The 144,179-nt window shown below is 42.7% G+C and overlaps 3 protein-coding genes across 8 annotated transcripts; 1 reads left to right on the forward strand and 2 right to left on the reverse strand.

Annotated features, from left to right (window-relative positions):
* Positions 1–3,054: 3,054 nt before the first annotated feature.
* On the reverse strand, positions 3,055–107,966 carry LOC115136190 (long-chain-fatty-acid--CoA ligase 6-like). 5 transcript variants are annotated; one of them, XM_065023891.1, is made up of 21 exons: positions 57,609–57,981; positions 41,876–42,096; positions 39,609–39,726; positions 33,255–33,319; positions 32,617–32,718; positions 32,248–32,347; positions 29,853–30,031; positions 29,097–29,129; positions 28,293–28,344; positions 24,082–24,155; positions 23,579–23,656; positions 22,139–22,273; positions 21,814–21,948; positions 21,150–21,245; positions 20,874–20,946; positions 17,725–17,813; positions 17,435–17,551; positions 17,110–17,253; positions 12,025–12,126; positions 11,622–11,693; positions 3,055–4,497 (listed from the first exon to the last, which is right to left on the reverse strand). In XM_065023891.1, exons 1-21 carry the CDS (start codon positions 57,652–57,654, stop codon positions 4,357–4,359), a joined length of 2,172 nt encoding a protein of 723 aa, XP_064879963.1. In that variant the 5' UTR covers positions 57,655–57,981; the 3' UTR covers positions 3,055–4,356. The 5 variants fall into 5 exon arrangements, with proteins under 5 accessions (XP_064879963.1, XP_064879959.1, XP_029527599.2 ...); XM_065023887.1 differs by lacking the exons at positions 3,055–4,497; positions 57,609–57,981 and adding exons at positions 10,024–11,467; positions 107,859–107,966; XM_029671739.2 differs by lacking the exon at positions 3,055–4,497 and adding an exon at positions 10,024–11,467.
* On the forward strand, positions 66,088–70,536 carry LOC115136192 (interferon regulatory factor 1-like). Of its 2 annotated transcripts, XM_029671740.2 has the most exons (8): positions 66,088–66,246; positions 67,557–67,648; positions 67,951–68,050; positions 68,210–68,421; positions 68,600–68,870; positions 68,986–69,020; positions 69,178–69,328; positions 69,769–70,536. In XM_029671740.2, the coding sequence occupies exons 2-8, from the start codon at positions 67,562–67,564 to the stop codon at positions 69,918–69,920; spliced, it is 1,008 nt and encodes a 335-aa protein (XP_029527600.1). In that variant the 5' UTR covers positions 66,088–66,246; positions 67,557–67,561; the 3' UTR covers positions 69,921–70,536. The 2 variants fall into 2 exon arrangements, with proteins under 2 accessions (XP_029527600.1, XP_064879958.1); XM_065023886.1 differs by lacking the exon at positions 69,178–69,328 and having other exon boundaries at positions 69,769–69,871.
* Positions 107,967–134,541: 26,575 nt separating the features above from the next.
* LOC115136193 (solute carrier family 22 member 4-like) lies at positions 134,542–140,618 on the reverse strand. Its single transcript, XM_029671741.2, has 10 exons — positions 140,034–140,618; positions 139,506–139,609; positions 139,268–139,422; positions 139,018–139,189; positions 138,713–138,839; positions 138,075–138,175; positions 135,589–135,803; positions 135,313–135,495; positions 134,950–135,085; positions 134,542–134,857 (listed from the first exon to the last, which is right to left on the reverse strand). Exons 1-10 carry the CDS (start codon positions 140,424–140,426, stop codon positions 134,782–134,784), a joined length of 1,662 nt encoding a protein of 553 aa, XP_029527601.1. The 5' UTR covers positions 140,427–140,618; the 3' UTR covers positions 134,542–134,781.
* Between the last annotated feature and the right edge of the window lie 3,561 nt (positions 140,619–144,179).

Below are 144,179 nucleotides of genomic sequence, written 5' to 3' on the forward strand. Positions count from 1 at the left end.
TCAAACATGTACAGTTTGATTCCTGTCCTATCTACCCATCATTTAGATTTACTGTAAAACATATTATTCATATATTTTATAAACATACTACAGGATTCTTTGTGATCTGATCATCAGTTGGAATGTAATCTTCATTGATTCCTAACCAGTCCCGTGGTTTCACTTGCAATTCTTTTTTATTCCTTTCATTCTATAAATGAATTTACAATAGTGCTGTACAAGCATGCCTGTTCTTCCAGATCCAATGTACACTCCCCAAATAGGCCTACGCCAATCACATCTTATCTGTGAAGTGGATTCATGTGATCGTCTGAACAGCTTGTATTTATGCAGAGACTTGAGGGATATGATTGTGACACATTTTTCCAGTTTGATCTTCAGTGACAGGTGTAGGCTTATTTGTCCAGGCAGAAATGACTGAAAGTAGCCTCAACATAGTGAGACCTGGAAAAACTTGCCCCGAAACGAGTGAGATGGAGGAGGACATTTGTCTATGGCCTATGCTCCTTTTATTGGAGCCAAGGGCTTAGATCAGATAAGTCAAGTATTCTTTTTTGTTTGTTTTTTTTAGTATTTTTTTTTTAATTCGTATTTTTTTTTTGTTAGTATTTTTTTTTTGTTAGTATTTTTTCTCCCCAATTTCGAACTTGTCTCATCGCTGCAACTCCCCAATGGGCTCTGGAGAGGCGAAGGTGGAGTCATGTGTTCTCCGAAACATGACCCGCCTAACCGCTCTCCTTAACACCCGCCAGCTTAACCCGGAAGCCAGCCACACCAATGTGTCGGAGGAAACCGTTCAACTGGCGACCGGGGAGTCACTATAGCACAATGAGCCAAGTAGAGCCCAACCGCTACTCGGGAGGCCCGGAAATATTGTTTTGACCAAATAAAATGAGCTGAATTTTGCAAATGTATTATATTAATCTGCCCCTGTCTTGTTTGAAAAAGTGTTATGAATGCTATGGTTTGAGCCCTGGTCGTCTATGGGCGTATTCCTCTGCCCAGGCGTTGCTGAAGCATGCCAGATCTTACAACGCCTGGATAGGTATTTTAGTATGAGCTAACCACATCATATGTTATATCAATCTGTCAGTCGATGGTTGACGCATGCAACGTCTGAGCAGGGGAACGCAACATGTGTCACAAGACTGGGTTAGCCTGCTGTAGACGTTTACTTTGTGGGCTAGTCTTCAGGCCTCAGTTAAAAGACAATCACATGAGAGAAGTTAATTGAACAACCTCCACTAAAGTTACAATTGATAGGCTTTGAGTTAGAATAGGATCATTTTTAAAAACATGACACTGATACTGAGGTTAATTGGTAAGCTGTAACAGACTATTTGAGGTCCTGCTCTCACAAACATATTTCAGAGCCTCAGCCGCTGAGGTGCAGCCTTTCCCCTACTAAAATCAAACATCAACTATGATGATGAAACTTCATCTGAGGTACTTGGAAGAAAATATGCCCTATAGACCTTCAGCTCTCAACATTGTAGTTGTTGGCTGCTGATAAGAAGAAGCATGCACTTGGACGCTAGCTCCAAGTAGACTTTTGTTGTGCCAAAGTAAACCTACAGAAGAGGTAAACCAATCACTCAGCCACTTTACCTGTGTCAAGCTCATTATACTCCAAAAACTCAGGAGACACATATCAATGGAGACTGTGTCCAACTGTTGCATACTTACCCTGCACCTTACGGACTGCTGCCCTATGTACATAGTAAATGACCACTGGTCACTTTAACAATGTTTGCATACTATTTATATATCTACTAATGTACTACATTTGTGATTATTTGTTTTACTTTGTATTATTGTGTGCTTGTTTGACATTTACTGCATTGATTGATAGGAACTAGAACATAAGCATTTCACTGCACCCGCCATAACACCTGCTAAACTGCGTACGCGACCAAAAGACTTTGATTTGTTCACCCTATATCACTACCGTGATCATTGCTATTATATTGCCCTTGTTCTACTTACCCAGAGTCCGATAAACCCGTGGATACAATTGTTATGTCTCTGTGCAGTATAAAGTAAGTTAGCTCTAGTTTTAGCGTTAGCGCAATGACTGGAATTCTATGGGTACAGAGGGGTACAGAGACATACGGGTACAGAGACATACGAGTACAGAGACATACAGGTACAGAGACATACGGGTACAGAGACATACGGGTACAGAGACATACGGGTACAGAGACATATGGGTACAGAGACATACGGGTACAGAGACATACGGGTACAGAGACATATGGGTACAGAGACATACGGGTACAGAGACATACGGGTACAAAGACATACGGGTACAGAGACATACGGGTACAGAGACATATGGGTACGGGTACAGAGACATACGGGTACAGAGACATACGGGTATGGGTACAGAGACATAAAAATGGTATCCATGAGTTCATCAGACTCTGGGTAAGTAGAACAAAAGGCCCGAATCTCGCAGTATCCCTTTAAAGGTCCAATGCAGATCTCAATATCAGATCATTTCAGGGTAATAATTAAGTACCATAAGGTGATTTTTTTTGTTTTTGAAAATTGTATATTTTTTAAATAATAATACATTCTTAGAAAAGAGCCATTTGTCAAGCAATCATTTTTCTAGGACTGTCTAGGGCAGCCTTGAGTGGCGAGGGTAAAACTGAATGTGCAGTTATTGGCAGAGAGGTTTGGAACTCTTTCTTATTGGTTTATTAACTCATTTACTGCATGGTGATGTCACCATGGTAGGCCAAAATTCCCTGACACCAAAACAGGAACAAATTTCAAATGTTTCTTTCGTACAGCAGTTACAATAAAAATGATTGCATTATCATAATTTTCACAATTTCACAGTATTATTCCAACCTCAGGGTGGAAATATATATATATATATATATATATATATATAAAAAAAAAACACAGGAAATCACATTTGTGTTTCCACTGGGCCTTTAACACTTTCTGTCTATATCGCCCAGCCAAATGTTGCAATGCAAAGGTAATTCTGTTTTAATTTGTTTAAGCATCGCTTGACATGGAAAAGAATAAAGAAATAATAAATTAAAATGATTCCAGAATGTATTTTATTTTTCTATGTCCCATCCCAACCCCTAATCCCTGTTGCTGCACTCATTCAATACAAGGATATGGTGCTGATTCCATTTGACAACAGATTAAATAAAGTTACAATTCATCTCACTACACGCAAAACAATCCATTCAAACCACTGCTTAAATATGCTTATGTCTAGTTGTCCTTAATATGTACATCCACATAGTAATAATTTGGGACTGAAATGAACTCAAAAGCCTATACATTTGTACTACATAAACCCACATTTTCACAGTCCATTTTGTTTTAACCTCCGTCAATGAGTGGAGCTTGTCGATCTCGACTACATGAAAAAGCCTTGCAGTATGACGGTTGACGGTGTTGGTATACCAGGGTGTATTCATTAGTCGGATTCCGTTGCAAAACGTTTTGCCTTGCATGGAAAGCGTTTACCATTTACTCTAGGAACCAAATGGAAGCAAACAGAACAAATGGAACGGGAGGGGCCTACCTGAATTTGTCCAATAAAACTCTAGTTTTTGTTGAAAAAATGTTTTACGTTTTGATTAAGCTGTTTTTGTTGGAAAAGGTTTTGCAACAGACAAAACGTTTTTACACCCCTGTTGACTGCCTTTAAAGCCCAGGACTCATTTTGAAGTCTCCTGTAACAACGGTCCCAGCAATGCAGGGCACACTGCATGCAATGCCCTTATTTGAGGTCGGTATGTTCTTACCAGGCAAATTCTCTGAGCACAACATGGAGAAAAACTTAAAGATTGCATCATTTTTTTTGTAATGTTTTGATAGGCCTACAAAAGAAAGAGGAGCATGCAGGCTATGTTGACTGTCTGTTGCTGGCGTTTCAAGATAAGAGATGAGGCTGATTTGGTTTTAGCTCTACATTGGAAAAAATAATACAGATGTATTGTCACATATACCGAGTACTGTAGGTGAAATGTGTTGTTTCACCGGGTCAGCCATAGTAGTACGGCGCCCCTGGAGTAAATTAAGGTTAAGTGCCTTGCTCAAGGGCACATCAACAGATGTTTCACCTTGTCGGCTCAGGTATTCAAACCAGCAACCTTTCGGTTACTGGCCCAACACACTGCTAGGCTGCCCTGGAGCAGCAGACAGAACTTGGTCAGTGGGGGTCCAAAGAGCTAAGTTGATACTTCCTTCCTGACCCACGGTCAGTAACTTGTTTGGTTGGTTTGAGTCTGTTTTGTGGTTGGATGGGGGTGAAGGGGAGTGAATGACAAATGTTAAATGAGGACTGATGTTACTGAGAAATGTTTATTCTGTGGTAGTGTTTCACATGGAGATGTTTTCGTACAGGTCTTCAATCTTCTCCTTGAAAAACTCCCTCAGCTCGGGTCTCTTCGCTTTTAGTGTGGGAGTCAACAGGCCATTCTGTATGGAGAACTGCTCGTTGTGGATGTGGATGTTTTTCACCTTGGGACAGACAGAATACATTAGAATGTAGACAGGATCCTTTGCCAGGTCATGTGTGCATATCAGCTATTTGTCATCATCATCTAGGTATTCACTTTCAGAGAGTTGTCATTTGCCCTCACCAATGAACACCTTACAATTGACACACACACACCTGCTCAAACGAGTGGAGGCCACTGGCCTTGCCCAGTCTCTGCAAGTCTTCCATGATGGCTTTCTTCAGAACCTTTACATACACACACACAAGACACCATACCATGACTCTAAGACAATACCATGTGTTGTGCTATGTCGATCTATTCAACAACTCAAAGGGTTCAACAAGGTGCCCTTTTCTTTTCTTGAATCAGTTTACTCAGGGTCTGAGGATCTGATGATCTTTCTCTAAAAGCGCAGTACCTAGACATGAATGTTGTGCAACAGGAATCCTTTCTTTTGATTACGTCAATCTATTCACATCTATGCACATAGTTGATTATTTCAAGCCTCTCCTTCATCATGGCAACAAACAGAATGAAAACACCATTGAATGTAAAGATGGGATTGAAATCACATACAGTATTTTTACAGAGGTCCCGATAGCTCCCCTCCATGCCTTTCTTCAGGGCCCATGCAGGCATTGTCTCTGGGTCAGGAACAACTATGGCAACCAGACAGGACTAGAACAGAAACACACAAGTAACCTTTAGAAATGAGAAATAATCAAATGTTCTGTATTTTTCTCTCTCTCTTTCTCTCTCTCTCAATAGGCCTAAGTAGGTAAGTAAGTATGTGTCTATCCGTCACGACTTCCACCAAAGGTGGCTCCCCTCCCTGTTCGGGCAGTGCTCGGCAGTCGTCGTCCCCCGGCCTACTACCTGCCACCTGCCACCGATCCATTTTTCCTTTTCGTTTGTGTCTGTCTGTTATTGTTATCACCTGTTTCTGATTAGTTAATTTTGGTGGGTTTATTAACCATCGCAGCCTGCTAGTCTTTGTGCGGGATTAATTTAGCTTGTTAGCTCTGTAAGGGGTGCGTGTTTGCGCCACAGGGTTTTTTTCCTCTCAGTCGTTGTACTGTGGGTACTATATTTAGGAGTAGAGGTTTCTCCTCCGTGTGTTTCATGATTTTCCCCGCCTGTTGTTGGTGGGTTGGGATTTATAATAAAGGACTGTGCAAACTGGAATTCCTTGCTCTCCTGCTCCTGACTCCTGCATCTACCTCTTCTTAGGAGGCACCTAACACTATCTATGAAAATATCTGTACATAAACAGTATCCAGCATAAACTGTGGTTTTAACCCATTACAGTCTAAGCCGGGAGAGAGAGGGGGGTTCGACTAAGCTATATGGAATTGTTTAATAAGGTCATACCAAGGATCATTTATCTATTTGATTTTACATTTTAAGAGCCGTTGAAGTATGAAAAAATATCTACAAAAATTATTTGATGAAAAAAAATGTTACCCTCTTAGGATCCCTCACCCTGGACCCATCTTCCTCTAATACTCTCTTTACTGCCTCAGCATAGCACATCTTCTGCCATACTCTGATCCTGGCAACCTCAACCTGCCGTTCACCAGACCCCTCTGATTTCCAGCACCATGTGTACCACTACAGTTAATACACAACCTTTTCCACCGATACTACACATTCCTTTGTCTCATGTCCTCCTGCACACTCCTTACATCCAGGAATCTCCCTCCTGCACACTACTGCTACATAAGCCATAAGCTTGACACCTAAAACACGTTAGTGGACTTTAACTGGTGAAGACTGCATCAAAGCTCAGTAGTACACACGGTGTCTTCTCTGTTTCACCACCTCTCCACAGGTCTGAGTCGCACCAAATGGCGTTCGTCACAAACACTGGGAATCTTCAACTTCAGTTGACCCTCTTCAACACTTCATGCCACTCCAGTTATCACTCCTTTCAACGGCGCCCTGCTCTGGAGAGGAAAGCGTGTCACACTTATTTCCTCCAGTCGCGTGGTGCGGAGGGCATAAACGTTTTTAAAAATCTACACGATTCCACTTTGAGTCACTTTCAAAAACCTAACAATCCCCAACCTCTTTTCCACCCATCGTGACACCACATACGGATCAGCCAGAAGGCAAGAATCCATTCTCTACAAAAATCTTTCTCCCACTGGGCCAAAATCATCTTCATCACCAACGGGGGAAGGCTGAAACTCTACGGTTTTCACAGCACCTGCCACTTCAGTTAATTCATCCTCATTCTCCACCTCCAAGTCCAACAACAATTTGGGCATAAACCTACCCGTCATCTTGGTACCCCAAAAACTTTTCCAGAGTTTCAGCTGGGAAAAAATGTGTGGCAATGTTCCCTAATTATGTTGGCGCTCCCTGCTGGCCATAAATGTGAAATACAAAAATAGAGTAAGGTAACCCTGTAGCTGGTTTGAGACATGACCACTCATCTAAAATAGTGTCATTAGTCAAAGAAGGAAAAACACTGAATATTAAAATATCAAACATGTACAGTTTGATTCCTGTCCTATCTACCCATCATTTAGATTTACTGTAAAACATATTATTCATATATTTTATAAACATACTACAGGATTCTTTGTGATCTGATCATCAGTTGGAATGTAATCTTCATTGATTCCTAACCAGTCCCGTGGTTTCACTTGCAATTCTTTTTTATTCCTTTCATTCTATAAATGAATTTACAATAGTGCTGTACAAGCATGCCTGTTCTTCCAGATCCAATGTACACTCCCCAAATAGGCCTACGCCAATCACATCTTATCTGTGAAGTGGATTCATGTGATCGTCTGAACAGCTTGTATTTATGCAGAGACTTGAGGGATATGATTGTGACACATTTTTCCAGTTTGATCTTCAGTGACAGGTGTAGGCTTATTTGTCCAGGCAGAAATGACTGAAAGTAGCCTCAACATAGTGAGACCTGGAAAAACTTGCCCCGAAACGAGTGAGATGGAGGAGGACATTTGTCTATGGCCTATGCTCCTTTTATTGGAGCCAAGGGCTTAGATCAGATAAGTCAAGTATTCTTTTTGTTTGTTTTTTTTTTTAGTATTTTTTTTTTTTTTAATTCGTATTTTTTTTTTTGTTAGTATTTTTTTTTTTGTTAGTATTTTTCTCCCCAATTTCGAACTTGTCTCATCGCTGCAACTCCCCAATGGGCTCTGGAGAGGCGAAGGTGGAGTCATGTGTTCTCCGAAACATGACCCGCCTAACCGCTCTCCTTAACACCCGCCAGCTTAACCCGGAAGCCAGCCACACCAATGTGTCGGAGGAAACCGTTCAACTGGCGACCGGGGAGTCACTATAGCACAATGAGCCAAGTAGAGCCCAACCGCTACTCGGGAGGCCCGGAAATATTGTTTTGACCAAATAAAATGAGCTGAATTTTGCAAATGTATTATATTAATCTGCCCCTGTCTTGTTTGAAAAAGTGTTATGAATGCTATGGTTTGAGCCCTGGTCGTCTATGGGCGTATTCCTCTGCCCAGGCGTTGCAGAAGCATGCCAGATCTTACAACGCCTGGATAGGTATTTTAGTATGAGCTAACCACATCATATGTTATATCAATCTGTCAGTCGATGGTGGACGCATGCAACGTCTGAGCAGGGGAACGCAACATGTGTCACAAGACTGGGTTAGCCTGCTGTAGACGTTTACTTTGTGGGCTAGTCTTCAGGCCTCAGTTAAAAGACAATCACATGAGAGAAGTTAATTGAACAACCTCCACTAAAGTTACAATTGATAGGCTTTGAGTTAGAATAGGATCATTTTTAAAAACATGACACTGATACTGAGGTTAATTGGTAAGCTGTAACAGACTATTTGAGGTCCTGCTCTCACAAACATATTTCAGAGCCTCAGCCGCTGAGGTGCAGCCTTTCCCCTACTAAAATCAAACATCAACTATGATGATGAAACTTCATCTGAGGTACTTGGAAGAAAATATGCCCTATAGACCTTCAGCTCTCAACATTGTAGTTGTTGGCTGCTGATAAGAAGAAGCATGCACTTGGACGCTAGCTCCAAGTAGACTTTGTTGTGCCAAAGTAAACCTACAGAAGAGGTAAACCAATCACTCAGCCACTTTACCTGTGTCAAGCTCATTATACTCCAAAAACTCAGGAGACACATATCAATGGAGACTGTGTCCAACTGTTGCATACTTTACCCTGCACCTTACGGACTGCTGCCCTATGTACATAGTAAATGACCACTGGTCACTTTAACAATGTTTGCATACTATTTATATATCTACTAATGTACTACATTTGTGATTATTTGTTTTACTTTGTATTATTGTGTGCTTGTTTGACATTTACTGCATTGATTGATAGGAACTAGAACATAAGCATTTCACTGCACCCGCCATAACACCTGCTAAACTGCGTACGCGACAAAAGACTTTGATTTGTTCACCCTATATCACTACCGTGATCATTGCTATTATATTGCCCTTGTTCTACTTACCCAGAGTCCGATAAACCCGTGGATACAATTGTTATGTCTCTGTGCAGTATAAAGTAAGTTAGCTCTAGTTTTAGCGTTAGCGCAATGACTGGAATTCTATGGGTACAGAGGGGTACAGAGACATACGGGTACAGAGACATACGAGTACAGAGACATACAGGTACAGAGACATACGGGTACAGAGACATACGGGTACAGAGACATACGGGTACAGAGACATATGGGTACAGAGACATACGGGTACAGAGACATACGGGTACAGAGACATATGGGTACAGAGACATACGGGTACAGAGACATACGGGTACAAAGACATACGGGTACAGAGACATACGGGTACAGAGACATATGGGTACGGGTACAGAGACATACGGGTACAGAGACATACGGGTATGGGTACAGAGACATAAAAATGGTATCCATGAGTTCATCAGACTCTGGGTAAGTAGAACAAAAGGCCCGAATCTCGCAGTATCCCTTTAAAGGTCCAATGCAGATCTCAATATCAGATCATTTCAGGGTAATAATTAAGTACCATAAGGTGATTTTTTTTGTTTTTGAAAATTGTATATTTTTTAAATAATAATACATTCTTAGAAAAGAGCCATTTGTCAAGCAATCATTTTTCTAGGACTGTCTAGGGCAGCCTTGAGTGGCGAGGGTAAAACTGAATGTGCAGTTATTGGCAGAGAGGTTTGGAACTCTTTCTTATTGGTTTATTAACTCATTTACTGCATGGTGATGTCACCATGGTAGGCCAAAATTCCCTGACACCAAAACAGGAACAAATTTCAAATGTTTCTTTCGTACAGCAGTTACAATAAAAATGATTGCATTATCATAATTTTCACAATTTCACAGTATTATTCCAACCTCAGGGTGGAAATATATATATATATATATATATATATATATAAAAAAACACAGGAAATCACATTTGTGTTTCCACTGGGCCTTTAACACTTTCTGTCTATATCGCCCAGCCAAATGTTGCAATGCAAAGGTAATTCTGTTTTAATTTGTTTAAGCATCGCTTGACATGGAAAAGAATAAAGAAATAATAAATTAAAATGATTCCAGAATGTATTTTATTTTTCTATGTCCCATCCCAACCCCTAATCCCTGTTGCTGCACTCATTCAATACAAGGATATGGTGCTGATTCCATTTGACAACAGATTAAATAAAGTTACAATTCATCTCACTACACGCAAAACAATCCATTCAAACCACTGCTTAAATATGCTTATGTCTAGTTGTCCTTAATATGTACATCCACATAGTAATAATTTGGGACTGAAATGAACTCAAAAGCCTATACATTTGTACTACATAAACCCACATTTTCACAGTCCATTTTGTTTTAACCTCCGTCAATGAGTGGAGCTTGTCGATCTCGACTACATGAAAAAGCCTTGCAGTATGACGGTTGACGGTGTTGGTATACCAGGGTGTATTCATTAGTCGGATTCCGTTGCAAAACGTTTTGCCTTGCATGGAAAGCGTTTACCATTTACTCTAGGAACCAAATGGAAGCAAACAGAACAAATGGAACGGGAGGGGCCTACCTGAATTTGTCCAATAAAACTCTAGTTTTTGTTGAAAAAATGTTTTACGTTTTGATTAAGCTGTTTTTGTTGGAAAAGGTTTTGCAACAGACAAAACGTTTTTACACCCCTGTTGACTGCCTTTAAAGCCCAGGACTCATTTTGAAGTCTCCTGTAACAACGGTCCCAGCAATGCAGGGCACACTGCATGCAATGCCCTTATTTGAGGTCGGTATGTTCTTACCAGGCAAATTCTCTGAGCACAACATGGAGAAAAACTTAAAGATTGCATCATTTTTTTGTAATGTTTTGATAGGCCTACAAAAGAAAGAGGAGCATGCAGGCTATGTTGACTGTCTGTTGCTGGCGTTTCAAGATAAGAGATGAGGCTGATTTGGTTTTAGCTCTACATTGGAAAAAAATAATACAGATGTATTGTCACATATACCGAGTACTGTAGGTGAAATGTGTTGTTTCACCGGGTCAGCCATAGTAGTACGGCGCCCCTGGAGTAAATTAAGGTTAAGTGCCTTGCTCAAGGGCACATCAACAGATGTTTCACCTTGTCGGCTCAGGTATTCAAACCAGCAACCTTTCGGTTACTGGCCCAACACACTGCTAGGCTGCCCTGGAGCAGCAGACAGAACTTGGTCAGTGGGGGTCCAAAGAGCTAAGTTGATACTTCCTTCCTGACCCACGGTCAGTAACTTGTTTGGTTGGTTTGAGTCTGTTTTGTGGTTGGATGGGGGTGAAGGGGAGTGAATGACAAATGTTAAATGAGGACTGATGTTACTGAGAAATGTTTATTCTGTGGTAGTGTTTCACATGGAGATGTTTTTCGTACAGGTCTTCAATCTTCTCCTTGAAAAACTCCCTCAGCTCGGGTCTCTTCGCTTTTAGTGTGGGAGTCAACAGGCCATTCTGTATGGAGAACTGCTCGTTGTGGATGTGGATGTTTTTCACCTTGGGACAGACAGAATACATTAGAATGTAGACAGGATCCTTTGCCAGGTCATGTGTGCATATCAGCTATTTGTCATCATCATCTAGGTATTCACTTTCAGAGAGTTGTCATTTGCCCTCACCAATGAACACCTTACAATTGACACACACACACCTGCTCAAACGAGTGGAGGCCACTGGCCTTGCCCAGTCTCTGCAAGTCTTCCATGATGGCTTTCTTCAGAACCTTTACATACACACACACAAGACACCATACCATGACTCTAAGACAATACCATGTGTTGTGCTATGTCGATCTATTCAACAACTCAAAGGGTTCAACAAGGTGCCCTTTTCTTTTCTTGAATCAGTTTACTCAGGGTCTGAGGATCTGATGATCTTTCTCTAAAAGCGCAGTACCTAGACATGAATGTTGTGCAACAGGAATCCTTTCTTTTGATTACGTCAATCTATTCACATCTATGCACATAGTTGATTATTTCAAGCCTCTCCTTCATCATGGCAACAAACAGAATGAAAACACCATTGAATGTAAAGATGGGATTGAAATCACATACAGTATTTTTACAGAGGTCCCGATAGCTCCCCTCCATGCCTTTCTTCAGGGCCCATGCAGGCATTGTCTCTGGGTCAGGAACAACTATGGCAACCAGACAGGACTAGAACAGAAACACACAAGTAACCTTTAGAAATGAGAAATAATCAAATGTTCTGTATTTTTCTCTCTCTCTTCTCTCTCTCTCAATAGGCCTAAGTAGGTAAGTAAGTATGTGTCTATCCGTCACGACTTCCACCAAAGGTGGCTCCCCTCCCTGTTCGGGCAGTGCTCGGCAGTCGTCGTCCCGGCCTACTACCTGCCACCTGCCACCGATCCATTTTTCCTTTTCGTTTGTGTCTGTCTGTTATTGTTATCACCTGTTTCTGATTAGTTAATTTTGGTGGGTTTATTAACCATCGCAGCCTGCTAGTCTTTGTGCGGGATTAATTTAGCTTGTTAGCTCTGTAAGGGGTGCGTGTTTGCGCCACAGGGTTTTTTTCCTCTCAGTCGTTGTACTGTGGGTACTATATTTAGGAGTAGAGGTTTCTCCTCCGTGTGTTTCATGATTTTCCCCGCCTGTTGTTGGTGGGTTGGGATTTATAATAAAGGACTGTGCAAACTGGAATTCCTTGCTCTCCTGCTCCTGACTCCTGCATCTACCTCTTCTTAGGAGGCACCTAACACTATCTATGAAAATATCTGTACATAAACAGTATCCAGCATAAACTGTGGTTTTAACCCATTACAGTCTAAGCCGGGAGAGAGAGGGGGGTTCGACTAAGCTATATGGAATTGTTTAATAAGGTCATACCAAGGATCATTTATCTATTTGATTTTACATTTTAAGAGCCGTTGAAGTATGAAAAAAATATCTACAAAAATTATTTGATGAAAAAAAATGTTGGCCTGACTGTTATTAGCCCATATAAACACATTGAATAACAGATTCACTACATGGAACAGATAGTCCCAAAATAATCTCAAGGAAATTTGTTCTGAAGTGTCCTATATCTGAGAGATTTAAGAAAGAGAAAAGGTTTATATGTATTTTTTTTATATGTATTTAACCCCTTATTTTTTGAATAAATTGTCCCTATATGTGCATTGAACAAAAATATAAACGCAACATGTAACAACTTCACAGATTTTACTGAGCAACAGTCAATTGAAATAAATTCATTAGTCCCTAATGTCACATGACTGGGAATACAGATATGCATCTGTTGGTCACAGATACCTTTAAAAAATGTGCCTTATGCAGTGCCACAGATCTCCTTTGCATAGAGTTGTTCAGGCTGTTGATTGTGGCCTGTGGAATGTTGTCCCACTCCTCTTCAATGGCTGGTTGAAGTTTCTGGATATTGCCGGGATCTGGAACACGCTGGCGTACACGTTGATCCAGAGCATCCCAAACATGCTCAACGGGTGACATACAGTGGGGAGAACAAGTATTTGATACACTGCCGATTTTGCAGGTTTTCCTACTTACAAAGCATGTAGGGGTCTGTAATTTTTATCATAGGTACACTTTCAACTGTGAGAGACGGAATCTAAAACAAAAATCCAGAAAATCACATTGTATGATTTTTAAGTAATTAATTTGCATTTTATCGCATGACATAAGTATTTGATCACCTACCAACCAGTAAGAATTCCGTCTCTCACAGACCTGTTAGTTTTTCTTTAAGAAGCCCTCATGTTCTCACTCATTACCTGTATTAACTGCACCTGTCCACATACTCAATCAAACAGACTCCAACCTCTCCACAATGGCCAAGACCAGAGAGCTGTTTAAGGACATCAGGGATAAAATTGTAGACCTGCACATGGCTGGGATGGGCTACAGGACAATAGGCAAGCAGCTTGGTGAGAAGGCAACAACTGTTGGCGCAATTATTAGAAAATGGAAGATGTTCAAGATGACGGTCAATCACCCTCGGTCTGGGGCTCCATGAAAGATCTCACCTCGTGGGGCATCAATGATCATGAGGAGGGTGAGGGATCAGCCCAGAACTACACGGCAGGACCTGGTCAATGACCTGAAGAGAGCTGGGACCACAGTCTCAAAGAAAACCATTAGTAACACACTACGCCGTCATGGATTAAAATCCTGCAGCGCACGCAAGGTCCCCCAGCTCAATCCAGCGCATGTCCAGGCCCGTCTGAAGTTTGCCAATGACCATCTGAATGATCCAGAAGAGGAATGGGAGAAGGTCATGTGGTCTGATGAGACAAAAATAGAGCTTTTTGCTCTAAACTCCACTCGCCCTGTTTGGAGGAAGAAGAAGGATGAGTACAACTCCAAGAACACCATCCCAACCGTGAAGCACGGAGGTGGAAACATCATTCTTTGGGGATGCTTTTCTGCAAAGGGGACAGGATGACTGCACCGTATTGAGGGGAGGATCAGTAAGAGCATTGAAGATGGGCTGGGTCTTCCAGCATGACAACGACCCGAAACACACAGCCAGGGCAACTAAGGAGTGGCTCCGTAAGAAGCATCTCAAGGTCCTGGAGTGGCCTAGCCAGTCTCCAGACCTGACCCCAATAGAACATCTTTGGAGGGAGCTGAAAGTCCGTATTGCCCAGCGACAGCCCCGAAACCTGAAGGATCTGGAGAAGGTATGTATGGAGGAGTGGGCCTAAATCCCTGCTGCAGTGTGTGCAAACCTGGTTAAGAACTACAAGAAACGTATGATCTCTGTAATTGCAAACAAAGGTTTCTGTACCAAATATTAAGTTCTGCTTTTCTGATGTATCAAATACTTATGTCATGCAATAAAATGCTAATTAATTACTTAAAAATCATACAATGTGTTTTTCTGGATTTTTGTTTTAGATTCCGTCTCTCACAGTTGAAGTGTACCTATGATAAAAATGACAGACCTCTACATGCTTTGTAAGTAGGAAAACCTGCAAAATCGGCAGTGTATCAAATACTTGTTCTCCCCACTGTATCTGGTAAGTATGCAGGCCATGGAAGAACTGGGACATTTTCAGCTTCCAGGAATTGTGTACAGATCCTTGCAACATGGGGCCTTGCATTATCATGCTGAAACATGAGGTGGTGGTGGTGGATGAATGGCATTACAATGGGCCTCAGGATCTTGTCACGGTATCTCTGTGCATTCAAATTGCCATCGATAAATGCAATTGTGTTCGTTGTCCGTAGCTTATGCCTGCCCATACCATAACCCCACCGCCATCATTGGGCACTCTGTTCACAATGTTGACATCAGCAAACCGCTCGTCCACACAACGCTATACAGGTGGTCTGCGGTTGTGAGGCTGGTTGGATGAACTGCTAAATTATCTAAAGCAAAATTGGAGGTGGCTTAAGAAATTAACGATAAATTCTCTGGTAACAGCTCTGGTGGAAATTCCTCCAGTCAGCATGCCAATTGCACACTCCCTCAACTTGAGACATCTTTGGCATTGTGTTGTCTAACAAAACTGCACATTTTACAGTTGCCTTTTATTGTCCCCAGCACAAGGTGCACCTGTGTAATAATCATGCTGTTTAATCAGCTTCTTCATATGTCACACCTGTCAGTTGTAATGGATTATCTTGGCAAAGGAGAAATGCTCACTAACAGGAATGTAAACAAATCTGTGCACAACATTTTTGAGAAATACATTTGCATAAGGACAATTTCTGGGATGTTTTATTTCAGCTCATAAAACATGGGACCAACACTTTACATGCTGCGTTAATCATTTTGTTTCATTTTTTTTTTTTTTTTTTTTCATTTAATTTTTTCAACTGGTATGGGGACCTTCAGACGGGTCTGGTGTGGCCTGTGGGCATCCTAGAGCAAAACAACATATTTGTGTTTGTGAGAGTCTCACCTTTCAACAGAGGGGTCATATTAGTGTGTTGTCCAAACTGTTTTGACGCTACAGACAGAAGTTAGTAGATCGGTTGTACTGACTTCAGACTAGTCCCAAGACGCTCGTGGGGGTCGTAGAGCAAAACGGAAAACACCATTGTGTTCGGGAGAGTCTCATCTTTCCATAGAGGGGTAATAATGGTCAAACCATTCAGACGCTACAGACGATTTTGGGTAACACTTTACTTTAAACCCAGCGTTATAAGACGTTATGACACGGTCATAACCATGTCATAATGTGTCATAACAGCTGACATAACTTGCCATAACACTGTCATGACCCATATTTACACTTATTGTGACATATATTGTGTTATTTTATGGCTGATTATGACACCTACATAACACCTGTTATGATACCTACATTTTTTGACCTCACATAGTCTGTTATAGTTTACCAATTAACCTCAGTATCAGTGTCATGTTTTTAAAAATGATCATACTCTAACTCAAAGGCTATCAATTGTAATTTTAGTCGAGGTGGTTCAGTGAACTTCGCTCATGTGATTTATGACACTGCCAAGATGCATTATGACCATCATAATCATGTAAGCCAGATAGGCCTATCATGTACATGACCTTATATCAGTCAAAAAGAGGGTTTCTTGTACCTGAAATCTGCTCCTGCATTCATCCTAGTCATAAGCAACAGAGGTGCATGTTTTGTGGGTTCTGTCACTCTTTTGTTGGTATCATAACCAGTGATAAAATAATGCAATATAGACCATATTATGACAAGTTATGTCAGCTGTTATGACATATTATGACATGGTTATGACTGTATCATAATGTGTTATGACACTGGGTGTCAAGTAAAGTGTTATCCAATTTTGTGAGAAGACTAATTTTCGGGATGCCTCACGGTCTGACAAACATCGCTTGCCACCTTTCATCGCAGATGCGGAAGTGTGTACGCAGTGAATTGATGAAAAAAATGATTTCTAGTGTAAACTGACAGATTTTTATAGGGCTAATGTCTAGCTGTGTTCCAGTGGTTCTGCTCAACTTTAATGATAATGGCCAAACAACTCTTACCATCGGCTGTTATGTGATAACAACCAAGTGGTTAGGGAGATCACCTGTAGGCTGTCATGTGATAACAACCAAGTGGTTAGGGAGATCACCTGTAGGCTGTCATGTGATAACAACCAAGTGGTTAGGGAGATCACCTGTAGGCTGTCATGTGATAACAACCAAGTGGTTAGGGAGATCACCTGTAGGCTGTCACCATGGACGTAGAGCTGGGTCACAGGCTCACAGCGGATGTAAATGTTCTCTATCTTCTCAGGGGAGATGTACTCTCCCTGGGCCAGCTTAAAGATGTGCTTCTTCCTGTCAATGATCTTCAGTGTACCGTTCTGAGGAGCGGAGGGCAGACATCAAAAATAGGCACATACCTTACATTTGAATTGAAATAGTTGTGAATGTCAAGTTAGGATTTGGCCCTGATATTGAGGGTATATAACACCAGGAAGGCAAATAGATGTTTGAGGAAATGTATTTTCAAGGGAAGGGTCATAAACAAGCATGTGTACGTACAGGTAACCATCTCCCTATGTCTCCGGTGTGGAGCCAACCATCTGTGTCCAGGGTTTCAGCAGTCCTCTCAGGGTCTTTGAGGTAGCCCTTGAAAACATTGGGTCCTTTCACACACACCTAATGGATGATCAGAGAGAGGGAGACAGCCACAGAGTGAGAATTAAAGAGAATGTGTTCAGCACCAAACTATCAAATCGACTAATGCTTACATAGCCTCAGTGATCAACTGTCTGGGACCATGTTCAAATAGGGATTACCCTAAAATGTCCTTGATGCTTTATTGAACTCACCTCTCCTTCTCCCTTGCGTGCAAAGTAGTTCTTCTCAGCCACATCCACCAGCTTGATGAGGTTACATGGCAATGGTGCCCCCACATGACCTAGAGTTAGCCATCAAACCATGGAGAAGTATGAGAAAAAAATCTAGTGTACAGACAGCTGTGGAGTCACATCTTCATTTGGTGGATTGAAGTCATTAGATAAATAAAAGTAAATTGGCTGCCACCAAAAAGTATACATTTATACAGTCAGGCCAAAACTCCAATGTGAAGCTGAAAATACTGAAATATAGAATCAAACCAGTAGGGGGAGCAGTTCAATAATATTTTAATTTGACGCAATACAAATGTTCCTTAATCATGACTATATTACCTTTACAACTCAAATGTGCATATTTTAGTGGAAATACGCAAAAATGTATATTGTTTGACAATCAGGCCTGCACAATAGTTAGAGAAGTCATACTTTTCTCCATACTTGCTAAACATAAAAACATTGCAAGGCACAAAGCCAAAGCTCAATTCTAGGGTGTGTGAAGATCTGAAATTGTTATTCCCCACTGAGATCCCTGAATGTCATCCACACATTCAGTTGTGTCTGATTCCAAACCAACAGCAGGCTGCCCCACTGCCCAGGAACTGTAAGAGCACAGGGCCTTATTAAGAGAGTGTACTGATCAGGGTTGCCATGTCCATGGTTTTTCTGAACATTGAAGTCCTTTGAAAACAATGTCACAGGGGAAAATGTATTGGTTGCGGGTTGCAGGTTTTTGCGCTACTTCTAAGTAACACCGCCGCTGCCATGGTATTTCTATGGTATTTCTATTTTTTGTGTATTTTTTTATCTATTTATTTCACTGTGACCTGCTGCTATTGATAATCAGGTAGTGAGTCAGTCTGTTGCTGAGAGAGTGGTAGGGAGGGAGGGATCGAGGGATGGGGAGGGCCGTGTGTTGAGAGAGTCACAAGTGAGAGGAGAGCAGCACTTCATGACAAGTCATGTGAGAACAACAAACGAATAACAGCACTAGCGAGTTCCAAATTGTTTTTAATAGTGTCGAAGAGTATAATGCGCAGGGCCTATAGAAGTCCAGAGTAGCTTACAAACACTTGATCAAGATCACAAAAAAATATATTTTATTGGGAACATTGCCCTGTGTAGGGTGCTGTTTTTCAGATGGGACGTTAAATTGGTTTCCTGACTTTCTGTGGTCACTAAAGATACTATGGCACTACTCGTAAGAGTAGGGGTGATAACCCTGGTGTCCTGGCTAAATACCCAGTCTGACCCTCATACTATCATAACCACCTAATCATCCCAGCGTCCAATTGGCTCATTCATTCCCCCTCCTCTCCCCTGTAACTATTCCCCAGGTCGTTGCTGTAAATGAGAATGTGTTCTCAGTCAATTTTGCCTTTTTTACCAGTTGTATCTAGATTGTCATTATGGAGACACCTATTTAACAACTCCTCTCTTGCTGAAAAAAACAAAAACATTTTGGCCTAGTTTTCAGGCCTTGTGGGTGGGTTTTGAGTGGTCCTTGGGCTGGAAATTTATGCTAGACCTGGCAAAGTCTGCATCATGAAATAATATGTAATAAGTAATGACATTTCCAGGAAGACAGGAGATTATGGCTGCATTCCAAATCACATCTTATTCCTTATATAGTGCACAGCTTTTGACCAGGACCCATAGGGGACCCTATTCCCATAGGGCTCTGGTCAAAAGTAGTGCACTATATAGGAAATAGGGTGCCATTTGGGACATAACCGATGATTCAGTGGGCTGATGGGTGGGTCAGGTGTTAGAGCTGCTCTAGCATCCATTCAAATGTACTGCAGCTCAACATATTTCCAGTGTAACCTTTGGCCATGGCTGTTTCACCGAGACAATAAAGTGTCTATTGCATGCTTGGGTTGAAATACTGCAACTGCCAGTGTTTTGTAGCACATCAGAGTACGTGGGTAAATACTGGCTGTGATCCAAAGGTTGTTGACCCAACTACAATTAAGCCTCCCGACTAGTTGCCCCTATTCTCACACATTACAGAGGGGAAATGGTTGTGGCCCTGAAACGTGCAGCCAACCGGAAGCCACAGAGCTAAAAACAGTGAGAACCTTGTTTGTTTGTTTGAGTCTGAAGCTGAAAGCACTTACGTGCGGCGGAGGAAAGAGTTAGCTTCAGCTGTAGTGTTCACAGTAAAATATTACACGTTGCGGTGGTCCTTCCGCTGAAAGCAAGCGACACTGACTCATAACCCCATCTCCTCAGGACATGGAGGGCCTTGTTAATGTTGGCATCAGTCAGCAGCAGCTATACTCAGTCACACTATAATGTGTCCCCAATACACAGCGTGTTATCTCTGTGGGCTTGTGTTTCCACCGTTGTAAAACCTCTTAGACTTTCACCCCAGTGGTGAAGTATAATGTTTTTAAACAGGCATGGGCTAGAGCCGACTGTACTCTGATGTCATAAAGGTACTCTTGCTCCCTGGCCTAATGTAGGGGTGGGTCCCAAATGGCTCCCTATGTATAGTTGCACCACTTGGGTGTACTAGGAGTGGAACAGCTGTTGACCGGTTGAAGTGGAGTAGAAGAGGAGACAAGTAAAAGAGGAGAAGAAAGGAGAAGAGAAGAGATGAGAAGAAATGAGTGGGGGAGAAAGGAGAAGAGAAGAAAGGAGTGGGGGAGAGGAGAAGAGAAGAAAGGAGTGGGGGAGAGAGGAGAAGAGAAGAAAGGAGTGTGGGAGAGAGGAGAAGAGAAGAAAAAGGAGTGGGGGAGAGAGGGAGAAGAGAAAGATGAGAAGAAAGCAGTGGGGAAGAGAGGAGAAGAGAAAAGATGAGAAGAAAGGAGTGGGGAAGAGAAAAGATGAGAAGAAAAGAGTGGGGAAGAGAAAAGATGAGAAGAAAGAAGTGGGGAAGAAAGGAGAAGAGAAAAGATGAGAAGAAAGGAGTGGGGAAGAGAGGAGAAGATAAAAGATGAGAAGAAAGGAGTGGGGGAGAGAGGAGAAGAGAAAAGATGAGAAGAAAGGAGTGGGGGAGAGAGGAGAAGAGAAAAGATGAGAAGAAAGGAGTGGGGGAGAGAGGAGAAGAGAAGAAAGGAGTGGGGAAGAGAGGAGAAGGGAAGAGCGTTGAGGAGAGGGGTGAGGAGAGATAAGCTCACCTGAGGTCCAGTCTCCAGGAGTGGTGAAAGTACAACCAGCAGTACACTCTGTCTGGCCATACGCCTCATACACCTACAGACAGCCAGGACAGACAGGATGTTAGCAGGATGTGATATGATCAGTCTGATGGTGTGCTTGTGGCTGCATGCATTTGTGTGTTTGTCAACACATGTGCGTGTGTGTGCGCATGTGTATGCTTACGCATGCAGCTGCATGTGTGTGTTTATCCACCATGTGTGTGTTTGTGTGTGCGCATTCACGTGTGCATCACTTACCTGACAACCCAGTGCAGCCCTGAGAAACCCCAGTACAGTGGGGGAGGCCGGCGCAGCTCCAGTTACAATCATGCGTAACCTCCCACCCAGGCTGGCCTGCCAACAGAACACGATACTATTACACAACCCAAACTCCCACAACACACCAGGAATGCAGTCTGTGTTGTTGAAATACAGTGCATCCTGCCTGCCTAGCAACACTTCCACGGGTCACAGTGCATATTCCCATTTTATTGCCTGTACACACACAGCAAATCAAATCAAAGTTTATTTGTCACGTGCGCCGAAAACAACAGGTGTAGTAGACCTTACAGTGAAATGCTTACATACAGGCCCTAACCAACAGTGTAATTTTTAAGTAAAAAATAGGTATTAGGTGAACAATGGATAAGTAAAGAAATAAAAACAACAATGAAAAATAACTGTAGCGAGGCTACATATAGGCACCGGTAAGTCAGGCTAATTGAGGTAGTATGTACATGTAGATATGGTTAAATTGACTATACATATATGATAAACAGAGAGTAGCAGTAGCGTAAAAGAGGGGTTGGTGGGTGGCGGGGCACAATGCAGATAGTCCGGGTAGCCAATGTGCGGGGGCACCATATCAGGCCACTCATAGGCAGGAGGAGAAGAGAAGGAATGGAGGAGGGGAGGTGGATACCTGTATCTTACTGAAGAATATCTTATCCCACAGGCTGTCCATGCGGATGATCCCCCTGCTGACCTCTGCCCCTTTTCTCTTAGCTGCAAAGTTCAGCAGCCAACGCTTCAATGGGGTGTTGGCCTGGCTGAATATCTGTAGAGTACACACACACACACACACACACACACACACACACACACACACACACACACACACACACACACACACACACACACACACACACACACATAGACATTCAAGAGAGGGGGTGAGTTGATATAAGATATGAAAAATGAAGGGAGGTGTGTGTGTAGGGGGGGGGTGTAAAGGCTGGTTCTCTCACCTTGTCGTACATGCGGTTGAGCAGTCGAGGTACCACAGGGAAGATGGTGGGCCGTAAGGCCTTCATGTCATCAGACAACAGGCGGATGTCGCCTTGGAAGAAACCGATCCGGCCACCGTGACAATACACCACAGACTGGGGAAAGAACCTAACAGTTACAACTGAGTCAAAAAGCACTTCTTGTATTCAGTTGCATAGATCTGGCCTAATGCCGCTTTCAAGACAACTCGGAACTCGAAAACTCTAAAATGTCCACTTGGAAACTAGGGCTCCGACTTTCCCACTTGCAAAATATCAGAATTGACAAACAGGAAACTTAACGCAAAAAAATATATTGATTTTAACTCGGAGGTTCAGAGTTTCTGAGATGTCTTGAAAGTACCACAATTCACACAGTTCTTTGGAACAGTTCCTGTTTTTGAGGTCATGATGAGGACAGGCTCTGCAGGGACTGCCTTTTTTTCTTTCACGTGTTGAAAGACATGATTTGCATAATAGACTGGAGCGCACTGGCAGGGACCATAAAACTTACTGTATATGGAAAAGCCTATTCAACCAGTTCTACAAGGAGAACATGGGTCGTTCCTTTTGAGGATGAACTTAAAGGCGTTTACATTAGTTACATAAAGGTCACATACATTGGGTGTGTGCATTCTTGTGAACATGAAGTATGTGCCTGCTTGTGTTGGAGGGGAAGAGAGGTGGTTTCCTGTGTCTGTGTCTCACACACTAACAAGGAAAGAACCTCGGTTGAACCTGTATGGTTGCTTTACCCCTTCAGTACTGAAGCTGATCCAGTGCCAGCTTTGTTGTTTAACTCATAGTAGTTATTCAAAATAATACATATGGGACTGATCCAAAATCAGTAGTTAGGGACTGAAAACACGAGCTATGGAACCACAGCTATCGGAAACAACAGACCAAGCCTGCAATTTAAATAGCACCCTATTCCCTTTGTAGTACACTACTTTTGACCAAGGCCCTATGTCGAAAGTAGTTCAGTATATAGGGGATAGGATGCAATTTAGGATGCATCCCAAGCTAGAGGCAGCGTGGGGGGTTAACAGCAGGGCTCAAGTTTCCTGTGGGGGCGAAGCTGTTAGAACCGGCAGAAATAATGCACACCCATGACTGTATGAGCCAGCTTATCCAGAGCAAGCAGATGATATGCCTATATAATAATATAATGTCACAATGAAATCCAACCGCAGATAACCAGGTCAATAACAGCCAAGGACAAGGGTAATCGCCAAGATCCTACATGTCTGAAAATACAGGTACATGTGTACACACACACACCACACACACACACACACACACACACACACACACACACACACACACACACACACACACACACACACACACACACACACACACACACACACACACACAGTTATAAAGATGAAAGCTTAGTGTGGGCTTTGTTTGAGACATTACCTGGATGAGTCTTTCAAACATGTGCGCCAGAGGCAGGAAGGAGATAAGAACGTCGTCTTGGTTTGGGAATATTACTTTCTGTGGCATGAGGAAGAGGAAAAGTGGTTAGCAGGGGATTAGAACCGCCCCATCGGGTACACAATGGTTGAATCAACGTTGTTTCCACGTCATTTCAACGAAATTACATTGAACCAATGCAGAATAGATGTTGAATGACTTCTGTGCCCAGTGGGGTTTGTTTCTCACCACTCAACTGTCAAACATGATCTTAATGAGAAACAGATATTATACACAAGCACACAAAAACAAATACATTTGTGCATTGTACATTTCCATCTTGTTATTGTCCCATGTAAGATATGGGACTTGAAGCCATTTAGTGAGTCTTACATCTAATATCGTTACATAAATGGGACATTTAGCACCTACTCAAGATAAATACTGTACAAGGGACATTTCTTCCACAGAAAGGGTCAGCTATACCATAGTCCGATCGAACTTACATCTGTCACTTTGAGGAAGCCTGAGAAATCAGCCACAACATTCCCGTGTGTCAGCATGACTCCCTTTGGGTTTCCTACGGAGGAGAGGGACAGAAAACAGTGCAACAAAATCAATGGACTCCTCCTCCACCTACTCTCAACAATGGATAGCACGCTATTCCCTTATAGTGCATATTTAGGACTATGGTAAAAAGTGTACACCCATGACTGTATATGGAAACGGTTTTCCTTTTGGGACCCATCCAGTATCAATCGATGGAAAACAACAAGGTTAGACATATATATCCGGAAAAACAAGTTAGCAGCCTAGGAACGAACATAATTATCATTGTGGCACTTGTTTTTCAGGCTACACATGAACAGTATGTGTTTTGCTTTGCCATAGTGGGAGCAACCTGAGTTGAATAACCCTGTAACAGCCTTTGGAACACACACACTCAGAGAGACAGGAGTTTAGATTGGCCTCAGGGCAGGCGTGTAACAAGTGCACCAGGGGAAACATCCACCATGGGAAAACACATACTGGCTGATGGAAGTTACACTGAAAGACCAACAGATGGCACTCTTTCCATGATTGCAGTAGGCTGTTTGTGACTAAAGCTGTGGTTACATGTGTGGAAATACCAGGGTATTCTATATGACTGTATTTGTGGCCAGACCGTAATAAAATTACCAAGCGCCTTACATTGTTGCCCCTATTACTATGTAACTCCACAGTAATAACTCAAGTAACATAGTAGTTACGTAGCTGTTACTTTGTAAATGACATGGTAACAAGGTTGTTGTCTATTGTCTGCAAAGGTTGTTACATTGTAACTACATAGTATTTATAAAGGGTGTACTTTACTGGGTTTCCCTTTACATTAAGTTGCTTGCTCCTGGGTGGGTACATGATAGTTAAAAGTATATCTTATGTAACTACATTGTTCTTGTATCACACTTGATTCGGTATATGTAGCCTTTGAGCCAGGTCATAACATAGAAATAAACCAATTTAATATGACCAGTAGTTTATGACAGGGTGTGGCTTATTACAATTGTTGTTACCAGGTCCTAGCCTATTTATCAACCCTGGCATTACATGTGGATTCAATGGTTGTGGTATCTTGTAGTTACATGCAGGGTTGGGTAGGTTACTTTCTAAAATGTGATCTGTTGCAGTTACAAGTTACCTGTCTTAAAATGTAATGAGTAACGTAACTCAGTAATGTAATCGGATTGCATGCTGTTACTTTTAGATTACTTCCCCCTTAAGAGGCATTAGAAGAAGACACAAATGTATGTTACCAATTGAACGACATCTATTGCAGGATAAATCAATGTTAAAGTTTACATAGCTGGTCATATATGGATGCTCAATTTTACTTTATGGGTTGGTTATGTAGGCTTCTTCTAACCCATCGCTTTCTGCTACATATAATAATACGATTACATTTGATCTTTACATTAAAAACCAAAGTCTATCAGAATTCCAGTCATTCCAATAAATGTTATACACCTTGATCTTCAAGAATAGGACTTGGAAATATGGGAGTATAGATTAACCAAAGTGTTCTACCTGAGCATGACCCAAAAACTAAGGACTTATTAGCCAGCCCTACTTTGATGTTTATGATTTTTGTTGTAATGGAGGACTGATTGGGCTCATTGATTCAAGTTAAAAATAAATGCTGCGCTCATGGAAAGGCATGCTTTGCCAAGAGTGTGCAAAGCTGTCATCAAGGCAAAGGGTGGCTACTTTGAAGAACATAAAATCTAAAATATATTTTGATTTGTTTAACACTTTTTTTGGTTACTACATGATTCCTTATGTGTTATTTCGTAGTTTTGATGTCTTCACTATTATTCAACAATGTAGAAAATAGTAAAATAAAGAAAAACCCTGGAATGAGTAGGTGTGTCAAATTCTGACTGGTTCTGTATATATAATTTCTAAGTCCAAAAATGGGTGCAGCAACTACACATTGCCCCTTTAAGTCTATCAAAAGTTTGCAAGTTTCAGCACGTGTCCATTACGCCTATGGATTTCTTTTATCAGCATGAATTAGATTAGAATAAAAGTAGGGTTTTTATTGCTCATAGGTTGGGAACAGCACTATGCAGCTGTTGCAAGAGCCCATTTTTCACTGGCTGTCCACTGGTTTCAAAAACAATGATTGATAGGCAGCTTAAACTTCTTGAATTCAACCATTATTGGGTTCAAATACACATTTAGATTTGTGAACAGCCATCCTCAACAACCACAATCCGTAAGCAGCAAATAGCTAAATGAGAGAACAGCTGGGTGATTCACATCAATGCACTATGTAGATATCAATAATAAGTGATATCCGTATCACCGTAGACTATACTACTACTGTCATCCTTACCACCAAGCGTTTATTCAAATTGGATAATCTTTGGATGCCGACAGCAGTCACACCATTGGAAGACATAGCTTGGACTGTAGCCTACAAAAGCCTATTCCTGCTCTTTTCATGCGATCCATCAAACACATTTGGTGTGTCATCATATTACATTTACATTTACATTTAAGTCATTTAGCAGACGCTCTTATTGGTCTCTGACTTGTGGTCAGACTCACTCAGGTGGAACAAACTTAAACCTGCGCCTTTTTTTCAATGCTGATTTGAATGTCATTGAGAAAACAAAGTGTCAAACATCCTTTCTGAATTTAAAAGTAATCCTCAAAGTAATCATCTAGTTTTTCATTTTCATAAGTATCGGTAATCTGATTACAATATTTTGCTGGTAACGTAACAGATTACAGTTAACGTTTTTTTTGTAATCCCTTACATGTAACGGGTTACATGTAATCAGTTACTTCCCAACCCTGGTACATGTAACAAGGACAGAGTTTGGTTTGAGTTATTAACATGGTAATTCACAGGTGACTTTTAAATGTGTAATTACAAAACATTAGTTAAATAGTGGTACAAGAACATGTGTAATAACATAAGTAGTTACACATCTGAATCAACCTTCAGCAAGTGGATGTGTGATTACAGATTCCTTGTTCCAATTGTGTAATATCTGATAAGGCTACAACCTTATTACCATGTAATTACATAGTAACACCTACAGTATGTAACTACTATATTGCTAATGCAGTTATTACTGTGTTAGTTACAGTACATGGTAATAGGGGCAACTTAATGTAAAGTGTTACCCAATGAATTTAACAGTATTGACAATATTTGTTATTATGTTTTAGCAAAGTAACATTAGCCAAAATGCATAGAATTGCAGGAAATTTGTTTTAAAACTGAAACCTTTTTTCTTAGCACCATTACAGAATATGTAGTATCACATGAAACTAGCTTTAAAACCGAAACATTTTCTCTCAGCTCCATAGAGAATTGTGTAAAATTTCAGGAAATTTGCTTCAATGCAGAAATGGCTCTGAAATTGGGGCGTCTAAAATGTTCTCTAAAATTCAGCCATGCCGACAGGCCGACCACGCCCATTGCCATGCCGACGGGCCGACCACGCCCATTGCATTGCCCCCCCTCCACGCCTACCACCTAAGCCCCTTTTGATGCAGAACTGCCTTTCCCTCTGAAGTCTCACTGTTAATATGGGCCCTACCATGACCATTACTGTACCATTTCAACCCTGATACATGGCATTGGCTTTAAGTGGTCAGAGGGAGGCCTCTTCCTGTTAATAATCTGTCACACACGATGAGAGAAACAATAGACACGCTTCATAAAGTTGTCCTGAAACAGACCAAAGCTACCGTCAGGGTTGGACTTGAACCAGGGATTGTGGAGGAACTCTTCAGATACTGCATTACTGTGTTAATACACATCAATATTGTGATCAGTATTGCCCCCCCCCCTCTCTCCACACCACTGCCACTCTCTGTTGTCATCTATGCATCGTCACTTTAATTAACTCTACCTACATGTACATACTACCTCAACTAACCGGTGCCCCCCCACATTGACTCTGTCCCGGCACCCCCCTGTATAGATTGTTATTTTTTTACTGCTGCTCTTTAATTACTTGTTACTTTTATCTCTTATTCTTATCCATATTTTTTGAAACTGCACTGTCGGTTAGGGGCTCGTAAGTAAGCATTTCACTGTAAGGTCCACACCTGTTGTATTCGGCACATGTGACTAATAACATTTGATTCAATTATATCAGCTTGTAAGAATAAGACACTTTGGCGAGCTATAGTTTATCTGGTGGCTAGATGGAGATACCTGTGGTACCACTGGTGAAGCACACGATGGACAGATCTTCTGGTGTAGGTGGCTGTGGGGAACAAAAACACAGTCAGGAAATAGTCCCAATGAGATCATGAACTCATTGATATCACCTTCAGATAATAGTCAATGTTATATTAGCCCATCTCAGGCATTTAAAGCAATATGTCAATGTAGAAGATGGTCACGTAAAACGAGAATACAAAACACTCACAGACTTAAAGTGCTATGTGAGATCAAAAGGGATATTAATACAGTATGCATTTTAAACAGTGGTTACTACAGTAACAGACAGCTAAAGAATGTTTGCAGACCTTCTCTACTGTGTTGTCTTGGATGGTGTGATCTCAATTCTAACACAATAGCACACGTAGATTGCAATCAAAGGGAACCAATTGGTTTGTACTCAGGTCTCAAAAGCACAAATCTGAATTGTATAACTTTTTTTTTCCACATTCAAACATTTAAGTACACATTCAACACAACCCTCTCTGCATACACAAATAGGTCATGGAGGGAAAACTGTCACCCAGCCAGAGATCATGTCTAAAATATGTCTAAAACATAACAAAACATAGTCAGCACCACTCTGAGGTCTTCCTGCATTCTTCCTGTGCAGAGCGCGGCAGACAGGGACAGACCGTATACATCTCGAGGCTGGATGCTGTCCAACTGACACCATATTCCCTATTTAGTGCACTACTTTAAGGTGAGAATTGGGCGGCATCGATTGAGTAGGGAATAGGTTGCTATTTGAGACACAGACAACTAACCAGACCAGACATATAAGACTGAACTCACCAGGGGCTTTCTGTGGTTCTCTCTGCCCAGATCCTGGATGGGACGGCAGCAAGCAAACAAGCACATTATCTTGTGTTAGATAATCATTAGAAGAACCATAAAACACAGCCATAATAAAGTGGAAGGGACTAAATATCTGAACAACTCTCTCTTGCTTGCATAGTTTTACACTAGATTCATTTAGTAAACTGTAACAGAAGCATTCTTTCTTTATTTGACAAAATGTAGGATTTAACCATAACCTTCGCTTCTTTCATAATGTTTGTTTTTTGTTGACATGGTAATTTACAGCAAGGAAGTGAGACAGGCTAGACCTGTTCAAGATACCATCATGTTCTGCAGAAATAATAATGCCTATCTCTTGCCCTCAGAGGGCTAGTACATGGATTACAGTAAACACTGTACATACTACAGTCTTTATTAAGTTATAGCCAACACACCAGTCATACATTAGTGTTTGGAGTGTTCGGAGTACATAGACATGGAGCCATTGAAGTGTTGTTCATACTTCTCCAAAGAATCAATCGTGTGGCTTGCAAGCAGTGGAAAGAGTACACAGCTGAGCTACAGGTCTCTGCATAGACAGGGTTGGGCTTTGATACATTATATTAGCTGAGCTGAGGCCTCTCTCCCTCCCCACCTGAAGCCCCTCCCTCCCCTCTCCATGAGCATCTACTCTCCCCCTCCCTCTCTCCCCTCTCCCTACCCCCATACACTACTCCCCATCACCCGTGCCCCCCTACACACTATCCCTACCTCCACATCTTGCATGGACTGGACGATGACCCCGCAGCCCGCCCCCTCCTCCAGCAGGGCAGGATCAAAGGGGTCCATCAGGATGATTCTCTTCAGCCCAGGGGTCTCCTGCCTCTCCACGTTACCCAAAAGCACCTGGGCCTTCTCAGGCTTGTCACAGATTACTGTGACGATGTCCGCTGAAAGACAGCACACAAAATGCCCCCACTTCTTGTGTGAGAAATAGAAGACACATACATGATCCAATCAGCTAGTAAACACACAGATAACTACTGCTCTACACACAGATAACTACTGCTCTACACAGAGATAACTACTGCTCTACACACAGATAACTACTGCTCTACACACAGATAACTACTGCTCTACACACAGATTTCCATTTCACGGCCTTGGAGCAGAGACAAATTCTGTTGGGACACTGGGCCAAAACCAAAGCACTGTGTAACTGAGGGGCAGTTGGAAAGAGATGAATAACATGACAGAGTTTTATGTCAGTTAACTGATTAGTGTCAAACTGAAGGATGGAAAGTCCTGAGGACATGGGGAAGGAGGAAAGTGTAACGACAGAGAGAGGCTCTCCCTTCCTCCCAAACCAACTGAGCTAAGCTCATTACCTCCAGCATAAGGCGAAGGTGAGCCCTAACCTGATTCCTCTGTGTGTGTGTGTGTGTGTGTGTCTGTGTGTGTGTCTGTGTGTGTGTGTGTGAGAGAGAGAGAGAGAGAGAGAGAGAGAGAGAGAGAGAGAGAGAGAGAGAGAGAGAGAGAGAGAGTTAGAGGGATTGTGTGTCTGAAACACAACACAATAAAACAGAATTCTCTAGTCTAAGGACAACTGTTCAGGAAGGGAAGGACGAGTGTCTCAGCTTATGAGCGTCATCTATAGCAGGGATGGGCAACTTTGATGGGGTGGGGGCCACAAAACCACTGAACTCTTCATGAGGGGCCGCAGTTGCTCGCGGGTCTGCGTACCCACATGTGCATACCCTAGACAGAGTTTCCCAAAAATATATATATAATAAATATATAATATATATAATAAATATAGAATATCTTTTTTGGGTGGGTATCGATCCGAGGGCCTTCAAAACCCACGGCCGCCTGTTGCCCATCCCAGATCTATAGGTAGGATGTGTTTCATACAAGTTGTTAGCAGCAGGTAGCCTAGTGGTTAAGTACATTGGGTCTGTAAATTAAAGTTTGTTGGTTTGAATCCTAAACAACTAAAATGTAACATAATTTTTTAACACAACTGGACCCCAAAAAAGTATCAAAATAACTGGTCCATGAAACTAAATAAATGTTCCTTTTAAAATAAAAGGAAGAGTCTCAGATCTAGTGCTATAGGTTAATAAAGAGTAGACGGGGCAAAGTAGGGCATGTGCCAACACAATAGGTTGTGCGTTGGCATACACCTGTATGGCATAACCCCGGCCTAGCTATAGAATTACACCAGCACACAACAAGCTCCAGCAGCCAGTGGCGTGTATTCATAGTAGCCTAGGACAACAACAACTAAAAACGTGCACTGTATGACAGAGTCATAGACCATTTAAGCAACATGAAAGAAGAGGATGGCATTGGCGTTTCTCTACAAGTAGGGTGAGTCAACATGTTTTTTCTATTTGCACACACACACACACACACACACACACACACACACACACACACACACACACACACACACACACACACACACACACACACACACACACACACACACACACACACAAATCAGTACCATGGACAGCCACATCATCTTTAGCTTATGTTGATTGGACTAAACAGTTTTTGATATCTTTTAGTTGTCACTGTATTAGACGAAGCAGAGGTGATTAGATAATGTTGAAATGTTGAAGTTGAAATGGTTCTGGAATGGTGGAGGCAGATTCTGTTTTCTTTGCGACTTGTGGTAAAACTCTGTGGTTCTAAATCAATAGTTGTTTAGTAGTCAGAAAATGTGGGGAACATTAACTTATCATGCTGTAGTTCATGTAACTGTAACATGCAATATGCTTTGTGGACTTCACCAGAGGTTGCTCTCCGGTTTAGTGATGAAACAAAGGTGTGGTTGAATTTATTCTGCCACTGTGTTCTTACTGTCTCTGCCTTAGGCCTATCTATATATCACAGTGGCAAGGCATATAAACTAACAGGTTGTAGAGAAAACAACACAATTATCACAACACATAGGTTGTAATATGGATTTTTTTTCTGTATTAGCATCCCTGGTGATTTTAACCACGCACCGCTAATGCCAGCAGTACAATTACTGTAGGGCTCTGTCCCAAATGGATCCCTAATTACCTATGTCGTGCACTAGATTTGACCAAGGCCCATAGAGGTGAATAGGGTGCCATTTGGGACACAGATCTCTGAAATCTGCTAGTCTTACCAGTGTTGATGATGTAGCGTATGGCATCAGGCCCTAGTGTGTCATACAGAGGCACCACCACCATAGAGTAGGTGTAGCAGGCCAGCTCCGAAATGATCCACTGCAATTAGAGACAGACAGGTTAAAAGGAGGCCAGGGCACCGTTGCCATAAAGCGCAAAAAAAAAAAAAGCCTCTACGAATGGAGTTGGAGCTGTTAACCTTTATATCATGTCAGAACATTTGTGAATCAGTGTCTTGTCCCAAATGGCACCCTATTCCCTATATAGTGCACTACTTTTAATAGGGGTCTGGTCAAAAATATTGCACTATGTAGGGAATGGGTGCCATTTGAGACACACATAATGTCTGGCTTTGACAATGACCTCACCTCTGGCCTGTTCTGTGCAAACACTCCGATGAACTGATCTGGGCACGGCGTGCAGCCCTGGCTCAGCAGCCCCGACCCTAAGTACTCCGCCCGGGTTGTGACCTGGAAGTGAAAATGAATGGGCAGCAGCTGAGCGTATGTTGAAACAAGAAATATGCCAGTATAAAAAAAATATAAAACAAGCTTGCTCTCCTCAACTGTCATGATGTCATAGATCAAATATTGGAGCAGTGTTTTTGTAACTCCAGAATCCTTCCAGCTGCAGCATTCCAACACTGAAGTGTTTATAAGCTTCCTGAATAAATCACTCTCAGTAACATAGAAGATCAAATACCATGAATAGAATGGTGAAAATAAATCCCCCCGGTTTTGTTAATAAATGTAAGTTAAAAAGTCCAGTAGTTCAGTGCAGTGGTACATAAAGCTTTAGTGTAAATCAACTTGAAATACAACTGTGTGTTGCTACAGATGTTTTAGAAGCAGCAGACGTAGGGGGTACTGTAAACTGAGCATCTGTTGATCAACCACATGACACATCCAAGTGGAATACAAACTACAAGGACTGAGTTACATACAGAGCTATAGATTGCTCTTGTGCTTCAGTGTTCTGCACAGAGGTAGTTCTACTCTGTGCTTACCTCTTTATAGGACAGCCACTTGTAAGGCTTTTCGGGTAGCCGGGAGCCTAAGCAAGGTCCATCACCTAGAGACAATACCACAACAGGACGAGTCAGTGAATTTACAAAAACACAGAAATCCCCAAAGGATCACATGACTGACACTCATTGTGACCATGCATGTACAGTCTCTGTTCCTCTATCGATTCCTCTTTAGCAGTCTTTTTACTGGCTACTAACTACAATTGCTGCTCAGCATTATGTTGGAATCAGTCAGTTACTCAGTTATAAGACCGCTAAATGCTAAATGACTAATATGTCAATTTAACTACATTTAATTAGTCAGTTAGTCAGTCAGTCAGCTAGTCAATCAGCAAGTCAGTTAGTCAGCTAGTCAGTCAGTCAGTCTGAAATAAGACTGTCTGCTAAATGACTAATATGTAAATGTCACTATATTTAATTAGTCAGTTAGTCAGTCAGTCAGCTAGTCAGTCAGCAAGTCAGTTAGTCAGCTAGTCAGTCAGTCTGAAATAAGACTGTCTGCTAAGTGACTAATATGTAAATGTAACTATATTTATGTAGTCAGTTAGTCAGTCAGTCAGTCAGCTAGTCAGTCAGCAAGTCAGTTAGTCAGTCTGAAATAAGACTGTCTGCTAAGTGACTAATATGTAAATGTAACTATATTTAATTAGTCAGTTAGTCATTCAGTCATTCAGCTAGTCAATCAGCTAGTCAGTCAGTCAGTCTGAAATAAGACTGTCTACTAAATGACTAATATGTAAATGTAACTATATTTAATTAGTCAGTTAGTCAGTCAGTCAGCTAGTCAATCAGCTAGTCAGTCAGTCAGTCAGTCTGAAATAAGACTCTCTGCTAAATGACTAATATGTAAATGTAACTATATTTAATTAGTCAGTTAGTCAGTCAGTCAGTCAGCTAGTCAGTCAGCAAGTCAGTTAGTCAGCTAGTTAGTCAGTCTGAAATAAGACTGTCTTCTAAGTGACTAATATGTCAATGTCACTATATTTAATTAGTCAGTTAGTCATTCAGTCAGTCAGCTAGTCAGTCAGCAAGTCAGTCAGTCAGTCTGAAATAAGACTGTCTACTAAATGACTAATATGTAAATGTAACTATATTTAATTAGTCAGTTAGTCAGTCAGTCAGCTAGTCAATCAGCTAGTCAGTCAGTCAGTCTGAAATAAGACTGTCTGCTAAATGACTAATATGTAAATGTCACTATATTTAATTAGTCAGTTAGTCAGTCAGTCAGCTAGTCAGTCAGCAAGTCAGTTAGTCAGCTAGTCAGTCAGTCTGAAATAAGACTGTCTGCTAAGTGACTAATATGTAAATGTAACTATATTTATGTAGTCAGCTAGTCAATCAGCAAGTCAGTTAGTCAGTCTGAAATAAGACTGTCTGCTAAATGACTAATATGTAAATGTACCTATATTTATGTAGTCAGTTAGTCAGTCAGTCAGTCAGCTAGTCAATCAGCAAGTCAGTCAGTCAGTCTGAAATAAGACTGTCTGCTAAATGACTAATATGTAAATGTAACTATATTTATGTAGTCAGCTAGTCATTCAGCAAGTCAGTTAGTCAGTCAGTCAGTCAGTCAGTCTGTCATAAGACCGTCTGCTAAATGACTAAAATGTAAATATAGTCAGTCAGTTAGTCAGCTAGTCAGTTAATCAGTCAGTCAGTTAATCAGTCAGTCGGTCAGCCAGCTAGTCAGTCAGCTAGTCAGCTAGTTAGTCAGCTAGTCAGTCAGCCAGCTAGTCACAGTTAGTGGCTAACTGCTCGGCTATTAAAGTGTTTACTTGTACTTAAGATACTTTTTCTAAACTCTTAACACAGCAACACACCGACATCACACAATTAGACAAATAGTAAATGTTCTACTCAAAACCACATTTTGTTCATTAAATACCAACTCCGCATTTCAAAATGCAAAAAAACGTTGTTTACATACACGAACTCTATAAAAACACGGCAAACCAGACTCAATATCTAATCATTCTGTCAAAACACTAGCATATTTTCTATCTAAGAGCAACATATAGTCAATCATAGCATAACAACTTTCAAAATACTAACAGTTGATGGCATTACAAAAACTACATTACTTTTCATGTTTCAGTTCTACCTGCATACAATAGACAATATGAAATACACCGTTTTTTATAATTCCATTTCCTTTTACTGTAAACCACTCTACATTGGTTGGTTGAGTGTCTTATGTGTGCCTTTTTGGCAACATACTATCTAAAAGTGATTGAGTCATCTTTACTTTATAGAATGTACAGTAGATAAAATAGTAAGTGACAGAATTGCTGCAGTAAAAGCTTTATTTAGCAACATGAAATTGTGATCAACAACACATCCAACATACATGGCCTTTGGTTCAACAACACATCCAACATACATGACCTTTGGTTCAACAACACCTCCAACATACATGGCCTTTGGTTCAACAACACATCCAACATACGTGGTCTTTGGTTCAACAACACCTCCAACATATATGGCCTTTGGTTCAACAACACCTCCAACATACATGGCCTTTGGTTCAACAACACATCCAACATACATGACCTTTGGTTCAACAACACCTGCAACATGCATGGCCTTTGGTTCAACAACACCTCCAACATACATGGCCTTTGGTTCAACAACACATCCAACATACGTGGCCTTTGGTTCAACAACACCTCCAACATATATGGCCTTTGGTTCAACAACACCTCCAACATACATGGCCTTTGGTTCAACAACACATCCAACATACATGACCTTTGGTTCAACAACACCTCCAACATATATGGCCTTTGGTTCAACAACACCTCCAACATACATGGCCTTTGGTTCAACAACACATCCAACATACATGGCCTTTGGTTCAACAACACATCCAACATACATGGCCTTTGGTTCAACAACACCTCCAACATACATGGCCTTTGGTTCAACAACACATCCAACATACATGGCCTTTAGTTCAACATCACATCCAACATACATGGCCTTTAGTTCAACATCACATCCAACATATATGGCCTTTGGTTCAACAACACATCCAACATACATGGCCTTTGGTTCAACAACACATCCAACATACATGGCCTTTGGTTCAACAACACATCCAACATACATGGCCTTTGGTTCAACAACACATCCAATATACATGGCCTTTGGTTCAACAACACCTCCAACATACATGGCCTTTGGTTCAACAACACCTCCAACATACATGGCCTTTAGTTCAACAACACCTCCAACATATATGGCCTTTGGTTCAACAACACATCCAACATACATGGCCTTTGGTTCAACAACACCTCCAACATACATGGCCTTTGGTTCAACAACACATCCAACATACATGGCCTTTAGTTCAACATCACATCCAACATACATGGCCTTTAGTTCAACATCACATCCAACATATATGGCCTTTGGTTCAACAACACATCCAACATACATGGCCTTTGGTTCAACAACACATCCAACATACATGGCCTTTGGTTCAACAACACATCCAACATACATGGCCTTTGGTTCAACAACACATCCAATATACATGGCCTTTGGTTCAACAACACCTCCAACATACATGGCCTTTGGTTCAACAACACCTCCAACATACATGGCCTTTAGTTCAACAACACCTCCAACATATATGGCCTTTGGTTCAACAACACATCCAACATACATGGCCTTTGGTTCAACAACACATCCAACATACATGGCCTTTGGTTCAACAACACATCCAACATACATGGCCTTTGGTTCAACAACACATCCAATATACATGGCCTTTGGTTCAACAACACATCCAACATACATGGCCTTTGGTTCAACAACACATCCAACATACATGGCCTTTGGTTCAACAACACATCCAACATACATGGCCTTTGGTTCAACAACACATCCAATATACATGGCCTTTGGTTCAACAACACCTCCAACATACATGGCCTTTGGTTCAACAACACCTCCAACATACATGACCTTTGGTTCAACAACACATCCAACATACATGTCCTTTGGTTCAACAACACATCCAATATACATGGCCTTTGGTTCAACAACACATCCAACATACATGGCCTTTGGTTCAACAACACATCCAACATACATGGCCTTTGGTTCAACAACACATCCAACATACATGACCTTTGGTTCAACAACACCTCCAACATACATGGCCTTTGGTTCAACAACACCTCCAACATACATGGCCTTTAGTTCAACAACACCTCCAACATATATGGCCTTTGGTTCAACAACACATCCAACATACATGGCCTTTGGTTCAACAACACCTCCAACATACATGGCCTTTGGTTCAACAACACATCCAACATACATGGCCTTTGGTTCAACAACACCTCCAACATACATGCCCTTTGGTTCAACAACACCTCCAACATACATGGCCTTTGGTTCAACAACACATCCAACATACATGGCCTTTAGTTCCAAATGTGTAAAAATACAACACAATTACAGTAAAAAAGGCACGGAAGGGAAAAAACTGTAAAATGCCCCGTCCTGTTCTAATCCATACCATCTTCAGCATTTGGACACATGTTCTCGTCCACATCACATCTTATGTCGTCTCTCGCTATGCACCTTGGATAGAAATGCTTGGCCTGCCTCATCCACTCCTGGCAGTCTTCAGCTGAGATGTCTCTGCAGCCGGCATCCATGGCATCCAGTGGGGACATTTGGTCATGTGGCCGATGATCAAAAATCCTCAATGGGGTTGAGGAAAGGTGAGTAGGGAGGGAGGAAAAAGGAAATCCTCCTTGGATGGGCTGAAAACCAGTTTGGGATTGCATGTGAATGGTGTAATTCTACATTGTCCCATGCAATCACAACTGTCCTCGTGTTTCCTCCCTTTCTGCTTCTGGCACCAGTTGTTGGTGGAGGCGCTCAGTGTTGTAGGGACCAATCTGGCATTTCTGCAAGCCCAAACCAGCACTCGAGATTGCAGCACACATTGTGATATTTGCCCCTCTCTGACCCAGCACATCAACGGTGGCCCTTTCCCCGATGACCTTTCTTCCCACACGACGTGTTTTTGCCAGGTTAAAATTTACATTCATTATTTAATGTGGGTTCTGGTTAGCCTCCAACTCCATGACTCTCTGAAAGAAATCAAACACAGGATGTGTAAGTGCTTTTCAGTATGTCCTACTGTATGTTCTGTAACCCACACCATCACACCTCCTCCTCCATGCTTCACGGTGGGAACCACACATGCGGAGATCATCCATTCACCTACTCTGCTTCTCACAAAGACAAGTGGTTGGAACCAAACATCTCAAATTTGGACTCATCAGAACGAAGGACAGATTTCCACTGGTCTAATGTCCATTGCTCGTGTTTCTTGGTCCAAGCAAATCTCTTCTTCTTACTGGTGTCCTTTGGTAGTGATTTATTTGCAGCAATTCAACCATGAAGGCCTGATTCACACAGTCTCCTCTGAACAGTTGTTGTTGAGATGTGTCTGTTACTTGAACTCTGTAAAGCATTGATTTGGGCTCCAATTTCTGAGGCTGGTAACTCTAATGAACTTATCCTCTGCAGCAGAGGTAACTCTGTGTCTTCCTTTCCTGTGGTGGTCCTCATGAGAGCCAGTTTCATCATAGCACTGGATGTTTTTTGCAACTGCACATGAAGAAATTTTCAAAGTTCTTGAAATGTTCCGTCTTGAAGTAATGATGGACTGTCGTTTCTCTTTGCATATTTGAGCTGTTCTTGCATTAATATGTACTTGGTCTTTTACAAAATAGGGATGTCTTCTGTATACCACCCCTACCTTGTCACAACAACTGATTGGCTCAAACACATAAGGAAAGAAATTCCACAAATTAGCTTTTAACAAGGCACACCTGTTAATTGAAATGCATTCCAGGTGACTACCTCATGAAGTTGGTTGAGAGAATGCCAAGAGTGTGCAAAGACATCATCACGGTAAAGAGTGGTTACTTCGAAGAATCCATTTTTTGGTTACTACATGATTCCATATGTGTTATTTCATAGTTTTGATGTCTTCACTATTATTCTACTCTATAGAAAATAGTACAAATAAAGAAAAACCCTTGAATGAGTAGGTGTGTCCAAACTTTTGACTGGTATTGTATACACAGTCTAGTCTGTCCGCAGTCTGACTTTAGGCCTCACCTCAGATGCTACTTCCAATGCTCTCAGTTGCCATGGTAATCTAGATAGTACTTTATCCCCTCACCAGACAGACCACACAGACAGTGCACCAGCACTTTTTCAGACCACAGTGTGTGTGTGTGTGTGTGTGTGTGTGTGTGTGTGTGTGTGTGTGTGTGTGTGTGTGTGTGTGTGTGTACACACCGGCTATGTGGAGGCCTCTCTGGAACACCTCATACATGGTTTTGGCATCCTCGTGGTAGTGTGTCAGCAGATTATTGGGGCTGTCCCCCAGCATGGACCTGCGAACCCCATCTTCATGCTAGAGACAGACAGACATGAGGAGATAGACACAGACAGTGAGGCTAGGACACACACACCAAAGTAACAACATGGCTATTTCTGGATGTAGTCCAAATATATATTCCAAATCCAAATCCTTATTCTCTAAACTATGGGAGCCATTATTATTATTGTTATTATGCAAATTGCCAGCTTTTAGACATGCTTCAACAGGTACAGTACAGAAGCCTCAGGGCAGAAAGAGAGATTGGTTTACACGTGGAATATCCGTCTTTAGGCCTTACTCTGATTGAAGCCGGAGTGGTTGCTGACACCTAAGTCAGTCTATGATTGTTTATAGTAGTAAAGGGAGGGTTCTAAGCTGACATTTGAATTGTTTTAAGATGGTTATACTATGGATCATTTAGCTATTTGATTTAGAATTGTAGGACCCTTTTAGATATAAACATATATACAATAATTATTTGATAAAACATTTAATTTAGCCTTTACTACTATAGCCAAGAGAAACGCATTGAATAACACATTCATAAATGTATCATAAGAAACAAGGTTTTGAAGTGTTTGTCCTATATCTAGAAGATATGAGTAAGCCCAGGAAATAAATATATATATATTTTTTGTACACATATTTAACCCCTTTTGGGTAGGCACAAAACTACCTTCATACTTCCAGTAATTTCTTTCAACCAGTATCAGTTACCCTCAGACAAGTCCCGTGACACTTGTGGGGGTCGTGGAGAAAAATGGAGAACACTATCATGTTGGCGAAAGCCTCCCCTTTCCATATAGTGGTCATAATAGTTGGTCAAACCGTTCAAACGCTACAGAATTTGGGATGTCTCATGGTCTGACAAACACCGCTCCAGCTCTGACACTTCACCGCAGATACGGAAGTGTGACATCGGCTGACAGATTTTGATGGGGATTTATTTATTTTTTATTGTTACTTAGATTGACTCTAGGGGGTTTAAATACCTTCCATTCCTCTCCTGATAAATTGAGTAAAGAGGCCATTATGGTTTGTGGCAACTGGGCATGTGCATGAGAGTTACTCAGTATGAGAGCTACTCAAAGCAAGAAGGAAAAGGCTAAAGAAAAGGAAGCAGTGGAGCTGAAACTGTACCTGAAAACTGTCTGTGCAACCGTGTGTGAGTGTGTGTGTGCGTGCGTGTGTGTGTGTGTGTGTGTGTGTGTGTGTGTGTGTGTGTGTGTGAGTGAGTGAGTGAGTGAGTGAGTGAGTGAGTGAGTGAGTGAGTGAGTGAGTGAGTGTGTGTGTGTGTGTGTGTGTGTGTGTGTGTGTGTGTGTGTGAGTGAGTGAGTGAGTGAGTGAGTGAGTGAGTGAGTGAGTGAGTGAGTGAGTGAGTGAGTGAGTGAGTGTGTGTGTGTGTGAGTGAGTGAGTGAGTGTGTGTGTGTGCGAGCATGCGTCTTCAGTTAATGTAAAACTACAGGGAGACTCCCTGAAAATTCTGATTCGCCAACTGAAACTGGGCTGTTGTAAGGATGTGCCTGAGTCAAGCGGGCGTAAATTAAACGTAATTCCCTTTTTCAGAATGAATCAAACCACCGTTTTCTTTCTTTCATGTGTAAAGGCTCTCCAAATCTGTTTCTTATGATTCATAAATACTTTCCTAAACCTAAATAACCTACAAGATCAGAGTATTTTTAAATCTACCAACTGGTGCTGAAGTGGAGATGAATGTGTGTATTTAAATAGCTTTCTTTCATTGATTCCTGATATTCTGAACCCATACATTTGAGTAAGTCTGTGGACAAAATTGAAACTAAAAGGTACATCGTATTTAAAGGGATGGTTTAAGCTAAATGTACTAAAAAATCGAATGACCACTCCACAAGGAAATCTGTTGGCCTGCAAGTGGCAGGGTTTTCAGCAGTTAAATTAAATGTATTCAGAGCGTGCAAGGTAGCCACACCTAAAGAGCGTGTTACGCGACCAAATACTGAGAAGTACGCAGGAAAGACATTAATTTCTAAGTCTGAATCGGCCCCAAAGCATCTCAGAAAGTGCTGTTCTAGGATCAGGTACACCCTGTATTATTCATTATGATCTAAAAGACTAAACAGATCCTAGATCAGCACTGCTTTTCTGAGACATGTTGCGAATACAGATCCAGGTGGAGTATTGTATCGTGATTCGTTGGCTTACCGCCACTTCTTCAGACTGGTGTTGGAGATTGCAGGGAGGAGAGATGGCACGTGGCCGTGTGGCCAGCCAGTAGGCCAGCACAGCGGTCAGGGCACCGATGCCCACCAGTGTGGAGATGGGCAGGGAGCGGAAGAACTGGTTTAACTCATCCAGCTCTGGCAGCTGTAGACTGCTCTGCAGCTCCTGGGTCTGCATCCTCTCCATCAGGGTGGAACTCAGCTCTGGAGTGGGATAGCAGGAGGGGGGAGAGAGATAGAGAAGGGAAGAGAGGGGGGCAGAAAGAGAGGAGAAGATAGAGAGGGGAGGGAGGAGGGGGAGGGAAAGAGAGGGGGAGATGCAGGGTTATGACTTACAGAATAAGGCTTTAGCTTGATCCCACAACACAGTAGATCTTTACTATATAAAGTATGTTTTGTACCGTACAGCTTTAGAAGTCAGAGATAAACTTAGAAAAGCCGAATGCAAATACAGTACAAAACTATACGATCAAGCATGAAGCCCAGTCCATGATGTATAATATACATTATTTAGTGTGGCAGGTTGGTGGACGGTTTAAATGCTGAATTTCTTTCTCCCGTCCTTAGTGGTGCGAGTCACACATAACAACACCGCACTGCCAATCAGATTCATTTCCTTGTTGTTCTTGGTTCACTATGCAGCAGAAATAGACCGCAGCAATGACAGTTACAGCAGCCACCGTGTGAATCCCCTCATCTACCAAAAGAGTACAGGCCACACTTCCTCTTCTGTCAAAACTGACAAGTACGAGTGTTTTTAACTACAGTACACACTATATATACACACACACAAGTATGTGGACACCTCTTTAAATTAGTGGATTCGGTCATTTCAGCCACACCCGTTGCTGGCAGGTGTATAAAATCGAGCACACAGCCTTGCAATCTCCATAGACAAACATTGGCAGTAGAATGGCCTTACTGAAGAGCTCAGTGACATTCAACGTGGCACCGTCATAGGATGCCACCTTTCCAACAAGTAAATTCGTCAACTGTAAGTGCTGTTATTGTGAAGTGGAAACGTCTAGGAGCAACACCGGCTCAGCCGCGAAGTGGTAGGCCATACATGCTCACAGAACGGGACCGCCGAGTGCTGAAGCACGTAAAAATCGCATGTCCTCGGTTGCAACACTCACTGCTGAGTTCCAAAATGCCTTTGGAAGCAACGTCAGCACAAGAACTGTTCTTCAGGAGTTTCATGAAATGGGTTTACATGGCCGCACACAAGCGTAAGATCACCATATGCAATGCCAAGCGTTGGCTGGAGTGGTGTAAAGCTCACCGCCATTGGACTGGAGCAGTGGAAACACGTTCTCTGGAGTAATGAATCACGCTTCACCATCTGGTAATCCGATGGGCTAATCTAGGTTTGGTGGATGCCAGGGGAACGATACCTGCCCCAATGCATAGTGCCAACTGTAAAGTTTGGTGGAGGAGGAATAACGGTCTGGGACTGGTTTTCATAGTTCGAGCTAGGCCTCTTAGTTGCAGTGAAGGGAAATCTTTACACTACAGCATACAATGACATTCTAGACAATTCTGTGCTTACAACTTTGTGGCAACAGTTTGGGGAAGGGCCTTTCCTGTTTCAGCATGACAATTCCCCCGTGCACAAAACGAAGTCCATATAGAAACGGTTTGTCGAGATCGGTGTGGAAGAACTTGACTGGTCAGCACAGAGCCCTGACCTGAACCCCATTGAACATCTTTGGGATGAATTGGAACGCCGACTGCAAGCCAGGCCTAATCGTCCAACATCAGTGCCTCACTAATGCTCTTGTGGCTGAATGGAAGCAAGTCACAGCAGCAATGTTCCAACATGTGCTCTTGATAAGAAGTTACATTGTGTGTCTGTCTTTATTGATTTGTCGAAGGCTTTTGACACCGTAGACCATGCTGTGTTAGTGCAAAGGTTAAAATGTTGTGGAATTACTGGTCATGCTCTAGATTGGTTTATAAATTACCTAGCAAATCGTACACAATGTGTAATGGCAGATAGTTGTAAATCTGAGTCCATAGAATTGTGCTCAGGTATATCAACAACATTGGGGATCTTATTGAAACAGCAGATGTTAATTTTTATGCAGATGATACAGTTCTTTATTCAAGTGGTAGTAGTTTATCGTTAGCTTTTGAAAATGCCCAAAGAGCATTTAGCATCATACAACAGAATCTGCATGATTTAAAGCTGGTTGTCAATTCGGGTAAAACAAAATGCAATGGTATTTTCAAATGCCAGGCATGTTACTAATCATGTCATTGCTCCATTAGCTGGACATACTATAGAGCAAGTTAAAGAGTACCGATATTTGGGTGTGTGGGTTGATGATAAGCTGAGCTTCACTGTGCATGTAGAGAACTTGATAAGGAAGCTCAAGCTGAAAATAGGTTTTTATTACCGGCATAAGGCTGGTAAGGCCAGGAAGGAGCGGGGACGATGTACATTACTGGCGGTTTTAGATTTTACTGATGTTATATATATGCAGGCCTCAACCACTACCCTGAGAGCACTTGATTCAGTATACCATGCAGCCCTCAGGATCATTACAAATCAAAAACTTCTAACACATCATTGTGATCTCTACAGCGCTGTTGGCTGGTTGTCATTGACCTTGCGTAGGCTTAAACACTGATATACACTGATTTCTAAGGCCATATTGGGTCAAATGCCATTTTATCTCTGTTCTTTTTTAGTCAGGTCAGTAAATAAATATAAATTACGGTCCCATTCTCATTTGCTTCTAACAGTACCAAAAATTAGAACAGGTCATGGTAGTAATAGTTTTAGTAACTTAGCTCCGTGGTCCTGGAATTCTCTCCTGAACATTTTAAAATGTGATGATCTACTGTAGTTCCATTGGTGGAGTTTAAACACTTGATCGATGTGTATATATCATAGAAGAGTGTAAATGTTTTTAGGCCAGCTGTTTTTAGTCAAGACGTAAAATGTTTTAGTTGTACTGTATGTGTGTTTATAGTTTTGTTTAATGTTGTGTTAGTGTATGTAAGTTGTTTTGTCTGAAACGTTGTTCCCCCTGCTGCTATTGGACCTCTTGGAAAACAGATGTTATCTCAATGAGAAAAACCTGTATAAATAAAGGTCAAATTAAAAATTAAAAAATCTGGTGGAAAGCCTTCCCAGAAGGGCAGAGGCTGTTATAGAAGCAAAAGGGGAACCAACTCCATATTAATGACCATGATTTTGGAATGAGATGTTCAACAAGCAGGTGTCCACTTATTTCTGGTCATGAGGTGTACGACCCTATCAGTACCATCTCTATGGGAAAGTTACAGAAAGGTTACAATAATAAGTCATGACGGTAATACTATTACTGCTCATAATGATATACGATGCCTGGTACAAAGGTTGGCTTTACAGCAGGTACGAGCAATGCCGTCAGGGGTATGCCAAATAAAAAGGTGATTTGCATTAAAAATATATATAAAAAAACATGTATTTAAAAAATACAAAAGTTCTTCACATTTTCAAATACTCCATTTATATTTTCCAACGGGGCTATACATTTGGGTGAGTTTTTTTCTCTCGCCTGAGTAGCCTCGTTTCACTGCCAAAAATCAAATGAATGGTTAGGGTTAGGGATCTAGTGTTCAGCTAAATAACAACCCACTTCCCACGAGCCGGGTTGTAACAAAAACTCACACTCATTCTTATGTTTAAGAAATGTGTAGTATAGTGTTTGTAGCAGGCTTACAACGATGGCGAAAAAAACAACATTTGAGATTGCGCTGACCCTGGTGCTAGAGGGGGTACTCAGCTGGATGTTGAATGTTTGAAGGGGTACGGGACTATAAAAAGTTTGGAAAACAATGCTTTACACAAACTGATTTCCACACTGCTATACTCATAGAAATACGAATGAATAGGAAGGGCGTCTCCATTCAAGTCAATTGCCAGGGTTTGAGCTTCCAAGTCCAGTCTATTAATTCTTATTTCTATGGCTATATCATCCTCGCCTTCCTTGTTTCAGAGTATTATTATCATACAAGCCTAGGCCTAGAAGTTCAGTAGCTAAGGGTGTTGCTGTCCATTAGACCAGACGTTGACGCCCAGAGGTGGCAGACAGCGGCGTCTGTCCGATATCCATCTCAGCCTTTTTCAGCCTTGATGAGGGTGAATTACACTGCCAGAGAGATCAAAGAGCAGAGCTATACCGGCCATCACACACACACACACACACAGTCCATTGATACACATTATTTACATATGGTTACCCTGCCAAGAGAGCATGTAAAAGTCAAACAGATCTAAAACATGATGTGTGAATCTATTGCCACAGCGGGATGATGGTGTCATGTGACCTAGCCACAGCTTCCTTGTCCAGAGTGTCTGTCTAGGCCCATTGGTGTTAAGGTGTTGTTATAGAGGAAAACAGCAGTCTTGCTGTAATACTGTGCCTTGGGAAAGTATCCAGAACCATTGATTTTTTATCTACATTTTGCTACATTACAGCCTTATTCTAAAATGGATTAAATTAATTCTACACACAATATCCCATCATGACAAAGTGAAAACAGGTTTTCAGACATTTTTCTCACAAAAGACACCAGAAATATCACACTGGCATAAGTATTCAGACCCTTTGCTATGAAACTCAAAATTGAGCTCAGGTGCATCCTGTTTTAATTTATCATGCTTGAGATGTTTCTAAAACTTGATTGGAGTCCACCTGTAGTAAATTTAAATGATTGGACAATATTTGAAAAGGCACCCACAGTTGACAGTGCATGTCAGAGCAAAAACCATGCCATGAGGTCAAAGGAATTGTCCATAGAGCTCCGAGACAAGATTGCACAGATCTGGGAAGACACCAAAAAATCTGCAGCATTGAATGTCCCCAAGAACACAGTGGCCTCCATCATTCTTAAATGGAAGAAGTTTGGAACGACCAAGACTCGTCCTAGAGTTAGCCACCCGGCCAAACTCAGCAATCAGGGGAGAAGGAACTTGGTCAAGGAGGTAACCAAGAACCCAATGGTCGCTCTGAAAATGCTCCAGAGTTCCTCTATGGAGATGGGAGACCCTTCCAGAAGAACAACCATCTCTGCAGCACTCCACCAATAAGGCCTTTATAGTAGAGTGGCCAGACGGAAGCCACTCCTCAATAAAAGGCACATGACAGCCCGCTTGGAGTTTGCCAAAAGGCACCTAATGGACTCTCAGACCATGAGATTCTCTGGCCTGAATGCCAAGCGTCACATCTGGAGGAGACCTGGCACCATCCCTACGGTGCAGCATGGTGGTGGCAGCATCACGCTGTGGGGATGTTATTCAGCGGCAGTGACTTGGAGACTAGTCAGGATCGAGGGAAAGATAAACGGAGCAAAGTACAGAGAGATCATTGATGAAAACCTGCTCCAGAGAGCTCAGGACAAGTCTCTGAATGTCCTTGAGTGGCCAACCAGAGCACGGACTTGAACCTGATCAAACATCTCTGGAGAGACCTGCAAATAGCTGTGCATTGATGCTCCCCATCCAACCTGACAGAGCTTGAGAGGATTTGCAGAGAAGAATGGGAGAAACTCCCCAAACATAGGCGTGCCAAGCTTGTAGCGTCATACCCAAGAAGACTCAAGGCTGTAATCGCTGCCAAAGGTGCTTTAGCAAAGTACTGAGTAAAGGGTCTGAATACTTATGTTAATGTTATATCAGTTTTTTATTTTTAATACATTTGCAAAAAAAAACAAAAAAATGTATTTTCTCATTATGGGGTATTGTGTGTAGATTGATGAGGGGAAAAAACTCTTAAATCAAATTTAGAATAAGGCTGTAACGTAACAACATGTGGAGGTGTCTGAATACTTCCCGAATGCACTGTATATATGGCTCCTTTACTACATTAACCAGTGACACGGCTATACAGACCCTGGCAGGGAGACTCCTCCTAGTCCCAAATGGCATCCTGTTCCCTTTAATTTCCCACCACTTTTGACCAGGGCCTATAGGGCTCTGTTCAAAATTAGTGAACTATATAGGAAATAGGGTGCCATTTGGAACACACACTAAGTTCATACATGCTGGTGTGATTTCTGGGTTACAACAGTCCCCGATGAGCCTGCCTGGCCACACCGTCGCCGAGGGAGAGGGGATGCCTGCTGATACCAGGCGAGCGAGTGAGCGAGACTGTGCACATGACTGCATGTTGTGCATGTGAATGCATGAGATTGTGTGTGCTACTGTAAACGTGTGTGGCGGAGGAGATGCTCTGTTGTTGCCTGGGGGATATGAATGAAAGTCAGCATGTGCGTGCTTGCGTGCGTGTTAGCTGTAGGCTACATGTGGCAGCAGGACCACAGGCGGTGGCTGGCAGGATGTGAGGTGTGAGTAACATGGCAGAGGGGGAAGAACATGGGAAGCATAAAGGGAATACACAGTAGGTCACACATTTGCTTTCATTGAATGGGCAATCAGAGACACACATGCCATACGCTCCCTTCCTGTTGCTCTGCAAAGCTTACAGTACATAGCTTAGCATCTGTGGTAACAATAGAGCAGAGGGAAATGTCAAACTCTACTGCAAAGGTACGTGTAGATATAGGCTAGTCCTAGGCTAGTTGAATCGAACACGCTAGCCTGAAGAATGGGTACATGATTGAACAACACGGGCATCCTGGTCCATCTCAGGAGATCACATTGTGCTTCATTGTCTGTGTGTCAATGTATTATTCATTCTAATTACACCAAACTAGCTGACACTATTGAGGCTATTGATTTCAAGGTAGAGCCATTAAAGGCTCTGGTCTGGGGAAGTCTACCCACCTGAACACAAACACCAGTCAACCTGCTGTTCAGTGCTTGTTTAACAGTTGTTTCAATGGCCATTGAGTTCAGTAACATACTGAACACGAAACACCACAGACAAACAGGCCAGAATTAATCACATGGATATGGATTGATGATGTCACTACATGTCTACTTACGTCCTTGTTACAATTTAATGTAAAGTCACAACATTAGTCATCACATTGTAGCATCCCTGTAACAATGTGTATGCAATGGAAAACATTCACAAACTCTTGGGAGAGACATTATAGGCCTAATAGTATATTAGAGAAAGATTTTCACCTAACTGTTGACTGAACCTTTCCACTGAAACAGGGTAGCATAATGTGATGTGTCCCAGTCTGCTCCACCCCAGAGTTGATGGATGCCTTCCGAGCACTGTGTGAGGCTACGATACCTGTCCCGTTGTGACCGGTAGAGGCTGAGGAGCCATATCAACCTGAGACTAGGCCAGGCTAAACGTTGTCCAGGTAGGATACAAAAGTAAAATACCCAATCAACCTTTGAGGAAGTCAAGTCCCCCAGTTGGAGAGTAAGAAAGCTTGGATGTAAACAAGGGGCTAACAGTTGTAGACCCTTCCCCTTAATGATGGCAGCCCATCATCGTCATTAGACTATCGCCGGAGTGTATCTGTATCAGGGTTAGAGGGTTAGCCTATCCTCTCATCCAATAGGGAATGTCTGTTCTCTGCACTTTGTCCTATAGTAACCCAGCCTTACACTAAGCTACTGGAGGATCACTCACAGGTCAAAGCCAGATATATTTAGCCCAGGAAGAGTACTACTGTACTGGGCACAGGGCAGCTGAAGAGCTGCTCAGCATCATCCTCAACAATAACGACCTTGATCAGATGGACCAATCACAGAAGTCGCCTTACCCAGCCTTATTTGTATTATTAGGGACACAGTGAGCTCAAGATCTCTGTGGCTGGAGGGGTACACAGACAGCGAGATATACATTAGTTTCCTTTATTTAATTCCCACCCTAAGGCAGCAGATACACTGTAAACCCCTAGTAATTTTTTATTCAAATACTTATAGTAAGTTGCACTCAAAATGAATTAAAAGTCATTATTACTTAAAAATGTGTATGTGGTACTGACTCAAAACTAAACGAGAAGTCACACCAACAATTTTTTTTAAAGATATGATAACAAATTAACTTTTTTTCCAAGCATGCTCTACTGTAGGTAGATTTTTAAAAAATACATGTTTTTGATATCTGTGTTTCTGCATGTACATGGCGTGATTGATTGAATAAATGTTATGCTACAAAAAGATAAATATATTTTTTCTAAACTAATCCAATCATTGAATTTTTGCACCCGTTACTGAAATGGTTGTTCTAGTTTAAATGGCTTAGGTAGTTTCCTCCCACTGTTCTAAGTTAGATACTCCCCATCCCGGATCCGGGAGCGTAATCATCGACTGACACTAATTAGAATAACGCAACGGACATAAATATTACTAGAAAATATTCCTATTCATGAAAATCACAAATGAAATATACTGAGACACAGCTTAGCCTTTTGTTAATCACCCTGTCATCTCAGATTTTCAAAATATGCTTTACAGCCAAAGCAAGACAATCATTTGTGTAATTTTATCGATAGCCTAGCATAGCATTATGTCCAGCTAGCAGCAGGTAACTTGGTCACGAAAATCAGAAAAGCAATCAACTTAAATCGTTTACCTTTGATGAGCTTCGGATGTTTTCACTCACGAGACTCCCAGTTAGATAGCCAATGTTCAAAAATAGCTCCGAAATAGCTCCGTTTGTTCTTCACGTTTGGCTGAGGAATCGCCCGGAAATTACGGTCACGAAAACGCCGAAAAATATTCAAAATTAGCTCCGTAATATCGACAAAAACATGGCAAACGTTGTTTATAATCAATCTTCAAGGTGTTTTTCAAATATCTATTCGATAATATATTAACCGGAACAATTGGTTTTTCAGTAGGACCGATTGGAAAAATGGCTACCTCTGTATTTTACGCGAGAATCACTCTGAGAGCCATCAGGTGACCACTTACACTGTAAAGGTTTTCCTCCTCTTCTTCTGAAGAGGAGAGGCGATAAGGATCGGAGGACCAATATGCGGCATGGTAAGTGTCCATGGTTCTTTTAATAAGAAATACTCAACATGAACACCTGAATACAAAAGCAATAAACGTGGAACGAACCAAAACAGTACCGTGTGGTGAAAAACACAGACACAGAAATCAAATCAAATCAAATGTATTTATATAGCCCTTCGTACATCAGCTGATATCTCAAAGTGCTGTACAGAAACCCAGCCTAAAACCCCAAACAGCAAGCAATGCAGGTGTAGAAGCACAGTGGCTAGGCAAAACTCCCTAGAAAGGCCAAACCCTAGGAAGAAAGGAAACAAACACCCACCAACAAACAGTGAAACCCAGGCTACCTAAGTATGATTCTCAATCAGAGACAACTAATGACACCTGCCTCTGATTGAGAACCATACTAGGCCGAAACATAGAAATCACAAAATCATAGAAAAACAAACATAGACTGCCCACCCCAACTCATGCCCTGACCATACTAAATAATGACAAAACAAAGGAAATAAAGGTCAGAACGTGACAGTACCCCCCCAAAGGTGCGGACTCCGGCCGCAAAACCTTAACCTATAGGCGAGGGTCTGGGTGGGTGTCTGTCCGCGGTGGCGGCTCTGGCGCGGGACGTGGACCCCACTCCATCATTGTCTTAGTCCACCTCCTTAGCGTCCTTTGAGTGGCGACCCTCGCCGCCGACCTTGGCCTAGGAACCCTAACAACGGGCCCCACTGGACTGAGGTAGCTCAGGACTGAGGGGTAGCTCAGGCTGGTTGACGGCTCTGGCAGCTTCTGCCTGACTGACGGCTCTGGCAGCTCCTGGCTGACTGACGGCTCTGGCAGCTCCTGGCTGAATGGCGGCTCTGGCAGCTCCTGGCTGAATGGCGGCTCTGGCAGATCTTGGCTGAATGGCAGATCCTGGCTGACTGGCGGCTCTGGCAGATCCTGGCTGACTGGCGGCTCTGGAAGATCCTGGCTGACTGGCGGCTCCGGAAGATCCTGGCTGAATGGCGGCTCCGGCGGATCCTGGCTGACTGGCGGCTCCGGCGGATCCTGGCAGACTGGCGGCTCTGGCGGCTCCTGGCAGACTGGCGGCTCTGGCGGCTCCTTGCAGACTGCCGGCTCTGGCGGCTCCTTGCAGACTGGCGGCTCTGGCGGCTCCTTGCAGACTGGCGGCTCTAGCAGCTCTGGACAGACGGGAAACTCTAGCAGCTCTGGACAGACGGGAGACTCTAGCAGCTCTGGACAGACGGGAGACTCTAGCAGCTCTGGACAGACGGGAGACTCTAGCAGCTCTGGACAGACGGGAGACTCTAGCAGCTCTGGACAGACGGGAGACTCTGCTAGCACTGGAGAGGAGGAAGGCTCTGGCAGCGCTGGACAGACGAGGCGTACTGTAGGCCTGGTGCGTGGGGTTGCCACAGGACCCACCAGGCTGGGGAGACCTCTAGGGGGCTTGGTGTTAGGAGGAGGCACCTGAAGGACCGGGCTGTGGGGGAGCACTGGAGCTCTGGTGCGCAGCCTTGGCACCACTCCCCCAGGCTGGATAACTACTCTAGCCCTGACCCTCCAGAGTGCAGGCACAGGTTGAACCGGGCTGTGGGTAAGCACGGGAGATCGAGTGCCTACTACGCGCACCTATCCCTTAGGCACCACTCCCACATTTGCCCAGCATGAGTGGAGCGCAGGCATAGGACGCACTGCACCCTCCTAGCGCCCCAGAGACACAGCACGCAGAGCCGGCGCAGGATACCCTGGACCGAAACGGCGTACCGGCGACCAGACACGCTGAGCAGGCACCATACGCCCTAGCTGGATGCCCCCACTCGCATGACACTCTCGGGGGGCTGCCTTATAGCGCACCGGGCTATGGGCACGTACTGGCGACACTGTGCGCTTAACCGCATAACACGGTGCCTGACCAGTAACGCACTGCTTATATTAAGCACGAGGAGTGAGCTCAGGTCTGCTACCTGGCTTAGCCCCACACTTGTTCCCCCCCCAAAATGTTTTGGGGCTGCCTCTCGTACCTGTCGCGCTGCCGTGCTGCCTCATATCGCTGCCGCTCCCCATCCTGTGCCCAGGGTTCTTCTCTGTTCAAAATCTCCTCCCATGTCCAGGAGTCCTGTGATGCTGGCCGCTGTTGTTGCTGCTGCTGCTGCTGTCGTCGCTGTCTGTTACCACGCCGCTTGGTCCTTGGTTGGTGGGTGTTTCTGTAAAGGTTTTCCTCCTCTTCTTCTGAAGAGGAGAGGCGAGAAGGATCGGAGGACCAATATGCGGTGTGGTAAGTGTCCATGGTTCTTTTAATAAGAAATACTCAACATGAACACCTGAATACAAAAGCAATAAACGTGGAACGAACGAAAACCAAAACAGTACCGTGTGGTGAAAAACACAGACATGGAAACAAACACCCACCAACAAACAGTGAAACCCAGGCTACCTAAGTATGATTCTCAATTAGACAACTAATGACACCTGCCTCTGATTGAGAACCATACTAGGCCGAAACATAGAAATCCCAAAATCATAGAAAAACAAACATAGACTGCCCACCCCAACTCACGCCCTGACCATACTAAATAATGACAAAACAAAGGAAATAAAGGTCAGAACGTGACATACACAATGTAGCCCCTTACGGGTATTCTTCAACATAAATGCGTAAAACTACGTCACAATGCTGTAGACACCTTGGGGAATACGTAGAAAAAAAGTAATCTGGTTGATAGCCCATTCACTGCTCAATAGGGACGCATTGGAACGCAGAGCTTTCAAAACATGAGGCACTTCCGGATTGGATTTTTCTCAGGCTTTCGCCTGCAATATCAGTTCTGTTATACTCACAGACAATATTTTTACAGTTTTGGAAACTTTAGAGTGTTTTCTATCCTAAGCTGTCAATTATATGCATATTCTAGCATCTTGTCCTAACAAAATATCCCGTTTACTTTGGGTACGTTATTTTTCCAAAAATGAAAATACTGCCCCCTAGTCACAACAGGTTCTAACCCTGGCAGTCATCAATGCAGGTTGTGGGTGAATACAAATTTAAACTCTTGGAAAGCCTAACAAGTCCAATAGGAATTACACATCACTTTGAAGCCAGCATAATGGGATTTACAGTTAGGGATGCAAAATTCTGGTAGATTTTCCAGGTTTTTCAGAAATCCTGGTTGGAAAATTACTGGAAATGTTTTTGGGAAAGTTGGTGGAATTTTGAATCCTACTTACAGGCCTGACGTGGGCTGTAAACTATGAGTTTCAGTCGACTGTATAAGGCCTTATGATATATGTAATGCTTCAATTATATCGATACCATTTGTCTAGGAGCTCACTTGGTGAAGGCCACATAACTGAAATTCAATGAATTTAACAACCATGTCTCTGTCACAAAAAAAATCACTCATGGGTGGTAATTCTACAATTCAATCAAAAGGGATACTGGGAAATTATTGGAGGCCTGGCTCCAATATCTTACAATTTTTTTTATTAGTATTACTCATATCAAATTAGTACTACTCAATTCAGCTATTTAAGTTTAACACATTATTTTTAGGTAATTGGTTTCCTCAAAACTTTGAGTAGTCAGAACTTATCCGGTTTTACAGTGTAGAGTCCATTTAGTTAATTTTCCATACATGTACTGTTTCTTTCCTTTTGAAATCAATTTTTATTTGTCACATGCGCCGAATACAACAGGTATGTTGTACACCTTACTGTAAAATGTTTACTTACATGCCCTTAACCTACAAAGCAGTTTTAAGAAATATATTTACTCACTAAATAAACAAAAGAAATGTAGCTAGGCCCACTGTATCTTTGGTTACTGTTCATGCACCCTACCGGTAGCTCAAGGGTTGTGAATGGAAGGTGTAGGGTTGACCTCAGAGGCTTAAATCAAGGGGGAGGAACACACCATGCACACTTGGCCTGAGTCCCACCCCCTCTCCCCATCTGCAGAAAGTACCCAGCAATAAGCCTCTGCTGCCATGAGATTAAGGCCTGTTAGCTCACTCTCTCTCTCTCTCTCTCTCTCTCTCTCTCTCTCTCCTCTCTCTCCCTCCCTCCCCCCTCCCTCCTCTCTCTTCCTTCCTTCCTCCCTCCCTCCCTCCCCCTCTCTCTCTCTCTCTCTCTCTCTCTCTCTCTCTCTCTCTCCTCTCCCTTCCTTCCCCCCTCTCTCTCTCTCTCCCTTCCTTCCTTCCTCCCTCCCCCTCTCTCTCGCTCTCTCTCTCTCTCTCTCTCTCTCTCCCTTCCTCCCTACCACAGTGTCACCTCTGCAGATTCACAACCACTTTAAGCCCATTGTATGCATGCTGCGCACATCCACACCTTCCATGCCACACGAGGAGGAAAAGCAGCAGCACTAATAAAGGAACAGGGCACACTAGCTTCTCATGGTGTACACTTAAAGGAGTGCTGAAATGCATCCGACTGTATCAGATTTCCCAATTGACTTCTACAAACCTATGATTACACTCAGCGAGGACTGCGAGGGGGTAAAGGAGAACCTCGTTTGGCCTAGTTTGTGCCTGGTTGGCCACCGTATCACACCACCCTGAGCAGACTCTGCAGCTACTCTCGCTCTCTCCCCATCCTCCCTCCCACTCCCTAAACCCAGAGTGCCTCCCTTCCTACAGAAAATCACACATGTCGTTTTGCAGACTGTATACTATAGTACTGAGTACATGCACACATCTACAGACAAACCCACACACATACAAACTAGCAGGAGTTTGTTTGTATGTGGGTGCGTTTGTCTGTAGATGTGTGCATGTACTCAGTACTGTAGTATACAGTCTGTAAAACGACATGTGTGATTTTCTGTAGGAAGGGGATGTCAGGCAATGCTTTTTAAGAGTGATCTAATGAAACCCAGTAAAGCATGTGATGAATCAGGAGAGGACATAACCCTTGTCCAGTACTTTCCGTTTGGTCAATGTAGTCCAATATATGTGATGGATTATATGAGAAGTAGGCATATAATTTCCCCTCTTTATGAGGTTACATAAATATGAATATGAACCTGTTAATTAAGCAATAAGGCCTGGGAGTGTGTGGTATATACCACAGCTAAAGGCTGTTCTTGGGCACAATGCAACGCAGAATGCCTAGAAACAGCCCTTAGATGTGGTATATTGGCAATATACCATAAACCCCTGAGGTGCCTTATTGCTATTATAAACTGTTTACCAATGGAATTAGAGCAGTACAAATAAATGTTTGGTCATACCCGTATTATAGGTCTGACATAACATGGCTGTCAGCCTATCAGCATTCAGAGCTCGAACCACCCAGTTTATAATGTAAATGAACACCTCATGTATATAGTAGTAGCATAGCCTAATGTACAGAGCTTGATATTATGTACACTCTTCGATTGCAATGTTCCTAAATTACAGAGACAACACTTAACTACCACTGGTAGGCCTGTAATATTACTTCATACAGCCTAGAAAGGCTTCATGCTGACTTAAAAGGTAAGCTAATTGAGAAATGCAGCCTACAATGTTCAGAAAATACAGAATTTTGGCAAAACGTTTCAGTCTGTGATGAGTGGAGCATGTGTCTTATCCTGTAAATTATTGAGAGGGGAAAAAGAATAGGTTTACCTGTGTAGTACCTCAGATGTTAAAACAATGCATTATGCATGACGATGACTAGCATTTGACAGTGTACAATGGCTGTAAAGTAAACGTTGAGAACGCAACAGAAGTACAGGCCTTAGGCTTGGCTACTTTATATTTTGGGCACGAGGTTACTATAGATCAAACATGCTGATATGTTGAGTATATGCCCAAATGTATTTTAAAATGGTCACATTTTACCCCATGCCCCTGACTGGTGGAATAAAACTGTTTTACAGACCGCTACTCCAGAGAGTGCTAAATATGCTCGGACTGGATGCAGTGTTTCAGGACCCTCACCATTGAACAGCTCCTTCCAATCAGACAAGATCGCTTCAGCGCGTGAAGGTGCACGTCACACTATGGCAGGGGTAGATTTAGAAGCAAACATTCATCCGCAACCACTGTGCCACGTCGCAATAAAGACATATCCTACATTCAATTATGGCTATTTATATCTGTCTGACTGTCTGATAATTGCTTACATTTACGACGATGCATGCTAGCATCAGTCATTGAGTCACTGATAGGCAACATGCAGTTGCTAGGTGGTTTTCATTACGCAGAGATAGCGTACCCTATAGTAGGCTATTGCACATGACCTTAGCCTGCCGACAATACTTTTTCATTTTGAAGCATGTCATGTGGAATAACTTCGTATACAGAATAGGCTACCGTAAATATGTATCATTCATTAAAACACTAAATAATATCTAGGCCTAAGTGAAGAAAAAAATGTACCGGCCCATTTGTTGTATGCGTAGAATTTTGGCGTTATGGTATGCTATGATCTTGCCCATGTCATGCCATATGCCTGTAATTGCAAGGCCGGCTTCGAATAAAATCGTTGTTCTGTGAAGATGTCCAAAAAACTGGTGTTGCCTATTAATTAAGAGTAGTTCATCAAATAGGTTACGTTATAGTGCTGCACACCCTGTCAGACCGGCAGGTATGCACATAAAGATAACCTTTCCAAGAGGCATTCCTCGTAGGCCGGACGCGAATAACTGTATCCAGAAAATGTATTCATATCATGCAGGCCACTCTATAGGCTATTCTAAATATGGAAACTGCACCCGTAAAAATAATTGATCCTATATGAATTGTAAATCAATAACCTGTCTCACAATTTCAGAGAGGCTGCGCCCATGCAATACATAGCACCTGCTATTCTATGGTGAACATAATGAATGAAAATATATGAAACTCACCTAATATAATCCAGATAGACCCAGAGATCAGAACGAAGGCAAGCATTCCTTTCTCATTGAGTCTGCTGTCGCAGCACACAGCCCGGTGCAAGAGCCTACAACTGCAGCATCGACTGCAGTACCAGCCGGCAATCTGGGAGATTATGAAAACCAACGAGTAATACTAGGCTACTGCGAGCCAGTCAATACAGCATGCAACGTCCAACCGGTTTACAGGAGCCTATTTGCCTTGGAGAGTAGAAATGAGTATAGGTGCACACGAGAAGATAAGAAAAATGCCTCCTCAAATATGAACGAATACAATTCCTCCTGGACTATATATTTTATATAACCTCTAGGTAGTCTATAGGCTGCCCTTCGCAACGGCCTACCCACTGAAATTAAAGGGTTTAGCCTGCGTCAGAGGGGAGATGCGCGAGTAGCAAGGTTATGCGGGGATAATTGTAAGGGTGACTATAGCGGTAGGCTGTTATAGCGGACTATTTATTTTCTTTCTTTTTTATTCACTACACGAATACATTTATATTACCAACATGCAAGGCAGCATGGGTGCTGTGTATAAACGCGTTAACAGACCAAATTGATGTTTGATTTTTGTACATGATGAGTCTATTAGATTTAGATAATGCTCATGATGATGTCTGATAATAGTTCTGTGTAGTCTCTGTCCTGTAATAGATGTAGCCTACATATCGGTATTTTATTATCGGGAGGTATATCGCCTAGGCTACAGGAGGCTATGCAAATTATAGCGGATTCTAGAGTTGGGTTTACTAGGTACATTTCAGTAAATTTCCGTGGGGAATATGTTTGAGTCCTGCTAATTCACAATTCCCCAAGAGTGAGATGGGTTGGAGATACACTTGTCACGTGACATGACACTACCCCTGAATTAACATCACCTTGAAAATTCACCCTACACAGCAAGGGGAGTGCCCATCCCTTCTGCTGCTGCTGATGTAACCTCATCTATAGACAATTGCCACAGCCATGGCCGGCCCTGGGCATTAGCGACATAGGCGGTCGGCTTGGGCCCCCGGCCGTTAGTGGGCCCCGACCCCCTAACTCAGTCGGGTCTCTGTTAGGCGTTAGAATAGTAGAATACAAAAGGTGCAATTTATACATTTGGTTGTGCATCAGCAGTTTTCCTCTTGCCATGTCAGTCAAACTGTAATTGTTTCTATCTGCCCCATGGTAAAACGAGAGTCATGGCATGAAATGAGTTGTACAATTACAACATTTTCCCTCTGCCCCATGGTAAAACGAGAGTCATTTACATTACATTTAAGTCATTTAGCAGACGCTCTTATCCAGAGCGACATGGCATGAAATGAGTTGTACAATTACAACATTTTCCCTCTGACTCATGTGTATAATGTGTAGAATTGCAGATAACTTGCTTTAAAACGGCAACATTTAGTCTACTCCTCAAGGCAACATGTGTAGAATTTGCAGGAAATTAACGTACATTTTTTTTCTCTCCGCCATCAAGAGGTGGGCCACTAAAATGTTTTGCACGCAAGGTGCGGGGGCCGCAACAAAATCTTGTTTAGGGCCACCAAAAGGCTAAAGCCTGTCCTCCGCACAGGCATGTACACCTGGGATATCTACCATTCAAATCTTTATTTATTGGGAGTGACCATATAATTCTATAGGAGTGACCTACTGAGTCAAGTATTCGTCATCATTTAATTTTAGCGAATCACACAACTGTGAGGCGTGGCTTTGTGCTTGTTGTGTGCTAGCACGTTCATGTCCTAGTCGGAACTAAGTAACTCCTACATTTCCGACCTGCTAACTGGTTGAACGCGGCAAGTCTGATATTTCAGAGTTTCCTAGTTTCAACTTGCACATGAACGCGTCATTAGTGCATGGAGGAGGGATAGGGGGAAGAGTTTGTGGGATATGATTGTTTGGCAGATTAAGTCGATTAAACCAATGCGGCACCTGGAGTTTCTCCCGGGTCTCTGCTAACGAAAGCCAAGTTTGACGCGTTGGTCCGACACTCTTCGTGTATTTGGATTGAAGTGTCTGGGAACGAGATTACGGCTGCTGCAACGTCAAAATGTTCGTGACCATTTGATAGGACCGCACACAGAGATACATTTCTACTTCTTGGCTTGTCATACATAGACTATATCACACCATACTGTAGCCTATTTTATACAACTGGTTAATTTCGACACCATTTTAAGTAGGCCTAGCCTACACATGCTCTAGGGATGTGATTATTGTTTGGATAACCTTATATGCTATCATGTATTGATTATATTATTTAAAAATATTAATTCTATATATTTTTTCACTCTTTATGTGATGCGCAACGCAGAGAACACTGGAAGAATAATAATCATTTAATTACCATAGGGAATTATTGTAATGTTTGTTTATGTGTCAATTAATCCCATAAGGGATGGGTTGCCAATTGGCAATTTGACACGAAAATAAAATTTCATTCATTCATTGTACCCATTGTATGTTTTGAGAGGACACATTTTGAGCAACCTAAAAAACTTCTTGGAGGAAGTCTCCTAAGGGAGCCGGGGAGGGAGCCATGGAAGGGAGACGTAATTGCCCTATTGTGGTATCAAGTGGGTCATGGTCAGGGCCTCCCATCTGTCATGTTCTGTCGTGCCACCAGCCACACGCTTCTTCTCCTCCCTCCGCAGAAAAGACAAACATGGCCACTTTAAACATGTTAAACAAAGGCAGGCAACCAGATCACACAGGTGAATGAATACTGTTTGCATCCCAAATGGTACCCGATTTCCTTTATAGTGCACTACTTTTGATCAAATGTCTGTACGGCTCTGATATAAAGTAGTGCACTACTTTTGATCAAATGTCCATAGGGCTCTGGGAGAAAGTAGTGCACTACTTTTGATCAAATGTCTATAGGGCTCTGGTATAAAGTAGTGCATGTCACGACTTCTACTGAAGGTGGCTCCTCTCACTGTTCGGGCGGCGGTCGGCGTTGCCGGTCTACTAGCCATCACCGATCCCTTTTTCCCTTTCTGTTTGTTTTGTCTTTGGTTCCTGTTCACACCTCGTTTCATTTGCATTAATTTCTGTATGTATAATTGTAACCTGTTGCCTGCCTAAATTTGTGCGGGATGAGTATTTTATTGTGATGTGCTCGGTTGGATTTTCCGTTATTTGTTTTCACAGTTACGTAAAGTGTATGAGTGTCGGAACTTTGTTTGTTCCTCCGTGCGTTTTGCACGGGTTCTCTGTTTAACGAGCCCTATTTGGTAAAATACCATGTCCATATTATGGCAAGAACAAAGAGAAATAACAATCCATCAATACTTTAAGACATGAAGGTCAGTCAATACAGAACATTTCAAGAACTTTGACAGTTTCTTCAAGTGCAGTCGCAAAAACCATCAAGCACTATGATGAAACTGGCTCTCAAGAGGTCTGCCACAGGAAAGGAAGACCCAGAGTTCCCTCTGCTGCAAAGGATAATTTCATTAGAGTTACCAGCCTGAGAATTTGCATCCCAAATAAATGTTTCACAGAGTTCAAGTAACAGACACATCTCAACATCAACTGTTCAGAGGAGATTGCGTGAATCAGGCCTTCATTGTCGAATTGCTACAAAGAAACCACCACTAAAGGACACCAAGAAAGACAATTTTTTGGTTCCAACCGCCATGTCCTTGTGAGACACAGAGTAGGTGAACGGATGATCTCTGCATGTGTGGTTCCCACTGTGAAGCATAGAAGAGGAGAAGGTGTGATGGTGTGGGGGTGCTTTGCTGGTTACACTGTTGGTGATTCATTTAGAATTCAAGGCACACTTAAACACCATGGCTACCACAGCATTCTGCAGTGACACGCCATCCCATCTGGTTTGCACTTAGTGGGACTATCAATTGTTTTTAAACAGGACAATGACCCATCACACCTCCAGGCTGTGTAAGGGCTATTTGACCAAGAAGGAGAGTGATGGAGTGCTGCATCAGATGACCTGTCCTCCACAATCACATAACCTCAACCCAATTGAGATGGTTTTGGATGAGTCAGACCGCAGAGTGAAGGAAAAGCTGCCAACAAGTGCTCAGCATATGTGGGAACTCCTTCAAGACCGTTGTAAAAACATTACAGGTGCAGCTGGTTGAGAGTATGCCAAGAATGTGCAAAGCTGTCATCAAGGAAAAGGGTGGCTACTTTGAAGAATCTCAAATATAAAATATATTAAGATTTTTCGGTTACTACGTGATTCCATATGTGTTGATGTCTTCAATATTATTCTACAATCTAGAAAATAGTTTTAAAAAAGAACCCTGGAATGAGTAGGTGTGTCCAAACTTTTGACTGGTACTGTATATATACAGTTGAACTTGGAAGTTTACATACTCTTAGGTTGGAGTCATTACAACTCGTTTTTCAACCACCACAAATTTCTTGTTAACAAACTATAGTTCTGGCAAGTCAGTTAAGACATCTACTTTGTGCATGACACAAATCAACAACTGTTTACAGACAGATTATTTCACTTATAATTCACTGTATCACAATTCCAGTTGGTCAGAAGTTTACATACACTAAGTTGACTGTGCCTTTAAACAGCTTGGAAAATTCCAGAAAATGATGTCATGGCTTTAGAAGCTTCTGATTGGCTAATTGACATCATTTGAGTCAATTGGCGGTGTACCTGTGGATGTATTTCAAGGCCTACCTTCAAACTCAGTGCCTCTTTGCTTGACATCATGGGAAAATCAAAATAAATCAGCCAAGACCTCAGAAATAAAATTGTAGACCTCCACAAGTCTGGTTCATCTTTGGGAGCAATTTCCAAACGCCTGAAGGTACCACGTTCATCTGTACAAACAATAGTATGCAAGTATAAACACCAGGGGACCACGCAGCCATCATACCACCCAGGAAAGAGAGGCGTTCTGTCTCCTAGAGATGAATGTACTTTGGAGCGAAAAGTGCAAATCAATCCCAGAAAAACAGCAAAGGACCTTGTGAAGATGCTGGAGGAAAAATGTATGAAAGTATCTATATCCACAGTAAAACAGGTCTTATATCGACATAACCTGAAAGGCCGCTTAGCATAGAAGAAGCCACTGCTCCAAAATCACCATAAAAACGCCAGACTACGGTTTGCAACTGCACATGGGGACAAAGATTGTACTTTTTGGCCATAATGACCATCGTTATGTTTAGAAGAAAAAGGGGGATGCTTACAAGCCAAAGAATACCATCCCAACCGTGAAGCATGGGGCTGGCAGCATCATGTTGTGGGGGTGTTTTGCTGCAGGAGGGACTGGTGGACTTCACAAAATAGATGGCTTCATGAGGGAAGAAAATGATGTGGATATATTGAAGCAACATCTCAGGACATCAAGTTAAAGCTTGGTCTCAAATGGGTCTTCCAAATGGACAGTGACCCAAGCATACTTCCAAAGTTGTGGCAAAATGGCTCAAGGACAACAAAGTCAAGGTATTGGAGTGGCCATAACAAAGCCCTGACCTCAATCCTATAGAACATTTCTGGGCAGAACTGAAAAAGCAAGTGCAAGCAAGGAGGCCTACAAACCTGACTCAGTTACACCAGCTCTGTCAGGAGGAATGGGCCAACGTTCACCCAACTTATTTTGGGAAGCTTGTGGAAGGCTACCCGAAACGTTTGACCCAAGTTAAACAATTTAAAGGCAATGCTACCAAATACTAATTGAGTGTATGTAAACTTCTGGCCCACTGGGAATGTGATGAAAGAAATAAAAGCTGAAATAAATAATTCTAGACATACACTACCGGTCACAAGTTTTAGAGCTCATACTCAGAGTGAGTTTCTTTATTTTTACTATTTTCTACATTGTACATCCACATCCATAACACATATGGAATCATGTAGTAACCCAAAAAATGTTAAACGAATCAAAGTATTTTATATTTGAGATTCTTCAAATTGCCACCCTTTGCATTGATGACAGCTTTGTACACTCTTGGCATTCTCTCAACCAGCTTCACCTGGAATGCTATTCCAACAGTCTTGAAGGAGTTCCCACTTGTTGGCTGCTTTTCCTTAACTCTGCGGTCTGACTCATCCCAAACCATCTCAAATTGGTTGGGGTTGGGGGATTGTGGAGGCCAGGTCATCTGATATAGCACTCCATCACTCTCCTTCTTGGTCAAATAGCCCTTACACAGCCTAGAGGTATGTTTTGGGTCATCGTCCTGTTGAAAGACAAATGATAGTCCCACTAACCACAAACCAGATGGGATGGCGTATTGCTACAGAATGCTGTGGTAGCCATGCTGGTTAAGTGTGCCTTGAATTCTAGATAAATCAGACAGTGTCACCAGCAAAGCACCGCCACACCATAACAACTCCTCCTCCATGCTTTAAGGTGGGAAATACACATGCAGAGATCATTCATTCACCCACACCGCATCTCACAAAGACACGGCAGTTGGAAGCAAAAATCTCAAATTTGGACTCCAGATCAAAGGACAATTTCCACTGGTCTAATGTCCATTGCTTCTTGGCCCAAGCAAGTCTTTTCTTATTATTGGTGTCCTTTAGTAGTGGTTTCTTTACAGCAATTTGAATATGAAGGCCTGATTCACACAGTCTCCTCTGAACAGTTGATGTTGAGATGTGTCTGTTACTTGAACTCTGTGAAGCAATTATTTGGGCTGCAATTCTGAAGCTGGTAACTCTAATGAACTTACCCTATGCAGCAGGGACTTCCATTCCTTTTGCGGTCCTCATGAGAGCCAGTTCATCATAGTGCTTGATGTTTTTTTTGTGACTGCACTTGAAGAAACTTTGAACGTCCTGAAATGTTCCGTATTGACTGACCTTCATGTCTTAAATGATGGACTGTCGTTTCTCTTTGTTTATTTTAGCTGTTCTTACCATAATATGGACTTTGGCCTTTTACCAAATAGGGCTATCTTATGTATACCCCCCCTACCTTGTCACAAAACAACTAATTGGCTCAAATGCATTAAGGAAAGAAACTTTAAGAAGGCACACCTGTTAATTGAAATGCATTCCAGGTGATTACCTCATGAAACTGGTTGAGAGAATGCCAAGAGTGTGCAAAGCTGTCATCAAGGCAAAGGGTGGCTATTTGAAAAATCTCAAATCTCATATATATTTTGATTCATTTAACACTTTTCTGGTTACTACATGATTCCATATGTGTTATTTCATAGTTTTGATGTCTACACTATTATTCTACAACGTAGAAAATAGTAAAAATAAAGAAAAACCCTTGAATGAGTAGTTGTTCTAAAACTTTTGACCGGATATTCGTGATATTTGTTTAGTCTAAATTACACTAACTTAGAGTGGCATGGAAATTATTATGTAGCCATATTGACAAGAGATGTAAATATTGATTTTACTAGCGAAGTTCATCAAAAATAGCTAGCAATGCTAATGTTAGCTAGCTAAAATACTGTGGTCCCCTCAAAGAAACTAACTACCTGCAATTTTACATATTTTGACATGGGGCAGAGAAAAATTTGCAGTTTTATTGCTAATCTCATGTTATTCTACACATTTTGCCATGAGGCTGAGAGAACATTTAGCATTTTAAAGCTAACTAAAGCTAAAATGTAGGTGTGTTGACTGTGAAAATGGCACTGGATTATGATACATCTTGTTTGCTAAATTAACAAATGAAACATTCAGTGGCATATGCCTCACTGCAGTCATATTTGTGGCTTGTTGGGGTGGCTTTCAGTTAGTTATTTTTGTCAAAACCATCCTGTGATAGTGAATATCATTCCAGGTAATATGTTGTATTTCTTCAATTCTGACATTTGAATATTTTTTTTCTAAATCTGATTGGGTGGGCCTTGCTAACGAGTGGCCAGTCCACCCCTGTTTGTTTATCTTACGTAAACAAGAAACACACTGTTGTCAGCAGTGACTTACATGAAGTCTGAACTGGAGTCTGTGACACAACTCTGTATCAACTGGAGAGTCAAGACTGCCCCTGTCGTTGATTTGAATAACTACACCATTTCCCGGAAAAGCGCGACTCGACTACAATTTATTCTGAAGGGTTTGCCTGGATTTTGGCTGTTTGATGCTTTGCGGGACATAATTGCATCGATAACAGAAAATGCATAGGCCACTCACCCAATAGTGCAATCTTATTATCTAATTATGTGTATTTATTTAGGACAATTGGCGGGAATACATGTGGAATGATTACTTCACTGAGCCAATATATTGTAAATTGAAACGTCATGATCATGCTACATGCAGGATCATGCAATATATTCGTTTATTGGCTATGCTCAAGACTTCCTCGTCACACCTTATCTCTCACAACAGCATGATTTCTCGGAAATCATGTTGCCTGAAGTTTGAGCGCGCCTGTATGTGCAGTTCTGCCTCAGCGCAGATGCGGACTGCTGCCCAAACTGTCGCCCCCACCAATGAAGAGTGTGCATGATACTATATTGGGGAAATCCCACCCACTTTATATAAAAACCAGTTTCCTTCAGTAGATTGTACACACTGTAAAGGAAGACCTGGGTGGATATAAACGTTCCAAGGAATCACAGAGGAATAACTTCCCGCTCCATCTTCACAAAAGGAAATACTTGCTTTTAGGCTCAATTACAAATCACCGGGATTAAGCGACATCATATTGTAGCTGTAAGTGATTTTATTTTATTATTGCATGCACTGGGCTACGTGGAAACGTTGTGTTTGTGCTAGTGCTCTTTGTACATATTTATAGCAGATATGCTTGTAATTTATAGTATATGCTATTTTCTATTCAATTGACTGGGATTTGTTTTTCCATGTGTGCAGCAGCGTGTGTTTTGTCATTGGGCACATATATTCCACACATTGACAGATGTTATTTACGCTTGACACGAGGCTAGAAGCAAAGTGGTGTGCGCGGTGCGCTCATTTGTGAATTTAACGAGACATGGAACAATGCAGTTATAATTAATGCAGTTTTGCAGTAGTACATTCATGACATTTCAAGAGTTCTAGTTAAAATATAAAGTTGCAAGTTTTAGTGGGTCAAGGTTGCAACACTAATTTAGAGGCACTGTAATGGATTGGTCAAAATATGCATGCGCTTGTTCATTGCACGATTAAAGTGTGCGTGGTTGAATAAGTCTGTTCGTTCTTTTCAAGAGCTATAGAACCCGCCCCATTTAACCTCGAATGCAACATAAATAGCGATATAGCATCAGTGGCGGAAAAAGTACCCAATTGTCATACTTGACTAAAAGTAAAGAGACCTTAATAGAAAATGACCAAGTAAAGAGTTACCCAATAAAATACTACTTGAGTAGTATCAAAAGTACAAGTATAAATCATTTCAAATTCCCTATAAACCATATGGCACCATTATATTGTTTTTTATTTATTTATGAATAGCCAACACAACACTCATTCGCATCATTACAAACGTGTTTAGCGAGTCCGCCAGATCAGAGACATTTCCTGTGCTGCTAAGAGATCAAAATGTAAACACAGAAAATGTATGGAGTAAAAAGTACATTATTTTCTTTAGAGATGTAGTAAAGTAAAAGTTAACAAAAATATATATATAAATAGTAAAGATACACCAAAATAACTACTTAAGTACTACTTTAAAGTATTTTTACTCAAGTACTTTAAACCACTGTATAGTATAACCGTGCATCTGCTTGAATAAGATAATTAGTACACCTTAAAGTAATGTCAATGTAGTCCTAAAATGCACATGATAGACATACTAGTAGGACTGCTGTCTTTCACTGATTTGCACATATTTCCAAGTAATTTGCCAGTTGTTGGCAATGGTCATAGTAGCTACATCACACTTCCTGGTCATGAACTTCACTGAGCGCACTAAACATCTGCACTAACTGAGCAGGGTAGTGGGTGGGAGTGACGTGCTTGTAAATCTACCCCAAATGCCATGTGCCTAAAACTAAGTTTATCTCTTCTCCTTGATCTCCCAGGAACCATGCCTGTGTCTAGGATGAGAATGAGGCCTTGGCTGGAGGATAAGATTGAGTCCAACTCCATCAGTGGATTGGTGTGGGTGGACAAGGTAAGACTTCCCTGCTCGTCAAACTCATCTAATGATTTTTCCTTTATCTACAAAGACACTGTCATTGTATGAAGAGAGCTCAGTCGAGGTATTGACATCACACAACATATTTAGTACTATTATCCATGAACAGGACTACTCGTCATTGTAAATAAGAATTTGTTCTTAATTGACTTGCCTAGTTAAATAAAGGTTAAATAAACAAAACAAATAAACAATAACCACGAAGCATGTACAGGAGACGCTGGGGTGAGAGATAGCAGGCACTCATTTGAAACCCATTTCTTTGTGGTTTTGTCCAGGACAAGAAGATATTCTCCATCCCATGGAAGCATGCTGCACGTCATGGATGGGACCTGAACAAGGATGCCTGTCTATTCAAGCAATGGGCCATGCACACAGGTGAGCAAATTACACATACCTAGACTACCTAGTGTGGAATAGCCCCTCTTATAATAATGGATTTTTGCTAGATGAACAATATGCACTTCAGCACCTTAGGGTTTTTCAATCTACTTTCTGCATCGTAATAACAATGATATTACTTGTCTGTTGATGCAGGGAAATTCATACAAGGCGAGACTACACCAGACCCTAAGACATGGAAGGCTAATTTCCGCTGTGCAATGAACTCCCTTCCTGACATCAAGGAGGTGAAAGACAAGAGCATCAACAGAGGGTCAGGAGCGGTGCGCGTTTACAAAATGCTGAACGTCAGCACAAAGCCAAATAACAAGAGGTCAAAAGCAAAGGATGCAAAGAAAAATGACAAGGTTATATTACTTTTTAACTGCAACAATCTTTAGAATCCCTTTATCATCACTTGTAGTACTGTTTTCCCTCTGCTGAATAAAGAGCGGTGCATGTATATTTAGCTGGCTGTATTCAGACCAGTGACAACAGAGATGAATATTACAATCTTATTTAATGTTTTGCTGTTTTCTCCTCTAGGGGTTAAAGATCAAGACAGAGGAAATGGACAACAGTGCAACCCATTGCCTCGAGGATCGCAACACCAACACACACCTGCAGGAGGACAGAAAGATACAGGAGAACAAAGTCGACAGCTCAGACAACCTAGGGGAGACCATCACAGCAGCGTCATATCTTGATGGCTCTGTCAATCACCCTGATGTTCCAGACTTTATCACCTCTGTGGAAATAGGACCAGACAGCATCAACTACTACTCGTCTTTCCAAGTGTCACCGGATCACTCCACAGGTAAGATTAAGCTTGCTGGATGCTTGGGTTTGATTCAACTCTGTGTGTGAGTGTGGGCTGCAAATGTAATTGAGGTTTGCACAATGCTCATGTCAATTTTCCTTCAACTTTACAGACTATGAAGATTTGAACGAAGAAACACTTATTGAGGTAAGTTTGTCTCTACCAGTACATGTTCAGTGTGCTTTTTTCATTATCAGGAATACCCATGTTTAGCAGGTATTCTGCATTGAATACAACAAATTCTAACACAGTTAAACCAAGCAAAAATGCAACCAGGCTCATCCCCTGTGTTTTGCTCTTTCAGATTGCACAGCATTGGGAGCAATTGGAGCAATTGGAGCTGCCAGGCAGTGTAAACAGCAAGGGGTTCCTGAGCAATGAAGTAGCTACAGTAGAGTCATACAACACTGCAGAGTCTAACCACAGTCCAGAGAGCCAATGGAGTGATAACTCAGGTAAATGATGCTAGAGGGAATCTGACTGTTTGTTATACTGTAGTATTCAACGGAAGGGTTTCATCATGTCTGCATGTATTGTCTTTGTGAAACATTTGCTAGTCAAAATGAAAGACTACAACAGGAAAATAAAACTGATGGAATCCAAGGACCTTTAGAAAAATATTTGTCAGACGATTGAGGAACGTATTTCAGTCAATAGAATTTCCTTCTCATATTTATAAGGTGTGAAACATAATAATGCATGTAAGGTAAACAGATGGCAGAGATAAGCGCTGAATGATTACACCGGAGCCTAAGTTTCAGTTTTTTTTCTTCATTACATCAAAATCCTCTAACAAGGCTGCTCTCAACATTGCACAACATAGAGGAAATCTGTAACTTCATTCAACTGTGCTTCTCTTGCATCACTGACCAGCTTTGTTTTGTTTGCCATATAGGGTCGGAAATAGAGCTGCGGTTATACACAGAACTGAGCCCAGGCCTACCAATGGCTGAAGATCTCGTCTCTTACGCCGACCATTGGGCTCTGAACAACACACTGAACAACAACACGACCAGTTATCTCCAACAGATCTCTTGCCCACTTTGAGCCATGCCTGGATTTCCTGGCCACTGTGAGCCCTGCCTACTCTTTCCCAGACACTGTTCAGAAACAAAAGACCACTCTGACTCTACAGTCTAAAAGACTTCTTTATTTCGTGACCTCTGAACCTTAAGCTACACCATCTTTGCCATTTGACCTCTGCTGTTCTGTGACAGTTGGTGGATCTCTGAAGTGATTTGGCATTTTTGACAGGAATTTTTTAACCAAGTGTCATGCTCTACTGTGTTTCTAGTCTTTATTAAATCATTGTGCTCATAGCTGTGTTGATGATTTACAAGATCCATAGTTGATATGAGGGCACCTATCCCGTTGCCAGCTCAACACAGACACTCTCCACAGAAACTCTCCACTTGGGTGGGCAAAACTATATCAGTTTTTTCTGTTTTACTGTGAAAATAAAATCCGTTATTTACACTTGTATATAGCTGTATATTCCAGGACAATAATCATTCATAACAAACTATGGTGAAAAATTGTCTCTTAATTTGGTGAAAAGTCTTAAAGATGTACTGTTTTGTATATTGAATCTGTAAATAATGTATTTGTATTGAATATTTGTGTTGTGGTTTGTTTTATACAAAATAAATAAAATACCAACTTATTTTGTAGTGCATATGGATATAGTATAGTATAATATACTTATTATCTAATACTTCTTATATCTGCCATGACAAAGTGGACAGACTTTTAGGGATGTTTTGATGAGCCTGTGTGACCTGATTCGTTAGTTTGCTGTCTAAGAGACATGGGGAGCTGCAGTACTGCAGTGACAACAGCCTGGCGCGAGGTTATAGTAACAGTGTAATAATCGTAAAATCAATCCAATATATATGAAATAATATTTTCTTGGAAACAGTTTTAAAGGGAGTCTCTTAGTGGCATTCATAAAAGTGACAGGGCTTTTAACTGAGCATGAAAGGGTTTATTTTAATGGTGACGGTCACTTAACACAGCATTGTGTGTAAATCACATCATTAATCCTAGCTGTTGTAAACTACTTCCATAAATACATTAGAGAGGAATTACATTATCAGCCTCAAGCCTATAAAACACTGTTGAATACTGCTGCACATTTTTCATGTCAAGTTTGTTACATTCCTTGGAAACGGGTCAAACTGCTTTGACAACTGCAATGTAAAAAGTAATTGCCTAACTTAAAGAAATTGTGTAGTGTCTACTCAAACATCTCTAACAGTCAGTAGAACTCAAATCACAAAAGTGGTCCTAGCTCATACTGTATGTCAATAAGATTTCTTATTACTTCATGTTTGAGTACTGTTAACAAATATTAGCTTATTGAGTAACTATAACTATATTTGTGTTCTGCTAATCCAAAGTTCTTGAAGTTTATTTAACATTTTAAAGTCAAATATTTTTTATACGTTTTTCTTACTTGATTTGATGTTTTATGCCTTTACTTAAAATTATAAAGTAGTATTCACACGTATTGATATTTGAGTAAAAACACTTGATTCATCTGTGTTTGTGCTGATATAGAATTATTAGGTTTTTGCAAGTTATGAATACTTAATAGCACCACGTACCTATGTTTTTAGAGGATTGTGGGTAATTAAAAATGTGTAGACTTAATGATACTTTTTCACAATGTTGTATGCATACTTGAAGAAAGAAAATTATATTTCTAAGATAGTATTAAGCATTTTGCTGTGCTATGAGGTGTAATTGATCATGATGAACAGATATCAAAACCATCTGGCAAATTGATGTTCAACAATGAGACAAGCCATTACCACAATCAACACTCTTAGTCACCACTCTTAATAACAGGGGTTAATGCAACATCCTGTGATGCTTACAGTTCTACCTCCAGTTACTGTTAGAGGAATGACCAATGTGCTCAACAATGCCTCCTAAGGTGGGATAAAATTAGATATTGTCAAAAATACATTAAACAACATTAAACATTAAGACACGACCACTGAAAATTATAAATCAAAACTACTTAAACTTCAAAAAATATATATTGACGTAGAAGGGACCCTGCATTTTTATGTTCACTAAAAAAATGAATCGTTATTGTTCAGAATACTTCATGCAATTTAGTGTCAAAAAGTTAATAATATTTACACCTTAAAAAGATAACCATATGGGTGGGGATGTCACTTTATTACTTTAAGTATTGAACACTGCTGTCACGAATACCACCGAAGGTGGCTCCCCTTCCTGCTCGGGTGGCGCTCGGCGGTCGTCGTCACCGGTCTATTAGCTGCCACCGATCCCTTTTTCCTTTTCGTTTGTTTTTGTCTAGTTGTTTTCACCTGTTCCTTGTTGGGGTTTTGGGATGGGTGTTATTTAAGTTAGTTTTGCCCGCTGGTGTTTGTGCAGGCTTGTTGGTTTGTTACGTTTGGTGATGTATCGTGTTTGTTTTGGGTTTTCGCTGTCCAGTGTTTGTAACTAGGTTTTGGGTTTGTTTAGCGCCAGTGTTTTAGGGCATTCACCCATGTTTGGACCTGTTACGTTTTGAAGGACATTAAAGCGTTTTTCCCGTTCACTTCGCTCTCTGCATTTGACTCCTCACTCATCACTCACCCGACGTTACAACTGCAACACTTTGAGTTGGGTTACTCAAATGGTTCTAGGCAACGGGAGTCCACCACAAAAAAAAAGTGTTAGTTGAACTAATTACTTTTTACAGTGTGCTGTCCACGGCGGCTTCATTTGGGTATTTTGCTGAGTCTTATTTATCCATACCAACATAAGCAATTTTTCATCATGTGAGTTTCAGCCACAGACGGATATTATAATTCCTCTTTGGCTGATGAATAGACCCAAACCAGGCCTTACTCAATAGGTTTTGTGTTAGTCCATCTATAGTTCTTCTAATTTCCTATTTAGGTAGTTTGTCAAATTCTCGCAGATAAACATTTTACTGGCCATTGTACTATTTTAAACCCAGTTGTTCTACATCGTAATATACTGACGCTGAAAGAACTGTGCAGAATTGTAGAATTGTTCGGTTTGCCTAGCCGAGTTCGACTAGACGTCAGCATTTTAAAACAGTCCCGTAACGCCTGCAGTGTCTAAAGAGATCCCCCAAACAAAAACGGACTCATTCTGAGAGTAAGTGCACGCACACCTGGTAAGTAGTCGCTTATAGATAAATGCCGGCCGGCAGACTTGTATTGCAGTAAAGTTGAAGGGCTCTGGCTAATATTAGATAGATGGATGAAGTACACAGCTAATGTTAAACAGAGCCTACCTCAGCTGGAGCAAAACATTGGCTACTAACTTCTTATAATACTGTAATGACCTGACTAGATCATAAAATAACAATTGTCCAGACAGAGGGTTGAGTTTACAAATTTACGGTTTATTAACCCAACTTCTCACAGGCTACTGTTTGGCCGTAGCCCACGCCAAATAAATGAAGGATACCCTATAAAACAACCGTGACCTTCGCTTGTCAAGGCCAGATGTAAGAGAGAGAACAATGGCTAAACCTGGTCTGAACTTCCAATGCTCAATCCCCCCGCCCAACCCCCCTCCACGCCACTCCGCCAACCACCTGGAAGCCCGGCTCCAGAACACTCCAGGCATTCCCGTGATTGGCAGATAGCAGGTTGATTGGCATGTCGGACCCCGCAAACACTGGGTACTGGTAAGTACAACACAACCAACTAATAACCTAACACATAACACACAGCTGTCTGTGCGGGTCACTACAATACATTTGCTTTAGAGGGAAGGCTACTGAGACAGTGATTAATCATTTATTCAACTTAACTTTTCAAAGAATCTCAAAGCACAAAATTACAAGTAATTTAGAAAAACAACATAAGGGGATGGACAGTCACTAGAAAGTTCATGACTTGAGTGGTCATCTGAGGGAGGTGGTCTAACAGGGGGAGAGTCTGGAGGCAGGCAGTGCGGTCTCATCAACGTGTCTCGCCGTTCCTGGCTTTTCCTGTTATGCAGGTGAGTGAGGACCCAAAAGCAGTTTAACAGAAACAGAGTCTTTTAATGTCCAAACACAGGGAAGACATAAATCCTCTTCAGATGTATCGGTTGACAAAATAGACAACCCGCAGAGAGGGCGACAAATAAATCATAAAGTCCTCTGATCTTTACAGGAGAGTCCCCTTCTAGCAGCAGAGGAGAATAGCAGGGTTAGCGGCAACAGACTGCTGGTCTCTCCGGGTAGGCGCGGGTTGTAGAGGACAGAGGTACCTGATCACACGTAGCATCTGATGAAGAGGCAGATTACGACAGGACGGGACAAGGGTGAAGCAAACGAGAATCTGACAAAGACAGAAGCAGAAACAGAGAGAGAAATAGAGACCTAATCAGAGGGAAAAAAGGGAACAGGTGGGAGAGAGTAAACGAGGTAGTTAGAGGAGATGAGGAACAGCTGGGGGAAGGAAAGGGAGAGAAGGTAACCTAATACGACCAGCAGGGGGAAACGAAGTGAAGAGAAAGAACAGGAACAAGACATAACATGACAATACATGACAGTACCCCCCCACTCACCGAGCGCCTCCTGGCGCACTCGAGGAGGAAACCTGGCGGCAACGGAGGAAATCATCGATCAGCGAACGGTCCAGCACGTCCCGAGATGGAACCCAACTCCTTTCCTCAGGACCGTACCCCTCCCAATCCACTAGGTACTGATGACCACGGCCCCGAGGACGCATGTCCAAAATCTTACGGACCCTGTAGATAGGTGCGCCCTCAACAAGGATGGGGTGGGGGAAGACGAACGGGGGCGCGAAGAAAGGGCTTAACACAGGAGACATGGAAGACCGGGTGGACGCGACGAAGATGTCACGGAAGAAGAAGTCGCACTGCGACAGGATTAATGACCTGAGAAATACGGAACGGACCAATGAACCGCGGGGTCAACGAGAAGCTGTCTTTAAGGGGAAGGTTTTGAGTGGAGAGCCATACTCTCTGACCGCAACAATATCTAGGACTCTTAGTCCTACGCTTATTAGCGGCTCTCACAGTCTGCGCCCTATAACGGCAAAGTGCAGACCTGACCCTCTTCCAGGTGCGCTCACAACGTTGGACAAAAGCCTGAGCGGAGGGGACGCTGGACTCGGCGAGCTGGGACGAGAACAGAGGAGGCTGGTACCCGAGGCTACTCTGAAAAGGAGATAGCCCGGTCGCAGACGAAGGAAGCGAGTTGTGAGCGTATTCTGCCCAGGGGAGCTGTTCTGCCCAAGACGCAGGGTTACGAAAAGAAAGACTGCGTAAGATGCGACCAATAGTCTGATTGGCCCGTTCTGCTTGACCGTTAGACTGGGGGTGAAAACCGGAAGAGAGACTGACGGAAGCCCCAATCAAACGGCAAAACTCCTCCAAAATTGAGACGTGAATTATGGACCCCTGTCCGAAACGGCGTCTGACAGAAGGCCATGAATTCTGAAAACATTCTCAATTATGATTTGTGCCGTCTCTTTAGCAGAAGGAAGCTTAGCGAGGGGAATAAAATGAGCCGCCTTAGAGAACCTATCGACAACCGTTAGAATAACAGTCTTCCCGCTGACGAAGGCAGTCCGGTAATAAAGTCTAAGGCGATGTGAGACCACGGTCGAGAGGGAATGGAAAGCGGTCTGAGACGGCCGGCAGGAGGGGAGTTACCGGACTTAGTCTGCGCGCAGTCCGAACAAGCAGCCACGAAACGACGCGTGTCACGCTCCTGAGTGGGCCACCAAAAACGCTGGCGAATAGAAGCAAGCGTACCCCGAACGCCGGGGTGGCCGGCTAACTTGGCAGAGTGAGCCCACTGAAGAACGGCCAGACGAGTAGGAACGGGAACGAAAAGAAGGTTCCTAGGACAAGCGCGCGGCGACGGAGTGTGAGTGAGTGCTTGCTTTACCTGCCTCTCAATTCCCCAGACAGTCAACCCGACAACACGCCCCTCAGGGAGAATCCCCTCGGGGTCAGTGGAGGCTACTGAAGAACTGAAGAGACGGGATAAAGCATCAGGCTTGGTGTTCTTAGAGCCCGGACGATAAGAAATAACGAACTCGAAACGAGCGAAAAACAGCGCCCAACGAGCCTGACGCGCATTAAGTCGTTTGGCAGAACGGATGTACTCAAGGTTCCTATGGTCAGTCCAAACGACAAAAGGAACGGTCGCCCCCCAACCACTGTCGCCATTCGCCTAGGGCTAAGCGGATGGCGAGCAGTTCAGCGGTTTCCCACATCATAGTTACGTTCCGACTGCGACAGGCGATGAGAAAATACGCGCAAGGGTGGACCTTGTCGTCAGAATGGGAGCGCTGGGAAAGAATGGCTCCCACGCCCACCTCTGACGCGTCAACCTCGACAATGAACTGTCTAGAGACGTCAGGTGTAACAAGGATAGGTGCGGATGTAAAACGCTTCTTGAGGAGATCAAAAGCTCCCTGGGCAGAAACGGACCACTTAAAGCACGTCTTGACAGAAGTAAGGGCTGTGAGAGGAGCTGCCACCTGACCGAAATTACGGATGAAACGACGATAGAAATTTGCGAAGCCGAGAAAGCGCTGCAGCTCGACACGTGACTTAGGGACGGGCCAATCGCTGACAGCTTGGACCTTAGCGGGATCCATCTTAATGCCTTCAGCGGAAATAACAGAACCGAGAAATGTGACGGAGGAGGCATGAAAAGAGCACTTCTCAGCCTTCACATAAAGACAATTCTCTAAAAGGCGCTGGAGGACACGTCGAACGTGCTGAACATGAATCTGGAGTGACGGTGAAAAAAATCAGGATATCGTCAAGGTAAACGAAAACAAAGATGTTCAGCATGTCTCTCAGTACATCATTCACTAATGCCTGAAAGACAGCTGAACGTTAGCGAGGCCGAACGGCAGAACCCGGTATTCAAAGTGCCCTAACGGAGTGTTAAACGCCGTTTTCCACTCGTCCCCCTCCCTGATGCGCACGAGATGGTAAGCGTTACGAAGGTCCAACTTAGTGAAAAACCTGGCTCCCTGCAGGATCTCGAAGGCTGAAGACATAAAGGGAAGCGGATAACGATTCTTAACCGTTATGTCATTCAGCCCTCGATAATCCACGCAGGGGCGCAGGGTCCCGTCCTTTTTCTTAACAAAAAAAACCCCCGCTCCGGCGGGAGAGGAGGAAGGGACTACGGTACCGGCGTCGAGAGCTACAGACAAATAATCTTCGAGAGCCTTACGTTCGGGAGCCGACAGAGAGTATAGTCTACCCCGGGGGGGAGTGGTTCCCGGAAGGAGATCAATACTACAATCATACGACCGGTGCGGAGGAAGGGAGGTGGCCCTGGAAAATCACCAGGCTCCTCCTGTGAAGAAGAGACAGAGGCAACAGGAGGGATAGCAGACATTAAACACTTCACATGACAAGAGACGTTCCAGGAGAGGATAGAATTACTAGACCAATTAATAGAAGGATTATGACACACTAGCCAGGGATGGCCCAAAACAACAGGTGTAAAAGGTGAACGAAAAATTAAAAAAGAAATGGTTTCGCTATGATTACCAGAGACAGTGAGGGTTAAAGGTAGCGTTTCACGCTGAATCCTGGGGAGAGGACTACCATCCAAGGCGAACAAGGCCGTGGGCTCCCCTAACTGTCTGAGAGGAATGTCATGTTCCCGAGCCCAGGCTTCGTCCATAAAACAGCCCTCCGCCCCAGAGTCTATCAAGGCACTGCAGGAAGCTGCCGAACCGGTCCAGCGTAGATGGACCGACAAGGTAGTACAGGATCTTGAAGGAGAGACCTGAGTAGTAGCGCTCACCAGTAGCCCTCCGCTTACTGATGAGCTCTGGCTTTTACTGGACATGAAATGACAAAATGACCAGCGGAACCGCAATAGAGACAGAGGCGGTTGGTGATTCTCCGTTCCCTCTCCTTAGTCGAGATGCGAATACCCCCCAGCTGCATAGGCTCAGCACCTGAGCCAGCGGAGGAAGATGGTAGTGATGCGGAGAGGGGGGCAACGGATAACGCGAGCTCCCTTCCACGAGCTCGGTGACGAAGATCAACCCGTCGTTCTATGCGAATAGCGAGTTCAATCAAGGAATCCACGCTGGAAGGAACCTCCCGGGAGAGAATCTCATCCTTTACCTCCGCGCGGAGACCCTCCAGAAAACGAGCGAGCAAAGCCGGCTCGTTCCAGTCTCTGGGGGCAGCAAGAGTGCGAAACTCTATAGAGTAATCAGTTATGGATCGATTACCTTGACATAGGGAAGACAGGGCCCTGGAAGCTTCTTCCCCAAAAACAGAACGATCAAAAACCCGTATTATCTCCTCCTTAAAGTCCTGATACTGGTTAGTACACTCAGCCCTCGCCTCCCAGATTGCCGTGCCCCACTCACGAGCCCGTCCAGTAAGGAGAGATATGACGTAGGCGATACGAGCTGTGCCCCTGGAGTACGTGTTGGGCTGGAGAGAAAACACAATATCACACTGGGTGAGGAACGAGCGGCATTCAGTGGGCTCCCCAGAGTAACACGGCGGGTTATTAATTCTGGGCTCCGGAGACTCGGAAGCCCTGGAAGTAGCCGGTGGATCGAGGCGGAGATGGTGAATATGTTTCGAGAGGTCGGAGACTTGGGCGGCCAGGGTCTCAACGGCATGTCGAGCAGCAGACAATTCCTGCTCGTGTCTGCCTAGCATCGCTCCCTGGATCTCGACGGCTGAGTGGAGAGGATCCGAAGTCGCTGGGTCCATTCTTGGTCAGATTCTTCTGTTATGCAGGTGAGTGAGGACCCAAAAGCGGTTTAACCTCTTGCTTCTACTCGGGACGCTTGCGTCCCAACTAGAGCTCTGGAAATGCAAATGCGCTACGCTAAATGCTAATAGTATTAGTTAAAACTCAAACGTTCATTAAAATACACATGCAGGGTATCGAATTAAAGCTACACTCGTTGTGAATCCAGGCAACAAGTCAGATTTTTAAAATGCTTTTCGGCGAAAGCATGAGAAGCTATTATCTGATAGCATGAAACAATACACTACAACACAAAAGATCCGCAGGGGACGTAAACAAAATAATTAGCATTTCGGCGTTACACAAACCGCACAATAAAATAGAAAACATTCATTACCTTTCACCATCTTCTTTGTTGGCACTCCTAGATGTCCCATAAACACTATTGGGTCTTTATTTCGATTAAATCGGTCCATATAAAGCCTACATATCGTTATATGTAGACTGTGTGATAAACGAAAAAAATTGTTTCAAAACGTAACGTCATTTTTTAAAATTCAAAAAGTCGACGATAAACTTTCACAAAACACTTCGAAATACTTTTGTAATGCAACCTTAGGTATTAGTAAACGTTAATAAGCGATAAAATTCATCAGGAGGCGATGTAAAGATCATTAGCTGTCCGTCTGGAAAAATGTCCGGCTAGAAACTCAACGAAAATATCCGGTCCTAGACCTGAAGAAATACGGTGCCTTGCATGTGTTTGACCAAGAAAAAACTCGAAGGGAAATGACAAGACTCTAGACACCGTGTGGAAGCTGTAGGTACTGCAACCTCAGTCAATTAATTGTGGTTCACCTTTATCAATGGGTTCAAGTAGCGCATGGATATATTTTCCAATTTTCAGTGATCAGTTTTTCCTGTGCTTTTCGATGTAAATGCCGTTCTGGTAAAGCCACAGCAGTGATTTAACCAGTTTTATAAACGTCTGAGTGTTTTCTATCCACACAGACTAAGCAAATGCATATACTATATTCCTGGCATGAGTAGCAGGGCGCTGAAATGTTGCGCGATTTTTAACAGAATGTTAAAAAAAGTAGAGGGTAGAAGGAAGAGGTTAACAGAAACAGAGTCTTTTAATGTCCAAACACAGGGAAGACATAAATCCTCTTCAGATGTATCGGTTGACAAAATAGACAACCCGCAGAGAGGGCGACAAATAAATCATAAAGTCCTCTGATCTTTACAGGAGAGTCCCCTTCTAGCAGCAGAGGAGAATAGCAGGGTTAGCGGCAACAGACTGCTGGTCTCTCCGGGTAGGCGCGGGTTGTAGAGGACAGAGGTACCTGATCACACGTAGCATCTGATGAAGAGGCAGATTACGACAGGACGGGACAAGGGTGAAGCAAACGAGAATCTGACAAAGACAGAAGCAGAAATAGAGAGAGAAATAGAGACCTAATCAGAGGGAAAAAAGGGAACAGGTGGGAGAGAGTAAACGAGGTAGTTAGAGGAGATGAGGAACAGCTGGGGGAAGGAAAGGGAGAGAAGGTAACCTAATACGACCAGCAGGGGGAAACGAAGTGAAGAGAAAGAACAGGAACAAGACATAACATGACAATACATGACATTTCCGTAGTAGAACTGTCAGATTATGTTTTAGTTTAGCCACAAAGGTCCATGGACTCAGTAGGTAGCTAGCTAGCTAGCCACTCATTCACTACTACCAAAACGAAGCACCCATTGGATGCTGCTACGGTAATTATGTGGCCCCAGAAAGCACACCACATTTCAATGTTAAATCAAGTGCAGCCTTGTAACTTTGTCCTCCCTACGATCCTCATTATTGCACACCTCTGCCATATTGCTTTCGGCTTCTTTCCATCCTCAACACCTAGACACTGTTGGCATTGGAATCCAAACAGCTAACTAGCTAGCTAGCCAAACGAACAAATTCCTTGCCAGCTTGTCTTAACGCTGTGGTGGATTCTGATTAAAGTACATTCATTAGATAGATTAATTGGTCATTCTTTAAAACAAAGTGTTGGTTAAAAAACATGCCATAAACTAACTAATTTCCTAAATATTTACAAAATGTACAGGAGCTCTCTGCTTAGGCTGCTGCTAGGACGCCATGGCAACTGCAGAACAGTGATGATGCGCTCAGTGGTGAGGCTGAGGCAGGCTGCAATAAAGCTCGCCAGTTTGTAGTCCTAATATCCGGAAATAAATTACCTCTGGTTCGTTCAACCATACCTATGGGAGAAGAATAGGGTTTGGGAATAAACGCTCAAAATAAGGTCTGAGGTTGACACAGATTTAGGAAATTGTATACATGTTGTTCTATGAGATAATAGCAGTCAGTTAACATTACCTTTTTTAATTATGATGGTTTTGTGTGATTTGTGTTTTTTATTTGAAAATAAATTCACAAAAAGTGGCATTAGCTGATGTAGTTTCTCATAGAACAAACGTATAAGATCGCCTAAACTTGTTTATCACATACGTTATTTTCTGCGTTTATCCATAAACCCTCCAAAAATTCCTTATAGGCTTTGCCCAAAGAGCAATGAGTTAGTGCCTAGAAAAAGATGCCATTACCATTTCTCTCTATGCATGCAGGAAGCAGAGGAGACAGAGAGAAAGGAAGCAAGCAGAGAGGTTAGCACAGTGGTTCCCAAACTTGGGCCATCTACAGTTACAACAGCCACAAAGTCATAATTCTTGCTAAAACCTGCTTATTTCTACAATTTGTCTTCATAAAATCAGATTTTAAACCAAACTGTAACCACACTGCTAACCTTATGCCTGACCCTTACCATAACCCTAACCTTAACCACACTGCTAACCTTATGCCTAACCCTTACCTTAAATTAAAACCAAAAAGCTCTGGTTTTCATGAACCAATTTTGACTTTGTGGCCGTGGTAACTAGTGATAACCCCAAACTTGGGCTCTTGTGGGGTCTTCTGAGAAAATCTGTACTAATTTCATCAAACAAGTTAGGAACTTTTAAAAAGAAGGTATGTTTCAATATGAACATCTCATTTTAATGTAGGCCTGTCTTCCCTATAGGCCTATATTAAAATTAAATTTGAAAAAACAATACAGTTCTAAAAATGTAATACGTTTTCGTTTATATCGCTGGTCGATCGCCTACTGGAGTTTACAGTTTAGCCATTACCCATCTTTTACCACTACATCACTGATATTAATACAGCATCGTAAGTAATATTCTAAGAATTAATGTGAATGTGATAATACAATCATCTGTGTGCTCCATTGATGTCTGTTTGTGCGAGGCTTGATTACTAATGCTTAGGAATACAAATGTGAATGCTATGTGATTTAAGAAAATATCTATCTATCACTAGGATGCTATCGAGCAAACTGATGCTGGTAGTCAGTTTCACCTATTAGGTACAGATAAACAGTATGTTAACAGTACCCTACCAGAAGATGTATTCTCAGGCATAAAAGTAAGCGCCTTTTATGTTTTTGAGAAGATATATATACCACTTTAAAAAGGTGCTGATGTATTGCTTCTGAACAAGCAGCAGCTTAAAATGAGTTGTTTTGATGGTTGCGAAATGAGCTCAGTAACACTACCCCAACACAGCACAGCAGGGTAACTTCCCTTAACACAAGAAAATAGACCAATTATTTTTGGTATTCCCCTAACATTCAGTCCTCATTAACCTTCATGGTTGTACATCCTGACTCTTCACCAAGGGTGTGTTATGCAGTAACTCTGGTTTTCTGCAAACATTACCCACAGTGAAAATAAGTTACCTGTGACTGCCCAGCCCACTCATTCAAAAACACAACATATAGTCGTTATTGGGATTTAAACATATACAGTGTCTTCAGAAACTAGTCACACCCTTTTACTTTTTCCACATTTTGTTGTGTTACAGCCTGAATTTAAAATGAATTCAATTGAGATGTTTTGTCACTGGCCAACACACAATATCGCATAATGTCAAAGTGGAATGATTTCAATTTTTTAAACATTGATTAAAAGTTGAAATGTCTTAAGTTGATAAGTATTCAACCCATTTGTTATGGCAAGCTTCAGTAAATTCAGGAGTAAAAATGTGCTTAGCAAGTCACATATGTTGCATGGACTCACTCTATGTGCAATTATAGTTGAACATGGTTTTTTGAATGACCTCATCTCTGTACCACACACACAATTATCTGTAAGGTTCCTCAGTTGAGCATTCAATTTCAAACATATTCAACCTCAAAGACCAGGGAGGTTTTCCAATGCCTCACAAAGAAGTGCACCTACTGGTAGATGGGTAGAAATAAAATACATTAAATATCCATTTGAGCATGGTGAAGTTATTATTTACTCTTTGGATGGTGTATCAATACACTACTACTAATAGTCACTACAAAGATACAGGCCTCCTTCCTAACTCAGTTTTCCCTGGAGAGGTAGGAAACTGCTCAGGGATTTCACCATGAGGCCAATGGTGACATTAACACAGTTACGGAGTTTAATGGCTGTGATAGGAGAAAACTGAAGGTGGCTCAAGAATATTGTAGTTATTACACAATACTAACCTAATTGACAGAGCGAAAAGAAGGAAGCCTGTACAGAATAAAAATATTGTCACGTGTGCTCCCTCTCCGGCTTCTAGGTCACCAGGCTGTTCGTTATGGCACACACCTGTCACCATCGTTATGTGCATAATGACACTCACCTGGACTACATCACCACCTTGATTACCTGCCCTATATATGTCACTCCCTTTGGTTTTGTCACGTTCTGACCTTTTATTTCCTTTGTTTTGTCTTTATTTAGTATGGTCAGGGTGTGAGTTGGGGTGGGCAGTCTGTTTTTCTATGTTGGTTTTTGTGTTCAGCCTAGTATGGTTCTCAGAGGCAGGTGTCGTTAGTTGTCTCTGATTGAGAATCATTCTTAGGTAGTCTGGGTTTCACTGTTGGTTTGTGGGTGTTTGTTTCCGTGTGAGTGTTTGTCGCCACACGGTACTGTTTCGGTTTTCGTTTTCATCACTTCGTTTATTGTTTTGTATTTCAGTGTTCAGTTAGTTTTTTAAATAAATCATCATGAACACTCACCACGCTGCATCTTGGTCCGATCCTTACTCCTCTTCAGAGGAAATCTGCCGTTACAGAAACACCCACCACAAAAGGACCAAGCGGCGTGGTAACGGGTGGCAGCAGCAGCAGCAGCGAACACAAGACTCATGGACTTGGGAGGAGAATATGGACGGTAAAGGACCCTGGGCACAGCCAGGGGAATATCGCCGTCCCAAGGCAGAGCTGGAGGCAGCGAAGGCAGAGAGGCGCTGGTATGAGGAGGCAGCGCGGCTGGAAGCCTGAGAGGCAGCCCCAAACATTTCTTGGGGGAGGCACACAGGGAGTGTGGTGAAGCCAGGTAGGAGACCAGTGCCAACTCCCCGTGCTTACCGGAGAGAGAGAGGCACCGTGTTATACGGTGGAGCACATAGTCTCCCCAGTGCATGTGTATTGCCCGGTGCGGTACATTCCAGCTCCTCGTATCGGCCGGGCTAGAGTGGGCATCGAGCCAGGTGCCATGAAGCCGGCTTTAGGCATCTGGTCTCCAGTGTGTCTCCTTGGGCCGGCATGCATGGCACCAGCCTTACGCATGGTGTCTCCGGTTCGCCAGCACAGCCCAGTGCGGGCTATTCCACCTCGCCGCACTGGCAGGGCGACCGGGAGCATTCAACCAGGTAAGGTTGGGCAGGCTCGGTGCTCAAGAGCTCCAGTGCGCCTGCACGGTCCGGTCTATCCAGTGCCAACTCCAGCACCAGCCCTCCGGTGGCAGCCCCCCCGCACCAGGCTGTCTCTCCGTCATCTGCCTACAGGTGCTCCTGCCTGTCCAGCGCTGCCAGAGCCTTCCTCCTGTTCTGAGCTGCTAGAGTCTCCTGTCTGTCCTGAGCTGCTAGAGTCTCATGTCTGTCCTGAGCTGCTAGAGCCGCCAGTCTGTCCAGAGCCGTCAGTCAGCCAGGAGCTGCCAGAGCCGTCAGTCAGCCAGGAGCTGCCAGAGGTGGTACCAGTCCGGTACCACCTGTGCCGGCTCCACGCACTAGGCCTTCAGTGCGCCTTCCCAGTCCGGTACGACCTGTGTCTCCTCCCTGCACTCTCCCTGAAGTGCGTGACACCAGTCCGGTGCCACCTGTACCGGCTCCACGCACTAGGCCTCCAGTGCGTATTCACAGTCCAGAGCTTCCGGCGATGGTCCCCGGTCTGGAACCTCCTGCGATGGTCCCCGGTCCGGAACCTCCTGCGACATCCCCGGTCTGGAACCCCCTGCGATGGTCCGGAACCCCCTGCCACGGTCCAGAACCTCCTGCGACGGTCGACGGTCCGGAGCTTCCAGGTACGGTGTCCAGTCCCGCTCCAAGGTCGGAGTCTTCCTCTGCGCCGGTGTCCAGTCCAGTTCCAAGGTCGGAGTCTTCCTCTGCGCTGGTGTCCAGTCCAAGCATGGCGTCCGGTCCAGTCCAGCTCCATTGCAGGAGCCTTCCTCTGCGCCGGTGTCCAGTCCAAGCACGGCGTCCAGTTCCATGGCAGGAGCACTCATCTACGCTGGTGTCCAGTCCAGACACGGCGTTGTGTCCCGCTCCTAGGCCAGAGCCTTCCTCAGCGCCGGTGACCAGTCCAGGCACGGCGACCAGCCCAGCACCAAGTCCGGAGCCCTTCTCTGCGCCGATGCCCAGTACAGGCACGTCGTTCAGCCCGGCGCCTTGGTCGGTTCCGGGGTCTGGGGGGGCTACGACCCGCACCGGAGCCGCCACCGACACTAATCACCCCCCCCTACCCTCCCCATTTGGTTTCTGGTTTTGCGACCGGAGTCCGCACCTTTGGACGCGCTACATGACAATTTGCCTCATGTAGCGTGACACATCTCCTTCGCATAAAGTTGATCAGGCTTTTGATTGTGGCCAGTGGAATGTTGTCCAACTGCTCTTCAATAGCTATGTGAAGTTGCTGGATATTGGTGGAAACTGGAACAAGCTGTCATACACTTCGATACAGAGGATCCCAAACATACTCAATGGGTGACATGTCTGGTGAGTATGCAAGCCATGGAAGAACTGGGACATATTAAGCTTCCAGGAACTGTGTTGCGTTTATATTTGTGTTAAGTGGACACACCTACTCATTCCAGGGTTTTTCTTTATTTTTTACTATTTTCTACACTGTAGAATAATAGTGAAGACATAAACGATGAAATAACACATAGCTCAGTAAGCTTTGATCTGACAGTTGTAATTGCGCCTACTTCTTTGTGAAGGAGTGGAATCATGAACAGTGGTTTGATCGTTATGTTTGCCTGCGTGGGCTACTAAGTTCTCATAATAACTATGCTTTACAGAGAGAAGGCTACTGAGACAGACAGTGCTGTGACGCTCAGTGTTGAGGCTGCAATGGAGACAGAGAGAAAAAGGAAGCATGTATAACAGTATAGCTTCCGTTCCTCTCCTCAACCAGGAACCCTCTGCACACATCGACAACAGCCACCCTCGAAGCATCGTTGCCCATCGCTCCACAAAAGCCAAGGCTCTTGCAGAGCAAGGGGAACAACTACAACTACAAGGTCTCAGAGCAAGTGACGTCACCGATTTGAAACGCTATTAGCGCGCATTCCGCTAACTAGCTAGCCATTTCACATCAGTTACACATGCAGAGAGAGAGGTTAGTACAGTGGTTCCCAATTTGAGTCGTCACTAGTTACCACAGCCACAAAGTCATAATTATTGATAAAAACTGCCTATTTCCACAATCTCTTATTAAAATCTGATTTTACATCAAACCCTGAACCTTGACCACACTGCTAACCTTATGCCTAACCCTCAATGAAGACCAATATTTTTTTTATTGTTGCAAAATTTGACTTTGTCGCTGTGTTAACTAGTGACATCCCCAAACTTGGGGTCTCTTCAGAAAATATGTACTAATCTTATCAAGTGAGGAGTTAAAACAAAGAAGATATGCTTCATGGCTTAACTTCCCTATAGGCCTACATTAAAATGCAATCAAAATGCAAACAATACAGTTCTAAAAATGTCATATGTTTTCGTTTACAGTTGAAGTCGGAAGTCGGAAGTTTGCGTACACTTTGGTTGGAGTCATTAAAACTCGGTTTTCAACTACTCCACAAATGTCTTGTTAAACAAACAATAATTTTGGCAAGTCGGTTAGGACATCTACTTTGTGCATGACACAAGTCATTTTTCCAACAATTGTTTTGCAGACAGATTATTTCACTTATTCACTGTATCACAATTCCAGTAGGTTAGAAATTTACATACACTAAGTTGACTGTGCCTTTAACAGCTTGGAAAATTCCAGAAAATAATGTCATGGCTTTATAAGCTTCTGATAGGCTAATTGACATAATTTGAGTCAATTGGAGGTGTACCTATGGATGTATTTCAATGCCTGCCTTCAAACTCAGTGCCTCTTTGCTTGACATCATAGGGAAACATTTACAAATCAGCCAAGACCTCAGAATAAATTGTAGACCTCCACAAGTCTGGTTCATCCTTGGGAGAAATTTCAAAATGCCTGAAGGTACCACGTTCATCTGTACAAACAGTAGTACACAAGTATAAACACCATGGGACCACGCAGCCATCATACAGCTCAGGAAGGAGATGCGTTCTGTCTCCTAGAGATGAACGTACTTTGATGCGAAAAGTGCAAATCAATCTTGGAACAACAGCAAAGGAACTTATGAAGATGCTGGAGGAAACGGGTACAAAAGTATCTATATCCATAGTAACACTAGTCCTATATCGACATAACCTGAAAGGCCGCTCAGCAAGCAAGAAGCCACTGCTCCAAAATCACCATTAAAAAAATCCAGACAATGGTTTGCAACTGCCCATGGGGACAAAGGTAGTACTTTTTGGAGAAATGTCCTCTGGTCTGATGAAACAAAAATAGAAATGTTTGGCCATAATGACCATTGTTATGTTTGGAAAAAGGCGGAGGCTTGCAAGCCGACGAACACCCTCCCAACCGTGAAGCACGGGGGTGGCAGCATCATGTTGTGGGGGTGCTTTGCTGCTTTGCTGCAGGAGGGACTGGTGCATTTCACAAAATAGATGGCATCATGTGGATGGGCCAACGCACGGCAAGTGTGGGGAGCTGGCACAGGACGCACTGGGCTGTGAAGGCGTACCGGAGACACAGTGCGTATCACCGCAAAACATGGTGCCTGAATGATGTTGAGACTGACGTTTTGCGGGTACTATTTAATGAAGCTGCCAGTTGAGGACTTGTTAGGCATCTGTTTCTCAAACTAGACACTAATGTACTAGTCCTCTTGCTCAGTTATGCACCGGGGCCTCCCACTCCACGTTCTATTCTGGTTAGAGACAGTTTGCACTGTTCTGTGAAAGGAGTAGTACAGAGCGTTGCATGAGATTTGGACATTTCTCGCATGGAATAGCCTTCATTTCTCAGAACAAGAATAGACTGATGAGTTTCAGAAGAAAGTTATTTGTTTCTGGCCATTCTGAGCCTGTAATCTAACCCACAAATGCTGATGTTCCATTAAAAATTAAAAGCTGAAATGTCTTGAGTCAATAAGTATTCAACCCCTTTGTTATGGCAAGCCTAAATAACTAAATAATATCCAATTATGATCTTGTCTCATCGCTGTAACTCCCCAACGGCCTCGGGAGAGCCGAAGGTCGAGTCATGCGTCCTCCGAAACGTGACCCGCCAAGCCATGCTTCTTAACACCAGCTCGTTTAACCCTGAAGGCAGCTGCACCAATGTGTCAGAGGAAACACCGTTCAACTGACGATCAGAGTCAGCCGGCAGGCGCCCGGCCCATCACAAGGAGTTGCTAGACTGTGATGAGTCATGTCAGGCGCCCGGCCCATCACAAGGAGTTGCTAGACCGTGATGAGTCATGTCAAGTCCCCTGGCCAAACCCCCAACCCTAACCCGGACGACGCTAGGCCAATGGTGCGGTCAACCCCAGGCTGTAGTGATGCCGCGACACTGCGATGCAGTGCCTTAGACCTCTGCCCCACTCGGCGGCAATAGCAGATTTTAACATGATTCTTTAATGACTACTTCATCTACAGTGCCTTGAAAAGTATTCATTCCCCTTGGCGTTTTTCCCATTTTGTTGCATCACAACCTGTCATTTAAATGGATTTTTATTTGGATTTCATACAATGGACATACATAAAATTGTCAAAATTGGTGAAATGAAATGAAAAACATTACTACGGAAAAGTGGTGCGTGCATATGTGTTCACCCCCTTTGCTAATAAGCCCCTAAATAAGTCACATAATTAGTTAGATTGCAAACAGGTGGACTTTAAGTGTCACATGATCTGTCACATGATCTCAGTATATATACACCTGTTCTGAAAGGCCCCAGAGTTTGTAACACCACCAAGCAAGCGGCACAATGAAGACCAAGGAGCTCTCCAAACAGGTTAGGGACAAAGTTGTGGAGAAGTACAGATCAGGGTTAGGTTATAAAAAAAAAAACTAAACTTTGAACATACCACAGAGCACCATTTAAATCCATTATTAAAAAATGGAAAGAATTTGGCACCACAACAAACCTGCCAAGATCGGGCCGCCCACCAATGTCTGGCGCAAACCCAACACCTCTCATCACCCTGAAAATACCATCCCCACAGTGAAGCATGGTGGTGGCAGCATCATGCTGTGGGGATGTTTGTCATCGGCAGGGACTGGGAAACTGGTCAGAATTGAAGGAATGATGGATGGCACTAAATACAGGGAAATTCTTGAGGGAAACCTGTTTCAGTATTCCAGAGATTTGAGACTGGGATGGAGGTTCACCTTCCAGCAGGACAATGACCCTAAGCATACTGTTAAAAAAACAGTTGAGTGGTTTAACCTGTTCAACCTATGGGGGCGCTATGTCATTATTGGATAAAAAGACGTGCCCGTTTTAAGCGCAATATTTTGTCACGAAAAGATGCTCGACTATGCATGGAATTGACAGCCTTGGAAAGACAAAACTCTGACGTCTCCAAAACTGCAAAGATATTATCTGTGAGTGCCCCAGAACTAATGCAACAGGCGAAACCAAGATGAAGTTTCATACAGGAAATGCCCCAGATTCTGAAGGCGCTGTGTTCCAATGTCTCCTTATATGGCTGTGAATGCGCCAGGAATGAACCTGCGGTTTCTGTCTATTCCCCGAGGTGTCTGCAGCATTGTGACGTGTTTGTAGGCATATCATTGGAAGATTGACCATAAGAGACTACATTTACCTGGTGTCCCGCCCGGTGTCCTGTGTGCGTAATCTGTAGGTCCATGCGCGTTCCATTTCTTCAGAAGAGAAAGTAAACTGCCTCGATGGATTTTATCGTCGATAGATATGTGAAAAACACCTTGAGGATTGATTCTAAACATCGGTTTGCCATGTTTCTGTCGATATTATGGAGTTAATTTGGAAAAAAGTTTGCGTTTTAATGACTTAATATATATATATTTTTTTTTCCCTCCCCAAATGTGATGAACAAAACGGAGCGATTAGTCGACACAAATAATATTTTTTGTAAAAACGGAACATTTGCTATCTAACAGAGTCTCCTCATTGAAAACATCTGAAGTTCTTCAAAGGTAAATTATTTTATTTGAATTCTTTTCTGGTTTTTGTGGAAAATGTTGTATGCTGAATGCTAGGCTTAATGCAATGCTAGGCTATCAATACTCTTACACAAATGCTTGTTTAGCTATGGTTCAAAAGCATATTTTGAAAATCTGAGATGACAGTGTTGTTAACAAAAGGCTAAGCTTGAGAGCAAATAGATTAATTTCATTTCATTTGCGATTTTCATGAATAGTTAACGTTGTGTTATGCTAATGAGCTTGCGGATAGATTTACACAATCCTGGATACAGGTTTTTTTTCGTAGCTAAACGTGACGCAGAAAACGGAGCGATTTGTCCTAAACAAATAATCTTTCAGGAAAAACTGAACATTTGCTATCTGAGAGTCTCCTCATTGAAAACATCCGAAGTTCTTCAAAGGTAAATGATTTTATTTGAATTATTTTCTGGTTTTTGTGGAAAATGTTGCATGCTGAATGCTAGGCTTAATGCAATGCTAGGCTATCAATACTCTTACACAAATGCTTGTTTAGCTATGGTTCAAAAGCATATTTTGAAAATCTGAGATGACAGTGTTGTTAACAAAAGGCTAAGCTTGAGAGCAAATAGATTAATTTCATTTCATTTGCGATTTTCATGAATAGTTAACGTTGTGTTATGCTAATGAGCTTGCGGATAGATTTACACAATCCTGGATACAGGTTTTTTTTCCGTAGCTAAACGTGACGCAGAAAACGGAGCGATTTGTCCTAAACAAATAATCTTTCAGGAAAAACTGAACATTTGCTATCTGAGAGTCTCCTCATTGAAAACATCCGAAGTTCTTCAAAGGTAAATGATTTTATTTGAATGCTTTTTCTGGTTTTTGTGGAAAATGTTGCCTGCTGAATGCTAACGCTAAATGCTACGCTAAATGCTATGTTAGCTATCAATACTGTTACACAAATGCTTGTTTTGCAATGGTTGAGAAGCATATTTTGAAAATCTGAGATGACAGTGTTGTTAACAAAAGGCTAAGCTTGAGAGCAAATAGATTAATTTCATTTCATTTGCGATTCTCATGAATAGTTAACGTTGCGTTATGGTAATGAGCTTGAGGCTGTAGTCACGATACCGGATCCGGGATGGCTCGACGCAAGAAGTTAAGGGAAAACATTTAAATGTATTGGAATGGCCTAGTCAAAGCCCAGACCTCAATCTAATTGTGGTATGACTTAATGATTGCTGTACACCAGCGGAACCCATCCTACTTGAAGGAGCTGGAGCAGTTTTGCCTTGAAGAATGGGCAAAAATCCCAGTGGCTAAATGTGCCAAGTTTATAGAGACATACCCCATGAGACTTGCAGCTGTAACTGCTGCAAAAGGTGGCAGGTGGTTTTTTTGGTCTTATTTCTTGTTTATTTCACAACAAATATTTTGCATCTTCAAAGTGGTAGTATGTTGTGTAAATCAAATGATACAACCCCCCCCAAAAAATCTCTTTTAATTCCAGGTTGTAAGAAAACAAAATAGGAAAAATGCAAAGGGGGGTAAATACTTTCGCAAGGCATTGTATGTACCCCACAAATACAGATAATTGTAGCGTCCCTCAGTTGTGCATTGAATTTCAAACATATTCAACCACAAAGACCAGGGAGGTATTCCAATGCTTCGCAAAGAAGGGCACCTATTGTTAGATACAAAAATATATAACATTGAATATCTCTTTGAGCATGGTGAAGTTATTAATTACACTTTGGATGGTGTATCAATACACCCAGTCACTAATTGACATAGTGAAGGGGGCCTGTACAGACTACAAATATTACAAAACATGCATCCTGTTTGCAACAAGGCAGTAAAGTAATACTGCAAAAAATGTGGCAAAGCAATTCACTTTTTTCCTGTTATATTTGGGGCAAATCCAATACCTTACTGAGTACCACTCCATATTTACATGCATAGTGGTGGCTGCATCCTGTTATGGGTATGCTTGTAATCGATAAGGACAGGGGAGTTATTCCGGATAAGAAAATAAACGGAATGGTGCTGAGCACAGGCAAAATCCTATAGGAAAACCTGGTTGTCTGCTTTCCACCAGACACTGGGAGATTAATTCACATTTCAACAGGAGAATAACCTTATACAAAAGGTCAAATCTACACCGGAGTTGCTTACCAAGAAGAGTGAATGTGGCCGAGTTACAGTTTTCACTTAAATCTACTTGAAAATCTATGGCAAGACCTAAAAATGGTTTTCTAGCAGTAATCAAAAACCAACTTGACAGAGTTTGTAGACAATCCAGCTGTGAAAAGCTCTTAGAAACTTACCCACAAAGCCTCAGCTGTAATCGCTGCCAAAGGTGCTTCTACAAAGGGGTGTCAAGTCGTATGTAAATTAGATATTTATTTAATTTAATTTTTAATAAAATTGCAAACATTTCTAAAAACATGTTTTCACTTTGTCATTATGGGGTATTGTGTGTTGACGGGTGAACAAATTCAGGCTATAACACAACAAAATATGGAATAACTCAAGGGCTTTGAATACTTTCTGAAGCACTGTAGCTGAGTTGTTGCTTGCATGCGATTGGCTGTGGTCTTGGAGGTGGTATATAGCCGGGGAGACAGTATTGCCTGTCAGGCATAGTTCAGGACATAAATGCCCCACAGGCACTTAGCAAGCTAAATGTCCCTTATCTTGAGCTAACATTCTAACTTTATAAACTGATAATGAGCTCCAAGCATGATGTTAGCATGAAATGTGCCATCCCTTAGTGTAGCAAACAATAATAACATATGCACTGACCGTAAGCTCTGCCGCTTCAGCCATACTTACTATCAATCTATCATCAATGTATCCACTCCTATTCAACAAACAGATCACCAACCATTTCAAATCCCACCGTACCTTCTCCACTACGCAATCTGGTTTCCGAGCTGGTCATAGGTGCACCTCAGCCATGCTCAAGGTCCGAAACGATAACATAACCACCATCGATAAGAGACAATACTGTGCAGCTGAATTCATCGACCTGGCCAAGGCTTTCGACTCTGTCAATCACCACATTCTTATCGGCAGACTCTACAGCCTTGGTTTCTCAAATGACTGCCTCGCCTGGTTCACCAACTACTTCTCAGACAGAGTTCAGTGTGTCAAATCGGATGGCCTGTTGTCCAGACCTCTGGAAGTCTCTATGGGGGTGCCACAGGATTCAATTCTCGGGCCCACTCTCTTCTCTCTATACATCAATGATGTCGCTCTTGCTGCTGGTGATTCTCTGATCCACCTCTACGCAGACGACACCATTTTGCATTCTTCGGGCCCTTAACCTACAGATGAGCTTCAATGCCATACAACTCTCCTTCCATGGCCTCCAACTGCTCTTAAATGCAAGTAAAACTAAATGCATACTCTTCAACCGATCGCGGTCCACACCTGCCCGCCCGTCCAGCATCACTACTCTGGACGGTTCTGACTTAGAATATGTGGACAACTACAAATACCTAGGTGTCTGGTTAGACTGTAAACTCTAATTCCAGACTCACATTATGCATCTCCAATCCAAAATTAAATCTAGAATTGGCTTCCTATTTCACAACAAAGTATCCTTCACTCATGCTGCCAAACATACCCACGTAAAACTGACTATCCTACCGATCCTTGACTTCGGCGATGTAGCCTAAAACACTCTACTCGGCAAATTGGATGCAGTCTATCACAGTGCCATTAGTTTTGTCACCAAAGCCCCATATACTACCCACCACTGTGGCCTATATGTGCTCGTTTGCTGGCCCTCGCTTCATATTAGTCGCCGAATACACTGGCTCCAGGTCATCTATAAGTCTTTGCTAGGTAAAGCCCCGCCTTATCTCAGCTCACTGGTCACCATAGCAGCACCCACCCGTAGCACACGCTCCAGCAGGTACATCTCACTGGTCACCCCCAAAGCCAATTCCTCCTTTGGCCGCCTTTCCTTCCCGTTCTCTGCTGCCAATGACTGGAACTAACTGCAAAAATCACTGAAGCTGGTGACTCATATCTCCCTCATTAACTTAACAGAGCAGCTCACAGATCACTGAACCTGTACATAGCTGTAACGACTCTCGTGGGTTGAAGGAGACCAAGATGCAGCGTGGTAGGTGTTCATGATTTTTAATTAACTGAACAAAATAACAAAGTAGAAAAAACGAAAGCGCAGTTCTGTCAGGCAACAAAACAGCTAAACAGAAAATAACTCTCCACAAAACCCAAACGGAAAGTCACAACTTATATATGATCCCCAATCAGAGACAACAATAGACAGCTGCCTCTGATTGGGAACCACACTAGGCAAAAACAACAAAGAAATAGACAACAGATTCTCCCACCCGAGTCACACCCTGACCTAACCAAACATAGAGAATAAATAAGGATCTCTAAGGTCAGGGCGTGACAATAGCCCATCTGTAAATAGCCCATCCAACTACCTCATCCCCCATACTGTTATTTATTTTGCTCCTTTGCACCCCAGTATCTCTACTTGCGCACTCATCTTCTGCACATCTATCACTCCAGTGTTGAATTGCTATATTGTAATTATCTCACCACTATGGCCTATTTATTGCCTTACCTCCCTTAACATACCTCATTTGCATACACTGTATTAAATACCTTTTTCTATTATTGACTGCACGTTTATTTACTCCATGTGTAACTCTGTTGTTTGTGTTGCACTGCTTTGCTTTATCTTGGCCAGGTCACAGTTGTAAATGAGAACTTGTTCTCAACTAGCCTACCTGGTTAAATAAAGGTGAAATAAATATAAAGCAGGTGACAGAAAGGGTAAGTGGTGTGATAATTAAACTCGCAAATTGAATGATGGAATATCTCAATAAAACTGAGGGTGAGGTTGACATTTCAACAATCTCAAAATGATGGGTTATAATTTGTCCTCACTCAATCAAAGCCAAGGGTTACCAAGTGTCACGCCCTGGTCTTAGTATTTTGTGTTTTCTTTATTATTTTGGTCAGGCCAGGGTGTGACATGGGTTTATTATGTGGTGTGTTTTGTCTTGGGTTTTTTGTAGGTATTGGGATTGTGAATTAGTAGGGTTATCTAGAAAAGTCTATGGTTGCCTGAAGTGGTTCTCAATCAGAGGCAGGTGTTTATCGTTGTCTCTGATTGGGAACCATATTTAGGCAGCCATATTCTTTGAGTGTTTCGTGGGTGATTGTTCCTGTCTCTGTGTTAGTTTGCACCAGATAGGCTGTTTAGGTTTTCACGTTTGTTGTTTTGTATTGTTCGTGTTTATTTGTTTTATTAAACATGTATCAAAATTACCATGCTGCATTTTGGTCCGATCCTTGCTACACCTCTTCAGAGGAGGAAATAGAAGAAAACCGTAACACCAAGGAACCAATCACTCCGCTGTTTGATGATAATCAGAGCTCATTGTCCTCCGTTGGTTAACTAAGGAAGCCAGATGTGACACATACACCTTGGCTTTATCACCTGCCTTATTACACCTGCCCACATGTCTTTGCACCAGAATGTGTGAAAAAGCCAACAGGATTGATTATGATCACATACCTATTTAATGACGGGATGCCAATAGGCAGAGAAAGTAGAAGCCACTACAGTCGGATTTAGTACAACGATTCTGAATACCAATGCTCAACAATGGAATGCATATAGGAGTCATTGTCTAGACACAGCTGATATGCACACATTTTGAACATATGTACATTTGCTGATATTAAACTCAGTTTGGTGTATGCAAAGTCCACTATTACAGATGAGTTATTTCACTAAGGCGTATAATCACATTGGATGGACATGCATTAATGGGAGATCAATAACCACTGTGATATGGTGCTGATAATACTGTTACGTTAGAAACGTAACAAAGCTCAAGACCTCCATTGATGAGATCACGTTGCATCTCGTTGAAACACAATGCCATCACCTCCACTTTAAACCCCTATGTTCAAGAACTTCCTTCACCACTAAACCATTCATCAAACTCACAACCTCAAACTAATAAGCAGCAGACATATTTGACACATCACAGCAAAGTTATATAAATGAATGTTGAGAATCATAACAAAGGCCAAAACAAAACAACAACAGACCAACTTGATTTTCAGGTTTTTGATGCCTTTGTTTGGCTTTTTCAGAAACCCTTCTGCAGGTACACCTACACACTGGCACGCAACCACCCACACAACCACCGGGAAAGAGCATGGCATACAGATTAAAGGACTGGTGTTGGTAGTGTGCAGGAGGTAAAGCTAGATTGCCATGCCTGGGAAAGTAAGGCTATTTATGCTAACTGGGTAATACTTTATTTGTATAGTCCATCTGTAGATGTTCTACAGACTATCTACTAGCCCTTACCCTAGATATAACCCTTATCATATCCCTAACCTTAACCCTAATCTTAGCAAGCAGTTGCTAATCAACAGATATATTGTTGATATTACGACCATCTGTAAAGCATCAACAGATGGAAAATCTGAACTATCCGGTAACTGTTTACTGTATCTTCAGACTTGACTTCAAACCCTTTGTTCAGCTTTTCAAAGAACCCTTCTGCAGGCACACCTACACACTGGCATGCAACCACGCATGCAATCACACCCGGAAAGAGGGTAGTAGGAATGGTGTGTATACTTGGAATTAGGGCACAGCTAGATAACCTTTTCCATGCCAAGTTATTTGATGACAGTGCAACTCATTCAATCACAGCTACTCCTCACAATAGTAACTCAGGGAACTGATGCACATTTATGGTGAGTAATGCATCTCCTCTTCATTAAGCACCCATTAGGGTTCCAGTGCTAGAAAGAGGGGTCAGGTATGTACTGTTTTGGCAGTGGCAACTGCAGTGCATTAAAATACTAATAATGCCATACAGTGCACTTTTGACCAGAGACCTAATGACCCTGGTCAAAAGCAGTGCACTAAATATGGAATAGAGTGCCATTTGGGTCACAGCCAAAGAGCTGAGAGCAGGTTGAAAGGGAGAAAGAGATCCCTTGGTGATTCAGGCTCTAAGTCTCCCTGCCTCTGGCCATTTGGGATGCAACCTCTGCATCTGTCTCCTGATTTACTGGATAGACCAGTGACTATTTTTCTGAAACACACAGAGACCAGGAATGTCTGGCATTGCCAGTGTGACGTCTATAACTTCGTGGAATGGCGTGGGATGATAAAGTTGATTAAACTTTTCTTTTTTTTTACTGTCAATCAAGGTACGTTGCATCTGTTGGAATTTAAAGCAGGGCTGTTATGGTAAATGGAAAAGGTGCAGAATACAAAGACTACTGCATTAACACAACACATTGGTGCAGTTGGTAGGCTGTGTGACCAAATTGCCAATGTATACATCATTATGCAATGTCGATGTGAATATAGAATATATCATGGATGATGCCACTGTAGCTTGATTTTCTACCAAGAGTATAGCTATTGATCTGTTAATGCAGATGTTCATACTCTGAGCGTAACCTCAGTGTAAAAAGTATTTTTTTTAAATAAATACTTGTAAAATGCAACAGTGTTCCTTGCAGATGTAAAAAGAACAGTCTTCATAAATTGTACAGTAGTATATCATGGACTGCACAAGAAGTGCAAATATAATGTGTAGTAGCCCCCTAGGCCTCATTATGTTAACTAAGAAAGTGGTTGGTCACAAAATAAGGGGGGAAAAAGAAGCGTTGTGACACTGAACAAAGGCCTCCCACCACAGTCATGTGTATATAAATCATCCTCTCTACGTATAAAGGTCATGTTGCACAAACTGCTTTCCAGTCTCGTTGAAGTGCTTCTACTCAGCATGTGAGAAATGTGAAAAGTCAGTGTCAAGGCAATAATACTCTATGCATATAAACCTAGCTAAACAACAGAAATAAGTATTTATTTCAACCCAATATTCCTACAAAGACCTGGGCCCGGTTTCCCAAAATCATCTTAAGGCTAAATTAATTCGAACAAGTATCATTGATAACCACTCAAGTGTTGAAATGTCAGAATAACGTGCAGAAATCAGAATAAAGAAATATAGTAGCAAAAGTGAAAAACAAAACCACAAACTATTTTGGGATAAGTCAAATATTATACAAGGTATCCACCTTTAGAACCTTGAACATTGCTTCATCCTCCCTCTGACCTGATGAATCGAACTTCCATTCATTGCTGTTTTGAAAATAATAACAGAAATACAACTAACATACAGTAAGTAGTATGCTGCTCTAAACAATCTCAATGGAAACGCTCAAATTGCAGCACGTTTTATGTCTGTAGCAGGCTGTGACTTCTGCTTAAAATTACAGTTCCAATTTATTGAAAATCACGTGACTTTTACTTGGGCTGCAATGTGGGCCTGTTACCAGGGAGTGTTGCCACTGAGAAGAAGACAGGCATTTACAGGAAACCCTCCATTTGGAATCCACCGTCATTTGTTCACATGGGGAGGCTTCCATTACATTTACATTTAAGTCATTTAGCAGACGCTCTTATCCAGAGCGACTTACAAATTGGTGCATTCACCTTATGACATCCATTCATTTACAAGTATCATGATGCTTTGTTTGGTAAGGGTTTTTATTTTTTATTCTATAGATGTGTTAGCAGAGAACATCACGAAAATGATGTGCACACTTGAATGAAGCAGATGTCCGTGCGTTGTTGAGATTCTGGATGGCCAGATAGCTAACAACAATGACAAGAAACGGCCATGTTGGGAATCATAAAGGGCTCATTTCAGCTAGTTTCATATTGTTACCATGACTTGTTTGGACTGATTTCATGTCATGCTAATATGGCAACAACAACAACATTTAGCTAGATAACCAATAACTGTAACGATGTATTTGAGACAACACTTGTTTTGTGCTCTGTGACAATTATTTATGTTTAAAATAAACATTGGAGACGAAATATAGTTTACATGTTGTCAACAATCTAAGCCAACCCGGTCTGTTTTGCGCCATAGTTGTGCACGCGTCAGTTCTGTTGCTAAACAAGCAACCCATTTATAGAAAACGGGATGCTCCTGTAACGTGTAGCCCTCTCTGACAATAATGCCAAACAGAGCATCATAGTGACATTCCAGTAACAAAGACCTCACAATAGGCTAACCATGTCATGGACAGTTGTTTTCAATAGGTATGATGACAATAAAACTATCATTCTGATAATTACTACAATGGCTCAGCCCTGATACTGTTCACACAATACACAACAATGACAAACACCAGTTCATTATACTGGCCCTTAAAAAACAACTAGACTATATATCAGTGGCTGACTTGACACACATACCAAATATGTGCTATTTAGGCCACTATCAATGCATCAGCTGCATAAAAAAAAATTTGTTATGAAAGACTTGATTGATCCTTGATGTGAATCTGAATGGGGATTTAAGCAGGATATAGTTTGTTTTCTGTGGGCTAATTGTTTGAGGTAAATACCTGTAGACTGCTAGACATCAGGATTACACCAGTACTCGACCTCACATTGGCATTTTGGCTCACAAGTCTGGGTGTACTGCATTTTCTGACCTAGTTGGTCACAATGACCTTGATCACTATCACTGCCTTACAATTAAGACAAACATCCTGCTTGGCATCGATCCACACATGCAAAACGCTATAAAAAAGCATCTCAGTGTTCTGGCTCCATAATGCAAATAGAGTGAGAGATCATCATCTTGACTTTGATGCCTGTAATAGGTATTTATTTATGATTTAATGAATACATAAAGGGCTCCCAGTGCATTGTAGACAAGCATGCCATTTCTAACTAACTTTAGGCGTAGTGATAAAACTAGCCCCCCAAACACCATGTAACTCTTCACAGTAATGCAAGTACCACACACAAATTGTTTAACAAGAACAATACTGTCATGGTAATAACCATATGACACATGGTCAAGATGAGTTTATCTGTGTTTTCATTGTTATAAACTGAATTAGTCGAGTAACCAGAGTCCTCGCAAGAGCAGGTTGAAGGGCAAGCAATATTTTTAGAGTATACTATTGGCGACATCTTGTGGTCTTTTCTTAAATAGTTATTTTGCCTGTGAAGTGGTACATTTATTGCCAATAAAATGTCATGTTGTTACATCAATCACATATGTCACAAGGAAAGATGTAATATGATGCATTGATTTAATACATTCTACAATGGGCCAGCCTACACAGAATATTTGGGAATTTAAAAAACACCACCCTACACATTTAGGACAACCGTAAACATGTCGTCCCCCACGGATGATGCACCAGATACTCAAATTGCCAATCTAAAAATGTACATTCATGTATTCAAAAATGGAAGGCAGTTAGCCTGGGTACCAGTCCAAGACTTGACATTCAGGTAAATTTGCCAGTGCCACACCTGGCTATTAAGAAGTGAAAATTACTGTCACGGCCCGGCAGTACTTAATTTGAGCCGGATCCCCACCTCTCTGTTTTGGACAGTTTTTTTCTGGAACCTATTTGGCTGGACCCGGTACCTCTCGTGCAATGTAAAATTTTGAACAAAAGCGATAAAAGTTCATGCGAGTTGACTCTAAGTTTAATTATCCTCAATTATCCTGCCACCACAAAAAACTTTGTGAAAAGGTAGATTTGCAGCCCGAGCCTAATATTGTAATTGATTCGGGTTGGGCCGGGCGGGTTTATGTTTTGCGCAACATTGTAACGAAATACGCATGCAACTCTCATCTCTCCAGTGTTGCTCTTCACAATTGATTTCCGTATCTCAGATTCTCAGTTTATCAATGTCAACGTAGCCTGTCATTTCGATAATTTGTGCGGTATTAAAACATATTCTACCAAAGTCTCCAGTCATGTAAAATGTTAGAATTGCATGACATGCGTTTTTAAAAGGCCACATTTTTCCTGGGCCCTAGGCTACTAAAATGTTCCCCAGGTGTGCAACTTCTGTAAGTGCCTCTACTCTACCGCCCTATGCCACTACGCAAATGCGATGATATGCATGCAATGCATTATTATAAAGGTGGTAATTTTCTTATGTATTCAGGTACCTCCTAACTCACCAGGTCACCCCATTCTCCCTCTCACGTTTTGTTCCTGCACCTCCCGATTTACAAATTAAGCACTGGTCCCGGGCCAAGATCACATGATAGCAGTTATGCACGCAGAATTTCAATAGTGGGTAATTTCATCTTTCATTTGAAGTATAGGAAAGTACCTGTTAGCTAGGCTAGGGGTTTGAGTTAGCTAGCTAGCTGGTCTCAGTCTGAATGCAGACAGTTATTTTAACATAATCAAATAAATTATTTTCTCAATTGTTCATCGAAGTTTAGGCTATCCATTTTGACTCTCCATTTAAAGATGCACTATGCAGAAATCGCTACACCATTTCCTGGTTGCTAAAATTATAATAGTTCACCTAATTTCATTTTGTGACAAAACAAGCAAGTATAGTGTAAAGAATCAATGTACCATCTAAACCACTATAAAAAAAATATCATTGAAGTAACAGCACTGCTACTTGAGCAGGCAATTTCAGTACTCTTCTCACCCCTGCTTTAAACCATGCACAAAGTGGCTGGACTCCATGCAGATTAAATACCTGCACAAAACAATATACTGTATAGGAGTATAGCATGTTCTGAGCAATAGGAAAGGTCATTGTGTGTGTGTGTGTGTGTGTGTGTGTGTGTGTGCGTGCGCGGTCATTCACATAACCCAACAGTGCTAGGTCAAAATAACGTGATTTGTGTTTTGTCCTATATTTAATTTTTTATTTTCCAAGCCCCTTTCCCGCAGGAGGCTTTTTGCCTTTTGGTAGGCCATCATTGTAAATAAGAATGTGTTCTTAATTGACTTGCCTAGTTAAATGAGTCAAATAAAAATTAAGTGGTCTACTTGAATTTCCAGCTCGCTCTTTCCAGCTCGCTCAGAAATTCAGCTACTGGAATAGGCCTACATTTGGGACTCAATTTGGTAATTGAAAAGTAATTATTGTAGCTAATTTATAAGTTCTCCTGCTCCCTTCTAATTATCCGTGATTTCATTTTAGATCCGTTTTTGTGAGAGTTGTGTGCACTTTTGTTTGTTTCCCGCCGCTTCAAATCAAGGTTGTTGATTTGCGGTAAAACCACGTGCGGTTATTGGAGATAACAACATGCATTGTCGGCTTCAACTTGACTTTCCATACAAATCCGTCCATTAAAAAAGGAACCTTGTTTTTGGCCACTTTCTCATTATAAAAACAGTGATGGTCAGATGAATACTACCGCTATTCATGGATGTATTACGTTTGCCTAAATTGGCCAGATAGACTACCAAAAAATTGCCACGCATGCATTCAATCTAAATATTTAGTAAGGCAATGTCCACATTATTCTCACATATTTTAGAATGTAACAATAATTTGAATTTCAAGGCCTTAAAAATGTTTTATTCTTAATGGTAATGGCCTACATTTCTTTTATACTTTTTGCAGGCTTTTTGGGGGGATGGGTGTTCTATTTTAGACCCTATATTTACAGTTATATACATTATACAATTGTATAACATCTAGGTCCTTAAATTACAATTAAGTGCTTGAAAAAGTAAATGGATTTGACTTGCCAATGTCTGTATGAACCCTGCTTAAACAATGTATTATATATTTGACCCTCCTAGGCCTATGTTGGTGTATAGGTGGATCTTTCTATAAATAATGGGGCCAATGTCACATATTGGCCCCATTATTTATAGAAAGATGTGTAAGCCTATAAACACTGGAGAAATCACAATTCTATTTGTGCCAGTGTGAGTTGTTCTTTGGACATTAAACAAACAACAAGATCATATAGTCGGTGATCTAGCTAATGATTAGCCCATTGGGGTAAACAATGCAGAGGAGCTGCCCCATGCTTCATCCATGTAGCCACAATGCTGCATCAGACAATCATAATGCTGCAATCATAATGCTGATTGCTAAAATAGCACACCTGCCTGATGTTGCAGCCTGGGCTCAGACTAGATGTAACATAGTAAATGTAAATCCGGGTCACAAAAATGTGTATGATATGTTACATTTGGTGTGGTTACATAAGACCAATGGTTACTTAAGACAGAAACGAAAGTAGGTTGGATGGGTGGGCGTATAAAGCAAACCTCTGGAAACCGAAAGGTTGAGAGTTGGAATCTAATTAGCAACTTTTCAACTACGTATTACTTTTTAGCTAGCTACATAGCATGTTAGCTAACCCTAAGCCTTTTAGCTAGCCCTTCCCCTAACACTGATCTTAACCCTTTAACCTAACTCCTAAACTTAACCCTGACCTTAACAATTAGGATAAAACATACAGTAACTGGACCACCATAAAATCATGAGTTATAAGCTTGCCAACTAGCTACAACCATGTTAAATTAACTCAGACACAGGGACTAGGCCTAGCTGTTCTAGCTAGCCAAACTGGATTAGGAACCTAGTTTGAGCTAGCTAGCTAACTGACGTGAAACAATGCACCACACAGTAAAGTTAACATTAGGCTTACAAGAGACAAGCTTTTTACAGGCACTGACATAGTTAGTTAGCTATTCAAAATTCAACAAAAAACGAAAATGTTTACTATCACACACGGCACTGGCTAGCTAGCTAATGCTTGAGCTAGCATGCATGTGGTTGTTTGCTAGCTAGCTTGATAGCTAAGATTATCCGAAAGTGTCAATGAAATATGTAATTATGAAAGCTAGGTCTATTTAACTTGAATGGATCATTTGCAATGTTAGCTAGCTAGCTTTTTACTCACCATTTTTGGTCAGCCATAATGTCTTGCCCATTTGTCGAAATTCCACTCAACAATCCTGCAACAATCCTGATTCACAAGCTTACCAGATCACTTTGATCTTCTTAATTCGGTGGGAGAATGAACCCAGCCACTGGTCATATCTCAATAACCCAGCAATAACAACCCAACCTTGCTCTTTTTAAAGAAAACAACCCAACTAAGTGACCCAATGCCTACAACCCAGCAAATGGGTCATCCAAACAACCCAGCATTTTTAGGGTGTATGAAAACATGAACTCATTACCTTGATGCTTTCTCTGTTAAATCTAACAACACCCTGGGCCTCCCGAGTGGCACAGCGGTCTAAGGCACTGCATCACAGTGCTTGAGGTGTCACTACAGACCTGGGTTCAATCCCAAGCTGTGTCACACCCGGCTGTGACCGGAAGTCCCATAGAGCGGCGCACAATTGGCCCAGCGTCGTCTGGGTTAGTGATCACAACAGCTGTTTGTCACTTGGCTATCATTTGGAAAATACCTTCCTGGACCAGATGATGATGTGTGAAAAAATCACTGCGTAATTAACAGTTCTACACCAAATGCGCATCCAACAAGTATTGTGCATAACTATTGAAGAACCATGTTAATGACAGTTTGGCTTTAAGTTTTAAGTATCTAGGTAAGTTGACTCTCGGTTAGAAGCATTCCGTTTTTCAAGAGAGAAAAATGGGGAAGACTTTTGAATGCCTGTGCTGATGTGCAGTTTTATAACTAATCTCATGGTACTCTGCACATTTTATGATGAGGCTGAGAGAAAATGTAGCTGTTTAAAAGCACATTTCCTGCAACTCTACACATTTTGCCATGGGGCAGAGAGGAACATGTGCAGTTTTATAGCTCATCTCATTCTATAAAATTTTGCCATGAGTCTGAGTGAAAATTGAGCATTTTAAAGCTAATTTAAGCAAAAATGTACAGTACCAGTCAAAAGTTTGGACACACCTACTCATTCAAGGGTTTTTCTTATTTTTATTTTTTACTATTTTAAACATTGTAAAATAATAGTGAAGACATCAAGACTATGAAATAACATATATGGAATTATGTAGTAACCGAAAATCAAAATATATTTTAGATTCTTCAAAGTAGCCACCCTTTTTCTTGATGGCAGTTTGCACACTCTTGGCATTCTCTCAACCAGCTTCATGAGGTAGTCACCTGGAATGCATTTCAATTAACAGGTGTGCCTTGTTTAAAGTTAATTTGTGCAATTTCTTTCCTTAATGCGTTTGAGCCAGTCAGTTGTGTTGTGACAAGGTAGGGTTGGTATACAGAAGATAGCCCTATTTGGTAAAATACTCATGTGTACGCTGGGAGTCGGGAAGCAAGTTCAGGGAGTGACTTTTAATAATAAATAACACAAGGAACAAAACAAGAAACACGAGTAGCGTACAGACAAGAAACAACGGAACAGAAACAATAACGCCTAGGGAAAGAACCAAAGGGAGTGAAATACAGTGGGGAGAACAAGTATGTATGTATGTATGAACCCAAAAGAAAATCTTTAGAGGGAGCTGAAAGTCCGTATTGCCCAGCGACAGCCCCGAAACCTGACGGATCTGGAGAAGGTCTGTATGGAAGAGTGGGCCAAAATCCCTGCTGCAGTGTGTGCAAACCTGGTCAAGAACTACAGGAAACGTATGATCTCTAATTGCAAACAAAGGTTTCTGTACCAAATATTAAGTTCTGTTTTTCTGATGTATCAAATACTTATGTCATGCAATAAAATGCAAATTAATTACTTAAAAATCATACAATGTGATTTTCTGGATTTTTGTTTTAGATTCCGTCTCTCACAGTTGAAGTGTACCTATGATAAAAAATGACAGACCTCTACATACTTTAAGTAGGAAAACCTGAAAAATCGGCAGTGTATCAAATACTTGTTCTCCCCACTGTATATAGGGAAGGTAATCAGGCAGGTGATTGAGTCTGATGAGGCGCTGATGCGTGTAACGATGGTGACAGGTGTGCGTAATAATGAAGAGCCTGACGACCTCGAGCTCCGGAGAGGGAGTATACGTGACAAAGACCGAGTCCATATTATGGCAAGAACAGCTCAAATAAGCAAAGAGAAATGACAATACATCATTATTTTAAGACATTAAGGTCAGTCAATCTAGAAAATTTCAAGAACTTCAAGAAAGTTCAAGAAAGTTTCTTCAAGCGCAGTTGCAAAAACCATCAAGCGCTATGATGAAACTGGCTCTTATGAGGACCACCACAGGAAAGAAAGACCCAGAGTTACCTCTGCTGCAGAGGATAAGTTCATTAGTGTTACCAGCACAAATACATGTCAGCCCAAATAAATGCTTCGCAGAGTTCTGTGACAGGCAAACATCTCAACATCAACTGTTCAGAGACTGCGTGAATCAGGCGTTCATGTTGAATGATAAAGACACTGGATTATGAGCTGTCTTGTTTGCTAAATGAACAAAATAAATAGGCAGTGGCATATAGCCATAGAAGCACAGTGACATTTTTATTTTATTTAAATTAAACTAGGCAAGTCAGTTAAAGAACAAATTCTTATTTATTTTGAGATATATCTTATGGTGTTTGCATGTTTAGGTAAAAAGACAAATAATGTCCTGTTTGGAACACTGACAAGTAAAGGGCATAAAAACATAAAACAAAAATGTTTTGTTGTTGCTGAGTGGTGGGCCTGGCTGCCCACCTGTGGCTACGCCCCTGGCTTCCTACTAGACTGTGAGTATCCAGGACCTAGCCTACTGAGGCAGGGCTCACTCTAGGCAGAGGGAAGGCTTTGACATTTGTGCCTCTGCTTGGAATCCAAATGCTGGTTGATAACAAGTGTGAAGTGTCAGACGTTGGGAAAATCTACTTATTTATTACGTTTTGGAGTTTGAAAATCTGAAAGCTTGATTAACTGGCCCGGTTAGCTCGGCAGATGATGCCGGGCCAGCAGGCAGCCCTGAATATCAAGCCCTACAGTCTCTTTTGCTAACCCACTCCCTGTACTCCATGTCAAAAAAAGCCACCTGCTGGAGAAGACAGATTTTGGGCCCAGTTATTCCTCTTGTTTTCGGCTCTTCCTTTCTGGTGTGACTCACAAATTTCAGTTAATAACTATAGCTCCCACCTTGGGCCAATCAGTGTAATTTTGTAAATGCCTATGTCAAGACGTATCATTCACCCAAGTTTAGTCAAAATCAGGCCAGTGCTGTCTTAGATATCTCATGTGAATAACGAACAAACGGATGGACAGAGACCTATCCACAGTCCCCTCACAGATTTCATCATGGGAGAAAATTAAACCCTACCAGTGACAATTTGCCTAGGATTCCAAAATACACAAACTCTGACACCAAAGAGACTTTAAAGTACAGAAAAACAAATGTTCGGTAATAATATTCACATTTATCTGCAACACGTTCAACACGTAAGTACACACACACATGGCACACACACATGGCACACACACATGGCACACAGGCCTTGAAACGCGACAGTCAAAAGAGCTCTATTTGAAAATGGCATACATGTTAAATAGGGTCCTATACATTCTAAATATTGATCAATAATAAAGCCCGAATGAAACAATGTTGCTTATGTTTTAGCCTACAGCAAGTCAAGGTATGAGTTTCCTAGCAGCCTATGAGAGATGACCATTTTCACTTTTACTTTTGCTTTCTCACATAGCATATGGCTAATAGATTATAACAAAGCATGAACATGTATTACTGCTTTATTATCAATACACAGTTTTGAGTGTATTATAGTATTATATTCTTACCCGAAACACAAAAAATACACGTTTTTACCAATGTTTCTACTAATCTTCTATGAAAACATTGCTAAGGTAGCCACTAAGACCTAAATCATTCTTATCCTATCCTTTGATATTTACATCACACAAACTCACCTTAAAATGCAGTGAGGCGATCATATTCCATAGTAAAATATCCTATATATAAATTAAGTTTGAGGGACCCAAGGATAACAGTCTCGCGCAATGTTTTAATGGCAGTCAATTTTACTTTCACTTTTTGTTGTGTTCAAATGGGGGGAGGGCTCTGGTATGGCAGCTGTGCGCATCTATAAAAAGGAAGTAGAAAACATTTGTTATTTGATCAGCTCATATTACTGATGATATTGCAAATATACACTGAGTGTACAAAACATTAATGACAGACTGACCAGGTGAAAGCTATGATCCATTATTGATGTCACTTGTTAAATCCACTTCAATCTGTGTAAATGAAACACCGAATACAAACAGTGTAGCTATTCCCTCCGCAAGGCAATCAAACAAGCTAAGCGTCAGTATAGAGACAAAGTAGAATCGCAATTCAACGGCTCAGACACAAGAGGTATGTGGCAGGGTCTACAGTCAATCACGGATTACAAAAAAGAAAACCAGCCCAGTCACTGACCAGGATGTCTTGCTCCCAGGCAGACTAAATAACTTTTTTGCCCGCTTTGAGGACAATACAGTGCCACTGACACGGCCTGCAGCCGAGGTGAGTAACCCTCGCAAGGCTGCAGGCCCAGACGGCATCCCCAGCCGCGCCCTCAGAGCATGTGCAGACCAGCTAGCTGGGTGTTTACGAACATATTCACTCAATCCCTATCCTAGTCTGCTGTTCCCACATGCTTCAAGAGGGCCACCATTGTTCCTGTTCCCAAGAAAGCTAAGGTAACTGAGCTAAACGACTACCGCCCCGTAGCACTCACTTCCGTCATCATGAAGTGCTTTGAGAGACTAGTCAAGGACCATATCACCTCCACCCTACTTGACACCCTAGACCCACTCCAATTTGCTTACCGCCCAAATAGGTCCACAGACGATGCAATCTCAACCACACTGCACACTGCCCTAACCCATCTGGACAAGAGGAATACCTATGTGAGAATGCTGTTCATCGACTACAGCTCGGCATTCAACACCATAGTACCCTCCAAGCTCGTCATCAAGCTCGAGACCCCGCCCTGTACAACTGGGTACTGGACTTCCTGACGGGCCGCCCCCAGGTGGTGAGAGTAGGTAACAACATCTCCACCCCGCTGATCCTCCACACTGGGGCCCCACAAGGGTGCGTTCTGAGCCCTCTCCTGTACTCCCTGTTCACCCACGACTGCGTGGCCACGCACGCCTCCAACTCAATCATCAAGTTGCGGACGACACAACAGTGGTAGGCTTGATTACCATCAACGACGAGACGGCCTACAGGGAGGAGGTGAGGGCCCTCGTAGTGTGGTGTCAGGAAAATAACCTCACACTCAACGTCAACAAAACTAAGGAGATGATTGTGGACTCCAGGAAACAGCAGAGGGAACACCCCCCTATTCACATCGAAGGAACAGTAGTGGAGAGGGTAGTAAGTTTTAAGTTCCTCAGTGTACACATCACAGACAAACTGAATTGGTCCACCCACACAGACAACATCGTGAAGAAGGCGCTGCAGCGCCTCTTCAACCTCAGGAGGCTGAAGAAATTCGGCTTATCACCAAAAGCACTCACACACTTCTACAGATGCACAATCGAGCGCATCCTGTCGGGCTGTATCACCGCCTGATACGGCAACTGCTCCGCCCACAACCGTAAGGAAGGCCATAAAGATCATCAAGGACAACAACCACCCGAGCCACTGCCTGTTCACCCCGCTATCATCCAGAAGGCGAGGTCAATACAGGTGCATCAAAGCTGGGGCCGAGAGACTGAAAAACAGCTTCTATCTTCTATCTTCTATCTGTTAAACAGCCACCACTAACATTGAGTGGCTGCTGCCAACACACTGACTCAACTCCAGCCACTTTAATAATGGGAATTGATGGGAATTGATGTAAAATATATCACTAGCCACTTTAAACAATGCTACTTAATATAATGTATACATACCCTACATTATTTATCTCATATGTATACGTATATACTGTACTCTATATCATCTACTGCATCTTTATGTAATACATGTATCACTAGCCACTTTAAACTATGCCACTTTGTTTACATACCCTACATTACTCATCTCATATGTATATACTGTACTCGATAACATCTACTGCATCTTGCCTATGCTGTAAGTCGCTCTGGATAAGAGCGTCTGCTAAATGACTTAAATGTAAATGTAAATCACTCATTCATATATCTTTATGTACATATTCTTTATCCCTTTACACGTGTGTGTGTATAAGGTAGTAGTTTTGGAATTGTTAGTTAGATTACTCGTTGGTTATTACTGCATTGTCGGAACTAGAAGCACAAGAATTTCGCTACACTCGCATTAACATCTGCTAACCATGTGTATCTGACAAATAACATTTGATTTGATTTGATGAAGGGGAGGAAACAGGTTAAAGAAGGATTTTTAAACCTTGAGACATGGATTGTGTATGTGTACCATTCAGAGGGTGAATAGGCTTAAAATGTAAATGCCTTTGAACAGGGTATGTATGGTAGTAGGTGCCAGGCGCACAAGCTTGTGTCAAGAACTGCAACGCTGCTAAGTTTTTCATGCTCAACAGTTTACCATGTGTATCAAGAATGGTCCACCACCCAAAGGACATCCAGCCAACTTGACACAACTGTGGGAAGCAATGGAGTCAACATGGGCCAGCATCCCTGTGAAACGCGTTCGGCACCTTGTAAAGTCCATGCCGACGAATTGAGGCTGTTCTGAGGGCAAAAGGGGGTGGTGGGGTCCATGGTGGTTATGTGTTGTTAGCTATGCTATTGTATTTGAGACAAGTGTATTGCAGTTCATTTAGTCTATGACAGTTTTTTGTCGTTGACAAATTAAAAGTTGACCCACCCATGACATTGAACTCAACTGGTTTGCTCCTACACTCTCTGGTGTAGAGGGACTGTAGACCTACAATTCATTATTAACCAATACACTTACTGCTCCTAGCAAACCTACTGGTCCTATATGCTTACTAGTTGTTGCATGTTATAACTTTACCATGGATTGGACAGAGGACTAGCTTAATTCATAGTAGTTAAAAGCAGACTGCACACACAAAGTAAGCAAAATATCGGTATTTCCGCAACAACTAAGAGCATTGAAGCATGAGGCTAAAATGATCTGCTGTTTTGGCCCAGAAGCTACAACACTGTATCAGCGTGAAGCACACTCGTGGTTCCTCTGTGCGACTGTGAGCTTATCTCAATATCTGCGGTGCTGCTCGTAGCAAATGTCATAATGCTGAGTCTACCTTTAATGCCTGGACTGGGTGATAAGACTCTGATATCTTAAACATATCTAGGAATAAAACTAATACAACGGAGAGTACATTTACATTACATTTACATTTAAGTCATTTAGCAGACGCTCTTATCCAGAGCGACTTACAAATTGGAGCGTTCACCTTATGACATCCAGTGGAACAGCCACTTTACAATAGTGCATCTAAATCTTTTAAGGGGGTGAGAAGGATTACTTTATCCTATCCTAGGTATTCCTTAAAGAGGTGGGGTTTCAGGTGTCTCCGGAAGGTGGTGATTAACTCCGCTGTCCTGGCGTCGTGAGGGAGTTTGTTCCACCATTGGGGGGCCAGAGCAGCGAACAGTTTTGACTGGGCTGAGCGGGAACTGTACTTCCTCAGTGGTAGGGAGGCGAGCAGGCCAGAGGTGGATGAACGCAGTGCCCTTGTTTGCGTGTAGGGCCTGATCAGAGCCTGGAGGTACTGAGGTGCCGTTCCCCTCACAGCTCCGTAGGCAAGCACCATGGACTTGTAGCGGATGCGAGCTTCAACTGGAAGCCAGTGGAGGGAGCGGAGGAGCGGGGTGACGTGAGAGAACTTGGGAAGGTTGAACACCAGACGGGCTGCGGCGTTCTGGATGAGTTGTAGGGGTTTAATGGCACAGGCAGGGAGCCCAGCCAACAGCGAGTTGCAGTAATCCAGACGGGAGATGACAAGTGCCTGGATTAGGACCTGCGCCGCTTCCTGTGTGAGGCAGGGTCGTACTCTGCGGATGTTGTAGAGCATGAACCTACAGGAACGGGCCACCGCCTTGATGTTAGTTGAGAACGACAGGGTGTTGTCCAGGATCACGCCAAGGTTCTTAGCGCTCTGGGAGGAGGACACAATGGAGTTGTCAACCGTGATGGCGAGATCATGGAACGGGCAGTCCTTCCCCGGGAGGAAGAGCAGCTCCGTCTTGCCGAGGTTCAGCTTGAGGTGGTGATCCGTCATCCACACTGATATGTCTGCCAGACATGCAGAGATGCGATTCGCCACCTGGTCATCAGAAGGGGGAAAGGAGAAGATTAATTGTGTGTCGTCTGCATAGCAATGATAGGAGAGACCATGTGAGGTTATGACAGAGCCAAGTGACTTGGTGTATAGCGAGAATAGGAGAGGGCCTAGAACAGAGCCCTGGGGACGCCAGTGGTGAGAGCGCGTGGTGAGGAGACAGATTCTCGCCACGCCACCTGGTAGGAGCGACCTGTCAGGTAGGACGCAATCCAAGCGTGGGCCGCGCCGGAGATGCCCAACTCGGAGAGGGTGGAGAGGAGGATCTGATGGTTCACAGTATCGAAGGCAGCCGATAGGTCTAGAAGGATGAGAGCAGAGGAGAGAGAGTTAGCTTTAGCAGTGCGGAGCGCCTCCGTGATACAGAGAAGAGCAGTCTCAGTTGAATGACTAGTCTTGAAACCTGACTGATTTGGATCAAGAAGGTCATTCTGAGAGAGATAGCGGGAGAGCTGGCCAAGGACGGCACGTTCAAGAGTTTTGGAGAGAAAAGAAAGAAGGGATACTGGTCTGTAGTTGTTGACATCGGAGGGATCGAGTGTAGGTTTTTTCAGAAGGGGTGCAACTCTCGCTCTCTTGAAGACGGAAGGGACGTAGCCAGCGGTCAGGGATGAGTTGATGAGCGAGGTGAGGTAAGGGAGGAGGTCTCCGGAAATGGTCTGGAGAAGAGAGGAGGGGATAGGGTCAAGCGGGCAGGTTGTTGGGCGGCCGGCCGTCACAAGACGCGAGATTTCATCTGGAGAGAGAGGGGAGAAAGAGGTCAGAGCACAGGGTAGGGCAGTGTGAGCAGAACCAGCGGTGTCGTTTGACTTAGCAAACGAGGATCGGATGTCGTCGACCTTCTTTTCAAAATGGTTGACAAAGTCATCTGCAGAGAGGGAGGGGGAGGGGGAGGAGGATTCAGGAGGGAGGAGAAGGTGGCAAAGAGCTTCCTAGGGTTAGAGGCAGATGCTTGGAATTTAGAGTGGTAGAAAGTGGCTTTAGCAGCAGAGACAGAAGAGGAAAATGTAGAGAGGAGGGAGTGAAAGGATGCCAGGTCCGCAGGGAGGCGAGTTTTCCTCCATTTCCGCTCGGCTGCCCGAGCCCTGTTCTGTGAGCTCGCAATGAGTCGTCGAGCCACGGAGCGGGAGGGGAGGACCGAGCCGGCCTGGAGGATAGGGGACATAGAGAGTCAAAGGATGCAGAAAGGGAGGAGAGGAGGGTTGAGGAGGCAGAATCAGGAGATAGGTTGGAGAAGGTTTGAGCAGAGGGAAGAGATGATAGGATGGAAGAGGAGAGAGTAGCGGGGGACAGAGAGCGAAGGTTGGGACGGCGCGATACCATCCGAGTAGGGGCAGTGTGGGAAGTGTTGGATGAGAGCGAGAGGGAAAAGGATACAAGGTAGTGGTCGGAGACTTGGAGGGGAGTTGCAATGAGGTTAGTGGAAGAACAGCATCTAGTAAAGATGAGTTCGAGCGTATTGCCTGCCTTGTGAGTAGGGGGGGAAGGTGAGAGGGTGAGGTCAAAAGAGGAGAGGAGTGGAAAGAAGGAGGCAGAGAGGAATGAGTCGAAGGTAGACGTGGGGAGGTTAAAGTCGCCCAGAACTGTGAGAGGTGAGCCGTCCTCAGGAAAGGAGCTTATCAAGGCATCAAGCTCATTGATGAACTCTCCGAGGGAACCTGGAGGGCGATAAATGATAAGGATGTTAAGCTTGAAAGGGCTGGTAACTGTGACAGCATGGAATTCAAAGGAAGCGATAGACAGATGGGTAAGGGGAGAAAGAGAGAATGACCACTTGGGAGAGATGAGGATCCTGGTGCCACCACCCCGCTGACCAGAAGCTCTCGGGGTGTGCGAGAACACGTGGGCGGACGAAGAGAGAGCAGTATGAGTAGCAGTGTTATCTGTGGTGATCCATGTTTCCGTCAGTGCCAAGAAGTCGAGGGACTGGAGGGAGGCATAGGCTGAGATGAACTCTGCCTTGTTGGCCGCAGATCGGCAGTTCCAGAGGCTACCGGAGACCTGGAACTCCACGTGGGTCGTGCGCGCTGGGACCACCAGATTAGGTGGCCGCGGCCACGCGGTGTGGAGCGTTTGTATGGTCTGTGCAGAGAGGAGAGAACAGGGATAGACAGACACATAGTTGACAGGCTACAGAAGAGGCTACGCTAATGCAAAGGAGATTGGAATGACAAGTGGACTACACGTCTCGAATGTTCAGAAAGTTAAGCTTACGTAGCAAGAATCTTATTGACTAAAATGATTCAAATGATACAGTACTGCTGAAGTAGGCTAGCTGGCAGTGGCTGCGTTGTTGACTTTGTAGGCTAGCTGGCAGTGGCTGCGTTGTTGACACTACACTAATCAAGTCGTTCCGTTGAGTGTGATAGTTTCTACAGTGCTGCTATTCGGGGGCTAGCTGGCTAGCTAGCAGTGTTGATTACGTTACGTTGCGTTAAAAGAACGGCAATAGCTGGCTAGCTAACCTAGAAAATCGCTCTAGACTACACAATTGTCTTTGATACAAAGACGGCTATGTAGCTAGCTATGTAGCTAGCTACGATCAAACAAATCAAACCTTTGTACTGTAATGAAATGAAATGAAAATGTGATACTACCTGTGGAGCGAAGCGGAATGCGACCGGGTTATTGAGTGAGGAAGTTCTATTCGGTAGACGTTGGCTAGCTGTTGGCTAGCTAGCAGTGTCTCCTACGTTAAGGACGACAAATAGCTGGCTAGCTAACCTCGGTAAATTAAGATAATCACTCTAAGACTACACACTCTAAACTACACAATAATCTTGGATACGAAGACAGCAAAGACAACTATGTAGCTAGCTAACACTACACTAATCAAGTCGTTCAGTTGAGTGTAATAGTTTTTACAGTGCTGCTATTCGGTAGACGGTGGACGTTAGCTAGCTGGCTAGCTGGCTAGCTGCTGGGCAGATAGCAGTGTAGACTACGTTAGGACGACGAAATACGATAATTACGCAATTATCTTTGATACAAAGACGGCTATGTAGCTAGCTAAGAAGAAATTGCTAAGATTAGACAAATCAAACCGTTGTGCTATAGTGAAATGTAATGAAATGTAATACTACCTGCGGACCGAAGTGCGAATGCGACCGCTCGCTCCAACCCGGAAGTAGTGATCTGTACGACTTACTACAATAGAGAACAAATAAGTATGACTGAGACCATGTTGCAGCTCTGTAGAATGTCCAAGAAATGATATTTCTTGTCCATCTTTTCACGGGCGTCCTCAACCTATTGTAGGTTAGCAATGTAAGTTAGCAATGTACATTCCCTGCCCACCTCAGGATTTTACCCCTTCCAACCCCAATTTTGCTGTGTTTGTTATTGTCACTATATAGTTTTGTGTTTGTTTTTTTGGCAATAAACAGTCAATCTTTGTAGCTATAGTGCGTGTGTGAGATTTTCTGACCTATCTAGACCTATTCAATAAAGATAACCACTTACCTCCATTGCTCTAAGGGAGTGAAGATTACCTCTGGTGCTGTGATTCTGTTACTCCTGGCAGTGTCTCTCAGTATGACCTCAGCCCCCTCCTCTCTTCTCTGAGAGAGCAGCCATCTGGGAAAATCTGGATGTAACTTGTCAAACATACAGTACATTAGGTAGTACAGTTAGACCAGGTCCAGGGTCCTCAACTAGACTGTGTTGAGTGTCAATTCATCAATTTACCACCAGATGGGGATGTGCATCTGCCCAGACTCTGCCATGGGCACCAAGAGCCACCTCCTGTCACGGATGAAGTAGGTCACTGCTGGCATGAACATTTGGCCCAAACCAGATCCCATGAACACCCCCAGGGAGCCGAACCCCATGCAGAATCTTGGATTCTGCAGACACCAACCAGTACACAGGTCAAAGGTGTATTGTGCTTATTGGATAAATCCAATATTTGCATGGAAGTTGGACAGTTAGGAATTAATGGTAGTTTATTATTAAAGTTTGTCACAAACCTAACACATAATCTACCACAGAGTTGGAGAATCCACCAAAGCCCACAAAGACAGAGCTGGCGCTGAATGCCTTCCAGTTTGGGAGAATACCTGGGCGAAGATGTAACATCATTATGGAAAAGAACATTGGGCTTCTTCCAAACCTGCAAATTAAGAAATTATGTGACTAAACTAAATAAAAAATTAACTACACTATGAAACAAAGACAAATTATATAAATAATGATAGTTAAAGCTTTGGGGCACCTTAAATGAAATTTTGGGGGAAAAAACAACTTGTGTCCTTCATTCATTGAATCAGATTACTCATTCATCACAAAGCCCACTTATATTGCAAACTACTTTAATGATTTTTTTCATTGGCAAGATAAGCAATATTAGGGATGACATGCCAGCAACAAACTCTGACACTACACATCAAAGTATATCGGACCAAATTATGAAAGACAATAATTGTACTTTTGAATTCCGTAAAGTCAGTGTGGATGAGGTGAAATAATTATTGTTGTCTATCTTCAATTTAAGCCTCATGGAGAGCTTGTGCCCTCAGGCCTGGAGGGAAGCTCAAGTCATTCCGCTACTTTGAGTATAGCCAGAGTATCGATGTATGCGGATGACTCAACACTATACATGTTAGCTACTGAAATGACTACAACACAACGAAGAGCTGCAGTTAGTTTCAGAGTCGGTGGCAAGGAATAAGTTAGCCCTAAATATTTCTAAAAACTAAAAGTTTACCGGAAGTTTTACAAGCGTACTTGGGAGGTCTGGAAAACTAAGCACGCATGGGAGCATACTTTTTCTTTCCCTTCGCAGTGGAGGCTATCCAATAACACCTTGCGACACAGTGAAAATTCCCAAACCTCTGAATTAATGGCGAACTGAAATCCCCGCTTAAGAGAAAATGTTCCAGAGGAAGAAGTTTGTCAAATGTAAATATTATGTTTATTTATTCACCACATTATGTTAAAACATTTTTAAATTAAAATGTTGACTCACTCCTATTTATCAGCCAGCTAGCCAAGCTAAGTTAGCTGGTTGGACACGATGGCTAGCTAGCAGGCGATCACGTCCTGGTTATCAGCTGTTTAGAGATGAACAACTAAAAAAACTAATCGTCAAGTCAGCAGTGCCAATTGTGAAGACCCAGACAGTATTTTAATCGTGAATTGGTGAACTTGCTAGCCAGCTAAAGTCAAATGTATCAAATTATTTTTTCCCCCAATTTGTTTTCATGGCATTGGCTTGGCAGGACAAACCAGTTGTGTCCGACTGGTTTGGAGGCAAGACATTTGAACAACATCTGCTTAAAAACATAGTAAATGCAGCTAGCTGTGTTCTGTTTAATCTAAGCTTGATAGTCAGCCAAGTTATTTGTGCATTTAATATTGCAGATTGATCATGGCTTTTATCAATGTAATTGTCTGCATCATTTCCAATCCCCCATATATATATTTTTTCAAAAAGTACACTACCAGTCAAAAGTTTTAGAACACCTTCTCATTCAAGGGTTTTTCTTTATTTGTACTATTTTCTACTTTGTAGAATAGTAGTGAAGACATAAAAACTATGAAATAACACATATGGAATCATGTAGTAACCAAGAAACTGTTAAACAAATCAAAATATATTTTATATTTGAGATTCTTCAACGTAGCCAACCTTTGCCTTGATGACAGCTTTGCACACTCTTGGCATTCTCTCAACCAGCTTCATGAGGTAGTCAACTGGAATTTATGAGGACCGGCACAGAGGATAAGTACATTAGAGTTACCAGCCTCAGAAATTGCTCCCCAAATAAATGCTTCACAGAGTTCAAGTAACAGACACATCTCAACATCAACTGTTCAGGGGAGACTGTGTGAATCAGGCCTTCATGGTCAAATTGCTGCAAAGAAACCACTACTAAAGGACACCAATAAGAAGAAGATCCTTACCTGGGCCAAGAAACATGAGCAATGGACATTAGACCGGTGTAAATCTGTCCTTTGGTCTGATGAGTCCACATTTGAGAATGTCTTTGTGAGACACAGAGTAGGTGAAAGGATGATCTCTGCATGTGTGGTTCCAAACATGAAGCATGGAGGAGGAGGTGTGATGGTGTGGGTGTGCTTCGCTGGTGACACAGTCAGTGATTTATTTAGCATTCAAGGCACACTTAACTAGCATGGCTACCACAGCATTCTGCAGCGATATGCCATCACATCAGGTTTGCGCTTAGTGGGACTATCATTTGTTTTTCTACAGGACAATGACCCAACACACCTCCAGGCTGTGTAAGGGGTATTTGACCAAAAAAGAGAGTGATGGAGTGCTGTATCAGATGACCTGGCCTCCACAATCATCCGACCTCAACCCAATTGAGATGGTTTTGGATGAGTGTCACAGGAATTTCATAATTCCTATATGTGTTCATTAATTAAATACACTCTGTCTGTTTTTAAGAATTTGTAAGATTCTTATTTGTATAAAATAGACAGGGACCAGTCTTATCAAAATTAGATAATAGTATTTATTCTCGGAACGCGCTGTCATGGAACCACAAACAACAGTTTATTTACAAAATATGACGTCATAGGTTATAAAATGTCCTTCCTCCTATCGACCAGGACAAAGCAGGTTCAAAAGTTTATTCCAACCTCCTAGCGCACACACACTATATCAATATTAACTTCTGGAGTCTTCACCTTCATCCATCACTATTTAGAAGACAGTTCCAGATAATGGAAAACCCAGGGAGGCACTCACTGCCTTATCTAAACATCCCAGAGCTAAGTTGGGTTGGTTCAACCATAGGTTAACGATCCTTTTTGCTTACTTAAAAACCCACAATCCATTCCTCCCCAACCCAGCTAGAATGGTGTTTATTATGTTTAATTACCCCCTGTTTCATGCTACACAATCCCTTCCTTTATGAATTAACATTATTAATCAGATATAATAAAACAGAGTAGAGTTTAATTATTTCTAGTTCTATTTAAAATGTAGATATTGTTTAGTCATTATTCATAACATTCCTAACAATGTGTTGGACCACAGAGTGAAGGAAAAGCTGCCAATGTGCTCAGCATATGTGGGAACTCCTTCAAGACTGTTGGAAAAACATTTCAGGTGAAGTTGGTTTAGAGAATTGCAAAGCTGCCATCAAGGAAAAGGGTGGTTAATTTGAAGAATCTCAAATATAAAATGTATTTTTATATGTTTAACACTTTTTTGGTTACTCCATGATTCCATATGTGTTATTTCGTAGTTTTGATGTCTTCACTATTATTTTACAATGTAGAAAATTGTTTTAAAAATTAAAGAAGAACCATTGAATGAATAGGTGTGTTCAAACTTTTGACTGGTACTGTATGTTGTTGTTTTTTTGTTACATTTATTTCTCACTTGTTTGATAAGATCAGTACAGATTCCCCACATGGGGAGTACAGAGACCCCACATGGGGCCCGACCCCAAGTTTGGGGTTGTCACTGGTTACCACAGCCACAAATATTTGCTCTTTGTTCTTATTTTAAGGTTAGACATTAGGTTTGCAGTGTGGTTAAGGTTAAGGTTTAGCATTAGGTTTAAAATCAGATTTTAATAAGATACATTTTAGAAACAGGCAGGTTTTAGGCATAATTATGACTTTGTGACTGTGGTATCTAGTGACGACGCTAGTTTGGGAACCACTGTACTAACTTCTCTCTGCTTGCTTCCTCTCTCTGTCTCCTCTGCTTCCTCCTGCATGCATTGTAGCCTGCCTCAGCCTCAACACTGTCTGTCTCAGTAGCCTTCTCTCTGTAAAGCATAGTTATTATGAGAACTCAGTAGCCCACGCAGGCGAAGATAACGATCAAAACGCTGTTCATGATTCTACTTCTTCGCAAAGAGTCAAGCACGATTACAACTCAGTCAGGTCAAGAATAGACGTTTTCTGAGCTTTGATCAACGCTGGGAGCAATATTTAGATGTTGACCGGTAATTGATTTGATTGTGTACTATATTCTGTATATATAGTTACGGCCATTCCACCGTCATAGTACTGATGAAGCCTAAGCTGGAATGGCTAGCTTCATTAGATCTAGCTTTTTCCCCTTCGTACAGTGCCTTCAGAAAGTTTCCACACCCCTTGACTTTTTCCACTTTATGTTGTGTTACAAAGTGGGATTCAAATGGATTTAGATCATCACAAAACTTCATTTGAAGTGGAAGAAGAATTCAAACATTAGTAAAACAAAATCATGAAAAATAAAACACTATGTCTTAATTAGACAAGTATTTAACGTTCTGAGTCAATGCTTGTTAGAATCACCTTTGGCAGTGATTACAGCTCTGAGTCTTTCTGGGTACGTCTCTAAGAGCTTTCCACAACTGCATTTTGCAACATTTGCCCATTATTCTTTACAAAATTCTTCTAGCTTTGTCAAATTGGTTGTTAATCTCTATTATACAACCATTTTCAGGTATTGCAATAGATTTTCAAACAGATTTAAGTCAAAACTGTTACCAGGCCACTCAGGAACAGTCACTGTCTTCTTGCTAAGCAACTCCAGTGTAGATTCTGCCTTGTGTTTTAAGTTATTATCTTGCTGAAAGGTGAATTCATCTCTCCGGTATCTGGTAGAAAGCAGACTGAACAAGATTTTCCTCTATGGTTTTGCCTGTGCTCAGCTCCAGTCCTTTTCTTGTTAATTAGCATATTGCTCACACCCGTGGCCTGCTGCCTGAAACGTTTCAGTTTGTTTAAATATTCCGTGTGTGAAGGGGACTGCTGGTATGTCTGCAAGTTTTCAAATAATCTATTTATTACAATATCACCATTTCTGTCTTATCAATGTGAGAGCGCATTGGCCGGCAATCTCACAAACCCATTAGGAAGGATCCTGGCAGCCAATGTAAAGAAAATCGTCCACTGAAAGGGTCCCCAATGTGATTTCATTTTATAATAATCACTAACTCGGCTACTCCCGCTTACACTGTCTTTCAGTTGCTTGGCCATTGCACACAACTGGAGCAGCAGCCAATGATGAGGCTAGAGAGGTTGGGGCGAAATCCTGCACGGAGCCTTCACCGTGCGCTGCACCTTTAAGAGCGCATCAGCAGTCAGAAAGTCTTGTTGATTTTACCAGAGTGGTTAGTTTGTAAAGTCTTTGACTCGATCGCCGGTGTTAACGCTCTAGGTCGTGGTTGTTAACTTTTGCGACTGCACCGGTTATTGATCGCATTGATTAGTAGCAACATTGTTGCGAATCTTTGACATACGAACCATAAGACTGACTGACAGTGCAACTGCAAGCCTGAAGTCAACAACCCACTCTCTCTCTCTTCCCTCTATTGGGCTTTTCGCTGCAGCAGACTTAAGTTTTTTCCCCAATGTGCTTCCCTTTGATGTTCAGTGTCGCTGGATTATTATTGCCCTGCCAGACGTATTTGGGTCGACATGTTAGTTAAAGGGAGGTTGCCTGCGAGTTTATTGTGTATTGTTATTTGCACTGTATTGATGCGGTGTGGTACTATTGATATGTGGCCGAGAAGATTTTGGACATTTTAGGCCTTGGTTTCGTCTATGAACACCCCCCCATTCATACCCTCTGCACTCCTCCACTGGGAGGTAATACATATTATTGCAAATCCTCTAGGCAGTCTCTTCTGCTGTTTTGTGTGGTAGTGGTACTCTATCTATCCTACTCTTTTCCTTTCGGCAGGGTTAATACCTGCCTGGCACCCAAACAAAATCTTTATCTTTTCCCCTCTCTAACAATACCACCCACTCAAAGCTGAATCATGTTCTTTGTTAGAACCCCATACTGTGTCAATGTGGACACACCTAATGGTAATCATGACCGGGATTCTTTCATTGTGGAAGGACTCGATTGTGTTATGGAGTCGGAGAGCACTGTCCCTTATCCTCAGGCTTCTGGCTCACCTATAACTTTTCCACCATTACCCTCCCCTAAACCTCTTCCTGTTACCCTGCCCAGACAGACTGTGAGAAGTGTATCTTTGCTCACTGGACAAATGGAACTACAATGGACACACACCAACCATAGTTTGACAATGCAGGAGAATGCCATTCGCAAAACTCAAAGTGTGGAGGCTTATCAGAAAGATGTGCAGCCGAGTTAGGCTCACCTCTCTCGTCAACTCGAGGAAAACAAACAACAAACTGTTCAGAGACCGAAATCTTTACAAGATTCTCTGAAGCAGGACGTTCAAGGGAAAATGCAGAGTTTCAAAACACTCATAGGTTATGACTAGATGATGGTTAGTTTCTATCTTGAGGAGGAACAAAAACAGAGAGCAGAGGAGACAGCATCTGTTGTGAAGGGAGTGTGTTCTTATCTGAAAGAGGTTATGGAGGACATGAAGAACTCTCTCGAAGGGGAATTAAAATTTCTGATTGATCAAACACAAAAAGTGTCCTATAATGAAATGGAAAAAGCACAGAAGGCCACAGACCTTCAACTGGAGGAGCTGCATCAGGAGGTAATGCAGTGCTTTTCCCTTCTGGACAAATTCTCTGCACCTCCCTCAGGGTTTACTTCTGCCACTGGCCCTGCCATTAAGCGAATAGGAATAGGTAGCACTACAAAAAACCCACGGAAGATAGTGTTAAACAACAGAACTCCCGTTTCCCTAAGAACCCTTGCCACTGTAATGTCACCTCTAGCTCCCTCCCTATAAAACTACTTTTCCACATTTTTGGCAGCCCAGAATATGATGTTGATCCACTGTTTTTCCTATCTAAGTGTAATGATTTCCTTTCTATCCATCCCCTTTACTGACTTGGAGGTTTTTGTCACCCGCCGCAGTGTTTCTCCATGGCACAGCAAGAGACTCGTGGAAGATAGCCAATGAACATGTCAACCTGGGAGGAGTTTCAAAAAATATTCCTCTCATCCTTTGTGGTGGTTCATTTCTTTACTATCAAATGAGGAGAGACAAACTTATAACACAAAATGTATGGAATGGGTCACAAGGTTTAGATTTTTATGAAATATACTTATAATTCACAGCAGACAGTATCTGCTGTAAAAACAGTTTTCTTCATGTAGAGACCAAGGTCTGACCCTGGGGTCATCTCTTCCTGGTACGCTATACAACAGAAACATTAACTCATGCTCTGGAATGCGGTCTCTCTAGATTTATTCACCCAAAAGACATCGTAAATCTCCTGTCAGTGTTATCTCCCAGAGGCCCACTTTCAGTTCACAGAGACACAATAAAGTTATAAGAACCCTCTATTCTGTTGCATAAAACAACCATTTGATGCAATTAAAGTATTATAACATAATCTTGTAATTTCCACCTTACCTTCCTCTCAGAGGACTATGAGGATGAACTGGTGGTACGTGTTCTTAATAGAGTCCAGGGTGAAGCAGAGCCAATACGAGACTTTGCCTTCTCCTATCGAGTTCTATGTAGGAGATGGAAGGCTGATATTACTGAGCAGGAGATGGTCAAACTCATTCTTAAGAACATGGTTCTCCCGCCTTGCCAGTCAAATTTGGGAACATGTCCAGAATGTGGATGTGTCTTGGGACTCAGTTTGAGAAGGACTGGAAGCACCACCTCCAAACGCAAACCCTTGATCCCTCATCCCGGTATCCCAATAACTCTCCTGGGGCTAAACTGTCTCAGCCATTTGCTGCCCAAGATACAAGACAAAAATCCAGTAATGTGCTGGAAGTGTAAAGTCCAACATCCTCCAGGTTCTTGCCCCCTCTATGGCCAGCATCAGGATTCAGGAAAAAGTCAGAAAGGACAGAAGACTAACAGTCTAGACAGGCGTGGTGGCTTGCATACAATTGGGTCGGCCTTAATGCCCACCATGAAGACTTCAGACAGCACAACTAGCTGTCTTATTCCTATTCCGCAACAACTATTGGTTCCTCTGACTGTTAGGAACTGGGAAGGAAGGCCATAATCGACACAGTAGCAACTTACACCCTGATGCAAGAGCCCCTGTGGCGAAACATGACATTACCTCACGAGGAGCTTCGAACCTGGGAGGAAGGACCATTGTACTTGGCCAATGGAGAACCTACCACTCCCTTGGGCTGGATTGACATGACAATAAAGCTGCATGATGAGATTATTAACCTTCCTGTGGCTATACTTGCAGATCCAAGTCTTGCATTTGCTGTAGTCCTTGGACTGGACTTCATGTTCTTCAGTGGACTGACCATCTCAATATCCGAACCATCCTATCGGCTGAGTTCTGACCATTCCCGGCATCATCCATTTCAACCTGGAAATGCACTGATTTCAGAGCCTGCTACCTTATTCAGAGTTCTGGCTAGGTCAAGATGAAGACAATGACAAAGACAGAGAAAATACAAAGAAAAGACCAAGACAAAAACAAGTTCCACCAGTGAAGCCAGAGAACACAGCTATCACACTGATTACAGCTGTACCCCCCCCCCCTTCTATTCGAGAGCAAAAGCAAACCTGATTCTGATTTCTACATCAAACAAGCAGTGGAACAGGCATGTCTGTCGCAGAACGAGAGGTGGCAGCCAGAGAAGAACAGTGAGGTCTGTACTCTTACACCCGGCCAGTACAACCGTCTTCAAAATCTATACCCGGCATGAAGTCCCCATTTAAGCAACGTCCCTACAGACTGTCCCCCGCCAATCTGGCAATTCTCAAAGACCTGCTCCAAAGCATGTTGGAGAAAGGAGTTGTGGAACCTTCTTATTACAGATGTGCTTCTCCGCTTGTCTTGATTCCAAAGAAAAATGGTGGATATCGATTCTGTGTAGACTACAGAAGCCGAATGCCATAACAGAAAGCGATGCCTACCCTCTACTGAACATCAATAACATTTACATTTACATTTACATTTAAGTCATTTAGCAGACGCTCTTATCCAGAGCGACTTACAAATTGGTGCATTCACCTTATGACATCCAGTGGAACAGTAGCGCATCTAAATCTTTTAAGGGGGGGTGAGAGGGATTACTTTATCCTATCCTAGGTATTCCTTAAAGAGGTGGGGTTTCAGGTGTCTCCGGAAGGTGGTGATTGACTCCGCTGTCCTGGCGTCGTGAGGGAGTTTGTTCCACCATTGGGGGGCCAGAGCAGCGAACAGTTTTGACTGGGCTGGGCGGGAACTGTACTTCCTCAGTGGTAGGGAGGCGAGCAGGCCAGAGTTGGATGAACGCAGTGCCCTTGTTTGGGTGTAGGGCCTGATCAGAGCCTGGAGGTACTGAGGTGCCGTTCCCCTCACAGCTCCGTAGGCAAGCACCATGGTCTTGTAGCGGATGCGAGCTTCAACTGGAAGCCAGTGGAGAGAGCGGAGGAGCGGGGTGACGTGAGAGAACTTGGGAAGGTTGAACACCAGACGGGCTGCGGCGTTCTGGATGAGTTGTAGGGGTTTAATGGCACAGGCAGGGAGCCCAGCCAACAGCGAGTTGCAGTAATCCAGACGGGAGATGACGAGTGCCTGGATTAGGACCTGCGCCGCTTCCTGTGTGAGGCAGGGTCGTACTCTGCGGATGTTGTAGAGCATGAACCTACAGGAACGGGCCACCGCCTTGATGTTAGTTGAGAACGACAGGGTGTTGTCCAGGATCACGCCAAGGTTCTTAGCGCTCTGGGAGGAGGACACAATGGAGTTGTCAACCGTGATGGCGAGATCATGGAACGGGCAGTCCTTCCCCGGGAGGAAGAGCAGCTCCGTCTTGCCGAGGTTCAGCTTGAGGTGGTGATCCGTCATCCACACTGATATGTCTGCCAGACATGCAGAGATGCGATTCGCCACCTGATCATCAGAAGGGGGAAAGGAGAAGATTAATTGTGTGTCGTCTGCATAGCAATGATAGGAGAGACCATGTGAGGTTATGACAGAGCCAAGTGACTTGGTGTATAGCGAGAATAGGAGAGGGCCTAGAACAGAGCCCTGGGGGACACCAGTGGTGAGAGCACGTGGTGTGGAGACGGATTCTCGCCACGCCACCTGGTAGGAGCGACCTGTCAGGTAGGACGCAATCCAAGCGTGGGCCGCGCCGGAGATGCCCAACTCGGAGAGGGTGGAGAGGAGGATCTGATGGTTCACAGTATCGAAGGCAGCCGATAGGTCTAGAAGGATGAGAGCAGAGGAGAGAGAGTTAGCTTTAGCAGTGCGGAGCGCCTCCGTGATACAGAGAAGAGCAGTCTCAGTTGAATGACTAGTCTTGAAACCTGACTGATTTGGATCAAGAAGGTCATTCTGAGAGAGATAGCGGGAGAGCTGGCCAAGGACGGCACGTTCAAGAGTTTTGGAGAGAAAAGAAAGAAGGGATACTGGTCTGTAGTTGTTGACATCGGAGGGATCGAGTGTAGGTTTTTTCAGAAGGGGTGCAACTCTCGCTCTCTTGAAGACGGAAGGGACGTAGCCAGCGGTCAGGGATGAGTTGATGAGCGAGGTGAGGTAGGGGAGAAGGTCTCCGGAAATGGTCTGGAGAAGAGAGGAGGGGATAGGGTCAAGCGGGCAGGTTGTTGGGCGGCCGGCCGTCACAAGACGCGAGATTTCATCTGGAGAGATGGGGGAGAAAGAGGTCAGAGCGCAGGGTAGGGCGGTGTGAGCAGAACCAGCGGTGTCGTTTGACTTAACAAACGAGGATCGGATGTCGTCGACCTTCTTTTCAAAATGGTTGACGAAGTCATCTGCAGAGAGGGAGGAGGGGGAGGGGGAGGAGGATTCAGGAGGGAGGAGAAGGTTGCAAAGAGCTTCCTAGGGTTAGAGGCAGATGCTTGGAATTTAGAGTGGTAGAAAGTGGCTTTAGCAGCAGAGAGAGAAGAGGAAAATGTAGAGAGGAGGGAGTGAAAGGATGTCAGGTCCGCAGGGAGGCGAGTTTTCCTCCATTTCCGCTCGGCTGCCCGGAGCCCTGTTCTGTGAGCTCGCAATGAGTCGTTGAGCCACGGAGCGGGAGGGAGGACCGAGCCGGCCTGGAGGATAGGGGACATAGAGAGTCAAAGGATGCAGAAAGGGAGGAGAGGAGGGTTGAGGAGGCAGAATCAGGAGATAGGTTGGAGAAGGTTTGAGCAGAGGGAAGAGATGATAGGATGGAAGAGGAGAGAGTAGCGGGGAGAGAGAGCGAAGGTTGGGACGGCGCGATACCATCCGAGTAGGGGCAGTGTGGGAAGTGTTGGATGAGAGCGAGAGGGAGAAGGATACAAGGTAGTGGTCGGAGACTTGGAGGGAGTTGCAATGAGGTTAGTGGAAGAACAGCATCTAGTAAAGATGAGGTCGGCGTATTTCCTGCCTTGTGAGTAGGGGGAAGGTGAGAGGGTGAGGTCAAAAGAGGAGAGGAGTGGAAAGAAGGAGGCAGAGAGGAATGAGTCAAAGGTAGACGTGGGGAGGTTAAAGTCGCCCAGAACTGTGAGAGGTGAGCCGTCCTCAGGAAAGGAGCTTATCAAGGCATCAAGCTCATTGATGAACTCTCCGAGGAACCTGGAGGGCGATAAATGATAAGGATGTTAAGCTTGAAAGGGCTGGTAACTGTGACAGCATGGAATTCAAAGGAGGCGATAGACAGATGGGTAAGGGGAGAAAGAGAGAATGACCACTTGGGAGAGATGAGGATCCCGGTGCCACCACCCCGCTGACCAGAAGCTCTCGGGGTGTGCGAGAACACGTGGGCGGACGAAGAGAGAGCAGTAGGAGTAGCAGTGTTATCTGTGGTGATCCATGTTTCCGTCAGTGCCAAGAAGTCGAGGGACTGGAGGGAGGCATAGGCTGAGATGAACTCTGCCTTGTTGGCCGCAGATCGGCAGTTCCAGAGGCTACCGGAGACCTGGAACTCCACGTGGGTCGTGCGCGCTGGGACCACCAGATTAGGGTGGCCGCGGCCACGGGGTGTGGAGCGTTTGTATGGTCTGTGCAGAGAGGAGAGAACAGGGATAGACAGACACATAGTTGACAGGCTACACAAGAGGCTACGCTAATGCAAAGGAGATTGGAATGACAAGTGGACTACACGTCTCGAGTGTTCAGAAAGTTAAGCTTACGTAGCAAGAATCTTATTGACTAAAATGATTAAAATGATACAGTACTGCTGAAGTAGGCTAGCTGGCAGAGGCTGCGTTGTTGACTATGTAGGCTAGCTGGCAGTGTCTGCGTTGTTGACACTACACTAATCAAGTCGTTCCGTTGAGTGTAATGGTTTCTACTGTGCTACTGTGCTGCTATTCGGGGCTAGCTGGCTAGCTAGCAGTGTTGATTTACGTTACGTTGCGTTAAAAGAACGACAATAGCTGGCTAGCTAACCTAGGAAATCGCTCAAGACTACACAATTATCTTTGATACAAAGACGGCTATGTAGCTAGCTATGTAGCTAGCTACGATCAAACAAATCAAGCCGTTGTACTGTAATGAAATGAAAAATGTGATACTACCTGTGGAGCGAAGCGAAATGCGACCGGATTGTTGAGTGCGGAAGTTCTGTTACGTTAAGGACGACGAATAGCTGGCTAGCTAACCTCGGTAAATTAAGATAATCACTCTAAAACTACACACTCTAACTACACAATTATCTTGGATACGAAGACAGCAAAGACAACTATGTAGCTAGCTAACACTACACTAATCAAGTCGTTTAGTTGAGTGGAAGTTGTGCTGCTAATCGGTAGACGGTGGACTAGCTAACGGTAGACGTTAGCTAGCTAGCTAGCTGCAGGGCGGTGTAGACTGCGTTAGGACGACGAAATACGATAATTACGCAATTATCTATGATTATCTATGATACAAAGACGGCTATGTAGCTAGCTGAGAAGAACAATTGCTAAGATTAGACAAATCAAACCGTTGTACTATAATGAAATGTAATGAAATGAAAAGCTACCTGCGGACCGAGTGCAGATGCGACCGCTCGCTCCAACCCGGAAGCACTTGAAGCACTTGAAGCACTTGAATAACATACTGGAATCTTTGGCAGGAGCATCCATCTTCAGTAATCTGGATCTGAACAGCGGATGTTGGCAGGTGGCAATGGATCCTGCCAGTGGATCCCGCCAGACTGCCTTTGTCACCCCTGCTGGTTTGTACTCCTTCAAAGTCATGCCTTTTGGTTTGAATAATGCTCCAGCAAACTTCCATAGGTTGATGGAGATTGTCCTAGGAGATCTGAAGCATTTGAAGCACTCAACAGTCTCATCACTCCTTGGATATCCTAAACTGAATGCTAATTTCATTGTGTACATGGATGCAAGTCAAACAGGACTTGGATCAGTCTTGGCTCAACAAATATGCAAGTCACACCCTTAATTCAGCTGAGATGAATTATTCTACAACTTAAAGGGAGTGCCTCTCTGTGGTCTGAGCTTTGGAGAAATGGAGCTACTACTTGGAGTCGAAGGTCTTCCACGTTGTCACAAACCACAGTGGGTTCTGGCATCAGGCAAGACCAACAGCCATCTTATTTGCTGGTCTATCAGACTGCAGATGTTGGACTTCATCATTGAATATCGCAAAGGAAAACTGAATATTCTACCAGATTTCCTTTCTCGGATTACAGAGTCTGCCAATGTTTGTCCTCCCGTATGCAAATCAAAATCAAATCAAATCAAATCCAATTTTATTTGTCACATACACATGGTTAGCAGATGTTAATGCGAGTGTAGCGAAATGCTTGTGCTTCTAGTTCCGACAATGCAGTAATAACCAACAAGTAATCTAACTAACAATTCCAAAACTACTGTCTTATACACAGTGTAAGGGGATAAAGAATATGTACATAAGGATATATGAATGAGTGATGGTACAGGGCAGCATAGGCAAGATACAGTAGATGGTATCGAGTACAGTATATACATATGAGATGGGTATGTAAACAAAGTGGCATAGTTAAAGTGGCTAGTGATACATGTATTACATAAGGATGCAGTCGATGATATAGAGTACAGTATATACGTATGCATATGAGATGAATAATGTAGGGTAAGTAACATTATATAAGGTAGCATTGTTTAAAGTGGCTAGTGATATATTTACATCATTTCCCATCAATTCCCATTATTAAAGTGGCTGGAGTTGAGTCAGTGTCAGTGTCAGTGTGTTGGCAGCAGCCACTCAATGTTAGTGGTGGCTGTCTAACAGTCTGATGGCCTTGAGATAGAAGCTGTTTTTCAGTCTCTCGGCCCCAGCTTTGATGCACCTGTACTGACCTCGCCTTCTGGATGATAGCGGGGTGAACAGGCAGTGGCTCGGGTGGTTGATGTCCTTGATGATCTTTATGGCCTTCCTGTAACATCGGGTGGTGTAGGTGTCCTGGAGGGCAGGTAGTTTGCCCCCGGTAATGCGTTGTGCAGACCTCACTACCCTCTGGAGAGCCTTACAGTTGAGGGCGGAGCAGTTGCCGTACCACAGCCCGCCAGGATGCTCTCGATTGTGCATCTGTAGAAGTTTGTGAGTGCTTTTGGTGACAAGCCGAATTTCTTCAGCCTCCTGAGGTTGAAGAGGCGCTGCTGCGCCTTCTTCACGATGCTGTCTGTGTGAGTGGACCAATTCAGTTTATCTGTGATGTGTATGCCGAGGAACTTAAAACTTGCTACCCTCTCCACTACTGTTCCATCGATGTGGATAGGGGGGTGTTCCCTCTGCTGTTTCCTGAAGTCCACAATCATCTCCTTAGTTTTGTTGACGTTGAGTGTGAGGTTATTTTCCTGACACCACACTCCGAGGGCCCTCACCTCCTCCCTGTAGGCCGTCTCGTCGTTGATGGTAATCAAGCCTACCACTGTTGTGTCGTCCGCAAACTTGATGATTGAGTTGGAGGCGTGCGTGGCCACGCAGTCGTGGTATAGGGATTGATTGAATATGTCCGTAAACACACCGGCCAGCTGGTCTGCGCATGCCCTGAGGGCGCGGCTGGGGATGCCGTCTGGCCCTGCAGCCTTGCGAGGGTTAACACGTTTAAATGTCTTACTCACCTCGGCTGCAGTGAAGGAGAGACCGCATGTTTTCGTTGCAGGCCGTGTCAGTGGCACTGTATTGTCCTCAAAGCGGGCAAAAAAGTTATTTAGTCTGCCTGGGAGCAAGACATCCTGGTCCGTGACTGGGCTGGATTTCTTCTTGTAGTCCGTGATTGACTGTAGACCCTGCCACATGCCTCTTGTGTCTGAGCCGTTGAATTGAGATTCTACTTTGTCTCTGTACTGACGCTTAGCTTGTTTGATAGGCTTGCGGAGGGAATAGCTGCACTGTTTGTATTCGGTCATGTTACCAGACACCTTGCCCTGATTAAAAGCAGTGGTTCGCGCTTTCAGTTTCACGCGAATGCTGCCATCAATCCACGGTTTCTGGTTTGGGAATGTTTTAATCGTTGCTATGGGAACGACATCTTCAACGCACGTTCTAATGAACTCGCTCACCGAATCAGCGTATTCGTCAATATTGTTATCTGACGCAGTACGAAACATATCCCAGTCCACATGATGGAAGCAGTCTTGGAGTGTGGAGTCAACTTGGTCGGACCAGCTGAGGCCAGTTGAGAACAAGTTCTCATTTACAACTGCGACCTGGCATGCAGCCATTTGAGTGACCAGATGATCCAAGCGTATCATGCCAACCCCATGAGTGGCTTCCTTGGAGTTCTTAAGACTTACCAAAGATTACAAGATGTGGCTTACTGGCCAGGCATGTTGGTTGATAACAAGTTGTTTGTACAACCGTGTGAAGTCTGCCAGAAGTACAAACCAGACATTGACAGACCTGCCGGGAAACTGCAGCAGACCATGGTGAACCATCTCAATGAAATGCTGGGAATTGATCTCATGGGACCTTTTCCTCCCAGCCGGGGGACCCGGGATTAATTTTTATTGGTGGTAGTGGACTACTACACACACTGGGTGGAGTTGTTTCCACTCCGCAAAGCCACTGCATCAGCCATTGCTCTAATTCTGTGAAGGGAGGTCTTTACCAGATTTGAGATTCAAGACCAAATTCTCTCTGAACGAGGTGCGCAGTTCATAGCAGGAATATACAAAGACCTCTGTACTTACTGGGGTGTAGTTGCCAAGCTGACCACGGCCTACCATCCTCAGACCAACCTGACCGAGAGGGTAAACCGAACCCTGAAGGGAATGATTGCTTCATTCATGGGGTATCAGCACACAAGGTGGGATTAGCATCTTCCTGAGTTTTGACTTGCGCTGAATTCTGCGGTCCAGGAGACTTCTGGGGTCACTCCCGCCAAACTCCATCTGGGAAGACCACTAAAAGGTCAGATGAACAGAGTCTTGCAAAGTTTCAATGTTTCACCTGACTGCCCAGGGTTTGATGCAGTCCAACACCACCTCACCTTGCTAGCCAGAGTGGAGGCCAGCAGAATCAAAGCCAAACAACGGCAGCTCAGAAACTATGACAAACATAGACAAGCGTGTTTTTCCCACCCCAGTCTCGTGTCTGGGTCCATTCTCATCATCTATCCAAGTCGTCCAAGCAGTTTACTGCCAAGCTAGCTTCGCGATGGAAAGGTCCATATCGTATGGTGTAGCAGTTGAGGCCAGTGAACGATGCATGTTGTTGACCTAAAGCCCTGCTACCCAACGGCAGAAGAGCTGGATCGCAGGCAAAAGCAACATCTGCAGGATCTCTTCTTGGAGGACTCTGATGAGGACTTCCCTGGTTTTGTGTAGCAGGAACATGAACCTGCCAAAGTCTTCATCCTCTCTGTTTCTACAGGCTTTGTTTTATCATGGGGGGAGGAGTGTGATGAAATCCACCACGGAGTCTTCACCATGCACTGCCACTTTAAGAGTGCATCAGCAGTCAGAAAAGAGGAAATATAGATAGCTCTTCCGGCTCTCTGTAAAACACTCTTGGCAGTTTGACAGTGTGGGCAACGCTGCAGAAGTCTTGTTTATTTTCAGAGTGCTTAGTTTGTATAGTCTTTAACCCGATCACTGGTGTTAACGCTCTAGGTCGTGGTTGTTAACTTTTGGGACTGCACCGGTTATCGATCGCATGGATTAGTAGCAACATTGTTGCGAAGCTTTGACATGCAACAAACAAACCATAAGCTGGACAGACAGTGCAATTGCAAGCCTGAAGTCAACAGCTATGACCTCCTCTCTCTCTTCCCTCTATTGGGCTTTTCACTGCAGCAGACTTAGCTTTTTCCCCAATGTGCTTCCCTTTGATGTTCAGTGTCGCTGGATTATTATTGCCCTGCCAGACGTATTTGGGTTGACATGTTAGTTAAAGGGAGGTTGCTTTGCGAGTTTATTGTGTATTGTTATTTGAACTGTATTGATGCGATGTGGTACTATTGACATGTGGCTGAGAAGATTTTGGGCATTTTAATTAAAGCCTTGGTTTTGTCTATGAACACCCACACACTCTCCCCCCATAACTGAGTTTTTTCTTGTAAATTGTTTCTAGGAAGTTGCCGTTAAATTTCTCTGCCATTATTATTGTATGAGGTATTATTGGTTGGGTTACCCCTGTGCTGTGATGTGTGTTTCATATGGTGTGTCTTATCTTTTCTCTCCACTGGTTATCTGGCAAACAAGCTACACTCAAGGCAGTCTCTTCTGCTGATGTGTGTGTCTGTGGTAGTGCTACTCTATCTATCCAACTCTTTTCCTTTCGGCAGGGTTAATACCTGCCTGGCGCCCGAACAAAATCTTTATCTTTACCCCTCTCTAACAATAGTGCTACAAGGTTATGGGACTCTTCATGCATAACTCAAGAGTAATGTAGTTATCTTGTCTTAGCCAGGCATCCACATTAATTCAAGAGAAACTAGTCTTTATCTTTTAACCTCTTCACGATTAATGTCCAAATGCTGTGATAAGTTTTGTAACTTCACCATTCGTTTTGCCTGCTGATTGTATGATGTTTAGGTGTACAGTACATTCATTTAAAAATCCTTAACATTCTTTTGACGCACCTGTGCATCAATCGAAGTTACATAATAATCCCCATCAAAATCTGTCAGTGTATGCTAGAGATACTGTATGTATTTTGCATTGGGTTGTTTCTCAATCCACAACATCAGGCTATGTTGTCCTTCCGCATCTGCAGAGGAAGGTAGCCGAGCTACAGCAGTGTTTGTCAGACCTTGATACATCCTGAAAATCGGTCTTCTCACGAAAACGTCTCACAAACACAATGGTTCTCCATCTTTCTCTGTGACCCCCGCAAGCTCCACATGACTCATCTGAATTTGGTAATGCTGATGTGCCAACTTCTGTCTGCAGCGTATGATCCATTTGGGCTACAAGATTATACTGTAGGACTGTGGCAAGGGGAATCTCATGAACATGATGGTGTTCTCCGTTTTGCTTTACGACCCCCATAAGTGTCACGGTACTAGTCTTAAGGTAACCCATACAAATTAATGGAAGTATTTGTAAAAAAATATATATTTCCTGAACTTTCTTATATCTCCTAGATTTAGGACAGACACTTCAAAACCTTAATCCTTATGTTTTATTTTTTGACTGTCTTTTTTGCCATTTATGAATGTGTTATTCAATGTGTTTCTATGGGTTAGAGTAGTTAAGGCCAAATTTCAACTTTTTTCAACTTTTTTATATACAGTATATTCATTTATACCTAAATGGGTCCTAAAATTCAAAATCAAATAGTTAAATGATCCATGGTATGACCATGTACAAACAATTCCATATGTTAGCTTAGAAGTACAAGATTTACAATTTAGATTCCTTCCTATACTCTGATTTGCTATCTACGTTTTCTGTGTCTTGGTCTGTGTTGCATCGACACCTGTAGAAAAGATGAAAACACATGTTTGAAACAATTCTTCATCAAGATGGATGGAGGAATGTACGTAGAGACGGACGGACAGTCAAACTCACCCTTTGATATGCTGCATCTGTAAGATGGTCTCTGGCAAAACCTTGCCGTAACTCTCAGGTAAAATGAAGCAGAACAGACCCCCAAGTATTGCAAGGCTACCAATCAATATGTATGGTAGGTACTTGTAGTAATTTCCTGCAAATAAATAAAACAGACATTTTCAATATCAAGGGAGAGGTCTGAACATCAGAAAACCAAATTAACAGTGCGGGACATTGTCGAATACATCCACTCAATCTTGTTCATCTCTACTGAACAATGAAATGGGAAGTGATCCAGGTCTTACAATATTGGATATATATACTTTAACAGTCCAATATTGACATTGATGATTGATTAATTAACTGATTGATTGGTCTTACCGAGGTAGATGATGAAGGGTGAGATGATGGTTCCGATGCGTGCTGCCATGGAGCACGTCCCCATGGCCATGGTTCTCACCACAGTGGGGAAGAGCTCCGACGTGACTGCGTACACTACACAGAATGCTGCCGTGATGCCAAACTTCCCCACCATCTCCAGGAAGATAGCCACTCCTGGGAGGTCTGAAACATAGAGAGACAATCAGGTGTAAATTAGGTGATGTTTATAAAGATCTGTAAATGAGGTCTCCCTCTGAGACTGTCAATGAATTTTACCTGTTGGGACCATGTTAATGAAGAGAATAACAGCTCCCCCTAGGAAGAGAGTGGAGGACTGGCAAACCTGTCTGGGACAGTATCTGAGCAGCAACAGGGCAATGAAATAGGCTGGCACTTCTGCAGCTCCAGACAGGAAACAGTTGATATACGGATTTCCACTGAGGTTGGAGGTGTTCAAAATCAGGGCAAAGTAGCCACATGTGATAATAATCCTGCAGAGGGAAATCAAATATACAAAGTTGAATGAATTACAGTTGAAGTCGGAAGTTTACATAAACTTAGGTTGGAGTCATTAAAACTCGTTTTTCAACCACTCCACAAATTTCTTATTAACAAACTATAGTTTTGGCAAGTCGGTTAGGACATCTACTTTGTGCATGACACAAGTCATTTTTACAACAATTATTTACAGACAGATTATTTCACTTATAATTCACTGTATCACAATTCCAGTGGGTCAGAAGTTTACATACGTTAAGTTGACTGTGCCTTTAAACAGCTTGGAAAATTCACGAAAATGATGTCATGGCTTTTGAAGCTTCTGATAGACTAATTGACATAGTCCATTGGAGGTGTACCTGTGGATGTATTTCAAGGCCTACCTTCAAACGCAGTGCCTCTTTGCTTGACATGGGAAAATCAAAATAAATCAGCAAAGACCTCCACAAGTCTGGTTCATCCTTGGGAGAAATTTCCAAACGCCTGAAGGTACCACGTTCATCTGTACAAACAATAGTATGCAAGTATAAACACCATGGGACCACGCAGCCGTCATACCGCTCAGGAAAGAGATGCGTCTCCTAGAGATGAACATACTTTGGTGTGAAAAGTGCAAATCAATCCCAGAACAAGGACCTTGTGAAGATGCTGGGGGAAACAGGTACAAAAGTATCTATATCCACAGTAAAACGAGTCCTATATCGATGTAACCTGAAAGGCCGCTCAGCAAGGAAGAAGTCATTGCTCCATAACCGGCATAAAAAAGCCAGACTATGGTTTGCCACTGCACATGGGGACAAAGATCATACTTTTTGGAGAAATGTCCTCTGGTCTAATGAAACAAAAATAGAACTGTTTGGCCATAATGACCATCGTTATGTTTGAAAAAAGGTGGAGGCTTGCAAGCCGAAGAACTACATCCCAACCATGAAGCACGGGGGTGGCAGCCTCATGTTGTGGGGGTGCTTTGCTGCAGGAGGGACTGGTGCACTTCATAAAATAGATGGCATCATGAGGGAAGAAAATTATGTGTATATATTGAAGCAACATCTCAAGACATCAGTTGAAGTTAAAGCTTGGTCGCAAATGGGTCTTCCAAATTTACATTTACATTTACATTTAAGTCATTTAGCAGACGCTCTTATCCAGAGCGACTTACAAATGGGTGCTTTCACCTTATGACATCCAGTGGAACAGCCACTTTACAATAGTGCATCTAGGTCTTTTAAGGGGGGGGGGGGGGAGAAGGATTACTTTATCCTATCCTAGGTATTCCTTAAAGAGGTGGGGTTTCAGGTGTCTCCGGAAGGTGGTGATTGACTCCGCTGTCCAAATGAACAATGACCCCAAGCATACTTCCAAAGTTGTGTCAAAATGGCTTAAGGACAACAAAGTCAAAGTATTGGAGTGACCATCACAAAGTCCTGACCTCAATCCCATAGAAAATGTGTGGGCATAACTGAAAAATCGTGTGCGAGCAAGGAGGCCTACAAACCTGACTCGGTTACACCAGCTCTGTCAGGAAGAATGGGCCAAAATTCACCCAATTCATTGTGGAAAGCTTGTGGAAGACTACTCGAAACGTTTGACCCAAGTTAAACAATTTAAAGGCAATGCTGCCAAATACTAATTGAGTGTATGTAAACTTCTAGCCCACTGGGAATGTGATGAAATAAATAAAAGCTGAAATAAATAATTCTCTCTACTATTATTCTTACATTTCACATTCTTAAAGTAAAGTGCTGACCTAAAACAGGGAATTTTTACGAGGGTTAAATGTCAGGAATAGTGAAAAACTGAGTTTAAATGTATTTGGCTAAGGTGTATGTAAACTTCCAACTTAGATGAACAGCCACAAACAAAGTAAAATTCAAAGTAATATTCAGTCATTAAATGACAATTCCACTCAAAACATTTTTGGTATTTGTTTCATTAGTCCATTGTTGACAAAGTCCCAAAATATTTTTCTTGTCAGCAATCAAGTTTTCAAGATATGTAACTTTCAAAATAAAGAAGTCATCCCGTACTTTGCATTTTGCATAATATAATGCTACGTTTTGTGTCATATGATGCAAATTGCATCATGTTAGGATTTCTGTATTTTGAAAGTTACATATCATGAAAACTTGATTGCTGAAAAGCAAAACATTTTGGGACTTTGTCAACAATGGACTAATGAAACAAATACCTAAAAAAAGTTTTTGGGTGGGGGAGTTTTCCTTTAAGATTGTGTAGGATTTGTGTTAACAGATGCTAAGATTTACCACAGAAGGGAACACAGAATTATAATTGAAAGCATATTGCTGCTCCTCATGACATCCAGAATGTTGTGTTTCTTGTCCTTCATGGCCAGAGCATCTTCTACCTGGAGATAAGTCATCATTAGGATCATCATTAGGATACACCATTCAGAAGAGCAAAATGCATAATGGATGAAATTGCTAAGAGTAGATTGCCCCTGTATTTTATTCCCCGTGTCTCTCCTTCATCGCCGTAAGCACAGAGTCCACCGTCTCACTTTCATTATTCTGCAGTTCTACACTGCATTGGTTAAACAATAACACTTCAGAAAGCTAAACTAGAGTCAGGCCAGGGTGAGTGGTCAAGTTGTCTGATGAATGACCTGGATTACACCATAAAACAGGAAGGGATGCATTAGTCTCTCAAATGATTTAACAATGGTTATTAATCAACTTCATTCAGTTTATGTATTGCAGCACCAGCAAAAATCACTTTGACTTCAACTGGATAGGTGCCTAAAAAGATATTAACATTTTTACATGGGAATCAAAGACACAGGCACTTTTTTGTAATTCCTCTATATATGGTTTTTGTCATATCCCTGGGAAGGTTTATTTTATTAAATGATGCAAGCTAACTGTAGCTAAGTAAGCTTGCTCACCTCTGCGGGAGTGAAGATGACCTCTGGTGCTGTGACTCTGTTCCTCCTGGCAGCATCTCTCAGTATGGCCTCAGCCTCCTCCACTCTTCCCTGAGAGAGCAGCCATCTGGGAGACTCTGGGATGAACCTATACCAATACATATGCACAGTTATATAAACGTTACTGAGGCCCTATGTTAAATCGGGCTAATGTTTGTATTTGACAGAGATAAGAAGTACCATCGCTAAAAGAAGAGTACACAGAGCATTAACATAGTAGAAGGTTTTGCGGCAAACACATTCCTGTGGGGATTCATTATGCTTACCACCATAGTGGGAAGTATATTATTCCAGAGCCTGTCATGGGAACCAGCAACCACCTCCAATCACGGATGAAGTATGCCACAGCCGGCATGAACATGTAGCCAATGGCAGAGCTCAGGAACACTCCAAGAGCGGAGAATACCACACGAGCTCCAGGGCTCAGTATTTCTGTCCCTGAAGACCAGATATGCAAGTTCAGTAAATTTGTGCAAGAAATACTGTAGATACAAGTTATGCTTATTTTGAACCTACCAAGAACATACGCTATGACGTAGTTTGAGACTGATCCAGCACCAGCAAAGAAGAAGAAAATAGTGAATGCCTGCCAGTTTGGGGAGAATATTTGTGCGAAAGTGGCCACACTCTGGATTATCATCATAGTAAAGAGTGCTGGCTTTCTTCCAAACCTGTTGATGAAAAAATGATGTAAGGTCACATTGTCTGAGATGATTCTCTATCAGGACTGACGTACACAGTATACATTACAGACCTGTCAGACAGCTGGCCAGAGATGAACGTTCCCACCAGCGCACCAAAGTAGTGAATTGAAGTGGTCAAGGGAACTTTGTATGCATTATCACACACCACATCCCACTGCAAAATACACATATTTCCTAAATTACAGAAATGCCCTTTCTCTCCTTTTACAAAAAGTGAAACTGCAGTTACAGTGCAGTTACAGTGCTATTTTAAACGGCAGTAATTGCACTATAACTGCAAAATAAACTCAGGTGAATTGCTAAATTACGACACTAGACAGCAAAGTAAATCAGAGGTTTGTTTCTGGATGCAGTAATTGCAGTGCAACTACAACATACCTGCAATGTACTGTACTGTAACTGCAATTTGTTGTTGTAAGGGTTTGGGTAACCCAACAGTGCAATCCAAAGTGTTTGTGTAAGCATTTAAAGTTCATCATTCACGTATTTGTTTTTCATACTCTTTTTATCACAAAGAATTGTTTTGGTCTTTGGGAATAGCTAATAATGTTTGCATTGATTTGCAAAACATTTCTCACCTCGGTGACGAATGTTGACTGGTAGACGTCTTTGCTGTATTTCCAACCGTCCAAGCAACTTTCCAGCTCAATTTCACTCACGTTGACATCCACATTTGGAATGATATTTAGGATAGAGTAGTTTCTAACTGTCTCCACTTTGAGCCTTGAGCAAGAGCTATGCTGCGATACACCATTTATTGTCTCCATTGGGATGGTCACATTTCTCCACATCTCACTGATATTATACTCCTCAGGAACATAGCATTCATGTGGCGGTGTATCACCTACAAACACTATATAAATACCAGTAAACCCATTGGGCAGGATACTGATGGCCAATGCCAAGAAGATTGTCCGCTGAAAGGGTCCCCATGTTCCCAAGAAAGCTGTGATTCCATCGTAATCTCTCATGTTGCTGCTGTGTTCAGTTGACCTTTGAGTCCAGTCACTTATTCACTTGCAGAAAACTGCCTGCATGTTATAGCTGCTCCAGACATTGTTGTAGTGTTGTCGGATATCATCTATCACCATCTGACACCGTCAACAAACAGCAGAGCTCTCTCCTTTCATGCACCAACCCCTCTTGAAAGCAGGTAGATAACATATCATTGCACCTTGAATTGCCGCACTCGGTATTGGTAATGTATTGGACGGTCATTAAAAGTGAGGGTTAATTTATTATAGGATGTCGCTGTCCACTGGTGGTGGAATTCAACCTTTATGTAAGGACAACAGTTGAAGAGGGATGAAACGTCTGGGAAGGGGGCCAGAGGGGCCCACCTCAACGACACTCTAACTGCAGCCTTATCTCACACACCTTCCCAGACCTAGTTAATGATTGGCTGAGACACATGTCAGAGTTTGCTCTGTAAAAGCAACAGACAAGTGAGTGTGCATTAGGATCAGATTGAGCCAAAGAGTCACATGCATTATAAGCAGCCTGTTTGACAGCAACCTCTTAACTTCTTTGGGATAGGGGCGGTATTCTGACGTCCGGATGAAAAGTATGCCCAAAGTAAACTGCCTGCTACTCAGGCCCAGAAGCTAAAATATGCATATAATTGGTAGATTTGGATAGAAAACACTTTAATTTCTAAAACTGTTAAAATAATGTCTGTGAGTATAACAGAACTGAAATGGCGGGCGAAACCCTGAGGACAAACCATAAAAATTATTCAGCATACCACTGATTTTAATGCCTGGCACTTTTATAATAGGGCGAAATCGTCCCCGATTGCAGTTCCTAGGGCTTCCACTAGATGTCAACAGTCTTTAGAAAGAGTTTCAGGCTGTTTGTTTGGAAAAAAAATGAGGGAGAAGTTGTAGTTTTTCTAAGTGGCTCCCATTTTGGCTGTAAGCGCATGGCCGAGAGAGCGCGTTCTTTTTGTTTATCTCCGGTAAAGACAATAACAACTCTCCGTCTTAAATGTTATTGTTTATTTGCGTATTAGGGTACCCAAGGATTGATTAAAAACGTTGATTGACTTGTTTGGATAAATTTATTGGTAACGTTTGGGATTCATTTTGTATGCATTTTGACGGAGTGAAACCGAGTGGATTATTGACTGAAGCGCACCAGCTAAACTGAGTTTTTATGGGTATAAAGAAGAAATGTATCTAACAAAAGGACCATTTGTAATGTAACTGAGACCTTTTGGAGTGACAACAAAACAAAGGATATGGTCATGGACTTCAGGGAAAAGCTCCCCCCTATCCACATCAAAGGGACAGTAGTGGAGAAGGTGTAAAGTTTAAAGTTCCTCGGCATACACATCACAGACAAACTGAATGGGGCCACCCATACAAACAGTGTGGTGAAGAAGGCGCAACAGCTCCTCTTCAACCTCAGGAGGCTAAAGAAATTCGGCTTGTCACCCAAAACCCTGACAAACTTTTACAGATGCAGAATCGAGAGCATCCTGTCGGGCTGTATCACAGCCTGATACGGAAACTGCACCGCCCTCAACCACAAGGCTCTCCAGAGGGTGGTGCAGTCTGCACAACGCATTACCGGGAGCAAATTCCCTTCCCTCCATGACACCTACAGCAGTCAATGTCACAGGAAGGCCAAAAAGATCATCAAGGACATCAACCACCCAAGCCACTGCCTGTTCACCCCGCTACCATCCAGAAGGCGAAGTCAGTACAGGTGCATCAAAGCTGGGACAGAGAGACTGAAAAACAGTTTCTATCTGAAAGTAGAAAACAGAAAACAGTTTCTATCTGACTGCTAAACAGCAATCACTAACTCAGAGAGGCTGCTGCCTACATTGAGACCCAATCACTGGCCACTTTAATAAATGGATCACTAGTCACTTTATACAATGCCACTCTAAATAATGCCACTTTAATAATGTTTACATATCTTACCTTACTCATATCACATCTATATACCATATTTTATACTATCTATTGCACCTTGCCTATGCCGCTCGGCCATCGCTCATCCATATACTTACATGTACATATTCTCATTCACCCCTTTCGATTTGTGTGTATTAGGTAGTTGTTGGGGAATTGTTAGGTTACTTGTTAGATATTACCGCACTGTCGGAACTAGAAGCACAATCATTTCGCTACACTCACATTAACATCTGTTAACCATGTGTATGTGACATATAAAGTTTGATTTGATTTGACAACTAGGATCTCTGAAAAAAACTAAATCAGACTGGGAAAATACGTTTTAAACTGTCATCCAACTCGGAGTTCCAAGTCGGGAACTCAAGCTTCTTTCTAGAGCTTCAACCTGAAGAACACTAACGTCATGATTCCACCCTTTTCCGAGTTCCCAGCTGTCTTGAAAGCAACATAAATCCAGAGAATGTCCAAATTTGCCCACAAAGGACCGCCGTGCCACCGTCCAGTTCAAGTGAGCACAGCACAACAAGGTGAGTGCAAAAATGTATTCTATGCTGCTGCATAAATGACACAATATGCCAGGGAGATATGTATACTGTAGCTAAGAAAGTAATACTAAAGTAATAAAGCCTCACCCTAATAATTTGGTCCCTTTTCCCCTCATAATTTAGCCTACTGTTCTGACTTGGTGTCATGTAGCCTATAGCCTGTTTTAGAGAAATGTAATCAGTGAATATTGTAAGAATATTGTCTGCGTATATGCTCCCTTTCTTTATCCTATGGTTCTTTTCCAGTGACCAATTAAATATGTATTTCAGTGGAGATGTAATCTGGGGAGCAGCATAGTGAAGTCAAAAATGGTCCATAAGATCATAACATGTAGAGTTACCATTGGGTAATGCCTTCAATAGATGTAACACCCCCTCTGCTAACACCAATGGCAGACTAAAATAGCCGTTTTTTTGCTCATAATATGATATTCAATCCAATGGACAATAGCGTGTTTGGAAGGATTGAGCAGTTTTGGAGATGAACGAGCCCCAACTGTAGTCTTTCTTACTGGGGAAGCCAGGGAGCCCCAACGAGCCCCAACTGTAGTCTTTCTTACTGGGGCATGATGGTCCATTACCTCCATGAGCAAATCAATAAAACATTCTGTAGCGTGATTTAAATCATCCTCTAGATAAATCAGCTCACAGGGTACAGCAGCCAAATCATTTTGAAATTGCTCATGGTCAAATTCAGTAAAATTTCTCTTGACCACAATCCTTGGGGGTTTCTTTAGAACCTTGGTGTTCATGGTTATGGTCACAATATTATGGTCTGTCCAGCCCACTGGCGTTGATCTGGCCTTTAAGCATTGCAATGGTATATTACAGAAGATCAGATCAATGCACGTGTCTGAACGGTGAGACAATTTAGTTTATGATCTTGTAGTGTCATTAACCATTTGTTTCAAACCACAGCTCTCGGCATATCTCAATAATTTTGTTATGTTTGAATTTTTCTGATCCTTCCAATTTATATTAAAATCACCCAAGATAAATACATCTCTGTTACTATTTGTGGCCTTTTCAAACCCAGTGCATAAGTTATCCAGATAAGACACCTTACACCTAGTAGATCTCTACACACATCCAACCAATATGGGTGCCTGGTGAGGCAGATGTACACTCCATTCAAAAGTTTGGGGTCACTAAGAAATGTTCTTGTTTTTGAAAGAAAAGCAAATCTTTTGTCCATTAAAATAACATCAAATTGATCAGAAATACAGTGTAGACATTGTTATTGTTGTAAATGACC

This window comes from Oncorhynchus nerka, linkage group LG10 (assembly GCF_034236695.1).
Source record: "Oncorhynchus nerka isolate Pitt River linkage group LG10, Oner_Uvic_2.0, whole genome shotgun sequence".
Lineage (NCBI taxonomy): Eukaryota > Metazoa > Chordata > Actinopteri > Salmoniformes > Salmonidae > Oncorhynchus > Oncorhynchus nerka.

Bases quoted from the DNA above. Each gene is read 5' to 3' on its own strand.
- LOC115136190 (XM_029671739.2), bottom strand. From the start codon at position 57,654: ATGCTTGCCTTCGTTCTGATCTCTGGGTCTATCTGGATTATATTAG. The intron at 33,320-39,608 runs GTGTGTACACAC...TATTGTCTCTAG, and splicing joins GAGAGGCCTCCACATAGCCG to GTGATGGACCTTGCTTAGGC. The intron at 17,552-17,724 runs GTGAGTTCAATA...ATCATCCATTAG, and splicing joins CACGCAAGGGAGAAGGAGAG to GTGTGTGTGAAAGGACCCAA.
- LOC115136192 (XM_029671740.2), top strand. From the start codon at position 67,562: ATGCCTGTGTCTAGGATGAGAATGAGGCCTTGGCTGGAGGATAAGATT. The intron at 68,422-68,599 runs GTTATATTACTT...TTTCTCCTCTAG, and splicing joins ATGCAAAGAAAAATGACAAG to GGGTTAAAGATCAAGACAGA. The intron at 69,021-69,177 runs GTAAGTTTGTCT...TTGCTCTTTCAG, and splicing joins ACGAAGAAACACTTATTGAG to ATTGCACAGCATTGGGAGCA.
- LOC115136193 (XM_029671741.2), bottom strand. From the start codon at position 140,426: ATGAGAGATTACGATGGAATCACAGCTTTCTTGGGAACATGGGGACCC. The intron at 135,804-138,074 runs GTAAATCTTAGC...TTCCCTCTGCAG, and splicing joins ATTCTGTGTTCCCTTCTGTG to GATTATTATCACATGTGGCT. The intron at 135,496-135,588 runs GTAAAATTCATT...TCTATGTTTCAG, and splicing joins CATTAACATGGTCCCAACAG to ACCTCCCAGGAGTGGCTATC.